The sequence below is a fragment of the Cygnus atratus genome, chromosome 3 (assembly GCF_013377495.2).
Source record: "Cygnus atratus isolate AKBS03 ecotype Queensland, Australia chromosome 3, CAtr_DNAZoo_HiC_assembly, whole genome shotgun sequence".
Taxonomy (NCBI): domain Eukaryota; kingdom Metazoa; phylum Chordata; class Aves; order Anseriformes; family Anatidae; genus Cygnus; species Cygnus atratus.
In genome coordinates this window covers 25955826-26100004 of record NC_066364.1, presented here as the reverse complement: position 1 = coordinate 26100004, position 144179 = coordinate 25955826, and the positions used below count along the sequence as shown (strand labels likewise).

At 36.9% G+C, this 144179-nt stretch overlaps 1 protein-coding gene across 1 annotated transcript; it reads left to right on the top strand.

Annotated features, from left to right (window-relative positions):
• Positions 1–45702: 45702 nt before the first annotated feature.
• Positions 45703–126782, top strand: HMGCLL1 (3-hydroxymethyl-3-methylglutaryl-CoA lyase like 1). Its single transcript, XM_035543021.1, has 9 exons — positions 45703–45807; positions 69737–69814; positions 70797–70904; positions 75951–76046; positions 77886–78034; positions 91040–91103; positions 95534–95722; positions 121389–121514; positions 125958–126782. The coding sequence occupies exons 1-9, from the start codon at positions 45703–45705 to the stop codon at positions 126069–126071; spliced, it is 1029 nt and encodes a 342-aa protein (XP_035398914.1). The 3' UTR covers positions 126072–126782.
• The last annotated feature ends 17397 nt before the right edge of the window (positions 126783–144179 follow it).

Genomic DNA, 144179 nt, shown 5'->3' with positions numbered 1-144179 from the left:
AGAGAAGTTTCCACCATAAGAAAATTTGGTTTTCTAATTTTGTGCAGGCCCTAGTAAATCTCTCAGAATAGACTAATCTGCTATTACAGTAAGTACAGCCAAAACCCAGAAATTCTCCAGCTAATTCTGCTGCAAGCCAAACCTCACTATTTCCCCACTGTACTGCCCTCCCACAGAACAAAATTTTACTGGATTCCCTTAAAATAGCAAATGAACTTTGAATTCATTGAGGGAAAATCAACTTCAACCAATGAAAGATAGGCTAACCAAGCTAGGGGTTACTCTTAGTTTAACACATAAAGCATTAATATATTTTATATATTCCATTATTATATATATAATGTAGCATCCTTCAAGAATTTAGATAAATGTGGCATTTCTGTTTTGTTAAACCAGTGGGGTGGTGGAGTGGTGTGGACCAGAAGGTGAAGAAAGAAGCAGTAAGAAATGCTTGGAAAAGGAGGCTCCACACCTGCTTTTTCAGGTGTAGTAAGCACAGAACAACAGGTACAGTAAAGCTTAAAGTGACGAGATTACCAGTCATTACTGGACTGAGATAATTAAAAGCTGACTTGATAGGAGCTTCAGCTACTGAGACCATAGCTTCCTTATTTACCTTGGTGATAAAGAGCTTCCATGTTGAAAGATTTGGGTGCCAGCAGTCCTTAGTGTCAAATTGCTACGAAAGGAGCATCATGAAATCAATAGCGGTTCTTTGTGGGCATGAAGAGAGAGTTTCTACTGAGCAAAGCTAGGTCATATCAGGTAGAGCAACTGCTGTGCCATCACCGGGAGAGAAAGAGCTGCATGTGTTTTCTGACTCTGCTGACAATTGTGATACCGTATCAAAATTACTATAAAGGTAATAAATGTCGGGAAAGGGTTATCTGTACTCCAACTGATTAGTAGATATGGAAAAATGTTTCTCCACGTAGCTATCAATGATTCATTAAAAACAAACAAAGCAACAACAGCAAAAACTCCAATATGTCTTGTATTGTCTGTAACTGTAACACTTAGTATGGAAAGTTTATAATGGAGCTCAACTCTTTCCTGGTCTCTTTTTCATTTCCTTTTTCATGTTCAGAATGTTTTAATACATTTATTTTTAATGCATTTGCTACATTTTACACTTATTACTCTGTTAACACTATTTTTAATTTTTCCCATGAATAAGTCTGAAGCAAAATTGTTTTGTATCAATTTCTATTCCACAGAGATTTATAGCTAGAGAAAAATAAGAAACGCCACAATTATCTTTTTAAAATGTTCTATAATGACAAAAGTACAAAACTTTCAGAAGATATTTTGGAGAAAAAAAATCCAACCTTTAGCTTTCAAAAGATCACACTGTGGACACTTTAAATACAAAAGCATATTGAATAAAGTTATATTGCATACAGTTAACCTCTTAAGTACAAGATGGATATTTGCCACGTGTGTCATGTTTTCCAGGATGAATCCATTCTCTATGATTTTACCTATGTTATATATCTTGTGGTAGAAGCTCATAAAAATCCACAGCTAGCCACTTAATAAAGACTAATAACATTAGCTGGCCAGAGCTGGGAAAAGCAACTGAAATGGTCCATGCTACTGACAAAGCCAGATTTCACAATAACTTACAGCAAATCTGTAGAATGTGAATAAACTCCTTAGAGGACAATTCAATTGTTGAAAGAAAAAAAAAAAACGGAAAAAAAAGGACAGTGGCAATACAAGAATCCAACAGACTTTTAAAAACGTTCTTTTCTAGCAGTTTCATGAAAACCTAATGACTTCCTAGTGTCACAGAAATATAGTTGTTTCATAATATCACTGGGGAGCGATATTATTAAGCACATGGTGCTATTAAACAGAAGTTCATTCAAAAAAAAGAAAAAAAAAAGGAAAAAAAAGCTTGTGTTTCCTCCCAGCCTTACAGCTCTCATACATTTTTTCTTTGTAAAGACATTTGCTGAGGATCTGGTAATGAAGACTCCTATTATGTAGGAATGTTTACAGTCATTAGCCTTCAGGCAAAGTTCATCAAAGGAACACAATTACTTTAAAAAATACCTCTGACACTTTAAAAATACCTCAGCAACACTTAACTCATCTGCTTTCAAACTAGTTCCACAGGTTGCTGCAGAGCTGGACTGCAAGGGAAGCCAGGGTTCATGGTGTGGATAAGCTTTCTAAAACCAAGGGGCTGCAAAATTCAGTGTCATACTGCATTCCTCACCATGTGAATCACACGCCGTCACAGCTGCTGGGTTTGGGTGGATCACCTTGTTCAGTAGCATGATCAACTGGCTGATAGAAAGCAGGAAAAACAGAGTGATTTCCTGGCAGCAGATCTAGAAGTGACGTATGGAAATGTTTCTTCATACTGGTCGTGGTTAGCTGGTGGAACGCATTGCTGCAAGAGCACATTGAGACGGGCTCTAAAGAAGAATGAACATCTATTATTTTATTTCTAACTCCCAAGATTTAGACCTGTAAAGCCTAAATATACAGATGAGAATGCTAGGAGACAAAACCTCACACACCACAGGAAATGAGCCAACTCCTAATAGATGGTTTACAGGAGAATCTTCTGGCATGTTACCTATTTATTTCACCAGTTTTCGTAGGTGGCTGAGAAATAGTGATGAGACTACGTTAGATAACTGACAGTGTGACAGTTTGACAGCTGCTTATAATTTAGGCTATGCTTTGGACTTTACCAAAAACTTCAGCAATTTATACCAAAAGTGAGTTGGTATTTTCTTGTGTTTCCCACCATTTCTGAGTCCTAACATTAGTTTCTATGCAACAATGCTTAGCTAAGAAATCATAGTAGTTTCCAGCTTTAGTGAACAATCAGTTTTATTCCTCACTGCCACAGAACCTTTGATCTTGATGATAATTTTGCCTGTTCTGTGTGCCTGGAATAAGGTTGCTGAATGTTAGAAATGGTAGAATTTTATTTGATGAACTTGTATCCTGCTTCACCTTGCATTAATTGCATACAGGAACGTCAAAGGGATACGAATCCATTATTTTAAAATGCAGTACAAGTGAGAATAATTCATATGGAGCTATTGGTCTCTGTGAGAGCAGAATCTGTCAAGAAGAGTCCTTACTGTCACTGTGCACTGTTGATGCTGCTTCCTGACCTCTACATTTCACTAAAATGTTATTAATTTATAGCATCCATAGCTTTTTGGTGTTTAAAGTAGATTGAGCAAGTTTCTATTGCTTCTGGCCTGTAGATATTTGATGTGTATTGCTAAACTATTACAATAATCTGATGATAAATTAAAAAAAAATTAAAAAAAATCAAGGTACCCTACAGTCTTTGTGGATATAACTATTCACTATGCTAAAATACAACGCTGCAAGTCCTCTCCTGTCCTGGGCTCATACCTTTGATATTGGGAATTCTTTGGAATAGGAAAAGGCAAAAGATTTAAAAAAAAATAGAAGAGTATTTTGAGCTCTCCTTCAGTATAGCACTTAAATCTTTCTTAAAAACTGTGATTACTTATAATAGGGGAAAACTTATACATAATTGAAAACACAGGATCTAGCACTATCAGGATTTTTAGGCAGCCTTACATAAGTAATCTCTGCACAAGTTTATGAGTTGTAGCTTTGGTGCTGTTGCAGAGGGCTGTTGGTGCAGCCTTCCCTGTCACACAATGGCTTGGTGTTGGCAGCTACCCATCCAGTCTCCTTTTTTGATGCAATGTATCTACCCCAGCTCCTACTCTCTGACTGTAAAATCCTCAGCTGTATTAGGAAGAATCACCCTTGAGAAGATATCGACACTTATCTTCAATTCAATCATTTACTTTCTATGTTTTTTTTTTTTTTGTACTTTCTATGCTTTTTTGTACTTTCACCCAAGAAAAGAGAACACAAATTATTATTTTCACATCCTGATTCTTACACACTAGCCTAGTGATTGCTTGGCAAATACTTCTACCTTTGCAAGAAAGACATAGTAAAATCTATGCACTTGGGCCAAGCTTCATCTGTGCAGCTGTGCAATGTAGTGGCATTACCTGGCTGAGCAAGAAACTTGTTTTAGAACAGCACTTTCTTTAAGTGGTGAACATTCTGCATTTCCCACTACCAGGAGAGACTGACTGCGACATCCCAGAACACTATAGATACCACCACACTGTCTGAACTGGGCAGCATAGTTTGGGCTGAAACCATAAAAGAGGAAAAGAAAAAAATTATTGATGTGCTAAATATACAAAAGGGAAATTAGATGAAAAAAAATAATAATTTGGAAATTTACCAAGAATTGGTAGCAGCTCCATAAAACCCCTCAAATGTATTTATTCTATAGCTAAATTTATTTATTTGATTGGTTTTGTGTTGTACTTTGTATGTTGCAACTCCTGTATTGTAAAAAGATGCTAGATACACAATGTTAAAGTTTTACTGTAGATTTAATGAACACTCTAAAAAGAGTTTATATTTGGAGGATAAGAGTTAAATATGTATATAATTCAGAGTGCAAATATGCATTCACTTTGGTGTAGCAGAAGAACTTTTCAAGACTGAAATCTCGGGTTGCAATTTTTAAATGATTTTCCATATATTATATGGATTCAGATTAATCTTAATTTTAAATTGGTTGGAGAGCCCTTCAGTATTAATCAACAGATTTTTCCAAGTAATACATATTTTTCTACCTTCCTGTCTTTGACTCCTTGAATTTAATAAGGCAGGGATTTCCTCCTCCAAAGATGGATCTGCTAAATAAATTTGAATGAACTTAAACACTTAGGAAAAAAAAAAAAAAGAAACCCTTGAAAGTAATGGTCTGATAATATCAGGAGTCTGAATCTATAATCCCCAAAACACGACAATTTGAAATTAAATCTGAATCTACATGCTCTTCAATTGTTGTTCAGAAACGTTAGCTCCTTCTTATATCTTTAAAAACCCTTTCCCCAAGCCCATAACCTGAACATGAAGTTCATATAGGAAAATATTATAGAATAAGGCTATTATTATACAAGCCCCATAACTCCCACGGAATTTCCCTTATGAAAGGGAACTCCAGACTGGCCAGTTGGCTTCCCAGTCATCTTTAGTGGTAGAGATATTCAGTGGGGTTATTATTGTGGGTAATGCCCCATATGCTTCCTGCATTAAGAAGGTGAGGGGAGAAGCACACCTGCCATGACATAAGTCATAATGAAATTCACTCTGCAAGGTAGAAAAGCCCTAACAAAAATCAGTGGGAAATCTCTATTTCTGAATTTCAGTGTGGAGTTGTAGAAGGTACTTCCAGCCAAAAACTGATCAGGTTTTGAAAAGAATGATGGGGACAATCTGTATCCTGCATTTGCAAGTTCACAGGAAAGGCTAGAAAAGAAAAAGAGAAGAGTTGCCAGTTTTTTAAAACAGGCTGGTGAGTTCTGAGGGTGTTTTTGGATGGCAGCACTGACAGGCCACAGCAGTTCATTGGTGTTAAGCCCCATGCAAACACAAACACACAAGAGTAAAAGTACACTCCTGCGTGCCCCACAAAGATGGTTCGTAGAAATCGCAGAACAAACTGACATTTAATAACATAACTGTGCTTCGAAGCAGGTTTTATGATGCCAAGTACAGTATATGTCTGCTAAAATGTAACTGTAAAAAAGTCATGCACAACTTGCAGATCTCAACCCATTTATATGGCAAACGTGGGGCAATGCTATGGCAGTGGTTGGGATGTGTGGCAGGGGTATCGCTTTCTCTCCAGCATCTGCTGCAACTCCTGCTGCAGACAGGTGCCAAGCTGGGTGGACTTCTGCTCGGACCACGTGTGGCTTTTTGGAGCTTCATAAATGAACAAACAAAAGGGGCATGCAAATTGAGTACTCCATTTTCATTTTAGTTGGCTGTTTCAAACCGTTTCAGCAGAGCTACCTGAATGACTCTTTGAAAAACAACCTATACTTTTTACCTATAAACCTTTCTTAGACGTGATCAGGTTAGAGGGTATTTCGTGAAGCAGCAATAGACCGGTGCAAAAACACCCTAGGTGTGCAGAATGGAAACGCTGACAGACCTTCAGCTACAGATGTAAGCAACCCAACTCAAATGTACTGCTGCTAATTAAGTAGATGAAACAGAAAACAGAGAGAAAAATTAGTTCAAGTTCAGTGGTTACTTGCTGCAAATTTGTAAATGGGCTCTCTACCATGGAGATATGTAAAATAATGCTCTTGTTAAAAGTTATGTGGAAAATAAAGGTTCTCAGCAAGCTAATTTTACTCTGTTAACAAAGCATGGTTTCAAGCTATTCTTGTTAACCATCCACCCACTTTCTCTTCCTTCACCACCTCAGATTTGCAGATAGGAGGTACAATTACAGTCCTTTGTTTCATCCTGAGATCTCTTTACAAAATAAAGTCTGCTTTCATCCTGTTGAAACCTATGTGCTTTCCTTCATTGTGTAAAACTAAAGGAGCCGAGGTCTTACTTTAAAGTAATCCTTTGTGCTGCTTTTTTTCCCCTCCCTTCTCTTTGTTGTATGTATAATCTGTGTGCCTTCAATTGAACTTTTCCCCTGCCAAATCACACACTTAAAGCAGGAAAAAAAGAAGCTGGGGTGAAATCCTGGCCCCACTATAATTAATGGACTTTAACAAGGTTAGGTTTCCACTCTAGTGGCCACTGCTCTTTTTGATGCTCCTTTTAATCTTGCCTGAGATGTTTGCTGCTGGGATGGAGGTGATATGATGCAAATTTCTGATGTAGATGGTCTTCTAGAAAGAACAGAGTGCCATGAATTCATGTGATTTAACTGGGTTTGACAACAGCACTTGACACAGTAGTGGGTGTCAGGGTCTAAGAACAAGTATCCCATTCTTAACACATAAGCAATTCCTAATACAACTTCAAAAGTGAGTTGTATTTGCATTTGTATTTGTGTTTGTGTCTGTTTTTGTTCATATTTTTATTTCTTCTTCTCTACTGGACTTTTCTGATCTGCCAGAACATCCCAGCATCCCAGGCCGACTGATTTGTCCAGTGTGCTTCATGGGGTGTTCTGGCAACTTGTAGCAGAAGAGAATGCTGCAGAAGACAAGCAGAAAGGGTTGTAGAAATAAGGGAAAGCACTCAAAAACAATAAAAAAATTACCAACATATGACTGACAACTGTGGTGGGAATCTTTCTTACTAAGGTGGCCAGGGCAAGCAGAAAACTTTGTCTGCAAGATCGACATAGTGAAGTTAGAGGGACAGAACAGTTAAGATATTGATGTTAGAGTGCTTCTTGTGGTAGCCTCTGCCTTTTCTTTCATGCCTGTAACACAGCTGCTCTCTGAAGGAGCCAGAGGAGATGGGATTGATGGCAGGCTTGTCAAGAGTGTGTGCCTGAAAACTAAACCCTTCCCCCTTCCTCTGTCACTAGTTTTATCCCATGGTGATTTCCTGGCCATCTACTTCATTTCCATTAAGCAATCCCGCTGAGTGCACACTGAGCCCTTGAGGCAGCACGTGCTTTGTGTTGATCAAATCCACAGGGAAACAGAGATTGGAGTAGATATGCTTGCTCAAATAGGCAGAATGAGAAGCTTCACATTTCTGTATCTTTCCCTTCCTTCACCAGTGAGTCTCAGGATGTGTACCATCATGATCCTGGAGAAACTCTGCTTCTTCCTTACTCAGTATCAGCTCCTCTCTGTGACTGAGGCACCACTTTTCTGAAATCAATACTGAAAAATGGTTAAAATTCTACAATTTTAGCATCTACAAGAAAACTTACTTAATTTTTCAGGCTCTATGAAATCATGTAATGACCTATACTCAAATTTAGCTTAAGAGGAAGAGTAGTTTTACTGTGATCATAGAATCTTTTTTTCCCTTTGTATTTCTCTTCAAATATGTTTTCTTATTTTCTTCTCCTGACACAGAAGGGAGCTGATTTTTTAAATTATTATTATTATTATTAATTATAATAATAATTATTATTAATTATCCTTTTCCAAATACATCCATGACAAGAATATTAAGAGAAATCATAGAGATTTCTGGTGTTTGCATTTTGCATAGGATCTTCAGAAATTGGAGATTATGGCAACATTTCTTAAGAACTGGAGAAAAGGTCTAAAAACCTTCAATCTGTTTAGGTTATCAAAAAGATGACTGAGTGGTGATTTGATTACTGTGTTTAAGTACATCTGGTGAAACATTTTGACACTGTGAACTAATCCAAAACAGGACTTTCGTGAGGACTGAAATAACCAGCAAATGTCAATGAATTCAGAGTGTAGTTTCAGCCAAAAGTGGAAAAGCTTTTTGTTTTGGTGCTTTTAAAGCTAAAGCTATTCCTGCATTTGAAAAGACTTTGCTTTAACAAACAAAAGGTTTGGGTCAATATGAAATGTCTAGGTCGGTCCTTTTATTTAACCTCTTTTCACTTCAGTAAATTTTTAAAGTAAATACTGGGCTGATTCATTATGTTGATACTAAATGCTCTAGCAGTCCAGCTATCATTGTGTTAATTATTCTAGTTCTAAAGAGACATCCCCTGCAGTGGGCTTTGTACTCTTAAATTGATGCAATCAAGAAAGGCAACAAGACCCTGTAACTGTCTGAGCCTTCTTGGATATACAAATAACCATGGTCTTCTGTCAATGGGAAAGTCAGGGAATGGCCTACCCACATTTTAATCTGATTATTTGTCTCATGTATGCTGAGAAGGGGAAGGAAAATTATACCAAGTATTGTTATCTTCATTGCTTTTTTAATCCAAGTAAAGATTCAAGGCTTTGCTATTGTAACCAAATGATATTAGCAGCAACCTTAAGGTAGAACATTCTTATGACCTCTAATTTGTGGCTTTGTGATTTGAAGATGCTCAGCTTTATAAAAGTACTTTGCTAAAATATTTATTCTGTATATCCCTGCATAATAACCACTATATTTTAGTTCATTTAAACTGTCATGTACAAATTTATAAAGAATGTAAGAAAAATAGACATCAGAGGTGAGATTGCTGAGTCAGGGAAATGGACCCCTGAGGGGGATGACACAAACTTTTGTCTGAACGACGAATATCAGGTTCAGTGTTTAGGTGGTAGAAGGAAAAACTGTGAAATGGAAGGACGCATTTTCATAATTCCTATGAGGCAAAGTGACTTTGTTCATATACAGCCCTTGTACCTGCACGCTGCTTTTTGGAATAAGAGGTAGAACTGGTCTCTCACTGTAAAGAGGACCAAATTTAAAACAATAAAGATTAACAGTCTTCAGCAGCAGTACTTATGTCTGCTCCATAGGCCAGCCAGCAGCTCTGGACTCCTCCAAGCTGTTCTGAAAAAGAAAGCATTTGGCTAATTGGACAAAGGTGCTTGGTGGAGCTCTAAAATAATCACTACCATCCCTCATCCTTCCCAGCCCTAAATATACATTTGAACTCTATCTTTTAATCCTGCTTTTTTGGCAGAACGTCTTTAATCTCCTGCCCTCCATACTCAGAAAAATTCATCTGCATGTGAGTGTAAATAAAAGTTACTATTTATAGTAGTTTTAAGTGATTTATATTGTCTAAATTTTTATTATACTGTCATGATGAATTTACAGGCTTTTTTCAGTGTTTTGCTTTGAATAGAGACTCAGATGTGTGCTCTGCTTACGCTGTCTAACTACTGAAGTGGGCTGTTTTTTTCTTCCAGTAAAAATTATCTTTGCCCCTTCCTATCTTTTTCTAAAATGCAATTTGAAGTCATTCACAAACAGTTGCAAATTTGACTTGAAGTTTGTTTAACTGTTCTCACCAACAGAAAAATAAAGAAAAATTTTGGAAATGAGAAATTTTCCAAATGCTTTAAAGCCTAGTTTAGTTCATAGCAAATCTAAAATGCCTTCATAACCCTGTTTTACTGCTATCAGTGCATCCATAGGACACAAAGAAGTAGTTTGAATATTTGCTTAGACGTCCTGCTCAAGTTCTCTGCCTATTTTTTTTTTCTTCTTGGAGTGTTTTCAGCCTTTTCCTGCAGAATACAGTGTGGTGGCTTTCTCTGTCACTCTTTCTCTCCCCATGAATTCCTGTTTAAACCCCTCTTATTTTAAAGAAAAAAAAAAAAAGAAAAAAAAACAACTAGTAAATGCTATTTTGATTAGTGGGAGAGGAAATAAGAATTGTATATTTTGGTTCTGTGGTCATACAGAAAATGTAATTATTTGTACAGCCCACTACCCACACACTAAACTTTTGGGTGATGATTTTCCGGATGCATTACGTTGAATTAATAAAGCAGTTTGATGTCATGGGGGAAGGTCTATGAAAAGCTGGCTGGGTTAGTTAGTGACCTAAGGACTGCTTACTTCTTAGTGATTCTGTACTACAACCTGTTTTTTTAATGACTGTTTCATTTTGTTTTAATTCCATGGTTGTTGTGACAGAATGAATTATCGGATGTAGAAAAATGTCAAAGAATCTGGCTTCAATTAATCATTAATCCCCTTGTGGTTTGCAGGGTTTGCAGGGAGCTGTGGGGAGAAGGCTCTAAGGCCTCCATAAGCCAGGCTTAAGTCACAACAGGGCAAGAAGAATTCAGAAGTTTCTGAAGCGTCAAGAAAGAACTTGTCTAGCTTGAGACTGACAGACTTTATGGTATGAAAAATAATCCTTTCATTCTGATTGAGCCTTACTGCATCCAGTTATGGGCTTTGCACTTCAGGAAAAAATGTAGTTCAGATAAAAAGGGAAGCAGAGGAAGTAAACTGAGACCTTGAAGACATGGTTTATCCAGAAAGATTTGATTAATTAATGTGGTAGACTTAAAGAAGTGTACCTAGTAGAATGATATGAAATGAGCTAAGAAGAAAAAAAGTTGATTTCTTGATCGGTGAGGAGAGGTCAAGAAATAATAGGCTGAAATGATCATGTGGAAGGTACAAATTACCAACAGGAAAACCTTCCAGTGATTAAGTGGTGAAGAGCACTTTTCCAGGTTCCTATCAGTAACAGGAGAGACAACTCAGAACAAGTTGGGCTGACTCTCCAACACAATCCTATCTTCCACCATGTGAGCTCTGAATCAACAAGATTTAAATGTGTTCATCTTCCTTCAAGCCAAATGCTGTAAACCTTGGACCAGTGGATTCCAAATCAGAAGATAAGGTGTGAACACAATGAAAATGAGCTACAAAGTCCATTAGCAAGCTGTAGGTCTGCAGGACAGTATCAATACCAGTCTTGGGACTGGTATGGGGAAGGCAAGAGACTATGGAGTCAGACCCAGTAATGCATGGGACAGGACCAGTTTGTGTTCCTGATGTAATATAAATACCATGAAACACTATTGTTCTAAGAGAGTGTTAACTGAGACAGAAATAAGCAGTGATTCTGGTCTCAGTAAGTTACTCACCCAAGTAAGTAATGCTTGTGTTTAAGTCCCTGATCTAGTGGGAACGTATTTACATGAAACAGAACAGTTTCAACAGATGCTGAGTTTGCCCACTTGCTCCCAGAAGGCTTTGTAACTTTTAAGCCTCTCCTTAAAGATGAGGGTTAAAATTCTTCAACACAGAATTAGTTAGCTACTGTCTGGATTAGTACTTTAACCCATGAGATACAGGATGAAACGAACAAGAAGTTTTGTGTAAAACTTAACCTGAAGAAAAACAAATGAAACTATTGTATAAATTCAGCAGAATTTATGTGTAGGGTTAGGATGACTGAAACTGAACCTTTCAGGGGAAAAAAAAAAGACCTTACCACTGTTAAAGGTTGTCAAGACATTCTTACAGCACTTTCTATTATATTACAGTGCTAATACATTTAGACATACAAAGCTAAATCTAATGTTTGGACATGTTCTCTGTGAATGTAATATCTTCATTCTTTTCTGGAAAGATAAGACCTGAAAACAGCTGTTGCCCTCATGAGAATGATGTCCTAAGTATTGTGTAGATGTTTGCTGCTGTTTTAAATAGTTTCAGTGGATCAGTGGACAATGATTCTTTATAGTTTGTTCTACAAAGAGAGAAAAAGTTAAACACATCATGATCCTAGAAGACAAAGAATGAAATCAAAAGGAGAAATCTTGTTTTGTAATTAGGGCACAATATGTGCAAATACTTCTTTTCAGCTCTGCTCATTGATATTAAAATGTAGTACCAATTGCAGCAGAACTATTTTCTTATAATGGCAGCCCTTTTGTTGTTTATCCATTTATCAATGTACTAGAACAGTCTCCTGCACTATTTATGACTTATAAGAACAAGTTTAAAGTAGTATCCCCAGCATATTTGTTGCTTAGCTTATTAACATTTGGAGAGCAACTGTGGTATAGTCAAATGTAAGTGCTAGTAAATAGATTACTCATTCTGGTGTATAGAACCTACACAGTTCTCAGACAGTCCAAACAAGTACTTATCCACTCCTTAGTTCCCCACTACTCAAAAGAGACAATCACTGTTTTCTAAGCCAGATTTTTTTTTCTCTCTTTTGTTCATAGTACATTACATAGCTCCATTACATAGCTATCAGTTATGGCACTGAAGATCAACATGGTGGGAAAGGTGACACACTGGTGTAAAAAGAGAAAAACAATAAGCAATATAAGTGGAAGCCAGAAAAAAAATCTGCAAAATAGAAACAAAATAATATATTTGGTCTTTTCTGTTAGTTTGCTGCTGTCATTCCTCATTCATTTCAAGAAAGGAGCTTGCCCAGTTTAACTTACTTTTTTTATTAAAAGAAAACAAAACTGGCACTACTAAAGAGCTCTATGTGCAGTTTCTAATGGGGAAAAAAAAGTTGTAAGAACCTCAAGAGCAGATGAAGGGCTGTTGAAGCCTATAGCTGTGACAATGCTTGTGGGAAAGTCTGGAACAGCAGGGAAGAAAGTGTCAGCCAAGAAACCAGAAAAATGGTCCAAACACTATCATAAAGCCCTTCTTTTAATAATATGTTTTTAATTTTAATAATATATTATTATTTGGTTTGTTTCTTAGGGCTCTGTGTTTATTAAAATGCATTCCTTGAAGCTTCCAGTCTTTTGGAGCTCCCCTAAATTCCCTCAACATGCAGCTTTGGTGTTTTTCTCTGTTTTGAGAGGGTACATTAATAACCACACACTACTATAGGCATTAAATAGGCCACCCACCCTCCTAACAAGTCCAGTCTATGTTTCTATCCACTCGTCATGGCAGCTAGCCTAATGGGAACCATGTCAAGGGGTGCAATGAAACACCCTGTGCACCTCTTGACTTCTATCTTAGGGAGGATCTTTCCCTGTTTGACAGCTATTCATTCGGTCAGGGAGTGGAGTTGATTTAGTGCTGACTAGAAAGGAAGAGTGCCCCCCGTCATACCATCAGCAGCAGATCTGGCTTCCAGCCTGTGCTGTTGCCCTCCGGTCACGTCTGCATACATATGACCTGTAAGTTGCTCTAATGACTCATAACTCTTGAGTTTATCACTCACACATGCTGCATGACTGTGACCTATAAGCAACGTCTGCAGTGGTGGGAGCCTCATTTCTGGCTGACTCCAGACAGTTCACGCTTGTTCTGTACTCCTCCCATCTCTGTCTGGCCAGCTCTGCTGTTTCTGTCCAGAAGGAGACGTGAGCACAGATGAGATTTTTGAGGAAGTCTATGTCTGTATGTACAACTTTTTATTACAGGCAGGGCTGGCAGCTCTGCTTATTTGAAGTTGCCTGACACTTCTGTCGATAAAATCTCATTTTCAATAGGTGAAATGTAACCATCTGATCTGAAATGGTCCAGAACTGGTCCACCTCAGACTCAAGTAATTGTCTGGGGAATGAGCTTCTGTATTTGAAGTTTTCAGGCAAACCTCTTCAGCGGTCCTCTGAAAGTTAGGGACACCGACATATAGCTTTACAAGGAGTGCATTTCTTTTCCCCCAGTGATGGCTCTTTGGTGAGTTTTTCTCTGAAAATCACTCATGCCTTCACAGTTGCAGGGATGCCTGCCAGCTCAGCTGCCACACTGGTGGCCTCTAGAGTACAGGGATATGGTTTCAGTGAAAATGTGTCCAAATCCAAGTGAGAGTCAAGTCACCACCTCAGAAATTGTAACCTGCCCTATAATTGCAGCTTCATTTGCTATTGCTGCAATCACATAAAGGGCTATGAACTGGTTGTAGGCTGCTCACTAGCGTCTATTGATTGACCAAGCTCCAGACTACAGTGCTCACATGTGCAAGCCTGACACGTATCCTATAAGTCCTTAGGACGTGCCTTACGAGGCACCGTGGATTCACTAGATATACCCAGTAAATACAGATAAGACGTTATGCTGGTGGCCACCTTTCAATGATCCAAACTGATCTTACTAGGGCCAGGTGCAGGGATCATCCTCTAGATTCAAGACCAGGTGGCTTGACTGCAGCCATACTATGTAACACTTGGCCCAGCATTACCTGTGGGTGCCCCAAATCATTCCCTTATCTCTGAGGAATAGTTATTAGTTTGTGTGTACATGTGTGTGTGCCCACAAATTCATATCTCTCTGAAATAATCTGAGGGATATCTTGCAGTTAATTGAAGTTGTATTTTCATAGCGTATACCTGAGGGTAGCTGTGTGCCATAAAAGCATGTGAGGATGTTTTATGGCACAAAGGCAATTTGGATAGTGAAGGACTCTGTACAGCGGAGGAAGGCAAACTGGGCTCAAGCATTTGATTGCAGTGTTCTTTATTGCCTGAGCAACGGACTGGTTCAGTTTATGATCTGTACTGCTGGTTAGGGATGGTCCCTGGTGTGTGTGGCCCACCTAGCAGTGTTGTGGCATTGGAGGGAAAAGTTAGTACAAGGGAATTAAGTGAAGCCATTTCTTTGATATTTCTCACCATTCAATAGCCCCTCATTCAATGGCCAGAGTACTCAAATTCCTCCAATGCAAAGATTCTGTGCAGTTTAAAAATAAGGGTATTTATGATGAAACTCAGATGTTCAGTAAACATATATTCAGTCAGATTGGTGAAGAGGCAAAAACCAAGGTACCTTAGAAGGACCAGCTGGGCTCCAACTCAGCAGACAGAAGAAAATCTTACTTACCAAAGGCAGCTTACTCGTCTCCAGTCAGAACACAACACTTCTCCCCTGCTATCACACTGCTATCAGTAGATGCTAGAAAAGTGACCTACCCTTTCTAGTGATAATAAACAAAGAAGACCACTCTAAGTGTGTTATCAAGTTACTTCATTTGTTCAAGTGGAAGAATTTTTGTCTCATTTAGTAGGATCAAAGGGTAGTTACATAGAGTTTCTGTTTTCTTTTCTTTCTTATATTTTTAATTTCCTTTAAATGACCTCCCCCCCCCCGACCTTCTTCACATATAAAATAATTGTAATCCAATCACATATTCTGATATTCAGAATTTAGGAAATTCCAGAATAAAAGGCATTTCATCCTGTTAGTGTTTATATTAAAATGTAATTCTATAAAACATAAATATAGAAAAATTCCAGCTATATCAGTGTACCAGTATACATATCAGATGTATTGGTATAAAATGTAACCAGATTCTTTTTTTACAAGTCTCAATCACAACCTACATTATTCTGTGTCGTAATATATAATGTATATATATAATTTATTACTGTGTCTGCTTTGCAAAATATTCTTGAACTGGTATTTTTTACTACTCCTCTCATATATGCCTAATAATATTTCCCAATCAACTGCTAAAAAAAATCCTCAATTTGATCCTTCCTTCTTTCTAAAATTGCTAGTCATGAGTAATGAACCTAATCACTGAGGTATTTTCCTACTTTATTTGACATTTTCTTTATGTAAGTATCTCAAATTTTAATAAAAAAATTAGAAGTCCTTCAATCATAATTGTAAAGAAATGCAATTGTGTACAAGAAGAAAATTGCATAATACAAAGTAATAGCAGACTATTGTTTTTAATAATTGTTTCTAATAATTTTTAATGTTGTGAAAGAAAAAATACAGTGCGTGTTGTTTTCAAGCAAAGCAGCTTTTAGAGAGCTTTTATCAACAGCAGCTGTCACAGATGGGTTATGTTAGTTAAGAAGATTCCAAAACAGGGAAAAAAAAAAAAAGCTTATATAAATGAGAAGAATATCAGCGTGATTATAATAGTCTTTCACTAAGAGAGTACATAATGTTGGGTTCATCTGTTTCCTTAGACATGAGTAAGGAAGTGTAGACCATAAAAATATAGTTCAGAGCACTTTTTCCCACCTAAAAACTTGTAGCTACTCACTAGCTCAGTCATTAACCAGAACACAATATATCATTCTGCATATTTTGAGGACTTCGTAGGAGCCTGGATGAGGGAAGTGTTAAGAAGATCATGAAGCCAAATGCTAAATTATTTAGTCAAAAGATAAATACTTTATTGCCAGATTCATTTCTGAACTGTACTGATATTTTTATCTTAATGTATTACAAATTTATGTAGTTATTCTTTTTTTGTTTGTTTGTTTTAAATTTGAATCTTTACAGAGTTTTAATTAAACAAAACTGTCTTCCATAGAATTAACATAGACAGTCACAAAAACATATATATTAATAAACTGGAAATGACTGGAACTTTGTCTGACATGATCTAACATTTTCTTTTTTTAGTCATGTCAATAGTATTAACTGGAGTATAGTCAATGATTCCTGTAATCTGTGTTACAGCACAGCTCTTCATGAAGTGAAAATGATGGTGGTTGTATTTTGTCAAGTTCACGGCATAGTCAGATGGGAGAACTAATTAGCACCATTGGAACTAATCAGGCCATTGATTTAAGTAACATTTTTCTGGCCAAATCCATCAACATAATCTAATAATAAACTATTCATTTCAGTTTTTGCTATCGAGATTGTTTCTATATTCTGATTACCAAGTGTAATGCATATGGATGCAAAAATATGAACATTTTCTTGATCTTATATGCAGAGGGCTCTAACAGTCACAGGTCCTTTTTAATTTTACAGTTTGTGTTCTTGACAGCCCAGCAGTGCACCTTCAGCAGGACAGTCAATAAATAGTTTCATCTTCTGGAAGAGAGATAAGGATTTGAATCACCTGAGGTTAAGGTGGGACCTTGTCTTTCACTTCTTGTCCACATGCCAAAGGCAGTAGATCACAATGTGAATGGAGGTAGTACTACTGTCACTTCTTACTTGAAGAACAGGCCAACCAAAGAGCAAATGTGATGTTTTAGGTACTGACAGTAGTTCCAGCATATAAATCCGTCTGACAGCATTTGAAATATGTGGAAGGGTCAGAAGTCTGAACACTCTCCTTTGGCTGTGTCCCTTGTACTCAAGTAGGCTGAAGTTACCCATACCCTCCTAAGGCAGCTATTGGGAAATATAGGGAATGCAGATTCTTGACTCAGTGTTATGAATTTTATTCCATAACACTGGCACCTGCAATCAGCCTGGCCACATCAATGAGCTCTTCTCAGAATGTGCCTGAACTAGTGAGTATGACTCACACTAAGAATGCATCAAGCCATAGTGGAGTTTGAACTGCACAAGCTGCTGGTGCAGAGGAATGACTGGAGAACAATTCATCTCTGCCTGCACTTAGACATGGATATACTGCTTTTCAAACTCTTTTTTTTTTTTTTTTTTTTTTTTTTAACTTTCTATCTGACAACCATTGGCTTGATATTAGCAATGAGGTTTTGGAGGAATCAATGGAGAGCAGCTGTTGAATGTAATACATGGAACAGAATGCTTAAACCCATGGGATCTCAATTTTAGTAATTGCCTTATAAATTGGCGTTTCTATTGTAAATATGAGAGTTGAAAATTAAAAAAAAAAAAAATGGAATAGGTTTACGTATGCCCCTGAACTACAATCTCTTGGAGAACATACTTCAGTAACAATTTGTCTCTTTGCTCTTTAAGGACTAAGAACTTCATCACTTGTACTGTTGCTGTCATCCTCCTTTATTCATATTCTCTGACACATAAGTAATTCAAAAAAGTTATAATCAGTCTGCACTTCAATTGAAGTTTGCTGCCTGCATTTCAGATTTGTAGAAAGTCCCATGTTCCTAAAAGCATTATCTGCTATTTCTAACAACATTGATTTAATCAATATGTACCATCCTTCTAAAATCCTCACCCTGTGTTATTGAAAATCACAGTCTAAAGGAATCTGTTGTAGCTCTATTTTTCTAAGCATGTCTGTAAGCTCTTTTTGGATATCTGCTATGTATAAAGAGTTTTCTAAACTCTTTGTTAAGATAAGGCATGGAACATTCTATGTGGGAACTGTCATATAACACATTGTAAAACTTTTTAAAGTTTAAAAAGTTTCACTGTATCAAGAGGTCAGAAAGATAGAAGATTTGAGAAAAGGAATGTGTTAGCTTGCTTTTAATATGATAAAAGGAAGAGCCAGTAAGTAATGCATACTAAAGCTACTAAAGGATTAAAAGGTGCAAAATGCTAAATAAAATGGCAATAATATTTAACAGCAATTACATCACCAGTTCCAATGATTTTGTATATTTTATGTTCTTTATGTTAATAACAATAACATATTTGATACTAAAAATAATTTTTTTTGATAAAAACTTTTCCATAAAATTATATCTTAAGAATCATTCAACATTTTAGAGATAGTAAAAAAAGATATATAGCAATAAATTGCTCATACAACCAACACCTAAACAAAATAACAAACTTCAGTTCAAACTGCTGGTAAAATTGAATTTGTTTGAATGAAATGTCTTCAAGTAGGCCAGTGAACCAGTAAAATTGAAACCAGCTATCGAAAGCACATCAAGATATCATCGAAAGAACTCACTGGAACCAGAAGTGGAAGAGATTATCACTGATTTTTACATAAGAGTGAATGATATAAAACACAAGAAATCCAAACAGAAATGTTATTTATTTTTTCTTAATCAATGTTAATCAAACACAGAGTAAGAATTTAAGATTGCTATTTCCCAAAATAAAGTCAGAATGAAATATTAAGGTAATTCATCCTTTTGCCTAACATTTTTTTTTCTTTTTCTTGTTTACTGTTTGTACTGCAGGAGGATCTTGGCCTAGCTCTTACTAAGTATTGCACTAGCCCAGACCACAGTGCTCTTTTTCCTTTTTGCCTTGAGCCATAATTAAAAAAAAAAAAAAAAGTCTAACAACTACATTTCCAATGGTGTAGCTGTAGTGGAAAAGCTAAGAAGAGCATATGTGAAAGGGAGCAAAATGAGCAGCCTTTTTGTTCTCACTTCCATGAAGTAAATACCCTTGCTTGGTAGACCAGAGGAGGAAATTCAGCCTGCATGTAACATTTTCACCCAATCTCCTGTTCGAAAGAATAGTTAGCAGAGCTGAAGTCATTCTGCCAGAACACTGTGTATCTTTGGCATTCCCAGATAATCAGACACAGAATATATTCCTGTAGGTATAATTGAATTCTGAAATAAGTACTTACTGTAGTATAAAATACACTTGGGCAGCATTTTCATTACAGCACTTAATCCAGCTGAAACCTGTATGAGTGCCTCAGAAATCCCCCAAAGAGTATCATGTTTTCAAAAATAGATTTGACAGATGTACAATAGGTCATGAAGTACTTAACAGAGATAACACCTTGAAAACATAATTACGTTCACAATAAAATGAATAAAAGAAAAGTGTAGAGTCTTCAATAAAATAAGCTTGAAATGCTACACATTTGACTGAACTACCAAAGAGAGGTTGATCTTTCCAAGAAAAGAGCTGAAACTTATTACAAAGCAGAGGTAGAATATCTACACTCAAGACATGGCTTCCAAAATACCAATTATTTTATTGTGACTGTAGGACATTTAAGACATAGATTGGTAGGAGAATATTTTTTTATTTTTTATTTTTGTTAGGTTTTAAAATGAATTCCTACAGTCTATGAAAATGATTCTAATGATTTATTTTCAAAAACTCCACACTTAATTACAAGACATAATAGAAAAATGCTGATTAGGTTTTCAGTTGCCAAACTGATTTAAGAACTAAAATAAGTCTGGAACTTTTGGAACTTCTACTGTCATTCTGAGATTTCAATATTTTGGAAAGAAGTATTTATAGAGATACTTATTTCTATTTGATTACCTTAGATGGTGTTTCTGCCTTCTTTACCAAAGAGATTGTAAACTACGGAAAGTATGTTCAGGTACAAAGAACGTTTTAAAAAGATATGTGTCTGATAAGATGTCTCATTAAGTATATGCATAAATTCCCTTATGTGCAAAAAGAAACATTTAATAATATAAAAAACAGATGTTTTCAGCATGGATGACTGTGGAGATTATGTATAGTTACTGAAATTGAATGGTATAATGTCTTTTTTCCATTTACACAGCATCAAAATGCTTCAGTGCTAGGTGTCTGATTTGCCTAACCACTTACAGTTGTTTCTTAACTATGCAGTTTGTAAATCTGTTGGCTCTGATTACTAATAGTGGCTGTCAGGTAATCAGAATAGATTAATTTGCATGATGTTTATGTATTTCTTCTTCAACAGCCATGAGCTGAATAGACAAATCTCTACTTGATTGGATGAGTACAGTCCTGAAGTTTTTCAGAATTGTTATGATAGTTGCCAGCATTAAGGATTCAGTTTCTCTCTTCCCTTCTCTTCAACGAAGGCAACCACCCCGAACTCAAACCAAATAAATGGTGGAATTTACACAGAAGAGAAAGAAAATCTCTTCCCCCCAGGCCTAGCTCTGCTGCAGTTAGAGTCAGTGGAAGTTTTGCCAATGACCTCAGTAGGAGCAACACTCTCTAAACTTCATTTTTTCTAGCAGGCCAATAAACTTCTTATCTGCACCATGACTGCCACATATTTGTACCACATATTTTTGCCTACAGTTAGACTAGCTTAACACTGGGAGAAGTTACATAGCCATAAATTTTGAAAGCGTTTAATAGGGCTTTTAGGCACATAAACCCCTGCGAATCAGCAGAAGTTATGTAGCTGAAACCTGACATTCGCTCTGGAAGTGCTGTTGAGGTACCATTTTCTTGTATATGCTATGACTGTTATTAGACATATGGGTTTTTTATATAAGAATAATGAATGTAAAATAGACTGTTTATTTGTGATATATGCTATTGAGTATCTGAATTAATGAAACAGTTTCTGCATGGATGGCATGTACAGGAAGAATAAAATATTAATAATGAAATAAAATATTCAACCTTTGACATACATATTTATGAGTGGCTGAGGTGGAAGTTTGGAACATTGCTGGTTTTGTTGTCTCTTACACTTTTTTGTTATAATTTCAGATTTCTAGGAGGGAGATTGAATATCCACATTATATTTATAATTGCAGTGCAGACACATTCAGGCAAGTTATTTTCCAAACATTGGTCTGCTAGTGTGCCTCAGCTCAGACTTGAGAGGGTATCGCAGGATGTGATGCCAGTCAGATGCAGTCTTTTCTGACTGGAGGAAGTAAAAAAGGCAACTGTGATGTAGCTGTGGGTTGATCACATCTGCCCAGTAGGACATCTATCTCTCTTCAAGCAGAGCTACTGCACAACCATCATTTACATTAAAACTCCCAGTCCATTACCAACAGGTGACCTTGTGACCTTAGTTTAAATGCTTCACATCCCATTACTTTCCTCCTGAGCCATCTACTTTCCGAATATTTTTACAATGCATCTCAGCATTGTCACGTTTCTGGCTTCATTTCTGGAAAATGTTTCTGTTCAAGAAAACACTCTACTGTGTGCTTTATTTTACGTATCTTGTGAAATTACAATGAAGCATGCCATTGCCTTTTGCTGTCCATGGAGATAGACTGAAAATGCACTTATGTGCTTTTCTTATGTCCTGGGCTCTGAATGATGGCAGTTATTTTTTCCAGTCTTTCAAACAGAAAAACTAATGTAATCATAAATGCATTGAAATTAAATACTAATAAAGGGTCTTCGGAAGAATGCATATATTCATGTTCTCACTTAAAATAAAGGTTTATTATACTTGAAAAAGATATTAGAAGCATTCCAGCTTTCTAAAGCCTTGCAGTATACTTCTGCAATAGCTTGTTACCCATTACTGAATAGATTTAATTATGCTTTCTCTGTAGTAGAATTACAGTTACAGATGTTTTTTTGCTACTGATTGGAACGTCAGTAATAATTTAATTAGATATTATGACAGTTTCCATGGCTTATACGTTAACACAGTTAAATTCTCTCTGTAAACTAATTTTGAGAACAAATGTTTCTGTTCAAAACCTTTTACAGTGGAAATGTTTCAAAGGTAGAAAAAGTTAATTATAAGGCTTTTTTCCCCTTCTAAATCCTCTGAAGGAACAAGAACATTTTCCATGGAAATATGGTCAGTCACTGAAATGTCAGAGAAGCTCTAACTGTTGAGCACTGAATAGTATATGGGAAGTATATGAAATCTAAACTACCTTACAATCTAAGTTAAACGGTACTATTTATTTATATAACTATAGTGACCCTCAGTGTGCAGAAGATATGCTTTTTACTGTGTGGTTTTCTTGTATGCGAGAACATTGAATGGCTGTATTATATTTAATTAAAAGCAATAGTTGGCCTACCCAGATGTTAAAAGGGCTTGATGTGAACAGTGTGTTGACATCAGATGAATAGGAGAGGCCACCTGCTAGCTCCACTTTTGGCTTTGTGGATGATTTGCATTCCTGTGGCCTGTTGCTCTGCATGATTGCTCTCAGCACTTCACAGCCCCATGAACTGTTTAATATCATGGATACCTTCCAGCCATGCAGGCTATCTCCTTTTGTAACATCAGTGCAAAAGAAAGAATGACCACTTGCATGATTTTGATGGGTAGAGTATGATGTTTTCACTTAGTATATACCACATCAAAGAGGAGGAAATGCTTTTATATAAGCTGGATTAAGACAAAAATTAATCCATTCTTGCCTAAGAGCGCTAACAGACCTTTTTTTTTTTCTCTTTCTGAAAGATAATGCTCATCATTTCAATCTGAGTACCATACAGTTGTCTGTATCTTGTCTTTCCACTTCAGCACAAAATATTTTTAGTGTAAATCTGTAAAATTAAAATAATTTACTAAATGTGTGCACTGACTCTCTAAACACTGAGGATTCCTTTAGCAGTGTAAATGTTTTCATGAGCGCAAATGCAACTGTTAGACTGTATGTTTTGTTAGGCCAGTGCAGTCCTAATTTCTATCATGCTTCTAAGAAATTATACATATAGCAAGAAATTATACATATATATATACATATAGGAAGTAATTATACATATAGAAGCAAGAAAAAAATGGAACCAAGAGGAAAAAGAAATCATAATAATATTTTCCAGTAGATAATATTAAAAAGAAAATAAAAAGTTCAGATGCATATTTCCATATATTGTCCTCTTCTAAGATTACACTTGCTGCATAAGACTTAGTGTAAGTTCCAGCTTGAAGGGAGTATTATCACTCAAGGAACAGAAGCATGCCATTAGCTATAAATAGTCAGAGTTGTTTTCCAGATTCTTTTGTATTTGTGATCTATATTTACTTTTCCAGCAGTGAGTTGACCTCATCCCACCAAGCTCCACTAACATTTCCTTGTAGTTTTATATTTTGGTATTAAATAATGCATTTAGCAGACATAAAAATGCATCTCATTATGGTGTGATAAAAGATACGTTCATTTACTTAATTTCTAGAAACAAAAGATAACAATTACTTTAACTTACAGTAAGCTGCTGAGAAACATGCTTGCTTTTATGTTTGATATATCTTTTTCATTATGCAGTATGGTTATTTAAGGTACAAGACAGAAAAATAGAATATTAATTCATAACAGATTTATATACTTTGTGTGCGATAATTCAGTTTTAACTTCATGTTAAAGGTTTGTTAAAATGTTGAACATTTTAAATCAACTTTTTGCTACAACTGAACAATGATCTTTGTGCCAAATTAGCTATTTAAGAGCTAAAATAGCTGAGATTAAAGCAGAATTTATATACCTAAATACCTCTTTAGAAGCCTAAATCTAAAGCACAGATTTTCTCACTCCTTACTCAGCTAACTCTGAGCACTGGTGGTATATAAGATTCCTATGTACTTAGGGTTATGATTTCAAAGCTGCTCATATGTCTCAAATTTTATTTCTCAGCATACCCACAGACAACTCAGCCTTAATGCTTAAAGACAGTACATATTTATTTTGAATTTCAGAAGATAAAGTGCCCCTAGCACTTATGAGAAATATGTTTTTGGGCCCATCCTTTGGCTGAAAGGGTCTAACAGTGTTTGTAAACCACCAGACTTCAGAGGTTTTAGGGCATTTGTGCTGTCAGTTTCTTCTGGTTCTTTAAAATTTTTCATTGACTGATTAAATGCTTTTTAGTCAGTGATTAAGAAAGTCAGCAACTCCATGGCATACTTATTGGTATTAGCCCAAGGAAAAATACAGTGGTGGCTAGGGTAATCCTGCAGTGAAATACAAGGACTTGGCTCTGCTCTGGCATGATCTGGACCACTGCCACTGGACTACTGGCTAAACAGGAGGTGTGTGGTTGTCTTGGTTTTCTTGCAAGAAAAAAATGTCCCCAGTTTCCAGATTGTGAAACACCATCAGACAGAGTTATCTCTTCAGTCTGTAATTAGGTATAGAAAGTCTTAAATAGGGTGAAGATGAAGATAATCCACTACTTAGAGCATTTTCTACTAGCTGCTTTTCTAGATCTCTGCTTTCTAAGTCCCATTGATGGGTCTGCAGACAGGCCATGGGGGGTTGCACCTAGGACCATGTGAGGAGCTCTAGGGTGTCCCAGATATCCGCAGAAAGTTTGACAGTTGTCACAGGACCTGCAGGAGACCTCTGGTCCTCCAGACTGGCAGCTAGGGGACTAAGGCTTCTCAAATGGCACTAGGTTTTTGTAAGTAGGCAGTTGAATTCCAATAAGGGTGTTTAGGTTCCCATGACAGTCGTTATCTAATCAGCACAGTCTAAAGAGTGATTTAATTTACTTTGTGCCTGGATCTGGGAATGACTCTTCCAGCTCCACGGGCTGTATTGGCTAAGCCGTCACTGGAGCTGCAGTGTCTGGCATACACAGAGACAATTACATGTAGACACATAAAGATAAGTATCTTAATCATGCACAGAATCTTATACTTAATTGTGATATTTTCCTGTATTTCCATTGCAATTAGTAAAAGTATAAGGATTTAGAGAACATGTTGCAACTAATGCAAATGTTGTAAACCACCTATTCTAAGGTGACCATGAAAGCCAAGTATTGTACGGCCGGACTGCAGCATAAACAGCAATTACTTATGTCCATCTCCACAGTATTAGGAAAATGCAGACAGAAGAAGACATACTGATATCATTCTGCCAGTGAGTGGGATTGCAGCACTGGGTTTAACTAAGACACCATACGGCTCATGTCCACTATGCTTCTTCTGGAGGGGCCATGCAGGCCTAGAAAGGCTGAAGAACTGTGACTGGCAGCAAATTAAAGTTTAATATGCACTGCAATTTGTATCTTTTAGAATCCTACATCACTTCCCCATCATAACTGTGTGTTAAGTGCCATTACATCCAAGTATATGAAGTAATAAATAGGTCCCAAGTGCCAAGTAAATACCAAAAAAAAAAAAAAGAAAAAAAGAGGCATTTCTTCTCCATGTGGGAACCATCACTAGTGAACTATACTTCTGTAAAAAGAAAGTTATTACTGTTGTTCTACAAGTGTTTTCCTTCACTAGAAAGCTGCTATGGAAAATGACAGAGTTTACTCTTTTGTTGAGTGCTCTGTAAATGCTGTATGCCTTCTCCAGATACAGCTTTGCAGATGGAAATGTTTGAGGTGAGGCTGAAAGCTTTACTGAATTGTGACCTGCTATAACATGAGTTTTCTTCTCAGCCTAATTCTCTCTGCTTTGCACTACTCAGGTGCTGCAAAACAGCTGTTGGGCTAGCTGATCTATACAGATGTAAATTCTCCTGCATGCATGAATGCCCATATAATATTGATGGAAAAGGACTGGAAAGCTGTGTACCAACAGACTTTTAGCCTTGAAAATGAAAACGAATGAGGTTTCCCTGAATAGGTGATAGTCCAGAGCATTCCTGCACTCCAGTGATCCCTGCTTCTTTGAGGCTATGAACAGATTTGTATCATTTTGAACCAGAGCTAACTTCTACTACTGTCAAATTAGTTTCTACTGAACCTCAAGAACACTGAAAATGACCTAAAATCATCTTTGCCACCCATACAAAACAGAGGATTATGTTTAATCAGCCCTAAGTAAGGATTTTCAGTAAAAGAGAATAAGATTATATAAATTTCACTTTTAAACAATTACTAGATTATCATCCCTTTGACCATATCATGGAGGCAGCTTTATGATAATATCTCCAAGTACATCCAAAGCGTGATAAGGAATTGATAGTGTATCTTTTTGTTGCTATAGCCAACAGAACGGTAAGGCATGATGATAACTACTGCTGTGCATTGCTGTTGTATACATAATGATCGGGTTGTGGGGCACCACACTCGTTACCACTTATCTTTGTCTATTTTTAAGCAAAGTGTTAATTGAGTGCAAATGTGTCTGATTCTCTGATGTAAAGAACTGTTCTTTGTTGACAGTCCTTAGTCTCTTGATTGCTTGTTTGGTACTGACCAGCTGTGGCTTTAAGTGATGAAATATCTTAAAATATGAACTGTGGTTTCTTCAAAGTATGTATTTTGCCTTCAGTATGGTGAAGCAATCAAACACTTAGATTTAGCTTACAGGAAGAGAATAACTTTGCTATAAGTGCTGGGGGGCTGGGGGGGGGAGTGGTTAGTTCAAGGAAAGAGGATGCTGAAGAATGTTAAAAGCAGATACTGTTATCACTCCCTTTGAGTGCTGAGTTTACCTTCACATACAGTTGCTTCAGATCCTCCCTCTCTAACCTTGAAGAAAGCCTTTCACTAGTATTGTGACATAATTTAAGGAAGGTGTAGGACTGAGGGAGGGCAGGAGGGGAATATCTCTATCTTTTCTTTGTAGAATTTCTACAGGAAATATATAGGCAACTCTCTGAATTACATGAATCTTTTTAAAGATCTGCCGTCCCAGTAACAATTAAAAAACAAACAAACAATAAAAAAAAAAACAACACAAAACTCTTGTTTTGTAAGAGAAACATATACATATATAATCAGAAATTCTGACCTAGGAAAAGATTAGAATACTTTCATGTAAATTCCTATGTTTGGAAAATTAGAAAATATACACCTAATTCTTGACTGCTGTGTGTTGACAACTTCTCCCCCTGCTCACTTTGTGGGGAATCAAACACAGTTTCCCTGATATTGTGATAGAAGATGAGTATCATGAATTGATTCTTTTTGAGGATAAGCCTTTCCACAGTACAAAACCTTAAAACCTTAGGACCCTTCTGCTTACAAAATAAATATAAAGAACTGGCCCAAATCTCACCCACCACCAGCCTTACAAACAGACTCAGCTGGTGACTAAAAACTCACTGAAGTCTATGGATTCACTGGATCTGCAATGAGGCCACTGGGAGATTCATTTCAACAGAGGTACTCAGATGGGATGAGAATTTACAGGACCTAGCACTACTTAGGTGTTTGTCCCACACAGAGAAAACATTCCTCTCTCCTTCTTTTCCAGAATGTAACTTGTTACCAGTGTTTTCTCTCTAGCATATTCTCTGGTGTCTCACAAGATTTTTTCTGCTTCCTTGAGAAGTAAATGTAACAATCATATCTGTGCTTCACATTGTGCTTCACATTCATTCCAGTGGGATTCTTGCTTCCTAGCTCTTCTGAAGTACTAGCCACATATTCCCAGCTCTCAAACGAGCTCTTACCTTCATTTTGCTCCACTGGGAGAGACTGAAGCCTTTTGTGACTCTCTCCTTGTGAGAAGCATTTGGTTTCCTTATTTTTTGACTTGTATTTATTACCTGGTGAAGTCAAGAAAGTTCTCTTCTGGCTACCCTGGCTGGCTGTGTTCCTTCAACAGAAAAGGTGGCCTCCTGCTAGCACATCTTTCTCACTAGTGCTTTGTGGACAATCACTGGTGTGGGCACAGCGCAGATCTCAATAGCTGGAAATGGATTGTTAGGCCGAGCTGTTGGTAACACCCTGAGCTGCCAAAGTCAGGTGTTTAAAAAAACAGTAGATTCTGTTTTTTCTCAAAAAAAGGCAGTAGACAGTTGCCTTTTTATCTGCAGTGATCACATGAATTGGACATGTTTGGATATGTTTAAGTTGCGGTCTTTCACATATGCGTGACTCATTTAGATACGCATATGTGTGGCTCTATCTTGCATGAACCTATTTGGTAAGTTGGTATCAACAATATAGCTAGAAAAAAAAGTAGAATGTGATTTTTTTTCTTTTTTTTTTTTTTTCTGCAAACTTCAGTTATGACAGAAGACACTTCAAAACAGTGCTTCGGTAGCTCAGTGGAGATCATCATATCAGGTTTGCTTCTGCTGTTGTGAGCCAGCAGGAATTACAATAATTCAACAGTGAGTAGAGCTTGCGTGAGCTGTACCCAAGTTTCTTGCAACTGGAGGCTGGAAAAGGGCAAAGAAGTAAGGAAAAATAGAAAGGGTTAGAAATGGAGCATGCTATTCCCTTTCCTTCCAAAATGAGCTCTGGAAAAACAAGACTCTGCTGTCAGGACTGTGCTCTCAACCCACGGTAAAGAGCCTGATCTTCCAAAACAAGGATGATTTTCCACCTTTGAGCCTCCTGTAATTTTTCAGTGAAACCAACAGAGCAGAACACCTACTGCATAAAGCAACAATACTCTTAGAAAAAAAAAATAAAGTTCTGTTTTCAAAAAGAAATATTATTCCTAAGTCACTTTGTTGTGGTTAATTATAGAGTAGAAATATGCTACCTTTGAGGTTTTGATCTTTTTTTCCCTCTGCTACTTATGAGCACACTAGCAGGTATTATGAATCTGGACTATCTCTTCTTGAAGCATGATTATGGTTATCTATAGTCCTGAAGCACTGCGCTCTTCAGAGTTAAGAAGGCAGAGCAAAGGTCAATGGAAGCTCAGCTCATGACTTTTTACAATCCATTTTTTTCCTTAGCACACAGTATGAGGAAGTCCAAGCTGTGGTGTTTCAGTCTTATGAATGTCTTTTGGCTTTCACTTCAGCTTGTATTTAAAGCTGGATAACTGTTTTAAAGGGCACTTGAATTCAGTGTCCTTTGTAGCATACTGTTCCACGTCTGTTTAAGAGGTGTTCCATGTGCTTTTGGCAGATGATATTTCCAACCATTCTGAAATGTTTAAAAAGGCCAGTTTTCTGAACTGCCTGCTGCTGTATATGTTGTAATTCCAATTCAGGCTTTTGAAATTACAGATAGATTCAGTGTTTTAGTTTTACTTTGTTATGAAAATAATAACCAAAATAAAATACCCTTCCCAAATACAAACAGTAGAGGAAAAATAGAAAAATGTAGGTTTAATACTTTTGTGGTTTGTCTTTTTACATTTGGAAGACTTTATTTTGTTCCTTTCTGACATTGCTGGGAGCCAAGAAAATCAGTTCTCACTGTAGCAATACAGGAGGCTTCAGGACCAGAATATATCATTGCAAAAGAATGATATTGTTAATTGCTGGATAAACAAAAGCACTGGGGATAATCCCCAGAATGAGAAGATCAGATCTTCATGACCTTATCAATTTTGACACTCTTCATTGTCACATGCACAACATGAGCTAATAGACAGAACAGCTGTTTCACCTTGCTGCATGATGCAACATACATACTTAAGCAAGTAAGATGGGATGATATATATGGATGCTCTTTCTTTCCTTTCTGTTTTGCTCATTAGAAAATAAAAAGAAGCTGTTTTGACAGAGCTCAGGGCAGAGCTTAAAATGCAGAGGGCCTTGAGCTGCTTATCTTGATGGTAACCTTAAACCAATGCTACTTGTTAGGTAACTATAGCTAACAGCCATTCTCGATAGGCATGGGTCACAGTCTCATTCATCTGCCAATCCTCTACAAACCATATATCACCTTATATTTCATAATTGCTAGCCCCATACAAATGTCTCATTCACTAAAGTGCTTAAAAATATTGGGCATCCATGTTTACGAACCTGAATCACTTCCCAGATGAATTAATTGTGAAGAAGCCATAAAAGTGACTGTTCGTTGCAAATATTTATAAAGGAGGGTTCACTGGTTTTCTGGTGCTCTGTTCATCAGTAAACTAGTTTCCAGAGCATAATTTAGATGTTGGAGATGTAAATATGTCAATATTTAAATGCTGGTAGAAATATACACGAATGCTGTGCAAGTTCATGTCTCAGTATTAATAACAAAAGGTACACTTCAATGTGTGTGTGCGTGTATGGATTTATGCAAATTTTCTCCTTAGAAAGTATATTATTGGAAATACTAATCCAGCACATTTTCACACATATAGAGAAGGAACTATGTCTTCCAAATTAGCATATATTGAACATAATCCCTCAAGTCATATGCTTATGAAATCCAGTTGGAATAAATATGTATCCTTTCTATGTAGGACCTGCTACATTTATTTAGGTTTCTAAATTTATGTTAAGCAATATAGCTAATGTATTTTTAGTTAACATAGCATTGTTCTACAGAATGAAATGGCAGTAACACTGAGTCTGTACAGGCGTTTGAGGTGTTGAAGGCTTTTAACTCTGGGCTTTTAATTTTCATTAGCATTCATATAAAACTAGCATATAAGGATTTTGGGGTGTTCAAGCACTGTTATTTTGGGTATCCAAACCAGAAACATAATGAAATGCCTTTCTTTTTGCTCTGTGCAGCTCCACATTTAAAAATATTATGTGTCTTAAGTTAGTAGTGCTCAGCACCTCACAAAACAGAGTCCTGAAGCAGCACAGTTGTACAGTTGCATTTTATTAAGCTAACATTAAACATACACATTTCAGGCTTGGTATCAATTTTATGTTGTTCACATGCTATGGTGGTTTGCTGTTTTCAGGTTTGTTGCTTTTGCCTCACAGTAAGAGGCCAGTTTACAACATTGGAGAACTGGCTGCACCTTGGTAAGACTAAATAAATTGCAGACATGTGCTAAGCAGCCACCCCCAGATTGCCTCCCCATTGCACTTTGTTTCTGATCTGCCACACCATGGTTATCACCAGCCAGAGCCTCTCTTCAGTGAAGGCTGCCAAATTTGCTGAAATCCTTCAAACTTGAGTGGCAAGTCTCTGAAGGATTCATCTGATGTGAGGAAGGCTTGATATCTAAGGAGGCCTTTGCCTTAAAAAAGTGTATCAAATCGAAAGCAGTTGTGATTTGGAGCATAAACCATAGATCAAATAACATATCCATAGTTTGCCTGTCATTTTTCATGAAAAAAATATGCATAAAAGATATTTTGCTGAGGAATACAGAAGTGGAGTTAAAATGTAAGAGAGAATGCTTGCTTTAAATAATGACTGGAGCTTTATTTGAGAAAATATACTTTATCATTAAGATTAATATAGGTATCCAAAACAGTATGTGTCTGCAAAATTCCACTATAATTTAAAATAGATTCCTGTTGGTGAGCAAGGCCTACCTCAGACTGATTGCCACATTTGGTGACTTGCAGATCAGGGTCTAAAAAGTTTACATCTCAGCGGGAAATGTCCTTTATCTTCTTTCACAGCAGGTGAGTCTGTCAGATGTGAAGAATGATACCAAGAAGACTTGTTCCAGCCCACTTTATCTTTCAGTCTTGTTTTGCTTTATTAAATTTTTTAAACAGTTCATCAGGTTAGTCACCAAGCTTTATTCTCTATTATTGCACTAATTTTAAAATGATACTATTTTGTCTGCAAGAATAATGAGAAAAAGTCATTGTGGATCAGCTGTGGATACATGGCCCCTCCTTTACTCATGCTCTCATGGGGCAGATTAGTCATGTGTTGGTTTAACACATCCCTACAGGCAATGTCTTATTGCTTAAGGTTCAGAAATATGAATAATAAAACTAGACCATAAGCTATTTAGCTTGCTAGAAATTAAATTTAACAGCTTCAGCTCATGAATCCAGCTGTAAAAGTACATACAAGGCATTAAATTAACAGGAACACATGGAAATCTACAGGATCATATTCCAGAGGAACCAAGGTTTGTGTTTGTCTTACCAGATAATCTGGTACGACTAGACAAAACAGATTTCTTTTTCTTTTCCTAATGTTAAACTTTTCATTCCACTAACAAAATCCTTCTCTGAAGAAACTTTACTGCTGGAGAACAATATTCATAACCCTTATTTGTCGTTCTCTCATAAAAACACCAAGTCTCTCAACTAGTCCTCCTCCTTGTCCCTGTAGCGAAAAAGTTGACGCACTTTTGGAGGGATTAATGTGCCCAAAGAATGATCTTTTTTCAAATATACTGGTCAATCTCAATAAAAATATAGCAGCTGCCTACAGACTTGTGCATATCCTTGGACCATCACAGCCACAGCAGCACTAACAGTATTAGCATTTGAGAATATATCCATATAAACAAAAATTAATGACTAAAATCTTGCATCTCAAAAAAAAAAATCCAACCCAAAGGGACTATATTACTATCATCATCATCATCATCATTATCATCACAGTAAGGGCATTGCTGTTGTTACTGATTCTATGTGGGAAGCATTCAGACACTGCAGTAATAGGCAGCAGTACGAAATTCCAGGGTAGATATGATGGGGTTCACTTATTTTTCACTGTTCAGATCATTGTTCACTGATATTGTAAGATATATTTGAGCCTTTTGTGGCAGAAGTTTCATATAAGAAGTTCTCAGGTTTAATGCTATAACTGGTTTTAATACAGTGATGAGTAAGGAAGTATGGGTGACAGTGTATTGTGCTTTATAGAAAGGTGTGCTTTGCATCTATTATGGATGTATCAGTGGGGACATGTTGGGGTAGGCCAGGTTACAAGGAGTAAGGAACATCTGGCCACTTGTCTTCCTCCAGATCCTACATGCAACACCTGCACAAAGGCCAAATAATATGTCATTACATGGGACATGACCATTTCTCATTGTATGAAGAAAATAAAGTGTTTTTTTTCCCATAGGGAAAATCCCAATTCTGCTTCTGAGGCCAAAAAGAGTCCTTTGGCATTAAAATTGTGTTTTGGCAGCAAAAGTCATGACAACAGGCTTTGATGGTACATCTCTGTACAGACCAGTGTACCAATAATAGCTGAGAAGGAAAGCCAGGCCAACGATCAGCTTCTAGCCAGCAATCCTCCGTCTGCACAGCTACACTAGCAATAGGGTGTTCTTCTTACTTATCCCACAGCGCCCCATAAAAGATGAACTGCTATCAAAGTCTTGGGTCATATCTTGTATGAAGTCAGTTTTCCCTTGTTGCCTACATATTCTTTATATAGTTACTGCTGGGCAGCCCTTTAGGAGAAAGCTGATTTCATCATAGCCACAAATCCATCAACTTTATTGTTTTCTGACATCATCTCTCATGCCCTTGTATTGCTGTTGCTAGGTGACATATTACCTATTGTGAAATCAGAGCTGAATAAGTGTTGCTCAAGTTGTCATGCTTACTATCATTTCAGCTATTGTATCTAGCCTTATCTTTTGTGGTGGTAGAGATGGAAGGGCTTAGTTATGGCACTATAAAAGGGAGCAATCAAGTCTTTGAAATTACAGCCCAATCAATATTCTTATAAAAAATAAATAAATAGCATTGTATATTGATGTGCATGATGTGTTTTTTTTACGTCAGAGATATGTATTGAGATACTTCTACATACACATTAAGATACAACTACATCAGTTCTAAGGTCTAGCTGGTAAGTAACCTGTCTCAGGATCTGCAATCCATTGGTTATCGTAAAAAATTAGGTAGTGATCAAAAATTAAATCTGCCTTTAAGGAAAACTATCCTTCCAAGCATCAACTGTATAAATACTTGTTATATTTTTTAGCCTTTTGTTCTTAGCTGTCCTTTCATGCATGTTGTCACTAGTCCTTCTTAGAATTCTGGTAAACTCTTAGCTTTTGTGATATGCAAAGATAATAATCTCTACTAGTTGAGAGTTCCCAAAATATGTATTGAAATTAAAATATTTCTGTCATTTTGAAATCTTCTGCCTGCCATGAAATTCATTCTTGTTTTTACGCTATTAGGGAAAAATGTGACATACTCAATTTTAACCTTGGTTAAAAAGTCATACTTCTCTGTTTCGTCATGATTACATGTGTTAAGAATCAAAGGAATCATTTGCTTTCTTAATAGGATGGGAATATAATTTGCAGTTTGTTTTTAAAAGCTGAATCACTGTTTTCAGATATCATTCCTCAGGAAATATGTTTTCAATTATATCCCCCTCCCCTTTTTCTCTCAGAGTAGCTACACAATCTTTTTAAGCAAGATATATTAATGTTTTTCACAAAGATACTTCTCAAACACCTTCTTTTCTGAATTTCCATTTTTGGTAGAATTGCTTATGTAATACTTAAAATAATAGGCCACTTATTTTGATGATATCCATCTCATTGATTGCTGACTTCATTCACTCTTGCTCTGACTCATGAATAGCACAAATCATTAGTGTCCTCTCTGGTTAAAACTTTGCTTCATGATCTGGGGACTCCACCTATTTTATTTCTCTGCTCTTAGGGCTTCACTTTGATCTCCTTCCATTTAAGAAGGGCCCATCTTATTCTCTTCCTAGCATATCGCTGTTTAAATGCCATAAAAACAATTCACTCAGAGTTCTAACTAGAGAAAACCGAGATTTTTTCTTGGTTTTCTTAAAAGATTTTCAGCAATGCATCTGCCCCTTCATAGCTAATGTGCTCATTCATAAATTCTAGTCATGACACATAACAGAAAACAGCGAGATTTTTTACTCCTTGTTTACAGCTTGTTCCTAGGTGTTTGTGTCTAAAAGAAGCAGGCTATTCTGTATCATTTTTGTCAATGAAAGGCTTTCAAAGCTGATTATTTTCTGATTACCTTTCCCTTTCTATATTTTGCTCTCTCTTTCGGCATTTTGATAAATTGGGATAGGGACAATGTTTTACGTTATGCCTGGATACAGCTAAGCTCAAGACAAGCATGCAAGTATTGTTATATTTTTGTGTGATCATAATTAACCTCTAATGTGTTAGCAGGATGGTCTCTTGCTGGACATCATTATTTTAGTAAAAAGAAATAGTCCACAGGCACAACAAAATACCTTCAGAGCTAGTATTCTGTGAATTAGCATTCTATGGCCTTTCTATCCTTACTATAAAAAACATAGGAATCAGACATTTAATCTGTGAAGTACCACATCCTGTCTGTGATGGTAGCCAGCACCAGATGTTTTACACAAAGGTGCAAAAAACCCTTACAGTAGGCAGATGTTGGATTATTTTTCTATTAAGGAGGTCTCATCCTAAAACCTAATAAGAGATTGTCTGAAGCCCTAAAGAATGAAGTTTTATGTACATTCCAGAACAGTTTTCCAGTGTCTTACTTACTAAGTTTCACTCTTTGAGAGTTTGTTTGTTGTGGAACAATGGCAGGAATTGTGTTGTGTGGGCTCCAGATGTAGGTTCAGCAGTTTCCCATGCCAGAGCAACATGCAAGAACAAAATCTGCTCAAACAAAATATTAAACTGCTTTGCTGGTAGCCCCTAGCAAACATAAAGAAGCAAAAAATAGCAAAAAAATTACATTTCTCAACAGTTTAGAAATTAAATCGATGTTCACCAGGACAACAGAAGGCATGTTCCTGACTCCAGGCTGTACTACTGCTGAGCTCCAAAGTCATACTATAAGACATGGAGATGTCTGTGCTTTTAGAAATAGTTGGACATACTTCCGTCATGGAAAAGCTTTGGCAACTTAAATACAGTGGTCACTACTTCAGGCACAGATTTACCATGGGTAAACACCACTGTGTTTACAATGGGAACACAAGTTCATTGTCTCTAGAACATGTGCGGTGACAACACTATGGCAAAAAGCAGGAAATGGATGCTAATGAGGCTGGATGAGACAAAGTCTCTCTGGAAACCCATTGCAAAAGCAAGTTAAATCTTCCCTTTCTGTTTGTCACGCACTGGAGCAGTGCTACTGCCTCTGTGGCTACAGTGCTGCCTCTGCTGTTTGTGTTAGGTCTTCTGGTGCTCCATGGCTACCTTCCTTCTTGTTCCTCAGAAGGCTCGCTGAAAGAGGAGTGTAAGAACTCAAACCACCTCCATTAACACTATAGTACTACACATCTTTGATAGCTCTCTCCTTGAGCTTTGACTTACAAATCTGATTTATAATAATCAAGGCATTGGGTTAAATCATGATCCTTAACATGGTGTGAAACACCTCAAAAATTTTAATGGAAATTCTGTATGAGCAGGTGAGGAAAAAAGCTTTTTACCAAAACAGTAAAGAATAGCTTTAAGTCCAAAAGTCTATTTACCTGTCATCCTCAAGGGGAGTTAGGCATCTCTCCATACTAGGACCAGCAATACTTAAAGGTCAAATAAAAGTCAGAACTGTAAAACTAATGTATCACTGTAGAACTTAAAGAAATACTCTATGCATTGTTTTTAATTCCTTATTACTCAAATTCCTGGCTGTACAGTGATCCAGTGTCAACATTTGGTTTGGCATTTAGGATTCTCTCCTAGGAAATGGGAAGTGTGGGCTCAATACTCTCAAGGCTTCTCAAACCCTGAGCCAGGAACTTCATGGTTGTTCTGTGCTTGATGTTTCCTACTGGCCAAACCTTACTGGCTACCTGTTCACTATGTGGACATGCTGCACTGCCTAGAAGAGTCACCTAAGCTTCCTTCATTGCAGCGGAGAAGCAAGTCTAAAATTAAGCTGCTCCAAATAACTCCCTGAGTGTTGTGGACCCCTCTCTCTCTCCACTGACTCTGCAGAAATATGCAGCTAATAGGCAATCTAAACTGTCTCAAATGTTGCAATACCTAATTTAAATACCTAAAGTAGGAACTGACTAGTGCTGTCCATACCTATTTTAATTTTCTGCAGACAGACTCTTGTATCTGTTGTCCCTGGTAGGCACCTGAGCATCATACAGCCACTTGCTCACTCCCCCTCAGTGGGATGGAGGAGAGAATCACAAGGGTAAAAGGTAACTTGTGGGGTGAACTAAAGACAGTTTAATAGGTAAAGCAAAACAAGGGATTAATTCACCACTTCCCATTGGCAGGCAGGTGTTCAACCACTTCCAGGGAAGGAGGACTTGTCATGCGTAGCGGTTTCTTGGGTAGACAAACGCCATCTCTCCAAACATCTGGCCTTTCTCCTCCATTCACCCAGCTTTTACTGCTGAGCATGACGCCATATATTCAGCAATATGTAAAACACGGGTGAGTTATCAACGCTGTCTGTGTCACAAACCCAAAACACTGCACTATACAAGCTACTACGAAGAAAATGCCACCCCAGCCAAAATCAGCACACTGCTGTACTAGGAGCAGCACACTGTCACATTTTAAAGCCATTCTCTGCAATCAGAAAGATTAGAAAATTGCTAATTTTCTTAAGAAAGCTAATTCTTGTGTTGCCGTAAGACAGCTGACACACAGACTTTAAACCCCCCAGACCTTTTATGTGAAACAAATCCCTTCTTGTCATTGTTATACAAATATCTGCTTTGGAGACAAATTGTCTTTTAATTGGGGTAAAGAAATCATTAGGGATAGAGTGGAGTAGCTGATACTGCAAATGACATTCTTGTTATGAAAAAGAATATTGTTCTCTTTCACAACATGGCATCAATATTTTCATTTAAAGGTATAACTTTTTTTTTTTTTCCCAGATGAACCTTACAGATATGTTTTTGTTTCAGATGCTTTGGACTCAAGAAAGTGTTTATTACTGCAACAGCAATATGAAATCATGCACATTAGTTTTTATGTGATCACATCTTACATTAGCAGTGCAGTGAAAAAGTAGACATAAAAAACCCTACAGTTTTTCCAAGTGTTTTATTTTAACTTGTTGTTGCTACCATTATGCTGAAAGGGGAATCTCTGAATGTAAATATCATTCCAGTATTTCCTATGTGATCCTTTCCTCTAGAGTTACAGCATTCATTTGCTTGATTCAGTCTTTGCTATTGAAGCCAAAAAATACAATCCTTTGTCCTAACTTATGCATGCTACCAAAGAGGATTTTAGATCACAGGACACAGCTGAAAACTGCAATCTGACTCTGAAGTTAAATACAAACAGCAGTGGAAGAAATAAATGATGCACACATTTACTTGATGATCTCAGATTACTTTGTATTATGGTGCATGTGATATTTGTTTTTCTTCCCCATTACACACTATTTCAATTTATTTTTCATTATTTAGTCGTATTTTGTCCAAAAGTTTTTGCTATGTTGATAGTTTAACAACTGCACTTGGTTATTGTGGATATGCATTTTTAATTTTATATTGTTTAGGCAAAATGATATGAAGTAAATTGAAAAATACCAAACTGCCATATTAAACACGAGGAGACTACCTTGGCAAGCATGCTTTTTACCATGCAAAATTTTGCTCTAAGGAACAGAAAATGTCTACACAAGATGTGTTATTTCTGTCTTTTCCACCACTGTAATTTTAATTGGAGAGAAAGTAATTTAAAGTGGAGTTAATAGAACTGAGCATGTATTAGTAACTTAAGAATGCAATAAAAATCTTCAAAGAATGCTTGGAAAACTTACTGAGAATACAAAGGCTTTGGAACCCTAGCAAATTCAGAATTAACATAAAGTTAAAAAATCAAAATAGTAAATAATATCAAAACATATCCTGTTATACACATGTACAAATGTATTCAGTAGATGGTAGCAGCTATATTTTCAAATGAAAGTTCATGTCTTTAAGCACTCTAAACAACAACAAAAAATGTTCCTGAGGCTAAGTGTACACCTTTAGTCTGTGTTATAGCAAAGTTTATCTCCAACATTTAATATCTAGAGCTTAAGTTCTTATACATTCCTAGAGTTCTGAGTAAAGCTGGAAAAAAATAAAGGTTCATGGAGTAACTCTCCTTACTCTGATTTTGGAATATGTTTTTAATGAAATATGCAAATAAAACCATGCTTTGGACATTAGATTTCAGAAAAGCCATTTTATTGATCCACTTAGTTGTCATCCTCCACAGTGTTTTTCAGTAATTGTTGTTTAGAACATTTCAAGTTTTTGAAAATATGTTACGTTAATCCTCTTGGAATCAATGATTCCTGTTTTATATAGCTACCACACTAAACTCTGGTCTTTGTATCTGCATTAGGAGGATAATGTTTGTCTGTTCAGTAACACCTCTGCCTTTCTTACTTTTTGGATGACAAATTAGGAGGCAAGTTCGTACTGCGCCAGATTATTTTTTTTTTTGTATTTTTAGTCCTAGGTTGAGTAATGTTGGTGACAGAGAAGAAATAGAAAAGCTCTAGTAACAGACAAGTCACTGTACCAGAATTTTGGGGTTGTTTAGCCTGGAGAAGAGGAGGCTCAGGGGAGACCTCATTGCTCTCTATAGGTACCTTAAAGGAGGCTGTAGAGAGGTGGGGGTTGATCTATTCTCCCATGTGCCTGGTGACAGGACGAGGGGGAATGGGCTAAAGTTGCGCCAGGGGAGGTTTAGGTTGGATATTAGGAAGAACTTCTTTACTGAAAGGGTTGTTAGGCGTTGGAATGGACTGCCCAGGGAAGTGGTTGAGTCGCCATCCCTGGAGGTCTTTAAAAGACGTTTAGATGTAGTCCTTAGTGATATGGTTTAGTGGAGGTCTTGTTAGTGTTAGGACAGAGGTTGGACAGATGATCTTGAGGTCTCTTCCAACCTAGACGATTCTGTGATTCTGTGATTCTGTGAATATAAACCCTTACTGATGCTCTGGAACACTGTAATGCCGGGGACATAGCAAACAGTGCACACCAAGCCAGTTTTAAAGACAGTTATATGGCCAATGCCTAAACAAAAAAATCAAACATAGTTATTCTGGGTATGCTCACAAAATATTTTTTTTGTATATTAACATAGCAATTAGAAGAATAAAACTAAAAAGAATACTGAAATATGACTTTTGATTCTTATTGCCAACATATATTTGTGCGTTATTGGATGGTGCCTAATTAATTCATTGTCACTTGCTAGAAAAGTTTGAAATAGAGAAGTTGCATAATGGATAATAGTATATTAGATCCTACGGTTTGTAATAAAATAACCAACAACCAAGTTAGCAACTCATCAATCTCTATTTCTCTTGTGTTTCATTGCCTAAGTACCTGGTTCCTTGGACTATCTGGGCTTCCCAGAAACACTCCTGTCCTACTCCATCTTGTCTTCCCTCCCCTTAATACTAAAACTGTAACCAGCTCTGATAGCCTGCAGGAGGGACACACTGTTTACTTATCTCTTTTTTCTACCTGCCTCAAAGCTATTACCACTCAACCTTTAATGGATCAAGTTTGGCACCATATCTTTCGCAGTATACAATGAGATTATATACCCCTATTTACAGATTGCATACCTATTTGCATTTCATTTGCACCTTTCCCTAGCAGGATGTTGACAAAAACTAGGATGATAAACTTGTGCATGTTGTTTCCAAATAACCATCACAATTTACTACACATAAAACAAACAAAAAAAAAAACACAAAAAAACCCCCTCTATCCATCTCTTACCAAAATCACAAAATCTGACACAGACAATTTAATTTTGTAGACATCATCCTGCTGTAAGTTCAATCCACTTTTATCTTCCATGGTGACACTTCCTCTGAAGCCAGCAACATGTTTACGAGGTATTCTGGTTTTAGACTTTCCCTGTCTGCACAAAGTAGAAACCAGGTATTGAGCTGAATGAAGTGACAATGTAATGGACTTAATAATGTTATCTGGATTGGGAATTATTTAAGAAAATGTAGCTAATGCAGCTATCTACATCTGAGTAGTTACCCGTGGGTCTTGATAGTCAGTAGATATATATGCATACAGTAGAATATGGTTAATTTGTTCCTAAAATAAATATTTAAAATATAATTGTTGCCTATGAGAAAACAGAAAAGTCGCATCTTTAATTTTTTTTTCCTTGTTGGAAAGCACTATCCCCAGAAAGCAGTGCAGGTACACTTGCCAGGTGATTATTTTGCCTTATTTTGACTCTACTCTAATAAATGCTCTGTACTTGTGAAGAAATGGATCTAGCATAAAAGTCATCCCAGCATCTCCATCATCAGTCAGTGAATAGTTCTTAAGGATGACTTAAAGTTTCTCTTTGTACCAAGTGATGTAAAGGGGATGCTTACTGGAAGAACAAAAAAACTGGCCCCACAGACAACCAATACTGTTTTTTTGGCTCTTAATAGCATAAAGGGAGGAAGGAAATCAGAGGTTACTGCCTATTCCATCTTATATGCCATATAAAAAAAATAATAACATCAGTATTTATTGGCAGAAAAGACTGGGTGGAGAGGGAGATACCAGCTGCATTTATGTGAAAAACAGAGATGGAAATGTAGTCTACATAAGGGTAGGCAAAATACTTGCTCTGAAAAGGAAATATATTCTTAAATATTATAATAGCACCTTGAAATCCATTCAGGAATTGGCTCGTTGTTTCTCCTGATAATGCTGAGTAGTAGGTCAAGCCACTAAGATGAAGAACTTACAGCCTAAAAGATGGAGTCAGACAAAAGGCATATTTGGTTTCCATTTACAGAAATATCTCAAATGGAAAATGTAACCCATAAATAGTTTCTGCCACATTTTTTTTTTATAAGCTTCATAACAATTACATTTACCTATGTAAAGCTGGCACTTTGGAGAGCACCCAAAAGGCTGCAGAGTACCATTCTTACCAATGTCAAAGGCAGTGTCCTTCACAAATACAAAATAACATAGCTTACAGTACAAGTCCTTTCTTTTGTGATTCTGTGTATAGATGAACAACTTCTGTGATTATGAAACTAGGTCTAAGGTCACAGAATTTCCCTTTTATTTAATACTGCTTAGTAGTACTAGAATAAAATTAATTTTGTTGTCGTCGTTTGCGTGTTTTACACTGTGACCTAGTTGGCAAAAACACTGCTATCTGATTGAATTAGGGAAAGGATAGAAAAGAATAGGATTGAACATCTGGCAAGATGTAACTTGGACTTCCTGATTATGTCTGTTTCAAATGCCAGGTGTCTATCACCTGGGGTGCAGCCTTACTTTGGCAAAGTAAATCTATTACTACCTCTCTGAAGAATGCTGTCTCTGAATGATGCCGCTGCTAATGGAACACTGATTTACTGTCACAACTGTAAAGAATCTTTTTTAACATCGTGTTACACTTCCCATCAAATTAGATCAACCAGACCTACCATATGTGAGAAGTTATCTGCATTTTTCTCCAATAAAACTGAAATGGTGAAAGCTTTGCTTTCCCTGAGGTATCATCCACTATTGGTAGCTCAGTTGTTTTTTCTTTAGCCCTCATCTTCTCCGTCAAGGCTGGAGCATATTATGCCTGCAATGCTTGCCAAAACTCTATGGCTTATTTGTTGTTTGAGACTCACCATATGTGTCTTTGATCCCTGCCTAGTAGGCACCTTGGCTGCTTGCCAGTTTGGCACTTATGATTATCAGCGGTATGAATAGCTCCCTTGCTTCTGATTCTGTCCTTCTTGCTGTCATCAAATCACTCTCTAAACAACTTTCTTATTTTCTTTTAGATGCTTGTAAATGATCGACCTATTTTTACCATGCCTCTCTTGGCCAAGGGTTTGTGTCACACTGCAGGAAATCCAACAGTTTGAAGTTTCCACTTCTAATGATCTGGCTGCCAGCTACCTGTGTAATTGCATGGGAACAATAAGCAGTACAGAAACATCTCTTATGGTAATATTTGAAGTTTCTCTGTGTTTTACACAAATGTGCCTTTTCTTCCCATCTGGTAGACTTGGTGGCATTTCTTTGAGAGATTATTTATTTTAGTGAAAAGCATTCCTTTCAATAAACATTTTAAAACCTTTAACCAAAATACAGTGAGCCAATGACAATGATAGATTCAGAGGAGTATCAGAATGATAAATAGTTTTAAGAGACAGATGGAAAGCCAAAAGACAGTCATGTGCGATTTCTATTCACTATCCTGATGTAGCACTAAACACATCTGAGTCCTTCCATGTGTTCTAGTAAAGTGAAGTTGTTCCAAAATGCCATTGTTGAACAAAAAATATGCAGAATCAAAATAAGGAACAGCACAGGGCATATAAAGGTCCAGACCACGAGAGGCCCATGTGCTCTTACAGCCAGATCTGCCAGAAGTCTCCATTATTCTTCACATGATTTTGCAAAAAATGCTGGTACTACCATTGAAGCTAGACAAGGTTAAGCAGCATATGGTACCATAATTACCTTCAGGTTGACTCATAAAATAGGGTGCAATAAGTTTTTTTAGCCTCTGCAACTAAAGAACAGCATCAGCATGATTATGCCTGCTTAAGACACACTCTGGTCAGAGCTACTTTCACATTGTGCTGTTCCACGTGACTCTTGTTCAGAAATAACAATTTGCTGTAGTTCTACAGCTTTTAACACAGTGCTTTTTCAACAGATAAATCATCACACCCTTCTCCCAAGAAACAGGGAGTTTCAGATGAGTATTGTACTCACACAAGTATGTCTCTTGATTTTGAGGCAACTGCCTACGTATAATTAGAAGCACTCAAAAAATTCAGTGCCGAATTGCCAAGGATGGAAAAAAAAAAAAAAAAAACAGAAAAAGATTCAGGGAGAATTAGAGGTACAATAGAAAAAAATCCGCACACACACACACAAACACACACACATACAAAAAAAAAACCACACACACACACACACACACAAAAACCACGCACAGAACACCCAACAATGAGAAACTGTTTATTTGGTATTACCTTGTAATGTATCACTGTTATATTTTCCTTCTCTGCTCAACAACACTGGGATTTCAGCTAAAGGTGCTCCTTTTCAGCATACTTGGTGGCAATCTGAGTCTGAAAAGAGATATGTGTCAGAAAATGTTGACAGGGGACTTAGCATGGCAGAGCACATTGAAGGCTTAAGCCCTGCAAGAACAACATTCAAATCCTGCAGTATGTTTGGTTATGCTAATACCAGCAGGGACAGACAAAGGAGCAGGGATATGAGAGGGATTTAATTTGGAGAAGGTAGCAGTTTGATGGCTAAGTATGACTTGCTTATAATGAGTCTTATCATGATGCTAATTTCAGCGGCATTTGTGAGAAAGATGATTAAAGGGAATAAGAAGTTTGATTTCAGTACTGGAGTATCTTGAGAAGAGGCAGGGTCAGGTAGGTTGGAGACACAAGCGTACTCCTTCCTCACATGACTGCACTTTTCATCCTATTTCCAAGTTGCCAAGAAATGCATAGACGATGAAAAAAAATTTACATCGATACAATGTTTTCCTATTCACACCTACCACACCATAAATCAACTGTCTGTCACAGGGACACAAAAGAAAAAGAATTGATTTTATGGCCATATTTTACGGTATATTTTATCCCCAGCTTTACAGGTAACAAGACCCAGAGTCATCACGTAATGGGTAATTAGTGGAATTTTGGACTGTGAAAATATAAGAATTCTGGAGACACATTTTTTTTTTCCAGAAGAAGAGAGAAAAGAGAGTAACTACGTCAGATCTCAATCAGTAGAGAAACACCTCGTCACTTTCCTGTGGCCAGATTTGAAATTATACTAGAGATGCCCACTAGTGCCATTTCAAAATACATTTAAAAATTGTATTTTAAATATTTCATTTCTTTAGAGCTATGATGATGCTTGAAGGACAAAAACTTCCCAGCCCTTCAAATGCTATCCAGGTTTGGTTTACAATGGGAACAAAAACAGGGAAGGGTTTTGATGTGCAGACGAGCAAGCTCGGAATGCAATACAGCTACAAAAGGCAGTGCTTCAAGTGCATCATGCCTCTCAGTAAAGGATGGAAACAGGGACTTGGCTGTAAATCTGGTAATCTTGCAGAAAATGACAGACGGAAAGGTTTGGTGAAATCAAGAACTCACTGATACCCCAGAAAATGAATCAATCCAGAAACAACTTCCAGTGCATACGGTGTTTCACTTGAGAGTAGCCTGGAAAGTTGGCTGACACACTGAGTCCGAAGATGACAAAATACAACCTGCTGCTTCTGAGACATGTTAAAACGTGAACAGTATTGCGTTCGCTCCGAGTTTCTGCCACCCAAACCACCGTGCACAGAAAGCCTCGACGAAGACCTGCTGACCCACGACCGACTGAGGGTCCAGGTTTTATCCCGGGAGGGCCAGGTTTTATCCCAAACGCCTTGCACAGCCCCACGATCCCTCCCAGCAGCCCTGTTCCTTTCCTTGGCCCTGCGGAAAGCAGGCAGAGCCCAGGCTGGGCTCCATTTCCTCAGGCTGCGCGCACTCCCGGGGGATCGGGTGCCCCCACACTTGCTCCCCGCAGCCTCCCCCGCGGGGTCCCCAAGTCTCCTCAGCGGTTCCCTCCCCGCAACGCCGGGCAGCCGCGGCGCCAGCCGAGCTCCTCAGGTGAGGAGAGGCCGAGGGTGGCGGCTGGCGGCCGGCAGAGGCGGCGGTTGCCGCAGCGGCCGCGGGTGGGGGCGCGGCGGGGGTGCGGGCTCCCGCCCTCCGCCATTCGCAGGCGCCGCTGCTCGGGGCCGGGCCGCAGCCGGCTGCGGTTGACCTTGCGGCCGGCCGCCCCGCCATGGGCACGGTGCCGTCGGCGCTGAAGCACTGCCTCAGCTACCAGCACCTCCTCAAGGAGCAGCCGTGGATCGGGGAGCCGGTCCCCCCGCCGCAGCCCGGGCAGGTACCGCCCCGAGCCTGGGGGTGGGTGAAAGGGTGGGAGGGGGGCGGCCGGGGGCGGCGCGGCGGCCGCCAGGGGGAGGCAGGGGAGCGGCCGCAGTGGCCGGCCGGGCGGGGGTCGCAGCGAGGGGAGACGGGGATAGGGGTGAGGAAGCGTTAAATAGAAAGCCACTCGTGTGTGCCCCCCCTCTGCCCCCCCCCGTTATAACCCCCTGTGGGACCAGCGGAGCAGCTGTGACATTGTAGGGTGACCAAGATGTCGGCGAGCCGCGCTATGGTCACTGCTGCCCTGAGCTCGTGTTTCTCAAGCTCGAGTCAAGTTGAGCATCCTGCAGAGCCCCCGAGCTGCTGCCTGCACCCCTGGGCCTTTAAAGCGTGCCCCATAGTGAAGGGGGGCCCCTCTGCTGGAGCACCTCCAGCCCTCCTCCTGCACTGACCTTGGGGTCTGCAGGGCTGCTGCCAAAAGGGTGCGGAGCTGGAGCTGCCAACGCGTCTGGAACAATTTTACCCTCTCGTGGCCCACTGAGCTCCTGGTAGTGGTGGGCTTGTGGAGGGAGAGCAGAGGTAGGGGATCATCATCCTACATCGCCTCTGAGTAGGTGTGGGGAGTGGTGGAGGTACTGGGGGGTGGAAAAGGACATGGGATGAGGAGACACCTAGGCAGGTGGCCAAACAAACGCCATAGGGCATGACTCTGCTCATCACAGCTTTGGAAGGGAAGAAATGAAGGAAGGGGAAAGCTACCTGTAGTGGAAGAGGCTGGATAAATCTAGAAAGATGTTGAGGGGAGATGTCAATACAAAGTACTCAAAGTAGGAAATTTTGAACATGACATTGTCTTTGCTATAGCAACCCATGTATTGATAAAGCATATTGTGCCTGATCATTCATTCCAAGTCTAACCCCAGTAATCAGTAACTAATCCAAACAATAAAAAGCACGAGCCAGACCTAGAACAAAATTGCTTTAAAAATCATGTAAAATGCATTTGTTGTTCATTACATCTTTCTTCTGTTTTCCATATGCTTCAGATATACCAAGAGCACATCTTCAATTTTTGTCCACCATCTGGAACTGACATGAAAATACTAGGTAGCAACATAACTTCAGAGGTGGGAAGATCATGCAAAATAAAGTGTTCTCAGTGACATGAAAGCTAGCAACACTGCATTATAATTTTGCTTCAGATGATCTAGGGTTGATATCTCAAAGCTGCTCATGTGGAATACCCAAAGCAATGCTTATGGGAGATGTAGCTAGAAGCTTTGCCAAGCCATAGAAAATACTGTTGTGAGCACAGAACTTTACGTAGGTAAGCTCCATACAACTTCCAGCTGTTACAATTCCATGAGTATAGTGTCTATCCAGCAGTGAATTTTGGGGAAAACTTTAGACATAATCCTTCCAACTGTTTCTGTATAAGTGGAAAAATGTTTTCTTCTAACAGCAAAACAGAATGAAAGATATATATATATATATATATGTATTTGGCATGAAACAAAGCACAATCCTCTTTATGTGCCCTTGCTACATTTTGGTGCGTCATTTTCTTTCAAAAGATGAGAACATTTTGAAAAAGTTCCTTCAAAATATCCTGATTTGCTACTTCATTGCATCAGTCTTTGCCCCCTGTCAAACAAAACACATGAACAGTTTAGGATTATTGTAAAAAATTAGGGGTTTGAAATAAAAAACAAGCATTAGTATCTTCCCAGAAGAGCATAGATCAAGAAAAAATGGTTGATTTCTTTATTTTAATGGATGCCTGTAAATTCTGTTTCATTTCTGCAGTGCTGTTTAGAGACTATGTTTTCTTTCATTCTCATCACCATTTTTCTTCCTCTGAAGATACAGAAAAATGTCTTCCTCAAGTGAATGGTAGCAAACGTGAGAATTAGCTCCTCATCCTCCCTGAGCACATTGATGTGACTACAACGTGCACAGTCTACTGAGCCCCCTGACAAGTTGGTTACTATTAATGTTCAAATATTTGCTTCTGTATCATCTTCGTTTGATTTTTATTAGGTAAATTTGGTAATTTTCTTTACCTTACATGAATCTGTCCAAATTTCCATTTTTTCTCACATGGATTGTTTCACTGAAACAAAGTGTAAAAGTTTTCTTCATGCTTGAGTGCATTCTGTAGTAATCCTGTTCAAGAAAAAAGATGTTCTTTATGTGATGCAGAAACTATAGTAGCTGAATTGACATCTAGAAAGAGTTTTTTTTTTTTTTAATTTTGTTCAGTGTATGTGAGACAGATTTGTAATCACAATTATGTGGGTACACCAAGAAATAAAATAGGAGAAGATGTAAGAACAGTTTCCAAGGAAAAAGTTAGTGCTTTCATGTCAGATGAAAATACAGAGTTGTTTTTTTTTTTATGTTTAAAATTTTCAGGAGTTTTTCAGGATTTTTCTTTAAACACAAAGTAAAAAATACGTATAAATTTGGTTATATACTCTTCTGACTAATTTGTAAAGGTCTTTTAAATCACCTGGAGCAGTATCTGAGGTGAAGTAGTAAGTCCTAGAGCGAGTAGTGGGATACCTTAGTCTTTGTTTTCCCTTAATTTTTCTGTTTCATTCAGATGGTAATTTTGTAGTATTTTTACAACTATATTTCACTTTAAAACATAGGGTTGCTTGGAGAGCAAAGTTATTGAAAAGGAAAAGTGAAAAGAAAAAGGTAATTGGGCTAAAGGCTAGATAGACAGTAAGTAGAATTTACCAATATCTGTTAATGTAATTTGCTATCATCCGTTTCACTTATATTTAAAATATTCCATATTGCGTAGATAAACTATCACACACTTGACTTAGTCAATGGGACACCACATTCTTGTTGCTTTACATTATTCCATGTTCTTCATTTCTTAATCTTGTTTTCTTCAGAAAAAAATGCTATCATACATTTTATACAAGAGAATCATAGTTTTGGTTCATTTTCTTAGTGTTATGGTGTAAATGTTTTGTTAATAGGTAAGTTTTACTAAGAGCAGTGATAGCTGCTAACACTGTTGAGAACGCTTTTAAGCAACTTCAGGAATACTCTGCTACATGAGAGTTTGTTAAACACATGTATTTATATCAGAACTGCAAAAATGGTCAAGGATCTACTTAGAAATGAGGTGGCAGTGGATTTTGTTGCAGTATTATGGATATTTCCACAGTGACCAAGATTGTTACTGGCAGTGACTCGTGGCGCTTGAATGGAATTTGTAATGTGCTTTGTGTTCTCTTTTGTACAAAAACCTTGGGCTGAACAGCAGGGAGGAAGGCTGGTGGCTGTTGATCTGCTGCTGCTGGTTGCCCTCTACCTTAGTGGAAGCCTTCTGGCAAGAAGGAGAAATGCTCTGAGAGAACCAATGTTGGTCTCATCCTACAGATGTAATGTTTTATTTTAACATAGGTTAAAATGGAATTTTAATGCATTGGGAATATGCTGAGGAAACAGCATAAGGACAGAGCAGGGAAGAACTGGATGGCTGAAGAAGTGGTGTAAAAGACTGGGATGAAATTCAGGACTACAAAATGTTTAGATATTTTGAGACTAATAACACAAACTTCTGCTTTTAACTATAAACCATGAGATTATTAGTTAGAAATGACTGAAGAGAAGAGGCATGGAATACTAACACATCATGGGAGGACTGTGAGCTGCCAATGCAATACAGCTGTTAAAAAAACAAATGAAATCCTAGGATATATCAGATAAGGTATTTCCAATCAAACAGGGCAATGTTAATGCCATTGCAGAAGACTGTTTCTGAGGCTTGTTCAATTTTGGTTAGTCATGATGGAGAAACTGGCTTCCAGCTAGAGCAGCTCAGGTCTTGCACCAATGGAATGGTCAGGAAAATGCAGATGCAATGCTAAATGACTTTGGTTTGTTTGATATCTACTGTTAACACCTAGGGGATGGGCAGGCAGGGAGACAAGAGGGAAGAGCTGCTTAAAGTAGAGGAATATGCTGCCACACACACAAATGCATACTTTGCCTGCATATTAAATACAGAGTCAAAATTCTTAAGAAATTCTTAAAAGCTAAAGAATCAAGTAGAGGCATACTGTAATAACTTTCTTACCAAAGTAACAGGGTGAATGACCTTTATAATGTAGGCATAGAAATAGGGTTATATAGAGTCATAGAATATCTGAGTTGGAAGGGACCCACAAGAATCATCAAGTCCAACTCCTTGGTCCCCAGAGGACCACCCAAAAAATCAGACCATGTGTCTGAGAGTGTTGTCCAAATGCTTCTTGTTCAGTCTCAGTGACGTGCTGCTACCCTGGAGAGCCTGTTCCACTGTCTGACCATCCTCTCCGTAGTCTGTATCTAATTCAGTGCTGCTGCAATTTATACAAAATTATTCACATATACAGGAAAACAGTCCTCTTTTAGGTCATCCAAGTCATACTTACACGCATATGCTGCCCGTAAAGTTAATGTGTGGACAGCTGTGTGGTTTACACATCACAGCCACGACAGCAATGATGTGACGTCCATAGTAGCAAAAGTGAGTGGATTCCCAAGAGAGTTTAAAGCTTATATAACAAGGACTATAGGAACAAACATTTAAATGATTTTTGAAATAGAAGCAATTACAAGTCCATTTTTTTATTACATAACATGGCTTACAATACTTTGGAAAAATAGGATTAGTTAAGGTCAGAATGTCAACTTCAGTGTGAATATTCATCTTCTGTCACTTTGAAACAGTGCATCCTATTCTACTCTGCAAGAGGGTAATGGCTAAATATAGCTAAGTAATAGGCATCTTTCTATGGGACAGTTGTGTTTTAATGTGCAACTGGCTAGGTGTACTGAAAGGTGTGGTATATTAGGAGTATATTAGGATTTATCTGCTTTGGTGAGAGCTGCCTATATCTACTAAATGCAAAGCAAAAATGAGTGAAAAATAAATCTCTGGTCTGTTGCTCTGCTGGATGTGGTTGTGACTCTAGGAGGCATAAATCTATCTAAATGATGCTGATGTGGACTATGTGATCCTGTAGGATTTTTTTCACAGATTTAGGCTGTTATGTAGGATGCAATACACAGAATTATTAATAGTTCAGTAAGTTATCACTGGAAAGCACAGTGTACATTATTGTCAGTTTTATAACTCCAGAGGAACATAAACTCTTTGCACCAAACGTATAAATACGTATAACAATGGACAAAAGCTGAGGTCCTCTAAATTACATACCTATCTTGTGTTTCAGTGCCTAGGTCACAATTATTTTTAATTACCAAATTATTTTTAGTGACCCAGACCTAAAACACACTGATTCTATGATTCAGATCATAGAATCATAGAATGGTTTGGGTTGGAAGGGACCTTAAAGATCACCCAGTTCCAACCCCCCTGCCATGGGCAGGGACACCTCCCACCAGATTGCTCAAAGCCTCATCCAAAGCCTGGCCTTGAACACCTCCAGGGATGGAACATTCTCTCATCTCCACACTGCCTCACAGTGTTGGATCAAGAGGTAGATGGAATTGTCTTACTTTTGCAGTTTTAATGTGGTAGTTTGGATTTTGCAATATACAATCATGTTTTTAACCATATGGTAGAAACCTCTCAAATTTACTTTTAAAGTAATTCAAGAATAATGTGATGAAAACCACAGGCCATTCAACAAGCTTATGTGTATTTGTCTTTACTACATTTTGTGTTCAACAGTTGATTCTTGATTGAAATTACAGCATAAAAAATGAGGTGTCTGGTATTATGCTACCTGCATAAAAGGCATGTCTGTCTTACTTGAATCTTTAAGCTACGCCTCCAACTGACTGATTTGAAACATACTACATTTTGTGTTCTTTTATCTCCATGCAATTATGTATTCCAGGAACAAATTCACATTTGCAGGTTCTTCTTAAATAACCACTTAGGTTATTTTAATTTTTTATTTAGCCTGTTTAGTTTAAGAATTACAAAAATTTTCTGTCAAAGATACTGCAAACATTATGACAAATACAGTATACAATAAATAGATCGTAATTTCCTTTCAGGTTGTTTCAATACATTGAAAATTGCATAGCAAGTGTATTTTCAAGTGTGAAAAATGAAACTAGAGGTCCTGACCTTTATATTACAGAATTCTTGTTGCCTGATTTTTTAGAAGGATGACATCTTTTAAAGATACTTAAAGAATTCAATATAGAGAAGGCATTTTAATTGGAAGGGGCAAATATCTTGCATTCTTTTTTGTTCTTCTCTCTCTCTGTGCTTTTACCCACTGTTCTTACCTCTTTCTGTGTTTTCATATAGAACTTCCAAAGTATTCTGACTTAACATTGTCTTTCCTGTACTTTAAATAACTGATCACTAAAAGACTTTGAAATTCCAGCCCTGCAGATTCCTGTACATATAGAGACCTTGTCAATACAGAACTCAGTAGATAGATCTTTTTCTTGACTAATACATCCCAAGAATGAGACTTTTTTCTTTTGTTGCACATTCCCATGCATTCCCAAGCATCATTTACTTGCTTAATGGTGATAAGATGCAAAGCATACAATGCTATTCAAGCAATAAATATAAATACGAGAATAAAGTAAAAATGATTACTAAAAATAGAGAGCAATTTAGAGTTAAATTATCAACTATAAAGTACATATCAGAATGCTATATCATTTGTTGATGACTTTTGAGATGGTAAATAACATCTGACACATGCTGATACTGAAGGTAGTAAATAAAAAACACAACACATTCCCACTGCATTTAACAGGAGTAGAGAGAGTTCATTGCTGAATTCTTTCCAAAATTTCCTTTGAAGTCAAGAGGAATTTCTCCTTTAGAAGACAGAGTTGGTAGACTCATCCCGATTTTTTTTTTCAGCCAGATATTCTTCATGCTGTGGTGTAGCAGCTCAAGAATATTGGTGGGTAAAGAGTGCAAAATCTGAAAAGGCTAAGTAGTCAGTTTTCTAAAGGTGCCAAACAGGATGTTAGACATTAAAAGGATGATAATAAAGGGTAGGTTTGACCCAAGTGGGGTCACTGACTTTTTTTTTTCTTTGTGCCATTGGATCGTGAATAGTGGAAAGATAACAGAAACCTTTTAGTTGGTACAGATTTATGCTGTATGGGGATTATTATGTGGGTTTAGAACTTCATAATGTAGCTGGAAATGTTGTAAAGGATTTTACAGATCTTGCACTACAAATTTGGGAATTAAAAAAATACACAGGAAATTTCTACTCAGCCCCTACATCTGTTTTTTGGTGAGATCCTGTTTTTGACTTGTCCCACCTCCACCTTCTTCAAAGACTACATATGGGCACAGTGATATTCATTTCCTCACTTGCCAGCTCAAGGAGAGAGATTAATTTCAGACACCCCATGTGTCAAGTCATCATTCTAGAATTCATGCAACTTGAGATCATTCTTCTTAATTCATTTTCTACTTGCCTTGGCTGGGGATGAGTCTAAGTGACTTGCCTAAGCTCAAGTAGATTCAAATTTATTTCCTACTGAAATAAATGGGAATGTTATCATTAGCTCAGGTTTTAATCTTAGTAACACTTTAATTTACAAGTTGTGTCTCTTCTCGTTTCATAGTTACTCTAGTTTGGGTAAGAAAATCTCAAAAGTTGCCTTATCGGACTACTTATAAGAACGACCAGTTGGTCATAGAAGCTTTTCTAAAGCAAAATATTCACTGTGCCTAACTAATCAGATTTTGAATCTTTGAAATGTTTGATGAGGTGACTAATAAATAGTAGTAACAGCAGTCTCTTTGGTGGCTTGGATCAACAAATTGTTTTTTCTCCCTTAGAGTTGGCTTAAAGGTGGAATGCAGTTATATTTATTTGCTCTCAGTTTTAATGCTTTTTTTTTGTTTCGGAGTAAGAAGGTTGCAGCGTCTGGAATGAAAGATTGACTTGTTTATGAAAGTGTGTGCTTGAATTGCAGTTTCCATGTGAATATCATGCAGGGAGAAACCAGTGCAGTGTAGGTAGTGTCCAGAGATAAAGCTGAAATAAGTTTTTGTCACCCTCTGCAGTTTCGCAGCATAAATATTTGAGGTATTTAACTAAGGCGATGATTCTCTGAAATTTTAGGAATTGAAGGTTATTGATATCCTTTGATGTGTGTCAAATGTGGAAGGAGTTATGTTAAAAGAAACTGTGGGGGACTTCAGAGAAGTAGTTATTTAATACTTCAGGCTGTGTTGAATTCTCTTCTATTGTTTAGCTCCCTCATTCATTTAACAAAGATGAACTATTTGCTTTAACATTCTTCTTTTTCCCCACATGTATATTTAAAAAGATACATGAAGTATGAAAAAGAAAATGTATATTAAAGATGGTGTGTGGTATTGTGAACTTGCTGGGGAATGTGTACCACAACGTGTGCTAGTACACATCACAATGCATATGTGGACCTTGGTGCACTCACTACACAATCAAGGACCACGCACTCAATTATTTGTGAAAAGTAAGGCTCATCAACTAACTGATCTTCGGAAAATACTGGAACAGAAAAATACTATTTTTAAGAATGAGAAAGAAAAGCTGCCAGACACAAATTCATAGGGGAAGGTTCCCTTTAGCTATCTAAGCCATCTATCTTCTATCACATGGAAGAACTCAGCAGGATATTGAACTCTTAGAAAAGTTGCTTTATTGGCTGATTTGGAATTTCTGAGATAAGAGCATGTAATATGAAACCTATAGCTCCATGATCAAAATCAGGCTTTCAAACTGTGATAAATACCAGTAAAGCTAATGCAGCATTTTAGCTTTTCAGCAAAGGAGAAATATTTTATGGCTGCTGTATTAGTGGTTTACACTTGTATAGACCTCCTGGGGCAGAAATGTCAAAGCGGTGTGCAAACTTGAAAACTAAGTGGTGGAGTTGAGATAAATGTTTTTTTTTAAACTTTCTAATGGGTTGATAGGGATGTAAGTTGTAATGAACAAAGAGTTTATTAAATATGAGATTATGAATCAGATACGGACTTTATTTTTCTGGCTTTCTGATCTTTTAATCAATCTCTCACTCCAGAGGAGTCAGAAAACTGATAAATGCATGATTTATATTTCAGGACAGTGCTTTCAGGGATAATTTTAAGAGTTGCTTTTTTAAACATAGGGTTTTAGAGTTGCAAGTAACCAACGTTCCAGACTTTCACTGGGTTAAACATAATAGACAGTGAAGACTTTGATCGTTATTTGGAACAAAACTAGAATGTGAAGAAGAAGCTGCAGGTGATAAGGTAATTATACTTTCTGTCAGAACATTGCTGTAGCTAATACTATTTCTTATTAAAGATAATTCCCTTGTTAAACAGATTGATCTTGTGGTTTAGAGTAAATGAATGAAATTTACTCTGATTGTTATGTTTCATTTGAATTTATTATTTGGATTAAATATACTTAAAAGAGTGCTCCTCAACAGATCTTAAGACAAAAAAAAAAAAAAATTATTACAAGCAAAACTTGCAAATGTTGTATCGGTGAAAAGCTGTGCTGGGTATGCTGGGTAGACATTTCTTCTCTGGCTGTTTTTTTTTTTTTTTTTTTTTTGTCCACAGATGTTAGCTGTTTTGTATGGGAATAAAGGTGTTAGTTTATGAGTTTCTTGGAAAAAAAAAGTTTAAAGGCTCTGAATGCATGAGATGTGGACTGAAGCGCCAGAGGACATTGGTGGAATGTTAGGTGAAACCCATAGGGAAATAATTCAACAGCAGCATCTGGAAAGGAACTGTATGTGGCTTTAGGGTTTACTTTTAATGCAAGTAGTTAAGATGAGATTAAATAGAGGTGTTAGTATGTGAGAAATGGGGGAACAAGCTAAGTGATGAAGGTATATCATGTGGAACACTGGGATTAAGAGGAAGATTTAACGGAATCCATAGCTGATCACAGCTGAATTTTTAAAAGCTTGGAAACATAATTGGAGTTGAACTATATGTTGGCTTCATATAAAGCAAAACAGCTTACATGAAGAATTTATTGGGAAAGACAAGAGAGAGGATAGGCAAGCTGCTTGACCCTTTTGCCTGAATGGTATGAAGAAGATGGAAAGTCTAGCTACTAAGCCAGCTGGTTGTTGGCTACATGGAGAGGAATCTAGTGGTGACTGAGAATTGTCTCATGTCTCCCTATCATTTTTTTTTTTATTCAGTTGCCTAAGCATAGTTGTCTACTGCTGTTTGAGCTGCCTCGGGGTAACTGAGATAGCTCAGAGGTTTGACAGATATCGAACATGATTTAGGGGAGACCCATGCCCTCCGTAGTTGCAGCTGGAAGTCAAGTGGGATGCATCTCAATTGGTGTATGCAATTAACCAACTGAATTGGGCCCTTACTGCTCAGCTGTTATGTCATATTCTTTTGGCCATTGCTGACAGTACTGAGAAATGGGTTGCCTCAGCTGGCCATGCTTCCTTGATGCTCTGTAATATCTTACTTGTACTCCACCTCCTCAAACAGGCCACAGGTTGTGTCCTACATGCTGTGTTTCAGGAACCTTAAGACAGTACATGTTAATTAAATTTATTAAGATCCATAGCACACCTGTAGGCATCAGTGTGTAGATATCTTGCTCACATGTCTTAAGTTCCAATTCATTTATACCACTAAGGACATGCGAGGACATTTTGGGCTTAGTGAGTGGTACTGCTGGATTGCCGTTTTTACCCTAATTATTATTATCTTATCATCAGTTTAGAACAATCCTTTGGTCAAGATTATGTGTCGTAGCAAAAAGAAAGTACAGCGAATGATGACACAATATATTTTAAAAAGTTTTTACACTTATTTAACACTAACCTACTGGTCTTGTTATCAGTTTTACAGCCATGACAACCATTATTCTTTCAAAATAGTCTGAAGGGATATGATCCCGTTCTGTTTTTCTCTTTGTCATAGTTTCTCCTGTACCAGTCCAGTCTCTTCTGCTCCCCTATTTTCAGGGTTACATGATTTAGAACATGTTAAAATCTTACTGCGTTATTTCATGAAACAAAGCAGAAATTTAACAAGTTCAGAGGAAGCCTCAAATATGTCTATTTTTACTGTGACGTACCATTATAATATGTGTACTTTGTAATGAGCTTATAAAACTGATAAAATATTAAAATGTTTATTTAAAAGTAAGGAAGTGTCTCTGTCTTTTTCTGAATTTTAAATAAGGAAATTTTTCAGTATCTTTAATTGTTATCAGTTAAATGGGCAGAAATTGATATTTTTAAAATATGCTTACATTTTACTGATTCTGTTGCAAAAATGGAACATTTTTATAACATTCAGAATGGTGTAGCATTCAAGATACTATAATTTCCTTCCTACTATTGGGAAATTATTATGGTAACACTTTACAGATAACACATAACAGATGTTATTTTTCTAAACGGCTTTATAAATTTCAAATTCTCCTGAAGTACGAGTTACCAACCATGGCTAAGTAAATAACCATTAAACTACTGCCATTTTTATCAGTGCCTTTTGGGGAGAGAGCTACGGAAAAAGTAGAGGTGGGCCAGCTGTACTTGAATTAAAAATTTCCTTGATCTTTTAGGCATTGGCTTTGGACACAGAAGGTGATTTTGATGACAATAATAATTGAGGATAGTTGATTTGCTTCCAACTTTTTACTTGAGTTCTTAAGGATCTATGTATAATTCACTTTTATTGACAATGAGGTATTCAAAGAGCATATCTGATAGGGTGGATGGGCTGGCTTGTCACAGTATTCATTTTTTCTCCATTGATATCCTGAAGCATTATAAGGGCAAATTACTTTCACATGTTGGTCTTGTAGGGATGATCATGCCTCTGCTTTTTCAATGTGTGTGGAAAAACACCACTCTTTCAGCCTTCTGGAATTCTGTCTTCAGTCTTGCCTGTAAAACACCATACACACCATAATACTATTACCATAAATAATAGTAAAGGAAAGTGTGGGAGGTTTTGGCTCCAGTGTCATCAGTGTGCTGTTGATCTCAGTTCTCTGTATCCTTTTCATCCAACCCAGATGGCAAAGTATAATAGCTTTTCCAGACTTTGACCAAGATAGGGATATGGATGAAAGTGAGTTGGCTGCAAATCAACTTGGTTAATGGAGAAATGCTGCTTGTTAGCCAAGGGAAGCATTTAGGGAAATAGAAAAAGGTAATGTATACACCATGCCCTGAAAATACATTTTTAATTTTTTGCTGAAGTGACCAGCAGTGTTGGGATCTTACTAACAACAGAGGCCTATAGTACCATTTATTATTTATGATTCCATTGTAATGCAAGTTTATCTATTGTTGTCTATGCCTCTGCTACCACCTGACTCTAGTAAAACTCTCCTTCAACATTATTTTGCAAGTTATACAAAGTCAGGCATCTGTGTGACTACAGCATGTCTGTCTACTTTTAGGATGTATGAACTGTTAGCTGTGATTGACACATATTCAAACCTCTGTGATAACACATGCTCTCCATTTGTAGAAAACAGCAACAATTCATTTTTTATTTTTATTTATTTTTGATAAAACGGCAATCCAAGTTGTCAGTGATAATTCAGTGATAACTCATCAGGGAGACTGTTACTTTACAGACATAGTCTAATCTTTTTTTGTTGTGTCATGTTATGAAGAATTTTATGTAATATACATGCATCATGAGTATTAGAGAAGGGATTTCAAAGACTTTGAACAGGTTTTGGGCTTGATTTTTATCCTTCTGAGTATCTGTCCTGTAATGCTACTGCTTTTTTCATAGCATCCAACATTGTGGATACCCCATCCCTGGAGGTGTTCAAGACCAGGTTGGACGAGGCCTGAGCAACCTGATCTAGTGGGTGGTGTACCTGCCCATGGCAGGGGGGTAGAAATAGGTGATCTTTAAGGTCCCATCCAAACTGAGCCAAATTCTATGATTCAGCATCATGGCAGGGAATGGGATGTGGTTTGCAGTTGCCTTTAGAACTGGCTGCTGCATATGCTGGACACTGAGTACACGGTTCCTGAAATTTCATATTTGCAGGGCTGTCAGAGCAGCAGCTTCAGTAAGCTGCATCTGCCTGTGGAATTTTCTGATCCACTGAAGCTTGCATTCAACAAACTTTAAACCATGACCACCAGAAACACTTGTGTGCCTCTCTGCTGACATATTGTCAATGGCTATCCTTGTCAGAATAGCGATCATGTAGCAAGGACTGTCATGATTTAATCACAATTTAAAATAAGTAGCATTATGCAGTTCAAGAGTTCACATTCTTATCTTCTCTTACTAAGGGGAAAGGCTTCCAGGGGTCTATAACTGTCTTCACATCATGATCATTTTAATACATATTTTCCAGTATACTTTCACTGGCTTTCTTTAAACTCCTTCAGAAATCAAAATATGTGAAGAAAAGTAAGATTCTAAAACAGTAAAATATGTAAATTGGTAATAAATCTAGAATGTTTATATGTCTATATTTCCACTAAATATTTATTTCTTAATTTATTTGAAGTAATACTAGCAGTTGCATTTTAGGTAATAATAATCTTTAAGTATGTTTCTTCATAAGTGTTTACATTTTGAATAGGTGGTTTTAATAGGTTTTGCTCTTTACCATTATGTAAGTTAGGAAATGTAGCTTTTATTAGTTTTTTGTCCAGCACAGCCATTACTATGTACATGAGACATAACCACCAGTTAAATTGTATTGTGTAATTTCGCTGTACCTGGCTTTGCATGGTTTTGGGGGTTGGAAGCAATATATGTAAAGTTTTAAAGCAAGGACTTCATCAGAAATGAATCCAAATAATTTTAGCAATTCATTGTTTTATGTACTGCTACTGCAAAAAACACATGCCCGGTGTAGGAGTTCAGCGTACCTCTTCAAATTTGGAAGAAATATAGTTACATTCTATGTATGCTTCAAATAATGGAGAGATTGAGAAGAAAATCCAGTTTATGAAGAAACTGAGATGATCATAACAAAATAGAGGATAATTTTGTTGCAAGATCAGTGTGGTAGCCTGTGCAATTTTTTTAACTAACAGAAGTAGTTTCAGAATACATTCCAAATGCACAATATAACAGAAAAACAATGAGGTGATTTTAAGCCTGTTTATTACTTCTGAACTTGGCACTTCCTCACAAGAGGGGAAAATGTGAAATAGCCTAAGAAAGAATGTCAGTTTAATCTTTGATGTAGTATGAAGAGTATGACAGAAAAGAACTTTCCACCTTTTGTGTATTAAAAAATGCATTAATAAATTAGAACTTATTCTTACGTTTTTACAATAAATGTGTAAGTAGACACTGCCAAATAGTATTCAAATGTATGACAAGACTTTCAATCAAACAAGAAGGAAGGAGTCAGGGTTTTCATTTGTGTATTCATAGTTCAAGTCAAGTTCACTTGAATTAGTAGGCAAAGTATTTGTTGGAGGCAGCTGCAGGTTTAGTTTGCATCTCTTAGCACCTAAACACATCCAGTGAAAGCAAAAGGGCAACTCCAAATCATCGAAAACAATATTCAGCAGGTGTTTCACACAAAGTATGTGAGAGTTGACCTTTTCTGGTCTAGCACAAATGAAAATAGTCTGAGAGGTGAGGAATTCCTTCTCTTATTCCCTCTGTTTGACTCCTGCAAACAGAGATTATCTTGATTTATTAACACTGTAGCTCTTTTGGAAAATATGCTATTTTGTGTTTGGCTTGAAAGAAATGTCCTTTCATACAGAAAGGAGTTGCTTATTTATTTGATCTGCTAATATTAGAGATCTCTTGTTACATTTTGCTAAGAGCTAGGACACAGCATGCTGGGAAATCGGCTTGCACTCTTATTAATACTCTCGTGATTCTCCTAGCAGAAAGTTCTTTAACACAACTGAGAATTGTGCCTCAGTTTTCTCTTCTATGAGTGTGGTTGTTTTTGTGTGTCATATGGAGCTCTTTTACTGTTGGAAGTTTGCTGTATTTTTCATGTAAGAGGCCTCTGCTTTTATGTAGAGCCTAGTTTGTTGCTTGGACAGAACACTGTCCTTTGAGATGACTCTCATAGCATCTGATAGCTGTAGTCTCCAGTGGGTAAGGTGGTGATACAGGAGGCTCAGGGAGAGTTAATGCACAAACACCACTTTTAAGGGATAGCTCACAACTGCTGCTGCCCTAATCTGGAGCATATGACCTCCATAAGTAGAGCTTCTGCTTGCAGTGACGGCCATGAACACTTCCTAACCTTTTTGTGGAGGTGCAATTGATAGGAAGGGACAAAGAGAGGGAGAAACGGCTTGCATTCTGCTCCCAGCATGTGATCACTCGGAGTAAAAAAGTGCTCAAAGGTTTCATATCTGAACTGGATAGTTCAGATATTGCAGTGAATTCTGGAATGAGAAGATTTTGTCAGTCTGACCGTAAGGGAGCAGCGAGGTCCAGCAGCTTACTAAAGGAGGGGAGCCTTGGGTGGCCATTGTGCTGACAAAGCAGTGGGGTCACCAACCAGACAGGGCCCAGCCCCACAGTAGCAAAGTGAGATGAGCAGGGCAGACCCCAAGATGGTAACTATGTTCAACCAGGAGTCCAGATCATTGGGCAAGTTTGTGGTGATGAGAGAAGTCCCAAGTTTCAGTTGTGAGTGCAAGTCAGTGAGTCAGGGTCAGGATTAGGTCCAGTGATGGTAATCAGGGTCAGCCACACAGCCCAGTGACCACGGTGCAGGTCAATAGTGATGACAGAAGTCCAAGATAAAGCTGGAAAGTTAGTCCATGTAGGTCAAGGTCTGGATCAGTGAGAATGGTATCAGAGGAGTTAACTTCAAAACAAGAAGCAAGAGTTCAGTTCAGTTGCTTCTAATGAGTAACTTGAGCAGAAGAATAGAAACCATGCCAGTTGCTCCAAAGAGATGCTCAGAAACAGGAATTAGAATCCTCATTTGGACTGATGCTTAAATATCCGTATGGTACATGTTTAATTTCATATACCTGGAAGATTGGTGATGTGTGAGGTCTCACAGAATTAGAGAGTGGTTAAGGTTGGAAGGGACCTCTGGAGGTCATCTGGTCCAACCCCTCTACTCAAGCAGGGCCACCCAGAGCGGGGTGCTGAGGACTGTGTCCAGCTTCTGGAGATCTCCAAGGTGGGAGACTATAACCTCTCTGGGCAACCTGTGCTAGTGCTTGGTCACCATCACAGTAAAAAAGTTTTGTGATGTTCAGATGTGACAGTTAACTTTATGTGCATTGCTTCTCATCCTGTCATTTGGCACTGCTGGGATGATCTTCATCTTGCTTTGGGTATTTATATACGTCTCAGTTGCTGAGAATATTTTGGATTGAAATGGTCTGTTACGAGGAGTAATGTTACTTCCTCTCTTCTATGTATTTGACTGTATTCTGAATTTTCAGTGAGGAAGAGTTAAGAGGCAGAGATGAAATGCAGCAGAAGGTTAGGTTAGGAACCATGTCAGCAAAGAAGGGTGAAAACCTAATTTACAGTGAGGAAGAGAATACATTGCCTGCTGAGCTCTTGTAGGAGTTCAAAAGAAGTTTCTCTAAGTTTTCTTGATAACTCATTAGATGATGTATAGTTATTTGAGGCAGATGTCTGCTTGAAATTAAGACACCTGAATTAAGACATATGTTGGTATCTACAGCAGCTGAAGTTCCTGTGACAGCCAGTGGAGATCTGGGACAGGACTTAGCTGCTTAAACAGGTGCCTAGTGCCACTCTACACCTAGAGTATATGGGACATCCTTATGGGACCAGGATATCTGTAGTAAAATGTGCAGGAGACCTGTTCCTTCTAGAATGGCATTCAGTCTCTGAGTGGTTATATAAGCCTGGCAATAGAGACTGTCAGCCACTAGAAGTCAACTATAGGATGAGCTGAATCATTTTTTATCTCCATCAACTGTATTAAATAAAGCTTGTTCAACTGCAGGGGGTATTTAGACATCTGGCATGCCTTTAGACATCCACATGGAAGCAACAATTCAGAAGCCCAGTTCAATTGCCATTTCAGATGCTCTGCAGTGTATAGACATCTTGACAGGTTTGGAACAGGACCTTACTAAGTGGGTGAAACGTGCCCTTCCTGAATATGGAGGCCAGAACGCTTAAGTTGTCAAGATTGACTCTAGGTACATGTATGTAGACAACATGAGTGAGCTGAGGTTTCTTCAGCTTGACATGAATACTCCTCTTCAACTTTGACTTGCGTAGATCCGATCCGATCCGATCCGATCCGATCCGATCCTATCCTATCCTATCCTATCCTATCCTATCCTATCCTATCCTATCCCTTTCAGAAATCCTTTAGGATAGGATAGTAATAAATAATTATGTTTTGCTTTTTTAAATTCGTGACCATATGTCCATGAGTAGTGTAGTTAGTGTGACTTGAACTGTCTAGTTTTCTGTGAGAATATTGTTCTTAACAGTGCAACATTTTTCATGAACTCCAGAGCATTCCCTGTTAATGTCATTTGTTATCTTTTGAACTGTCAGTTCTTGAAAATTCTGCTCACTTGATAGAATTCTTTTTATGAAAGATTAATTATCTAAACAAAAGGAACATTTTTTTCATATTATTTGTTAGTTAATATTATCTGCATTTAATTACCTTCTATTAACTATTACAGTCCTCTTTACAAACCGGATTAAATCAAAGAACTGGCCTCTCCTACAGCATGAGCATTTCTAGTTTGGCTGAATTCCCCTGTGTTTAAAATTACATTTCTTTTGTTCTTGTATGAATGACTTGTATTTGGTTGTAAACAGCCTTGCAACAATGTAACAAGTGTACTAGCAGATTATATTAGAATTTTATAATCAGTGGAAATGACAGTAGAAATGTTAAAGCTATCACTTTGCAATAGTGAATTCCCAGTCAGTTCAGATAAGTTGCTGATACATCTAAATCACTGCTCTTTCATGAGCTCTCACAAGCCCTCTAATAAAAGTTATAAGCACGTTCAAATTACATTTGAAGAGGTGGACTAATATAGGCTGTAGGTAAGCTTACTACCCAGTACAAGAGAGACATGGACATACTGGATGGGGTGCAGCAAAAGGCCATGGAGATAATTAACAGATAGGAGCATCTGTCATATGAGGAGAGGTTGAAAGAGCTGCAGTTGTTTAGCCTGGAGAAAGGAAGGCTCAGGGTGGTCTTATCAATGTGTGTAAACTACCCGATGGGGTGAAGTCAGGCTCTGCTCTGTGATGGGACAGGAGGCAGTGGGCACAAACTGAAGTGTAATGAATTCCATTTAAAAATCAGAAAAATGTTCTGTACTATGATGGTGGTCAAATGCTGTTACATGTTGCCCAGGGAAGAGGTGGACTCTCTGACCTTGGAGATACTTAAGACCTGACTGGACATAGTCATGGGCAACCTGCTTCAGTTGACACTGCTCTTATTGGTGCAGGGTGGGGGTGTTGTTGGTTAGATTGGACTACAGGATATATAGAGGACCCCTCTGTCCTCAACAATTCTTTGATTTGCTCCAGATAAGTTAACTCTGCATACAACTCTGCGTAACAGAATGAAATTCTGTAATGAATTACTTGGATTTTGTATTTTGCTGCTCTTCAGTTGATTGAATTCTTTACTGAAGAAGGCAGTCCAAAACTATTTCTATTCATTAAGTGGCATAGTGCTGTTATTTCTCCAACATCCCTAAGATTAGGTTTATCATTTCATTTTCTTTTTTCGTTTCTTCTCTCTTTTTTTTTTTAACTTTTTCTTGAAAGCATGTTATTGACTCATTCAGTTCATTGTCCAGTTTAATATCCTAGTACTTCTCTACAGAACTGTTTAATCAGGTACTGTCCATCTTCTTCCCAAGTATCACTTATTTTTTGGTCAAAATTGTCAAACTGGAGAAATAAACATGATAGAATTTGTAAAGGACAGACATAAAACAATTCTTTTAATTAGCCAGTATTAGGTATGATAATAATAATCGAAAGTGTCATATTATGTATTGCTTTTATTGAAATGCATTGTATTTGAGCAGGGGGTTGGACTGGATGACATTCAGAGGTCCCTTCCAACCTCAACCATTCTGTGATTCTGTATTTATTTCTCCAGTATGTGAATGGAATTTGAACTTCTAGTCTTGTTGTCTAAACCATTTGTAACTGTTTTGACTGGTCAAGTCAGCAGAGTATGGCAGATGTGCTAGGATGGATCCTGTGTTTATCCTTGCTGAGGGGTATTCACCAGGTGTGTCCCATTGTTTTCTGAATATCTGTATATATTCTTTATATCTCATGGGTGAATCTCCTCCCTTTTCCCCCTAGTTAACTTGGGAATGAATATCTTTTATATGTCTTCCTGTAGTGTGAACTATATAAATAAATTTCTGTAATATCGCTTTAATCATTATTTGATTTGTAGTAAGATTTTTATTTCTTCCTGTTTATTTCCTCAGTGTCTTGTAAAGTTTAGAAGATTGACCATTGTTTTCTTTGTTCTTCTTCCAGCAATTGTACTTCTTATCTCAGAGCCTTTTCCCAGTTTTGGGGTATTTGTCCATGTCACTGCACATGTATAGATGGAGTTATGATGACACCTCCCTGCTGATTCTTGTTTGAAACCACTCTCCTGGGCAATTTTTTTTTTTTTCCAAAACGGACCTACCTTTGCTCAGTTGTCCTCTGTGGCAGAACACCACCTTGTGGAAAAGGAAAGCAGAGCTTTATCTTGGTTAGAAAGACTGAAAAGAACCAAACCTCCAGATTAGTCACCCTTATTTTTGGGTCGTTTTAGTTTTGATCAGCTCTGGATGATATCTGCCAATGCTATTAATTGCCATATAGATGAGCTGTGTGGAATGAAAGTCAGAAGGCTGAACGAACCTCAGCGCCTTTACTAGAAGTTCTGAAGCAGTTACAGGGCTTAAAAAAGTGTGTTTATTTAATTTGATTACATTTATGGTTATGTAAAGAAGATTATACTGCTCTAATTAAGGGTTACTAGGACTTCTATTTATAACTCAGGGAAAATGTTTCCATACAGAAATTTGGCATACAGTGTCTCAAGCTGAATAGTATGGCTTTCCTTTTTCTATTTCTTCCCCCCCCCCCACTTTTTTTTTAAGACTCTTTGGCTGCATTTTGTTTTGAGGGAGGCATTTTTTGTGGTTTTATATGCTTTTTGTTCTCCCTTGGCAAGTCTAGATACATGGAAAAAACAAATTTTCCAGGCTCTTAGTCTTTTATGTCAACTATTTCCTTTTTGATATTTCAAACATTGTACTTTGGTAGTCATTACTTTTTAACAGAGCCAGTATATAATTCAATGAACAGTCACCTCTAAGTATCTGCCATAACTACTTTTTATACTTCATTACATGAGAATACTTCATTTAATATAATTAAGTATTATATTTCTAAAACCAAACTGGTTTGCCTGACATGTTTGGTGTTTAACATAAATACTTGTATATTTCTGTAGGGTTCACCTTTTTTTTTGGATTCTCTTCATATACAAAAACTATTTAATGCCTTACTTGAATGTATCAAAGTTTTCTGTCTCCTTGTTGGTTCTGAAAATCCTTCCCTTCTACCCGTGGGAATGGTGCACATTTAAAGCCCTCCAGTTAGAGTTAGGGGGACTCAGTGCCTCAATTCAGGAAGCTCAAGTCCTGGTTAAGGTCTAATGCCATTCAGATAGTAAACCCGAAGTGTTTAAACTCTGAATAAGCTCTTAAAGACTTCAGTCTGTTCTGTGGATTTGATGTTTGCCTTGTGAATGCAGATGGCATTGAGCCTGGCACAGAAAGTGACTGGTGGCTCCTGTCACTTCTTCAGCTGCATTTTAAGTTACGTCCAAACATTCTGTGACACTGATCAGAAGACTTAGCAAGAAAGTGGGGAGTCTCCTTTCCTGAGACCATTGCCAAGTGTGTAACTCCATCTTCTTGGAAGAATGTCCTAAAGGCTTGGTTACTGAGTACTCACAGGACAGCTGAGACAAAGGTGAAGAGGTACTCCTTTCCTCCTCTGATTCAGCTTTGGCTACAGAGTGTGAAAAATGCTAGAGTCACTTAGCAGAAGATGGAACATGTAGTCATTTAGTCCCTGATTTATTTCTGAGTTTTATTCAATGATTATGTACTGTAAAATGCATAAATATGACACAGGGGACTGAATCTAAGTATTTGCATCCCTTTTACTTGCTTGTTATCTGAGCTTCAACAATACAACACAAAAGAAATTAATTCGTTAAGCAGGGGAGAAGGATGATGGGAGGAGGAATTGTGAGATGAGTAAGAAGCTGGCTGATGAGGAAATAAGCGAGAATATTGAAAGCAGATTTATCAGACCAAAGGGACATTGCTGGTGGAAATCCTCAGGTCTTTTTTTGTAAAGGTTTTCTTCAATAACACCAAACCAAATTTATTGAAATAATACATCCTTCTGTTAAAATAAGGCGATCACGTTAGTCCAAATGTTCTGATTGTGAAATATCAGGGTGGTAAGATCTACTGATGACAGAAAGATGGGAGACATTGTCAGTACTGTACTGGATGCCACACAGGAGGAAACGAGTGACCTTGAAAAAAGGAACAGTAGAGTACAGTAGATTAAATCAGATTAAATTGAATGCAAAACAAGGCTTTTCTGGATGAAGAGCCAAGATGTTTACTCCAAGCCATTAATTCATCAGCTTGAAGAGTGTAAGGGTCTGTCTGTAGTGCTGTCTTGAATTTGCATTATGTGGCTGGCCCTGATGAGAATCATCTTGTACACTGTTGTCAGTGTCATGGTCACCAACAGTGAATTTTAGTTGGGACTGACTAGTGTGCAGGAAGGCTACAGAGAAAGTCAGGGGATAAGAGCCCATGGCTGGAAGAGATTAAATGTGTGTAATATCACAGATGGAAAATAAAAATCAATACTTGAATGCCTTTCTGCAATGCCCATTCACACCGTTCTCTGTGAAATCCAAGGACTGCAGATCTCCCGTTAAGTGGCCACGTGAAAGGCTACGACACTTGATACAGCTGAATGTACTGTTCTGGGAAGGCAGGTACAGCTCTTCAATTTCAACAAAGTTTTACCACAGTAGGAACTGAATAGGATTTACAGGAATCGAACACTTTTGCCACCGAAGTTTTATGGATATTTTTCATGCTCTAAATTAAGCTTTGGTTATCATAATCTATTTTAGCTCCTTTTTTTTTTTTTTTTCCCTTTTCCCAGTCACAGCTTTATTCATAGCAAGGCTGTGGCATTTGTCTTGTAACAAGAAGGATCTGATAATCATGAAATAACCCAGATTTATGCCCGTAGTGCTGAAGCTGTGCCATATTTGTGAAAATAACTTGGGAAAAAAAAAAAAAGAGAAACAATATGCAGCAGATGTGAAGGTTTTACCTTCACATTTTAGTAGGTTTATACTGTCAGCGAGTGTGGGCTTAGCACAGCCTGACAAAGTTTTAACTTACCAGATGTTCCACGTGATCAAATAGATACTATGCAGCTGTTTCCCATTCTTTTTACTGCACTCAGATAAATATACAGTAAATGCTCTGAAATACGTTTATTGTCTTTTGGCCAGTATTTTGTCTGTTACTGTAGAGAGCTTCCTTTAATGCACGGGCACTGAGAACACAGGGAAAAAACAAGGTGCTCTAGAAGTTTGGTGCACATGGCTCACTTTCCATTGCTGTGAGAAGAAATTAGCAGCCACTTGGTAGAAACTACACTGGTGATACTAATAAGGAAGGGATAAAAAACATGTTTTAAAAGTTGTGAGATTAGCGGTCATATTTACGCGTGGCAGAAGCGACTTCTGCAGGCCGTGCCTGGTCTCTGTGCAAGCTCTGACTGCTGCATGCAGGAGTTATCCCCTGGAGCTGACAGTTTCATGGCTCCAGTGGTCTTTAGCTGCCAGGGGAGGTAAAGGTTGTAGAGGGAGCAGCAGTCCTGCAAGTAGCTAGCACTAATCCTATCAAGGGCTTTAACACTGGAATAAAGACGCTGGGTTGGATTTTGTATTCGGTGCAAAATAGAAAACAGGGCACCTCCAGAGCTCCTGATGGGGCTGCCTGCGTTCTTCATCCTGCCTGCTCACCCGGGAGCTGGCTCTGTGGCCAAAGTTGGCCATCGGATTTGTTTTTAAAGATGCACAGCTTTTGGGGGTCAACCTAAGCAACTGTTCTGAACTGTTGCAGGTCCTACAGGCCCAGGTTACGTTAACTACCACACCTGTCAATTTGATTGAATAACAGAGCAGCTAAATAATAAAAAAGGAAGTTTCATTTCCCTTCACCTGCTTTTTTGATCTCGTTTCTCATTCCTCCCCCTCCAACTCCCCATGCTCTCCTTAGCCCTTTGACCTTACTGCTGCCTTCTTTCTCTCCTTTCACCATCAGCCTCCTGCCTTTTCAGATCTGCTCTTAACCCTGGAAAATTTTTCTTGTCTACCAGGGGCCTTCCTTGTTCTCCTTTAAATCTTTCTTTAAAACCTTCATCTTCTAGTGGAGGAATTACTTTCATCTTTCATTAATAATCTCTTCAACATTTCTTGTCTTCTCTGCCCTGTTCCTTTCAGATTTATAGCCTAGTCTTGCAAATTTTTACACAGAAGTAACTGTTCAGTTAAATTGAGAACATTCAGGTAGAAGCTTGGAGGATGGGATCGTTTGTTTGGAAGCTTTTTGAAATGGGAATATTTCTCACTCTGTAAAACACGGTGTTCATTTATGGTTTTATGTACATTTTTATAATAAACATTTGTAGCCTCTGAGGAGCAGTGGAACGTATGTGCAGATAACTTCTGCTTTATATTCCCTAATTCAAGGTGTAGAATATATTCTCACAGAGTTTGAAAGGCAGTGAGCAAACGTACTGTTGACAGTATGACTTTATACCCTGAATAATATAAGAACCATGGAAGAGGACAAGTACAAGCTGTGCCTTTTATTTTAGAGATCTTCATTGTTTAGTGCTTCAGTATCGATTTGTGTTTTAGGAATCCCAAACATCTGGACTGCCTGAGTACATAAAGATTGTAGAAGTTGGGCCAAGGGACGGATTACAAAATGAAAAGGTAATTTTTCTCTTTTTTTTTGTGTGTGTGTTTTGACATGGATATCAGTGTCATTTTCATTGTGTAAAATGCGTACATCCTGCTAATCACCATTTTTTCCGTTTTGTACAGTAAGTATATTTGTATATATTAATAACTGTCTTGCATGTTAGAATAAGACTATATTATTACTGTTTAGCCAGATGTTAAATCATATCACTTCTTGCTATACTTGGTTAACTAGCCTTTCTGTTACTCAGCCACCATTTTTTATCTGGAATTTGTTTTGTCAACTAATTGCATTATGTCATGACATAATTAGTAAGCACCACAAAACACTAGCTAGCTATTTTTTAATATGTGTTCGTGCTACATATGATACTGTAGTAGGAATAGTACAATAGATTTTGTCATATTTCCAGGTGAAATAACATGGAAAGGAGAAAAAATCACTCTTTTGATATTATTTGCCTGAAGGGGGATAGGGAAGCATGGAAGAAGATTGAAAGAGACTGTGTAAAATATAGTACGTGTCAAAACAATCATCTCTTTCTGCAAACGGGAGGTTAAGCTTATACATGTTGATACTGATATTAAAGGTGTTAGTAGAGTTAATGGTATTACCAGAATAGGAGAATTACTCTGTCTCAGCCTTGGAGCTTTTTTTTATCCTATTTTTCTGTGATTGGACTATTCTGTATTAGTTTCCTTTGTCACTTCTTCGCTAGGCTGATCTTTGGTTACTAACAATTAGGACAAATCTATAAACAGTTACACAGTAGTGTTCCCTTATTCTTTTGTAGTGGACAAAGAAATGGAGTAGGATGCTTCCTAGTGCTTTCCCTGTATTGTAGCTTCCTACTCTCAATAAACAGTACAGTTATGGTATAATGTACCAGTATAGTTCATGATTTTAAAACACATGTATTGATTATGTACTTATGACTTACAAAATTTCTTACTGCATGAAATACTTTAATATAGTATGTTTTCATGTTCACAGGTGATAGTCCCAACTGATATCAAAATTGAGTTAATCAACCGGCTTTCCAAAACAGGCCTTTCTGCAATAGAAGTGACCAGTTTCGTTTCATCCAAATGGGTGCCTCAGGTATGTAAAATCATCACCATTTCTACTTCAATTTACATGTCATTCCATGCAGTGGAGTTTTCCAGTAGTGTAGTCTGTATAAATATAGAAGACAATGGAACAGGAGTAAATTATTATTATTCTTATTATTTTTGTAAAATCAGATGCTGTAGTCAGGTGCTGTTTACACAATTTTCAAGTTTTGTGGTTTTATTTAGGTCCACTGAAGTTGGGCTAATTATTAAAAAGTAGTCCCAATGCATATGCATACTATATATACTAGGACTATACATACCTTTATCTGTCTGTCCCACTAATTGTATTCCAGTGAAAAACATCAAGCTGGAAGAGTTTTCATTATATTCACTTGCGTCCATTGAAGGGCTTGTTGGAACACAAAGGTTTGTAGCTTCTAATTATAAGGTGCTCTGCCAGCTAATGTTATCCATAGCCATGAATTGCTTGCCTTGGAAGGGGGGGTTACCTGTGGTGAGTGCAGACACAGTCGGTGTCAACAATTGAAGAAAATGACTGGAGCGCTGCAGTGGATGGCTACAAACTCTTCAGAAGGAGTAGGCTAGGAAGGAGAGGTGGTGGGGTAATCCTGTATGTTAGGGAGTGTTTGGATTGTCTTGAGACTGATAATGGTGATAACAGGGTTGAATGTTTTTTTTTAGAGGAGGTTGCAGTGAGGCGGGCATTGGTCTTAAGGCATATGGCCTTAAGTTGTGCCAGGGGAGGTTTAGTCTGGATAATGGGAAAAATTTCTTCACTGAAAGGGTCGTGAAACATTGGAACCAGATTGCCCAGGGAAGCGGTTGGGTCACAATTCCTGGAGGTATTTAAAAGACGTGTAGATGTGGTGCTTAGTGACATGGTTTAGTGGTAGACTTGGCAGTCTGTGGTTAATGATTGTACTTGATGATCTTGGAGGTATTTTGCAACCTAGGTGATTCTGTGATAACAAGGTACATGGCCAGGCATGGTCTTGGCTGCTCTGCAGCTGCACTGTTTCTCAGTCAGGGAGGAAGCATTAGAGTCTCAGCTTAAAAGTTGCTGCTGAGTGAAAAGGCAGTGTAGGCCACGTCAAGACTTCTTAACAGGGCTGTTCTTGGGAGCCTGTGCAAAGCCTTATTCCAGCTTTTTCTTGCTTCTAGCTTTCTTCTTCTGCCTTTCTGCTTTCTTTCCAAATCTGAAATCTTAGACGTTGTCGTCACTCTCCAAAGATAAAAAAAATTTCAGGTGATTTCCGATTTCTTCAGTGCAGCACTAGGGCAGGAACTTGTGTGTGTTGTTTGCAAGAAACAGCAATAAGTGGGGAATGGGATAAGGATGGGTCAGGCCTCACCTGGAGTACTGTGTCCAGTTCTGGGCTCCCCGGTACAAAAAAGACAGGGAACTCCTGGAAAGAGTCCAGCGGAGGGCCACAAAGACGGTACAGGGCCTGGAGCATCTTCCCTATGAGGAAGGGCTGCGAGACCTGGGTCTGTTCACCTGGAGAAGAGAAGACTGAGAGGGGATCTTATCAATGTGTATAAATACCTGAGGTGTGGGAGACAGAGGGATTTGGCCAACCTCTTTTCGGTGGTTTGTGGGGATAGGACAAGGGGCAATGGCCACAAGATAGAGCACAGGAAGTTCAGCACCAACATGCAAAAGAACTTCTTCACGGTGAGGGTGATGGAGCACTGGAATAGGCTGCCTAGGGAGGTTGTGGAGTCTCCTTCTCTGGAGATATTCAAGGCATGTCTGGACGCCTACCTGGGCAGCCTGCTCTAAGGAGCCTGCTTTGGCAGGGGGCTTGGACCTGATGATCTTTCGAGGTCCCTTCCAACCCCTTCGATTCTGTGATTCTGTGATTCTGTGATAATTGGGTCACAGGATGCTGAGTGGGGCTAAGAGGTGTGGGAACAATGGATTGACACCATGAGTAAAGAGCAACTGGGTTATAGGATTCTGAGCTACTTTAAAGTGAGTTGCTTCATCACTTATGTAGTGATAAAGATTTGAGAATATGAAGGCAAGTTACAGAGTGACAAATTCAAGTATCCATATGAAGAGCAGTGCAGCTGATCTCTGGGGAACATTCATGGTAGAGGGGACTTCTTGTGGAAGCAACTCCAATTCAGAGATGTACAATCAAGTGAAGAAAATCCAGGTACGCAGAGCTTGTACAAATGGAGGAAACTTCTCAGAAATGCTCCCTAGCACCAAATCAAGGCAGCAGACTCCACTGAGTCTGAAACTAAAATCCCACTGTATGCACAGGAACAGTTGAGTATTTGTATGTTTAGTAAGGACTGTGCAAGTTGTTTACAAAGTAAAACTCAAAAGTAATTAGTATGAGAAAATATTTTTTTTAAAACAATTTTGTTTGCACATCTTCTGTCAAAATGTATAAAAAAGTTTGTCCGGTTTAAGCTGAGAATGCATCCTGGAACTGAACTGTGTTCCAGGCTTTCCTCTGGGAAAAACATGGTATGATCATACTTTTTCCTATCATGAGGTAGCAGAGTGAACTGACTGTATAGCACATACTGATTAATTTTAATGTTCCTAGGATCACTAGAGAAGGGCCCAAAGGAAGGATAATATGAAAGAGGAAGAGGACACTGACAAAGCAGAATTTTTTTGGTGACAACATAGGAACAATATGCATTCAGACTGTGTTGATTAAAAGTGTATATGCTAGGTTTTTCCAAGTGTCATCAAACTTCGGTGGTTACAACAGAGAATAATAAAGACTTTTTGAATATAAGAAGAAAAAGAAGAAAAAGTAAAACAAAGGTGTGTTTCTTCCTTTCATGTTTAATTATTTCCTTTTCCTATGGGCCATTAAGAATACCAAATTTAGAACAAGTTTGTCAGTTTTAGGAAAAATGAACAATCCCTTCTTATCTTAAATTCATGTCTGAATATTTTATTTTAGTGGCTTTATTTGGGTTTAAATTGTTTTTTTATTTAAAAGATAAGATTGTGTTGCTCTGATAGGAAGTGCAGTCCTGACTTTGTCTTTTCTTTGCTCCTTTTTTTTTTATTTTCATAGGTCATGGGAATAGAATTCATGGTTATGTTTAGATCACTCATTCATTTATTTCTTTTTTTAGTATTTTAAAGCTCTTTTATGGTTTCCCATCCACTGTTTTTTTTGGCAGTGATTTTATTGCTGAAAAAAGCTAAAAGAAAAAGTTCCACAGTAGCAAGATGCCATATAAAACAGGATCCCACACCTATAACCTAAATGGCCAAAAATTATAAATAGCTTAGAAAGCTTATTTTTAAAGAAATTTGGAAAAGAAATAATTTATTACAATTTAAAATCTTCTAACATGCCATATATGTTAAAATGGGATTTTACCTACAGGAAAAGTAGTAATGGGACAAATGTAGTACATAAAATATTACTTGGACCTGGCAGCTTCATACTGTTTGAAACTGTGTCATTTTGGATTTCTAGTATATTTTAAGTCAGGCTATAATTTTAAAGTATGGAATTAGTTCCAACATTTGCTATTTAATTAATCATTTAGTTTTAAACATTCTCCCTTGCCCTGAGAAATTTTACTAAATTAAGGAATGAAACATTGTTCTTAAACCAACAAGGCAACACAGAAAGTCTTTTGTGTGTTTATCAGATATGTTAGATGATCATGCTGGTTTAGTTTACATTAGAAGCAATTACTAAAAGTTGCATTATACCATCACTTGATTCCTAATGGAAAATAAGGTGTACCTGGCTATAAGACACATTTCATACCATGTATCCCCTTTATAGATGCATGGTGGGCTTGCATTGGAGGGGACATGCATGCATTTTTCTGGCATTTTTAGTTCATCCATATTCATAAGAGAAAACCAATGACATGAAGATTCTAGGTTGATGGTAGTACTGGCACTTAATAATCTGCTATAATTTAATAGAATGTGCTTAGAATTGTCATACTGCAAAACTATCAATATCTTATCCATTCCAAATTACATGTTACAAAAGCTTTGTAGTTCATCTATTTTTTCATACAGTATTCCTAAACTGACTTTTCATGAGTGTGAAAAGAATAAGAAATCCAATTCAATATCAGAATAAGTATTGTTTGCTTGGAAAATTTTCATATATGAGAGATGATTTAAACAATATTTAAAACACACTATTGAGATTAATTTTGTAAAACTCAAAATCTGTAAGACATGAAATACAAAGGATATGCGTTATTTTATCTTTATTGTTTTCATAGACAACATTAAAAATAAACTTTATTTTCTTCCACTTCTTTCAAAAAATAAATTGTCTAAATAATCTACAGTTTATTACATGAATAAGTCATTGATTCATCTTCTTGATTACTACAGGGAGCTATATTGAATCTTGAGTGAGAAAAGCTTGAGTATATCTTACAAAGGTAGAATTTCTCTAGTGAGGGGAGGCTAAGGAAAACAAATGCTTCAGTAAGTATTGTTCTTTGACCTTGTTGTAATAAACAGTATGTTCTTCTTTTAAAAGAAAATCCTAAGTATATTAAAATGTTGCACTATGCAGAGTTCTGTATTTTGCTTTATTGTTTTATGAATAGACTTATGATTAGTCTTTTCAAATATTCTGGTTACAGTGTTGCATAGGTTCAATTACAGGTAAGACTGAAGTCACATTAGTAAGAGTTCTGAGAATTCAGAATGTGGACAGTTTCAAAATTTAGTTATTCTGTTAGTTCCACCTATGGAATCCATTAAGGTAGTTTTAAAGTTACAATAACAATTGATGATTAATATGAAAAAAAGTTTTTCAGTGTATGATGCAATTTATGTTGTTACAGATACACACAAGAAGAACATTTTGATAATTTTAGTTCCAATTCTGTATTCACGTAGAATTTGAATGCTTGCAGCTCAAGTATTCAAAAGTTAAGAAATGCGAGAAAGGGCACTTGTACAACCTCAATTTAATCCCTTTGCTGTTATCCTTTCTGTATGAACTGTATACCTAATCTAGACAATAGCACTAAGTGATTTTTTGCTTAGATACATAAAATCAAAAAATAATTGCCAATCAATACCGTTTTTTCTATGTTTTAGATGGCAGATCATAAAGAAGTAATGAGAGGCATTGAGCGACATCCTGGAGTCCGATATCCTGTTCTCACGCCTAACCTTCAAGGTTTTCATTCTGCTGTAAGTGCATTTGTAAAAGATGTCCACAATTACCTCCTTCCTGTTTTCCTGTTTTCCTTCGCTTCCAGCTCAGTACCATAAACTAGCTATTTATCATGTACCCTATCCTGTTAGAGCTAAACTATGCTTTTTTTTTTTTTCTTTTAATGACAAACTCTGAGTCTTCATCGTGAAAAATGACTGAATTCACAGAGTGATGTTAAGTTCTATATATTCAAGCTTTAATGAAAGTATCATTCAATCAGTCTTTGGAAGTTCCTATAAATGATGATTGCATGTAAAGAGAAGGAGAATTCCTTTTACTTCTTTGACTTGTTGGCCCTGGAAAAGGTTCTAAAAAGTGTGTTTTCTTATTGGAAAGTGGTGAGTGAATTAAATGAAAATGGTTTATAGGAATGTATTAGATTTCTTAAATTTCGCATTTCATTTCAGTAGGGTTCAAAAATTGTTAATTGTTTCAGTTCATACTAGAAAATATTAAGAATGACAGGACTTGAAGTGTTTGGAGTTACAAAAATGGAACATTTCAGTCTTCATAAAACAATAATTTTTTTCTGTGTTTTCTGAAAATTTTTTTAGGCTTCTGTGATTTGCCTTGATATAGGACAAGCCATATTTGAAAGATGTATTTCTTGATGGACATTTGTGTATAGTCAGGTTCTATACTGCACATGCAATCTCTGTTAAAACATGCAATCTCCTGTACATAGGCGAGTCAACCATTGGTAGTCAGATTTATAGTGCCACAACTGTGTCTGCAGCGGTAGCTTGTATGAATTAAATTATATCTTTACATACTCTACTTAGAGATACAGTGAAGAGAAAAAAATAAAGAAATAGTTGCAGGTGATTCCTGAGTTCTTTCTTGCTGCTATGTTATTTTTTCCCTCTATTTGAAAGGGTTTTTGTTCCTGTAACAGTTGCTGAAGTTTGGAAGTTACCCCTCAGGAGCAGAAGGCAAAGGGAAAAAAGTGAGAAAAAATGAGCTAGAAAAAATGATTTTATTATTTTAATTTAATTTAATTTAATTTAATTTTATTTTATTTTATTTGTAGAAAAAGAGTAGTATTCTCACTGGAAAGTGAGAATTAATTAATTAGCTATTCTCTTAAGTTTAAATGTTTTCTCCAATCACTTGACTTTCATCATTCTGATTTACCTCGTGTTACTTGATTTACTGAGTACAAGCTCAGGCTAATTGCCCCTTCGGTGAAGCAAAAACATTGACACATTCTCTAGGCTGGTATTTGCTTAGAGACTTTTTCTCAGCGGACTCCAGATACACATTCTATGTATTGTCCCTATCAACTATGACACCAAGACCAGTGGAGCTCTGGATCCCACAGTTGACTGTATCAAGGAAATTCCTGTTGGTTACTGTTGCTGGTGTACGAACATGCAGGATACAGAGCCTGTCCTAAGTGTTAGAATGACTTCCTGGCATTCACTAGGAACAGGATTTTTTAGAGGATGGATATTTCAGGGATGTTATATGATCTTTTCTTTTTGCGAAAAATGAAATGTAAGTATCAATCATTGTTATTTTTGGAGTGTGTTCACATAATTTCCTACATTTCAATACCTACATTTATCACTTCAGAAATGTATGTGTATCCAATTGCTAAGAAGAGGAAGGAAATTTGCCACAGTGTAATGAACTCAAAGTTTAATTCAATTGGTTTGTATGCAGTAGATTAAAAATAATGTAATTAAACTATTATTTGAGATACAGATGAGACTTATAACGTACTTTAAAGTTCTAGAATGTCTTACAGAATTAAACAATCTAAACTTCTAATGCAGCGTTATGCTTTTGTTTTGTTGAAATGTATTTTTCAGATTGCAGCAGGAGCTACAGAAATCTCAGTATTTGGTGCAGCATCTGAATCTTTTAGCAAAATGAATATTAATTGTTCTATTGAAGAAAGCATAGAAAAATTTGAAGAAGTTGTTAAATCAGCAAGGAATATGAATATTCCAGTGCGTGGGTAAATATAAAGATTCTTAAGTAATACAGAGATATTGGAGTCACTGTTAAAGGGGTTATTTTTGTACCAGTAGAAAAAGATACTACCAAATTTTTACATCTTAATTTAATGAAATAACAGTCTTTATTGTGAAAATACTTTTTTAAAAAATACATATATTTATTTATTTTGTTCTATATCTTGTAAATCCTAATGACAACTAGTTTTTCTGGAAATTGAAAAAAATAACTGTATCTACATATCCATTTACTCTGCAAATTTTTATATTATCACAGGTGACAGAATAAAATTTGTTTTGTGTTGCTGAGAACTTATAACATTGTTTCCTGAACCTTAAAAAGTATCCTGCATGTAGAATAATAGTATTGATAATGTATCACTTAATACACTGTAGGATCAAGGTATAAAAATGATGGAAAAAATTTTTTCCTAAAGACAAAAAATTTCATGATGGTTATTCTGAAATCTACAGAAGCTGAAGTGTATGGAGTATCTAGTGCATGCAACTCTGAAATCTTCCAGTATTTATCTTTATCTAGAGTATTTTATTTTAAAGTTAAAATACTTAGGGGTACTGGCCCTTGGACAGTCTTTCTTTTTCATTTGCTTTTTCTGTTGTATTACACAGAGCTGCATATCTAAGATTATCGGTGAATATCCTCGTGGATACAGTAACGTTCATATAGTTTCAAGATGAAGCTCAACAGTGAGGTCCATTGAGGATTATTAGTCATACAAACTACATACAAACTCAGGCTAAGGAAGTACCTGGAGCTGAAAAGTGGTAGAGGTAGATACCTCACAGGCTTAGTGCTTGGAAACCTGTCGGGAATAAATACTGGGATTTCTCTTTCCTTCAGAAATAGTGAAGAGGTAATGCTACTGCTCTCTTGCACAATACTGTGGTAGTTTGAGTATTTGCCTTGAGAAGGGCAGATCTGGCTTCTAGTTCTTCCTCAGCCTCAGAGGATCAGAGAATAACAGAATGGATGAGGTTGAAAGAGACCTCTGGAGGTCATCCTGTCCAACACAAGGATTTTAACGCACATCCATCCAACAAAGGGTTTTGACACACAGCTTGTAAGTGCTCAATCCTTTTTGCCTAGCCTGGTTATGTGTTTCAGGTGGACAATCACTTAGATAGACAGGTAATAACTTTCAGTGTATTAAGAAACATGAATTTGTACCAGAGTTTAAATACTCTGCCTAGCTACTAATCTCTCAGGTAGAGTCAGGTTTTGCCTTCCTGAGCAACATCTCTTATAAGAAGTCTGTTGTTTAACAGGTCTCTACACCTATTTGCTGTGTTTGTCTGAAAGTAAACTCTGATCTGAGAATATAACTAGCAACTTAAGTCCTCCAGGAAGATTAAGATCAGGGATTAATCAGCCAGAATTGTAGGTCCCAGATAGGTGTAGGTAAGAGGACAGACAGTCAATTCAGAAAAGGCAGCATGTGTATAGCAACAAACCTTTAGCACTGGTGAACATTTGTTCACAAAATTTCTGTTTTCCCGTTTCCTCAGATGTCTAAGCATGTCAAGCAGTATTTTCTTTCATGTTCCTGTATTTCACTACCAAAATTCAAACAAATGGCACAATAGAGCCAATCTTGATGGTTATCAAGGGAATCCTCAAAGCTTGTGCATTGTATGTATTTTTGGATAGCTATGGGTGTCAATAAATGGACTTTGCAACTGGTCCAGAAGATGTAAACTGCAGCTGATGAACAAGCTTCCTGTGGTGGACTCTAAGTTGATGTTGGAACTTAAAATGGTAACTAATCTTCTCTGCACTAGTTTGCACACGCTTAAGAAAGTGGAACCCTGCTGCTTCTTTTCCGCAAATGTGTGTCTAAGGCATTTGTAATATGCCAGCAGAAGCTATTCTGGCTCTGATACACTGACACGTGATGGAAATGGCTGTTCCCACAATAGGATTCTACAACATTCCCATACATTTATCGTTAACTACCTGATCAATCATATGTGGTCACACAGCAGAAAAGAATGAGAAAGCACCAGGTTGGGAAGACACTTAGAAAGAGAATGAATTAAGAGGCAGAAAATGGTTAAACAGAGAAGCAGAACAGAATAAGACAAGAATAATATTAAAATAATTAATAATAAAAAGAAAGAAAACAAACTTAGAAGATATAGTGAGAGGGATATCAATAGTCATGTAAGGAAGCAAACAGTGAAGAGCAGCAATCCAGAGATGAACAAAAATAAGATAATTTAACCCAGAGAAAATATCATCAGATTATGTTTTAGAAGTGCTTACTTTGTGCATCCAGTGCAAAGATCTGTAATTTCACTTCAGTGTGCAAACCTAAGCAAACTTCACATAGTATATGCAGGACAATTTTATTGAGTCTGTCATGCCAGGTGCAACATGTTACACAACGCTTCAGCAGTGGACTGCTAAATATCAGATATGCTATAAAATGAACAGATTTGAAGCTGTGAATGAAAATGATGTAAGTCTATTCCAGCTATAGCTATCTTCCTCAGCCTTACAAGTCTAAGAAAAGTGAATCATTGAGAGCAGGAGGCCACTGACAGAATGATTGCCTTTGTAGGACTGTAACTGAGTAAAGAATCCAATTAGAAGGGATTAGTACATTGAAGTGTGTTTATATTACAGCTATCTTCAGCACAGAATATTAGCTTGGGAACTAATTTATCTAGTGAAAATTAGAGATTGAGACATTGAGATATAAGATACTAAACTAAAGTTATATTTCAACAAATCAATAATTTTAGGGGAAGACTGACTAGTATTTGTCCAAGGGGATCTAACTTAATTCAATAGTGAAGTTGCTAATCTGCTAGAACTCTGACAAGAATCTAAATTGCAGGAAATGGAGCTTTCTTTCATAGCCAGAAAACCTGAACTAATAGTTCAAAGTATCTAAAGCATCATCTGAATATGGTTTTCAGCATATGAAAATATTGAAAAGAAAGTTTTGAGCATGCTAATAAGTTAGAAAATAAACCAGAACCAGTTAATACAATCCATTTAGATTTTTAGTGCTCATTTAAAAAATCCCTTCCAGGAAGATTTTGAAGAGGCAAATTAGTAATTAATGAGAAATGAAATGTTGTTAGGGATCACAGTCCAGACAAATAATGTTTTCAAGGGAATAGTTACCAACTATTGTGATACACTGAGTCTTGTATCTGCACGTTCATACTCATTCAGACACACTCCTCATGGGTTACAGAAATCTGTAGGAAGCACTGAGACTGAATGATTGCTTAGAAATAAAAAGGATTGATTAGCGTCCATCTACCTCAGTATTTTCTGTTAAGGTTCAATATACTGTCTTTTGTAGACTAGAATTCTGAAAACCAGAAAAAAAGTCCAGGCACATGAACATGCAGAGTACAAGACTCTAATGGCAGATCTCTTGAACAAAGTTCTAGAAGGTGGACTTGAAACTTCTAATTAGTTAAAAAATAAAGAAATACCCATAAAGAGGAAGCATCAGTTCTGAATGCCAAATCCAGGAAGTAAATAAATCTGTTTACAGTATTTCTGCTGCTTATGATAGGAAGATTATGGAAGCAGACCATCAATTCCAGCTCAATTCTAGAAGTCTTGTGCTAATACCCAACAAAAGCCTGCACTGCTACAGGGAATTCCTTAGGACTTGAGTGGAGGTGGTTCATTAGTTCCCAAATATTGCAGTACATTTAGAAGACTTGTGGAGATTTACATTGCATTCAATGATATAAAACAGAGGGCTTCTCCTTCTTACTGAAAAAAAAAAACATGTAGAAGATAATCAGGAAGGGGAACTCAAAAAAAACAGTTTAGGTAGAAATATTCACTGCAATCAAAGTGACTTTTTCCTGGAGATAAAACAATGAAAAGAGTTAGCTATTGAAGCCTGTGATTTATGATCTTGATTTATGATCCCATATAGCTGCTACTATAAAAATTACTTTTACTGACAGATGAAATAAATGGCATTTTCCCTGAAACTTTTTTGTATCCTTTGCGAGATTCTCTGAATGTTGAGACAACTGGGACTTCGTAACAAGTTGTTCTTCATGCTGTTCTGCCCAGATCTGTATTGTAAATGTCACATACACAAGTCAAGCAGGGGCAGAAACTGACTTTCAATATTTGAAATTTGGGAGTTTCTGTTAAATGATGTCAAACCTGGCATGGATGGGATATTACTTAATTTATCAGTCAGCATTCAGTATTTAGAACTGGTACTTATTGTTTCACTGATTGTTTCTTAATTTCAAGGAGAAGATTAGTTTCCGGTTTCATTTGGTTGAGTGGCATTTATTTATAATTATTACATATTGATTATAGCTGTTGTTGTAACATGAGGCAAAGCTGAGCATGACAACATGACAAGTCTGAGATTGTTGTCCTAAATTTGTTTTTAGTTACCAGAGAGAAACAGGCAGCCTTTAGGCTATAATTTATCACGTGTGCTTTCTTAAGTACCTGCCTTAGGATAAGATGGATCACTCTCTGGATGATCCTTTTGGCTGCAAAGGAGCTCGGATCCTATGCTATATTAGTCACACTATAGATTGGCCTGTTTAAGGCATGGGCTGTAGGTGATTATCTTTGATATCAAAAGTTAGAGCAGCTAAACCCCATTCTACCTGTGCATATACTAAGGATTAGCATCTTGTAATTTATGTAAATTGCAATAGATACAATGAATGTATTATTAGGCTTTATGGCGCAAGGTAGCACTAAATGAAGCTGTGGAGTATTAGGGCAAAGATTTGCACTCCGTGCATTGAGAATTAACTTTTTTTTTTTTTTTTTAATCACTGCTTTAGAGAATAGCTACTTATAAAGAACTGTGGTCAAACTCTGCAGCCTTTACTCAAGAAAGCTCCCAGGACTACACATTTTGGCTTCTAATGTAAATTTTGTAGGCTAAATATTTTGCTTGAATTACTTAGGTAATAAAAATATTAATATGCATAAATTTATATTAATTTCAATGCAGAGATTGTTTCCTTTCTAAAGCACTATTGTTGTTTAAAGTGTTATTTATTTGCAGGAAATGGATAATTTAGTGCCTTGCCCTAACACCTTATTTGAGCAGTTCAAAAATACTTCCAAAAATAATTTTAAGGGGTTCAAATTTTATTTTCTATTTTTACTGGCATTTTTGAATTTATGTAGTGAGTGTAAATCATTGGCAATCCTTGAATCTTATGAAAAATGCACTCAAACAGTTGAAACTAAACTTTAAGCTTTTGCATGTCTTAACTGTTGCTACAGCTGCACTAACATTGACTCGATCATCATCCAGAAAATTTATGTTGTCAGCTGTCACATTTAAAATCTGTAGCACAGCACACAGTTTTCTAAATGTTTACTAAATTAGTTCAAATGTTTATGAAAAATTGAAATCTTGCATATGGTCTTAGAAGTTAGACTATTTATTAGTATCATAAAGGGGTTTTAATTTTTATTTTTTTGTACATGCATAAAAACTTTACAATAACATCTGGGACACATTCTGTGAAGACACTGCCAAATCAGTGTTATAAACTGTGGTCAGCTAATGACTACTATGCATATTTTGCATGTGACATGGCACAAAATACTGCTGGTTTTAGGATTGCATCTTTTAATACATAATTCAGGTACAGTTAAAAGTATCATCTTTTTCAGTGATTAAAAATGGATTTTTTACCAATCCAGGATTGGTAAAAAATTGTGGCAAATTATAATTGCAAGTAATCACACTTGGATTGTGTTTTACTGTAGATGCAATTTTAATGTAAATGTATATGTAGAGAAGAAGTGAAGTAAAATCTGGTTAAAACAGATTCTCCAAAGTTAATACATTCCAAAATTGAAAAAGACATAGAAATATATTACAATTACTACAATAGAAGAGCAGTAAGGAAATAGGGAGTTTCCTGTCCCCGTTTTCCACAAATGGCACTTCAGTACCTACTGTATGTCCTGTGAAAGTGAAATAATCTGTCACCCTCTGAAACATTCAGTTCTCTATAGGACTGTCTTAATCCTAATAAAATGAACAGGGAACATGAAGCTGAAAGTTTGTAATTTTTTTATATATACCAAAAAAGCACCTCTCCAGCAATTGAAAGTGGTATTTATGTCCAAGTCCTGAAAAAATTTCATGTGAAGAGCCCTTTTGAGGCCATTTGGACTATTTGCATGTGCAAATGTGAATGTGTATGCAAGTGTTTAGAGGTTCAATGTTAGAAAAACAGATGGAAATGCTTGCTGTAAAATAACTTTTAACTCTAGAAACATTTCCTTACAAAGCTGCTGCTTCATAAATTAAAACACATGTAATCACACATTAATTCTAAACTGGTGTATATAATTCCTTTGTTTATAGTCCTGTAACTTTTAAGAATGAGCAGTATGCTGAAGTTCACAATACGTAAAAGAATATTGGAATGTATTGATATGTGTCTAACATCTGTGTCTGTATAGAATTCAATACCAGCTGATATACCTGAAATACAGCGGTATTTTTTGCTATGACAGATAGATACCATACAAACAATTGTATTGCAATACTATCAAAATAGTACAACAGATACCTTTTATGTTACATTATAATAAAGGTTACAGGTTAAAACTACTATACTTGTTGATTATAGGAAATAACTATCATTTTACATCTATGCTAATACACAAGGTAAGACACAAAATAGTAGAAGTTATAGAAGAAAGGTTCAATTTTAGTTATCTTCATAGTGCTTTTTATATTTGCATTTATTTTGAAAAAAATACATGTGAAAGAACGCATCAGTTTTCTTTTAATATACTTTATAACAAGTAATTTTGGAAATAACAAAGTTTATTTTGTTTATAAAGATACATTCTAATTATCTGGAACTTCTGATTATCAAGACAATTTGATCTTAATTCAGTACAATAATGCCATTTTTCCTTTTTTTACAGTTCATCTTAGATACCTTAATTCAAGTCATTTGTCTGGATACTCAGAAGTACCATGAGATAAACTCTAACAATGCAGTTTTGCACAAATCAGTGCAGTTTAAAGCTGTGTATATTTTACAAATACAGGCAGAAACTTCAACCTCATATTTTCTGGCATTCTAGAATACTTAGGGCTGGACTACATGTGTTTTTTTTGCAGTGCTTTAAACCACCCTTGTTAGACCAAATTATGTTCTGTAGCATAGTCACAATTATATTAATAACAGGGTGATTTGTATCATTATCGCTGCTTTAGAAAGTTAGTAAAACCAGCTTAACACCTTCATGTCACTATAAGTGAGCCTATACTTGAGACTGTGGGAACAACAAAATGTAGACGAGCATTTAATAGACTTCCTTGGAAGCAGCACATTTTAATGTGTGAATGGTAAACAAGTACAGGGTTGCACGGTATTAAGCCAGCTGGTCACAGTCCCCTGGAGAAGTTTGAGAATCCAGAGATTGCTAGAATGGTGGGATTTTGTGCATTTTGCTGTACTGGGCACAGGTTAAGAAAAGGATGTAGGAGCCATTATAATAACTCTATCATACTGGATGATTGCACTATATAAGAGGAGAGATTTTTCTTAGGTACAGCTTTTTACCAATTTTTACTCATTTTTTCTGTGCCTGTAAGATAGAAAATACTACTGTTGGACCAGAAGAGCTTTTTCTTTAATATATATATATATATATATTAAAAAAAGGATACCTGCGGGAATTAAAAATTGTCCCTCTTTCTTGCAAGTGTTAGTGGAAAATCAAACTTGAAATATTAATATGAAATTATGAGGTAACAATGTGTTTCCTAGTATGTTACTAATTGCTACATGGATATAGGTATCAAACCTGAAGTGGTTAAGTGACCCCTTCATTATAGTAACAATTTTGTTCTGTTTTTAGAGAAGTCACTTTCAGAATTTGGTGGTGTTTTCTAGGCATCCTAAAATTACAAATGAATACTATAGGCTTTCACTTTGAAAAGCACTTAAATTGAGAGCTATTTTTTGATATTTTTATTTTTTCAATCAAGTGCAGAAAGAATTCCTGGCCTTATTTACACATTTTGGGCTTGGCTTGGAGATTGTGTTTCTGGAAGAATCTCCTTTTCCTCCTCTCTTCTTTGTATTCCCCTCTCCTTACAGTAAAGGTTGCCTGTTTCTAACAAATGGCTTCCGTTGCAAAGAGACAGATCAACCTTCATATTATGATTTCACCAAATGATAGGCATATACATTTTAGCACGAACATCCAATAAAAATAAATACATCTGCAGTGAACATGGTAAATTATATGCGAACTTACACTATAATAATAAACAGGAAACAGCAGCATCTGAGTCTGCAACTGGCTTCTCAGGAGGCTCCGTGCTTCCAGCTGTGGTAGCAGCTGTGGATCTGGCTCTGGAACTCTTGCTGAAACAAACTGACAAAGGGCTGATTACAACATGGAGTTCAGTTTCTGCTTGGATTCATTTTCCTTTTAACACTTCGGTTATGAAAAGTTTGCTCATTTACCCTGTTTGTGGTTTCATATCCTGCACTTCACAGTCATTGGGCTGGTGTGGTGATTATCACCATTCCTAGTGACCTTGATCTTGGGGACCTGATATTGTCTTATGTTCCATTTGTGGAGCGCTGCAATTTGGTTTTGGCTTATTGGAAGAAATTGAAAACTCTCTTCCTCTTCCTTATCCCTCCCCATCCCCAGAGGCTGTCCAGCATTTTTATCCAGAATATTACACACTAAAGTTGTTGGGTTTTATTTTTTTAATTGTTGTTATATTCATAGAAAACAATTTAGGAGAAGATCATAGAGTCATAGAATCATTAAGATCAAGTGATACTCACCTGCAGAGAAATCTGGAAAACAGGCAAGAGACTAGGTAACCACTGCCAGATGAAGGAAGCAGAGATCTTTTTATCACTTTTTTTACTGAAGAGAGTAATTCTGATTTCACGCAACCTGAGTGAGAGAAACAGCATCAACCTATGTGTTCCTAAAGCAGCTTTATAGATACCTCCACATATTGCAAGCCCTTCTTTCTACTCTGGTTGCTTGGGCTATTTCTTGATAGCATGCTAAAGACATAGCTAATCTACTAAAATGCCTGGCCTAAGTGCATACTTAGAATTAAACACTTCCATTGCAAAGTCTGGTTTGTGAACTCCCAGATATTTGCTTCTGCTCTCATACTGTGGAGTGTCTCTGGTGAATATTCTGAGACCAAGACAGTCTTTTTCATTACAAATTTCTTTTTTCTTTCAGTCCTGCCATCTTTTTAGAAAACAGCTGTATTCTCCAACTTAATTGAATCCCCAAATTAAATCCCAGTTGCCTCTGTAACTCATTGCTCAGATTCTTCCCTCTTTTTCCCCTCTGCTTTTCTTCACAAAAGTTCTTGCTTTTTCTCCTAAGGAAAAATAGATACAGTATGCCCTTCCTTCTGTCACTATTCTTCCTCACCTCCCATAATGCTTTCTCCTCCACTGTCAGAACAGCAGGAGTTTCTTGTCTACTTCCCATCTGTACCCCTTCTACTTGCCCCAGTGACCCCATGTTCTGTTCTTCCTCTTATTTCTCCCCTCCCTTACTCTCTTTCTTAACCTCTTGCTGTCCTCTGGCTCTTTTCCATTGCAATATAAGAAAGCATTTGCCTCTTAAAAATTGCACCTTTGACCCCACTTGGTTCTTCATATCATATCTCATCGCCTATCTCTGCTTCATTCCTAAGCTCATTGAAGGCGCTGTTTATAATTACCGTCTGGAGACCCTCTTCTGTGATTCCCTCCTATAACTCCTACACTTTGGCTTCTGTTCCTTGCTTGCAACTGCAACAGCTCTCACCAAACTCCCTGATGACAAGATCTCAGAAACAGTAGTCTATCCTCATTCTTCTTGACTTGTCAGTAGTGTTTGCTGCAGTTGACCAGGCTCTTCTTTATACTTGTGTCCTTTGTTACTTTCTGTGGCTGTCTTGTTCATTTTCTTCTTTCCAAATGGTTCTTCACCATGTTCTTCAAAGTTGTTTCCTATTTTGGAGGGGTGTGGGTGGAGGTCTTGGGGCTCTGCTTTGGCTGGATTCTCTTTAATGCCTTATGGGTTATTTCATGCACCACAAAGAAAATGTAGCTGCCAAATGTATCTGTAGATAGCAGATAACTTTCCATCAAAACCTCCTCTTGCTTGAGCTTATTAATTTGGAACCACACAAATGCAATTACAAAGCATCCCACCCAGAGCTGCCTTAAGTCTGGATGTCTTGGCAAATGCTTAGAGCAGATAAATGATTGTATTCCCTCCTTCACCTTGGCATGCTTATTTTCTCTTTTCATATCATAGGTTCTCTGTACTGCTGCTAGCTGTACTGGCTCTTACTGGCGTCTGTTCCAGCTTGTATTACTTTTTCTACGAATGACTCAAATTGTATCTGCTATTTCCAATAAGAACATAACAAGAACTTGTCAAATGGAATTCATATTTTATGTTCTCTACTAAAAGTGCTTATCCTGTTATATTTTTGGAGTGCATTTCACTGTTTTACAGCCTCATCTTAGGCATTTCACTTCCTTTGACACTGCTATCAATTGAGTCCCATTTCTGTTGATCCTGTCCTTCCTTCAACAAATCCCAGTGCTTTTTTTGTAATGACAGTACCAAGAAATTTACTGTTATCATCACACTTTTTATGACAGTTCATTAAATGAAAATATTAGACAAAATTCTGCCCAACTCATCCTTGGCAAGTTCTACTAAAAACAATTCTTTCATTCTCCGTGGGACTTTGTTCCCTCTGGTAGGAAGTCCTTTACCTGTCTAATTCTTTTAGTAATCCCTGTTTTCTCCAGTGTAGTATCAGATGCCCAGTTAGATTATATCTATCATATTTTTCTTGTTTAAAACGTCAGGCGAGGCACAATGGTAGAAGCATGCAGAGAGTTCATAATCTCAAACAGATTTGTATGTTGTAGAAGGCAGATTCCTCAGGTCACCACATACTTTCATACCTCAGTAGGCCCAGCTGAATTATGTGAGCTCAGGCGAGTTTCTGCTAGTTGGTGTGAACTACGGGGAGTATTTCCTTGCTCTATAGATACCTTTTGGCCTGTTTTTACTTCTGTTTGCCCTACCCCATTCCAGATGTCACTCATGCCACATTATCATTACCAAATGCAGTTCTTCCTGTTCTAATATATATAGTTGTTAGGAACATGTAAGATAAATGTAATTAAAGGGAACATGTGCATACATACTGTATGTTTTGCATTTGCTTTGTATTTAGTACTGGTCTTGCTCACTTCATAATGAGTACTGTGGCTGATGTTACAAAATAATTTCATTACAAGTCTGTGTTCACTAACTCTAGGCACCATGGTATTACATAAAAAACAATCCTTTGGCTCTGAAATTTTTCATGCTTGGTAGCGTTTGAAAAACTCTGTGCATGCATTAAAAAAATTAAGGAAATTATCTTGAATTGTTTCAGAGTTGTGTCACTGAAAAGCAGGGCAGTTCCTAGCTGTTAAAAGTAGCTACTGTTTTATGTAGATAAGAAAATTTAGAATTTTAAACTTTAAATGGTGACATCTAAATTGGGCGATATTTAATGAAGTGTATGGCCAAGTTTGAAAAACCTGGCTTTCATAATAACATACAGGTAATTAAAGTCATGCCTAGTAGGCATCTGGGCTAAAATTATGAGAAGGATGTAACGGACCCAACCACTTTTGTGGAAAGAAAATTAATTTCCATTTCTTTGTCAGGGCTAATCAGGTTCCTTTTAGGTTCAGGGTCTGCTTCATTGTTACTGCTGGTTCCAGTGTGCCAACAGCATACCTTCATATAAGGGATGGAATATGTTCTATGCATTAAAATGCTGACATTTTTTCACAGTTTGTTTTTGCCTGTTACTCATCCTGATTTCACATTCTATCAATCTGTTTCTCCATCAGCTGCAAAGAAACAATATGTTCTTTACCCTGTGGACCTTGACTACGTACAAACTGGCATCCGTTCAATCCAGTTTGCATTATACAGTGTATAATTTTACATTATATCCTTCAGTGCTGAGGGAAGGGGAATGACAAGGGATCGATGAAGGCTCTTGTTCTCCTATTAAGCAGTTGAGCAACCTCCCACTGGGAATGGGGCTCTGCCTGCCTTTGAAGCTGTTGTAAATCCCTCTACAGCCACACTTATTTTGATTTTGAATGGCTGTTTCTGGTTAGTTTAATCCTATTCCTAATCAATTTAAGATAAACAATTAGAAGCTTAATTGGAATTTCATGGCTTTTAATTGTCATTAAAAAAAGGAAATTTAAACCAAATTGTACATTAACACAGCATTAAGACTGAACAATGAAGGCGCAGTTGTGGCTCCCAGTTTTTGTGCTTTGTGGAGTAGATAGCTGCTGAGAGACACAGGTTCTCACAGATTCTGTGTGTCCCAAAGCACACCTTGCAACGGAGCTGTGATTGTCCTGTGGCACTGGCACAGAAATGCCAGCAGAAATACAGAGGGCCAAAGCTACCCTGTTCATCACAGTTCTAGCTACTGATGAGATGATGAAGTGGTTGTAAGTTTCTCGTGTCCTTGTGCTGCTCTCTGTGATCCAGGTAGCTGGCACAAGGAGGAAAATGATACCGTACTTCCTCTGAATTCCTTGTGTGGGCCAGGCAAGGCAAAACTTGAGCTGGCTCTTATAACTTAAAAGGAAATACCGAGAAAAATCAAAGTTTCCTGCAGCAGAGTTAACTTGGCTGCATTGCCAGCCCTTTACAACTTGTGACATACATTGAGCATAAATAAAGCTATAAAACTTTGTTCTGTGATTTAAAAAGAATTTTGGGAAACCTGTTATTTTCATCTGATGTAATTTTAACTTTTCATTGGGATCTTTATTCTGCATTGACTGGCTTAACTATTCAAAATTATATTTAAACATTTTTTTTGGAATGTAACATGGATGGATACAGATATGCATGTATAAAACAGAAGTATCTTTGTGTGTTGTTCTTTTTGCTGTAGGTATGTGTCTTGTGCATTGGGATGCCCATATGAAGGAAACATCATACCAGCTAAAGTGGCAGAAGTAAGAGTGAACTTCTGGCTTGTCTTTTAATGAAACAAATATACATTTTAAAATGTCTATAAGTAATGTTATCTACTTAATCCTAAAAAGTTCTTTAATGAATAACATTTAAGGGAAGCAAACACAAAACACAGCTAATGCTAAGGCTGGATGCACAGCATCACTGTTTTTCTCAACCATCTGCAGTCAAATCTAAGGAAAATAGTGTCTTTTGATTGTTATCAGTCATGAGAAAAATATTGTGTGGTATTTCCTTCAACAAGAGTGCAAGGAAATACTTAAGGAAATAGATTCAAGCACATATGTCAGTGGACCATGTTGTATGAGATGATTTCCAGCACAACAACCTCTTGCAAAGGATAACTGCTATTAAATCCACTTTACACTGGCATGAGCATACCGTGCCAGTAGAGCCACTGCTAAAACATCGTGCTTCTGGCATGTGACATACAAGTGTAATGTGATTAACACATGAACCAAAGCTCATCCCCAGCGTGATTTCCTACAGCTTGACTCATTATATTTCTGTGATAGAATAAGCTACACCTTCCCTCTGCACACCCTTTTTTCCATTTAGGATAAAAGAGATTGAAAAAGATATCTTAGTCTATTTTTTTCACAGCAGAGATGACAGATTAAAAAGACTGTAGAGTGAATCACCAGTGTTATATTTTCCAAGAAGACAAAGATTGCGCTGAGGGTGTGATGGACGTTAGAGATGAAAGTGGGGAGAGAATTCAAGCAGCACAAGGCAGAACAGACCAACTTTACTCCTGGATAAAGACTTGTCTTCTTTGTTACACTTAATCACCTATTTTTGGTGATCTAGCAGAATCTCCACTTTTTTTTTTTTTTCTTGTAGCACTAGCAGCTCGTCAACATTCGCCTGATATATTGTGTTCTCTGTGTGTGGCTTTCAGGTTTTGTTCTCCTGCATCTTCTTTAAGCATACGTTCCAGATGGAACTTGTGATAATGCTTCTCCCACAGCGACCACATATACTTACACTCTTTGAAAAAATAGCTAAATTGGAAGGTACTCAGTATTTCTAAATTAATTGGTTTTAATATGAAGTGAAAGTTCGAAGTGACACAGCTTTAGTTAGAGCAGTGATGACAGATTCAGCTGTGCTGTTGGTAAATTGCTTGCTGCAATATCATGTTCCCCAACAGGCTTCTTTCCATGTGTTGCTCGTTTTTTAAAACTGACTACTCTCCTTGTGCAGGAAAAGGTTCCTTTTCAGTTTGACAGTGGGAGTGCTCTAATGTTCCAAACCTGCATACATTTACTCACACAGCTATTTTATTTTGTGTCTTCATCCAAGTACATGTCTTTTACCTGTACACCATTGTGTATGTGTTTAAGAATGAAAGCTACCTCAGTAAATTATTCATTCAGGCACTGATTCAGCAAGCACTGATGTTTGTATAAAAGTATCTGATTAGCTGTTAATGGGTTCTACGTGAACATCTGCATTCATCCTCTGCAGAATCAGAATTATCAAAATTACTGGCCATGTTGCTCAACCCTTTCAGGGAGCTGCCTCTTGGGTCATCATCTTTCTTGGGACAGGAACATGTGACTGTGCATTGTAATCAGCAGCTATGATTGAAAGGTTTAAAGGTTTAGACTGTTTTTTCCACAGTCAATGACAGTGAACAGGTTTTTTTTTGTTTGTTTTAAAGCAAAAACTTTAACTGAAACAAAAGCAGTTGGGAGAGATGGATCATTAACCTGTACGCATTTCAGGCTTACTAGGTACATAACTATTTTATACAGTTATCTCGTGAGTCCAGACTTCAGATGCCTTTTGACTTGTAGGATCCATCTGGTACATGCATATGGTTCTTTATTTAAAAAAATGTTTCTCATCAATTAAAATAAAACTGCATAACCCTTTTTATCACTTATCTTTGTCTTGAAGTGGAGTCACTGTTTAACTGTTTATCCTCCTCTGATTTTTATTTTCTACCTTAGGAAAATGAGGCTTGAAAGTTGTTGAAAGCACAGTATAGCATCCTCAAAGCTAGTTGTGTTGTCCATTATCTTCCAGGCATATACTTGGTTTTATCTTTCTGCCTGCTTCTTTCTTTTCTTAGCATCATTTTAACCTAGATCAGTGAGTTCATATGAGTATTAACCATACAGTATTTTCCCCTTGCTGATCAAGTTATAGAAAATGTACCCATTCATGTTTTAATATTGTATTATTGCAAATTTTCTCTTAAATCACAAGGGCTGCAGCATGTTTTATGTTGTTATTCACTTAAAACCATCTGTAACTACATTATGACCTTTTGTATTCAATTTAAGAGGATAGTTTTAGATACGCTTTGCAGCAGTAGGATTGTTCACATGCTTAGGGGGCTGCAGTGTTGGGTGACCAGCTTGGAGCAGCACAAAACTGATGCAAAGTAAAACTGCCCAATAATGCAGAACATGGACCTATTCAATTAACAATGCTGAAACCTCATAATCGCATTCTGATTACACTGACAAAACAGTGTTCTCTTCTCCCCCACCCTACTCCCAAAAATCCACACTGAAAACTTATAAAACTATGACTAATGAGCTGCCTCCTACTATAGTAGGGTAGAAAATCCAGTATGAAAAACTCCCATTGAGTTTTTAAGCATGCACATTATTCTTGAAATTAAATGTATATCTCTTTTTAAGGGTCAGTTTAAGGTTAGATCATAAGTCAGTGATGATGCTCAGCTTGTTACCAAAGTGTCCTATTGTTCTTTCAGAGCTATATTTTCAGAAAGCTAGAAGACCAAAGGGCACTGGAAATAAGTGAATCCAGTATGATATCTAGCAGTTTATATTGCTTCCTTGCCATCACTAAAATGCTCACCTATAAAAAGTTTGAATCAAGCATAGAAAAGAACATGAAAAAAAAAGTCTGCATCTTTCTCCCTGATCTTAAACAAAAACTCAAGTTTGGGTATTAAATAGAGGTAATCCACCTCTAACTGCAGATGATCTATTTTGTCTTACAACAGTAGTCCAGTTTAAACACCTGCCATGTGCTGATGATATAAAAATGTGCTGCAAGATGGAATCCCTTTCTGCAATCTGGTGAATGTTCTTTTCTTAAGTGTATATGGATTTATGTTGATATGAACCAGGGGCTCTGACTGTAAAGCACAAGGAGTTTTACAACATTTGCAATAGTCATAGCACTTACAGGCTTTAAGCAGAACAATTCAGACCACTTGAAACTCTTTTTCAGCTGTTCTTTGAATTAAGTGAACAGTGATATTAATCCAGTACTTCCGGGACTGCTAGTGCAGCACTTTGTCAGCTTCCTCAGACATATTCACAGCAATCCCACTGATGAAGCCTTGGAATTGATTTAACAGGAGAGTGCAGTGCAACTGAAGTCGTCTTGGAAAAGAGTTGTATTTTTTCATTTCTAAACAGTTGTTTCCAGACTGGGATTCCGTTCCAATGGAGTGGCCTATTGGGATCATTGATGCGCAGTGGGGAGTGCTAAAGGGGACAAACGTACTCAGCAAGTGAAAATAAGTTGAAAATCTTTCCAAATAAATTTGACAAAGCTGAAATAGGAAGTTTCTACATTCAATTTCTAAAGCAATGTGTTCAGTGCAAACATAATTCTGTACTGCCTAGTGTATGTCTCTCCATACAAACATGACGGGGCCAGACCTCAAATCTCATATGCACACAAAGAAAGTGAAGACACAATTCTTGAAGCACTTAGGGCTCTATTTCTGTAAGCAAGCATAAGGGTATGTTTGGTATTAAGAAAAATTTTAAGACTTAAAGACTAGAATGTTAATTGAGTTACAGTTTTGCTTTTTTTAGTATTTTAGTGTTTGGCTTTGTGAAAAGCAAGCAAAATTAATATTAACTACAGCATGTTAAAACTTCAGTTTTCATTGATGTTTCTAGTGCCAAGACAAAGCTAAATCAGGCTTCTTGTTAATTATTTATTGTCTTAGCTAAGCCATGCGCTTGGCTTTGTGTAATAAGCAAACAAAAGGCCAGGTCTTTACCCTGCACAGTTTGTAAGCTGAAAAGTACATGAAGAAAAACAAACAGCTGGGAAATCCCCAGAGAGAGGAAAATGTTGGGAAAGGGCTTGACAGAAACTTAATTCATAATGTAAAATCTTGCTTATTTAGATTCTGTGGGAGAGTCAAAAAGCAAGTTGATAGATTTGGCTTCATTGGCTATTCCATGTACAGAAGCAGACCTACAAACTTAAAAAGAAGAGGATCTATGGGAATTTTTTCTTGGGTTACAGTTTTCAAGAATGAATAGAGAGGATTTCTGATATGTAGATCCAACTCAGTGTGACAAAAACTGAAACCTGTAGAGAAACATGTCCTTTCTAATGTATATTCTGGAGCCTGGTTTTCACTCTTTCATCTTGACCTCTTCGTGTTTCTGTTTTTAACCAGGTATCGAAACGGCTGTACAGTATGGGCTGTTATGAAATCTCTCTGGGGGATACAATTGGTGTGGGGACTCCTGGAAGTATGAAAAGAATGCTGGAAGCTGTTATGAAAGAAATTCCTCTGAGTGCTCTTGCTGTTCATTGTCATGACACATATGGCCAGGCATTAGCCAATATCCTCACAGCCATACAGGTAATGCAAGTTCTTATTTTATAGATATGATAGCAATAGTCTTATTTTAATACAATGCACAATTAAAAAAAAATAAATAAATCCCACCCTTAAAGAAGCCAGTAGAAGAGGAAAAAGCCACTCATTAAACTTTTCAGCAAGTGTTTGCTCACACTTTGAGTTGTCTACAGGTATTATGGCTATTGTTTTTGCAAGAAAATTTCAAAACATATTCTGCAACCTTGCATGAAATTGAAAGTAGCCAGTTCTGAATTTTTATCTACTTACTACTGTCAATTCCATTCAAAAACCCTAAGAAACAGTGATGATGATTATATTCCACATATTTTGCATGAACAAGGGAGATAAAATATTTTTTCTGATGTCTTTTCCTAGGAACATCAGTCCATTTATTGTTCACTAAAATAAAATTTCTATTTTACAAATGTGCCTAAATGTAAAATAGAGTAGTGTGTAATTACATCTTGATTTCAGATTGATAAACCTAAATTATTGGCGATCATGTATGCAGAGTGGTCTAGATACTTTTTCTACTATTAACATATAGTATGCTTTTATGTTTTCAAATTTTATGTTTATGAATTACATCTTCCAAATATGATGAGAAACAACTTTGTATCCTATTTAATCTTATTTCAAATCCATGGCTAAATAATCAGAAATAGCTAATTTCTATAAAAGATATTTTTCTCTTTCTGTTCATAGGTTTTTATAATAGGACACAATACCAGAAACAGACTACAAATTCTAATGGAGTTTTTGTAAGGGTATCATCTTAATGAAAAATACTTTCATATGTATGTGCATTCCTAAGGAGATCTATTTTTATTAAGTCTTACAGAACCAAAAACTGTTTAAAAATGTTAGGCCTGTATTGTTCTATTTTATATTTAATGGCATCTTATGCTCCTTGCAAGTTATGCCATCACTTACTAGGTTAACTTTTCCTTTGTTCTGACTTGTTATTTTGGCACTGCTCATATTATGTCGTTTAGAAATAACAGCAATGTGTTAACAGTGTTAGTGATACAGGCAACAAGAGGGAACATGGAAATGTTTCAGTATGGGAATCTCTGTAGGTATTTGATTAAATACTGAATCACAAACGTGATAAAAAGGGCTCTAACGTTTACTCATACTATTCACTATTGACCCTTACTCACTTTTACTGTTGCAAATGTGCATGTATGTACCATGGGATAAATCAATTGCTAATTTCACAGTTAGCTTCAGTTGCAGATGTAATAGCTAAAAGCATGAAAACCCCTGAGCATGGGAGGAGTTCCCCATAAAAATACTTGAAGCATTGTTTTTTAAATCCTTCCTTAAAATAATTGCTGTCATGGTGCCTACTAAACACTGAACAATGGTTATGCTTTGTTAGCCCTGGTATTTGTTGCAATACTCATTTCACGTTTACCTCATGGTCCTATCTTTGTATTTACTTCTTAAATCAACTCATTAAGAGTTAAAAGGGAAAAAAGCTCGTAGTTACCTAATGTGCAGTCCAGGCTAATTAACATGTAAACTCAAGAGAGCAATAAGCTTAAAACATATCCCTCGTGGAGTCTTCTCCGATTACTGGGAAGCCATGAGTGCCTAAGCTTCCATCAGAAAACCTCCTTATGTGCTCAGGTTCTGCTACAGTGCATGTCTGAAGGTGCTGTGTTTTTGGCTGACCTGAACTTGTCATAGATCTTGCCAAAATTCCTTGATGAAGCAGGCATTACACAGTCTCTCTGACTGGCTTTATGCAAGCAGCTCCTTGGCTTGGTCTGAAGGTCAGTCCCCAGTCTCTTGGATCCTCACACAGGTACAGGACATCACAACATCCCATCCTGTCTCGGTGGTCATGCACTGGTTCTAAGTAGTGGCTTTGTTGCTTTGTTCAAAGAAACTGGGCAGCTAGCAGAGAATTATAGCTATGTCATGTTGTTTCTAAAACAGGGCAACTTTTGCTGGTCAGCTGGATTATAAATGCCAAAGCCAGATGAGAATACCCAGGTCACTTTATAGTCCCTGTTGCCAGGCTTGTCTGTGTTTTCCTTTCTGCCAAAGAAACATGAATGGGTAGTTTAAAGTACTGGAGCGAAAACCCTTGTCTTCAACTCAGTAATTTGTTTTGTGAACCAGATTCTCCATAGATGAATTCCTTACCCTGCCTGCTTTATGGGTTTGTATGATCGACACAATATTTCATCAGGAGTGAAATGTGATTGAGGGGTTATCGAAATAATGGGCTGCAATTATTGCTTGAAAACCATTTTCAAGAATATTTGTCAGGCAAATTACACTATTCCTAAGACACTGCAAACTACAAACTCGGACTGAGTACTGTTGTATTGTATATTGTATTTCCTGAGAATTAATGAATGACAGCTGGAAAGCCACAAATCACTCTACACTAATTCAGGCATTGCTTCGATGGGAGATCTCCTAGGAGTGGAAAGAGGTACTGGTGATTCAGTAAGTAATTTTTTATACAGATCACATTGTTCCATGCAGGATTATACTACCCAGAATATTTTCTTTTGTTTGGGGCTGATCCAAAGTCATCTAGAACTGACAGGCCGTATCTGTATAAGAAATTAGCAGGGAAGTAGCCTTGCAATTTTAGTATTCAGTTTTATGTGTGTTGTTTTAGCAAAAGGATAGGTAGTGAAAGATGGGAGAGAGATTAGCCAACTTTTAAAGGATTAGTAATTTTTTAAGTTGCTGAAGCGAATCATATAGGCCGAAAGCATTACCTAAAAAAAAAAAAAGAGAGAGAGAGATTCACTTTCTTTTATGAAGAGAATCTATGTAAAAATGTGAAGAACATGAAGTCATGTTTCATTACAAAACATTAAACAGTTTAAGTAGAAACATGACTGGCTCCTGGTTAACTGGCTTAGTATTAAAATATCAGAGTATAAAATTTACTGAAGAGACAATGGGAAGAGGATTAGGCAGGATGGGAAGTGATGTGGTGATCTAATTAGAGGTTGTGTGGTATTTTGAGTAAAATTGCATATGTGGGTTAGCTAATGTGACAAATACAAAACGTAGCTAAAAGAAGGAGTAAAACATCTCTAGGAAATTGTTACAGACCTCCAAGGAAGAGTAAAAAGATGGGTCAGAAAACTTCTGTGCTGGAGAGGCCTCAATAAGGTAGACCATTTATCTCAGGAGATTTGAGTTACCTTGACAATTGACCCCTGTAGCATTTAAAGAAAGGGTAAGAAAGGGGAAGATTTTTAATGGAAGTGATACAAAACTATTTTTTTTTTTTTGGTGTAGCTTGTGTAGTCGCCAGAAATAGCTTTGTCTGTTTTCATAGCACATGCCTGAACATCAGAAGGGAATATGGTACGAGGTAAGGAGGTGTTTTGCCCTGCAGTGATACCTCAGTGAGTGAATGAAACAATTGCCTGGTAATCTCACAGAATTTTATAAAATTTGAATTACTATCTTAATTCATTGATATGAACTGATCCCTACACTACTGGGATCAAATCTTAACTTACAGAAAACGAGTTCCAATGACTTCAGAGGAGCAAGGATTTTTATTACTGTGTGTAATCATTTCCACCGTACTAGACACTACAAGATTTGAAAAGAAATGCACACTTTAGTATCAGAAACAGAATTTAACAAGCCTATAATTAAACGTTCAGGGCTGAAAAGTTCATGTTTGAGAATAGGGTGTTTTTCATTATAGACATTAAAATATATCCCTGTACAGAGATGAAAAAAATATATTGTTCATTAATATCTTTAAGGCCCTTGAATTTTAAAGATTATTATTATTATTATTATTAACAAATAGGAATGGCTGGCTGCTGAACTCTTCCCTTCATAACTTAGCTGAGTAGATTCTAGACCCTTCTGTACATGCTGGACAGACTAACCAACTTGCATATTTTTGTGGCTCAAGTTTACATACGGAATAAGGACTAGATTCACACAAATGCAGTAGGTGTTGATATGTCTAAGTTTTAAGTGCCAGAACTAGGAAAGGGATCTGCACGTAGCAGAAGGTCATGGTATATTAATTCACAAGGATTGTTATGTTATGGGAACAGAGTTCCCAACAGCCAGCAGCCTGAAATGGGAGAGCCTATGTTAAGCAACTGAAAAAGGGATTATGGTTTAAATTCCCCTCTTCCATGGTTCTTTAACGCTTACACTTGAAGCCTTAGGTGAGATGAAATTTCCACCCAAAACCATCTCCAAGATGTGAGTACCCGACTTGTCTCTTTCTTCAAATACAGGCTGTGCTGTTTGTGGCTGTTTGGTTTCCCTGTAGTAACATCTCACTGACCACCCCTTTAGCTGTTTATTAGAGGCCAACACACCAGCTCACTGCTAAGACCTCCTGCCAAGGAACTGCTGCTAAGATGCTTCTATAGAGGCTCCCCTTCCTTCACTTAGGGGTGGCTTTAAACCTGAAGCTCCTGTGCTTGGCCGCCACCTGAACTACCCTGCAGCAGTGTTGCAGCTGTGCTACACCCACTCTTGTACCCTGATTCTCACCCTCATCCTCGCTCACTGGCTTGACTTTCTGGCTTGACCTTGGACCTCGCTCATCACTAGGATCTTGTTGGGTGATCACTGGACTGTGACTGATCCTGGTTACTGTCTCCATACCTGATTTTGACCTAAACTCACTGACTCAACTTCCTGTCTCCTTTTTGGTGAGGTTGCTGCTGCCATTGACCTAGCTGTGACTCTTGGCTCTTGGCTTGCCTGCCTTCATGGAGCAGCCTGTCCTTGGCTGCTACTTGAGATAGCTGAATATTTAGAGGAGGGACCAGCAACCGGTATCTTCTGATTTAAGGATGGTTCTGAGTAGCAGGTGATAGTGTTGAAGTGGGAGATACAGCGGCTGTGCAAGTTAGCAGGTCTCATGTGCTTTGATCTTGGGGCTTGGCTGGAGGCTTCGTCTGTCAGAGAGGCAAGCTATTGACATTCATTTAAATCATACATTTCATTGTGTCTGGTTGTACACAAAGCCCTAACAGTTCTGCATTGGGAACTCTTCTGTGTTAAAAAAAAAAAAAAGCTGGACCAAAAAAACAGTCAGAGGCATTGATATCTATGTCTGAGGGGTATCATGAGTTTTAACATTTTAACATTGCCTTTAGTTGCCAGTTAGTTGCCAGACCAACTTTAGCCACAATTCTCTTAAGTTTTGGACTGGCATTTCTGGGATTATTTGACCTAAAGACTATATTCATAATGATGAATTTCCAACTAAGTACAGCATCTGTAATAATATTTTTGTTCTAGAAAATTCACTTTGCATTTGTATCCTGAAGACAATTCCTACACCTTTGCTTTGTCTAATTTATTTACTAAATAAGTTTACTAGATAGTAAAGGTTACTAAAGGATCCAGTACTCATGCTAGTGTAGCCCAGTAAGTGACTTGTATGTACAGCTAGAAGCCATACAAATTACAGTAGCTGAATAAAATAGAGAAGTAATAAAAAAAAATAGCAGTAGAATGGCATGAAAGTATTGAAAGCAATGTTAGGAGGCTGAGCGGGAAGAAGGCAGCTATGTTTGTATACTAATCACATATAAATATTCAATTGTTCTTGGGTTTCTGTTGGTAACTTGTTACATTTTTGCTGATTTATACATAAAAACATACATACAGTATTCTTGATTTCGAAAGAAGCAACAGGATAATTTTATGAAGTACAATTTTACAAAACTTTGTTTTGTAAGAACTTAAAAGCATATTTTCCTATAGTTTAGTTTTCATGAGCTTTATGTACTCATTTCTTGCTTGTATTTCATTTCCAAAAAGACAGAAAGTTAAAACGAGCTGTTTTTCCTGGATTTACATTGAAATTCCCCCTTTTTTAAATAATTATAATGAAAAAACATAGCTGGATTGTGATCTTTTGTATGACTGCTTGGACAGGGTCACAAAATTAATGATGATTTAAAAACTAGCTGAACTCTTGCAAAATGCTGTATTAGCAGAGAGTAATGAGGACATGGTGTAAGTAAAACCTCAACAATAAAGCTAAAAAACTCAGTTCTCTGCTTTTCTAAGTATGAAACAGCAATCAAAAACCCACAGCATGCTGGGTAGCAAAACAAAGACGTTAGAAGAGAACAAAGAAAGGAGCGTTAGCTCAAAGCGTCATTAATTCAGGTATGTACATTTATTTATGTGCTGATATAAATGGTCACCATTTTGGATGATCAGAATTTTGGACTGCTTTTTATGTGCTCAAAATGTAGGTTTAACCACTTCACTTCCTTCACTTGCTCCTCGTAAAACAGAGAAGTATGCACAAGCTTTGAATAAAGATATAAAATCTCTCTGGTCTCCCACCTTTATCTACCATTGACTCCTAGTCTGTATGTTTATCACTGGTAGTTGTGCTTCTTCCTAGCGACCATAGGCTACAGTTGTGGTAGGACTAGAAATTTGTTTATACACCTACATCACTCAACTCTTATCTAATTCATTAGTATTGGACATTCAAAATAATATACAGAAAGAAAAAAAAAAGACAATCATTCTTTTTTTTTTTTTTGTAAGAAATACTGTATTTTTAATTCCTTGCAAAGCACAGTCATTCAGAGCTATAGTGTAGTAAAATAAATTGACACTTTTGTTATAGGGCCGAGAAGACATAAGCAACCATGAAAATGTGTGAAGCCTTGCGTATTGCCATCATACTAGACTTGAGCTAGGAATTTGTCATGGAACAGTGAATATGAGCTTAATGGGTGAGGAAGGTAGTCTAGCCATATTTGCCTGTTGCTAAATAAGCCAAAGTATACTCTTTTGGGGGGCAATAAATAGTAATTGAGGAGATGAACTTGTATGTTGCCAAAGTTCTTGCTTGAATAATACATTAAATACCACTAGGACTATATTATTTTCTGCTGTGTGCTAGGATGCCCATTGCCTAGCATTGAAATGATTTACATCTAAACTTATTTTTAATAGTTTAGTTAACATTTCAACATTATACTAAAGACAATTTTTTTAAGCCAGCAGGGAGGTATTATATGGAATGAATGAGGTACAGGAGGCAGGAAACATAAAATCTTGGCTTGTCTTTTCGTGACTTGACATGTCACTGTGCACATCACTTTTCCTCAGATTTTCATTTATGAAACAGAAATAAGGCTCATCTCTCTCTTTTTTTTTTCTTTTTTTTTTTTGTGTGTGTGCGTGTGTGAAATGCTAAAAAACACAGAGGAAGAATATCAGACAAGTACAAATTATTTTTATGAAGTCCAGTTTTAAAAGTTATTTTTGAAATTGTAATTTATAAACAGATTTCAAATCTGGTGCAAAATATAATTTTGAGCTAAAAAAAAGCTAATGTATATGAGTGGGCAAGTGATCAAAATACATCTACATGTCCATTCAAATCCATGTAATACTCCATTTCCTTTCCCCTGCATAGCCTGGCACTCTGAAGAATTTATGCAGTACAATATGGAGTGGCAAAGACTTACCATATTAAACACTTACATATTTTGGGATCTTGAAAAATGTTAATTTTTTTTTTGCATTCTTGTTTTGAGAAATGCGTAGAAGTGGACAGGTTTCAGGAGACCTCACAGGTTTATTTTCCTCTGCTGTTTACAAGTGAATCAAGATATGCTAAGAAACTGCAGAAGACTTAACAGAGAGCTACAGAAACTAATTTCAAGGTTCAGATAGGGAAACATTAGAAAAAGCACAGCTTGACTGAGAATGGGATTCAGGAAGGGCTGGTCATGCTTCAGTATTTTGCTGGAATTCTTTGAGGCAGTTGCTGCCAAAGAAGACAAAGGATATCCAGTGGCCATCATATGCTTTGATTTGTCAGAAAACAATTTACAGTGTTCTGTACTGGAAGTTAATATTAAGGCATAGAGTCATGTAATAAGTGGAAAGTTGGCAAAATGGCAGGAAACAAATGGAGTTATAAAACAGAATATCTTCTATCTGGAAAGCACCCATCAGCAAGGTTGTGGAAGTATTGGCCTGTGGGTCCCAGGTTTTCCTGCTTATATGAATAATTTACTGTACTATAGTGCTCCTGTTAAGGACAATCAGTCTAATGTATAGAAATTAAACTTTTTACATTTAGATTTAGAAATTTTAGACTTCCAGTGTGAGAAAAAGGATAGCTAGCACATTTTTTTAAGTGTAAATCTGTCTAATACTCTAAAACATGCAAAAGAAATAAGTTTGGGACCAAAACTATGAGTATATGAATATGCTAATTTTAGGTAAGGTAAAAGATTATTTGTTACAACATGCTTGTCCTTTAAAAAACAGGTCTTCGTAGAGCTTTTGTATTTCTCTAGGAGCTAGTTTGTTCAGGGCACTCATCAGGGTTACTTTTCTGGGTTTAAAGTATAAATGATACTTTTGAATTATTTGTCAGTAAACTAAGAAAACCATTAGTAATGACAAAAAAATTCTTTAGCAAACATCAATTTGCGTTTTTATTTCTGTTTCCTTTCATTCATTTTTCCTCATATAAACAACATAAAACATCAGTAAAGCTAGCAATTAAAAAGTTTAGATGTTTAAGCTGAAGAAATACATTGCATTAAAAAAGAAAAGAGTGAAAAACTCTTCAAGAATGAAAACAGAAGTGAGTAAGACTATATTTTAAAGCAGGTAATTTGGGGGAAAATGGCAGGTGAACTGTGAAAAGGTACCAGATTGCAAAGTTTCTATTAAGAAAACTTAAAGAGGGGGTATGCACTTTAGAAAAGTAGAAAAACACTTGTGTTATATAAAATAATATTACTACTATAAGCAGTCAGCTAGTTACTTCTGTAAGTGAAAAAGCATACTGCAGAAATGAATAAATCAGACCTACATATGGGAAAAAAATGAAAACATAAGCATTCATACTGAAAATCTGAGAGATGTTTTCCAGTATTTTCTCTGTTCTTTCTCTTTTTTGGCCTTTTTCATAAGTACTGGTTTTATATTATTGCCTGTAATTTCAACAAAATAAAAAAGAAAGAAAATGAACAGACAATACCGCTCCTGCTCTTTTCTCAGATCAGTACAAAAGAAGGAGCAACCCTGTTTTTATTGCTTTCTGCTGTTTCTCACAGGATGTGCATAGTATGCAGTTTCTAAAGGGCTGAATGTTTCTGATCTTTCTCTCTGTGCTTCAGAAAAACTTGATAGCCTGATAGTTAACAAATAAATTCCTCATTGCTAATATTACAACTGTTACACTATTGCTAGGAAAAAAAAAAGTTTGAACAGTGGACTTTGTTTCATGATTTTTAGTTTTTGAAATTTTTAGTTTTAACACTTTTTAGGATAGGAAAGGGAATAACATATTTTATTATATACTGAAATAGCAGCCAGAGTTGCTAAGACAAAGAAGTATTTACATTAATATACCAACAGGTAGCCTGTATGGTCTTAAGAAAAAAAAAATCTTAGTATATTATAAACAATTAACGAATAATAGAAATCTTCATTCTTCTAGCTGCTTCTAATATGATGATTGAATTTCAGAAGCTTTCAACCCTAGTTACTGAACCAACAAACCTCAACTCTCTCTGTTTCAGGATACTAATCAGAAAAAGAGATCCTTCATCAGTTATAGATTATCCTTGTCTCCAAATTCTCTCACTAGTGGTAACTTGGAGCAGTAGATGCAACTTCCCTTTGGCTTAAAATCAAGCCTCAACTGTCTTTTAAAACATTCTTAAATCCTGAATTTCTCATGCAAATCCATGTGTGTCTTTGTATGTCTCTGCAAGCTCATATGGATTTGTCACTCTAGATCTAAATGGAATATGAATGGAGAAATCACTGTAGCAACTAGAGAAATAAATTCTAAAGTGGTTTTAGCAATTTTCTATCTTAAATCCAAAGATAATTTCTGTACTAATAGCACTGAAGCTGTGGATTTATAGAAGGAATGTGTTTGGCCCAAATGCTTTATGCTCCTTCCTCTTTTTCTGTGCTGGCCTACTTATACTTTTTTTCTTGGAATGCTGTTTTATTGTAGCTTTCTTAATCACCTCCTGAATGCTTTCACTTCTGAGTTTCCCATGTTGTAAGTGATGTTCAATTGCACGTTTCATTCTTCAGTGTTGGTGGTATGTTCCAGTGTCAGCTTCATTGGTAATTTTGTGTTTCATTAAATCCAGAACCATTAAGGCCATTCTGTAGGCACTCTAGTATTTATTACATTACTGGGCATCTTTCTCCTGTTGTGAGTGCACTTCTATGCATATAAAAATAAACAGATTCAGATGATTTATTATAAATGATTCTTAGCCCTTCATTGGATGCTGTTCTGCATCATTCATTAGTTATCATATCTAGGACTATAGTTTGTAAAATGGAAAGAAATTAGAATTCATAGAATATGAGTAGAGAGTTCTGTCTTATTTCACCTTTTGCCAGTTGATTACAGGTTTGGAAAACTGTGGTTGCAAACAAGGCTTATACAAGGTAGCACAGGATATAATTTAGATAATTAACCAGCATATTATAGGCTCATCTGAGGACAGTACTTTGGTCAGGCTGTTGTCTTCTCTCTCCTTTGTTCTCCTTTGTAATTCCTTTTTTTTTTTTTTTTCCTCCCATTCTTTGTCTCCCTCTGTGCCTAAGTGGAGTAAATATACTGCTGGCAGCTCACTGGCAAGAAAGGAGAATGATATGAACAGATACCATGTTCTTACATCACCTAATCATAATATTTTCCCTGGCACTTATGTTAATTTTCTCCTCTTTCACTATTTTCCTAGCCATTGTTTTTTAGCTGTAAGTCCACATAGCCAGAGCAATAGTCTTTTTACAGACCTCCTTCTATCATCCCAACTGTGTCTTGTTTAACTTGACTATTTAAATGACTAAGAGTCAGCATCATCCAGTTCTGAAGTGGACTGGGCAGTAATCCAGCTCTTTCTGTTAGAGACAGACATTCATTTTTTTGGAATAGAAACAAATTACTTCCAAATGCTGGAAATGTAAGAAGGCTTTTCAAAAAAAGGTTTTCAGGTGTTTATAGAACAAATTAGTATAAAATAGTTTTCAAAATGCTAAGCCCAATTCAAAATAAATATTTAGTACTTTTAGGAGTTGTGAAAATATAGCACTAGAAAACTGAAATCACTGAGCTGTAGCATGCATAAAAATATAGTGAGGGCACACTGGTGTCAAATTCCCCATGCATTTTTCTGTTGTGCCTCAACTGGATTGCATGCATAAAAAGGTAGTACTTTGTTTATTTTTTTTTTCACATGAGACTACATGTAGGCTGTAGGTTTGACAAGATGACTGTCTGTAAATATTTGTTATTTTACAACAGTTTTTGATTCACTGTCTGAAAATCTAGATTATCAAGATGACTGGAAAACAAAGACTTTTCATTGGCTTGAAGGTTGTTTTTGTGCCTCATTCAGCATCACATAGGCACTCTCTAATCCAGTCCAGTTCTCCACAGCTATTACCTGTCCCCTTTGGTTTTATGATATCTTGCTTGCCTCTTACACACCTACAACAAATGAAGTGGTATTTCCACACACAAGTATCCTACACACTGGCTCATCCCAGATCTGCTTCATCCTAGCAAGCTAGTCCCATTCTCCCCTCTTAGCATCCTTCCCACATTCTTCACCAATTTCTGTCTCATCAGACTACGTGTCTGAATAGACTTAGAACTACCTCCTCATTCTCAAATATTCTCCAATTCTAGTTATATCTTTCCTTTATTTTTTTCCCCCACTGAATTTCATGATGTTTCCCAGGCTGTATTTATTTTTGTCATATCTCCATTTGAATCAGTCACCTTTCTTTCTGCGGCCTGGGTCCAGTGAAGTGTCAACTGGCTACATCTATGCATGTAAACTGAACGTGCCTGGGCTTCCCTGGCACTGAGGCCAACTGATATGAAAAAAGCTTACATCCATAAAATCAAATTCTTACCCTACAAAACAAGGTAATAGAGGTCATTTCTACCCTACAAAACAAGGTCACTGCCATCTATGAATGATTTCTGTGTGGTGCTAGTTCCCAAAATGTGCCAGAAATTGTTTGTTGGAACCCTACCTGTCCCAGGCCAAAGCTGTTCCAGAGACTGTGGCAAGAGTTACACACAGTGGACGATTGACTTCCAGTACCTGGGAGTCTTCCCCAACACAGTTTAGTCTACTGGTGATATACATAGCAACAAGAGAGCGCAAATTTCTTTATATTAACAGCACAGAAAAGAATTTTTGCTGTCATTCCTAGTGGCTTTTGGAGGCTGTCCCCATGGCTGAGGTTTCAGACGTTCTGGTCAGCCTTGGCTGTGTTCTGTGCTGCTGGAGTCCCTGAGGATTTTCACTGCCCTACTGATGCAGGTCTTCATGATGCAGCTGTACACTGTGTCTGTCTGTACGGCTGAGGTGGGACTCCCCAGATTACATGTCCTTGGTTCAAGACATGGGGTCATGAGCACTTCAGGAGGCTATCATTAATTACCATGAGAAAAGGAGCGCATTTAAGTTGTTTTGAAAAGCTGAACTATTATGGCCAAATTTTTCCAAAGCAATCAGTTCAGGGCAGATATCCGTCCCACAGGATTTCAGCTTGATTAATGAAAAATTGGCAAAGCTATAACATACTGTACCATAGGATCTGAATATGGAAGATGCTGGCCAATCTTTGCAGCTGATATAGCTATCATGCCAATTTAAATTAAATTTCTAATTTAAATATGCCACAAAAGTAAAGTCTGTTTTTAAAAAATAGTAATCTAAAATATATTCTAGATTAATACTTAGTTCATGTTAATAGACTACCTATTTGTTCCTGTGATTAAGATGTCTTTATGATGGTAATTCTAGGATATCTATTTTTAGATCTTTGCTAATTTAGAATATCTGAGTATGCCAATAGTTGTGTACCTAGCTTTATGTTTTCAGCTAGTCTCCTTCTGGATTGACTGTGGTATAGCCTTATTCCTTTCACTTTCTATTAGTTTTGAGCTTACATGCTGTACACTGAAAAGCTATGTGGTGCAGTGATAGTAGTGCCATATAGTACAACATAATTTTAAAACAATTCTAAAAAATTAAAAGTTTGGTGAGGATACAATTATATTAAGTATATGTAAGGACATATTTTCATGGTATTCTAAAAAGAAATTATTTCTATAAGAGTTGCTTTACTTGGTTTTAGAAATTCTCCCTAAAATCATATTGCACTTTAATCAGGCTATGACTCTGCATCCATCAGTTAGAAGAAGACAAATGGCTTTTAAGCATGTGTATTTTTCCACACTGTCAAAATGACTCTCTCTCCCTTTTCTCCCTAAAGTAATTATTTTTGAGTTTAACAGTAAGCGTAAAGTAAGGACAGAATTGCAACAGTGCTCCTCACTTGGGACTGATGTTTCTTTTCATGACCTTATGTTATTTGTGAGCATGGTTTTTCTAGTTTATGCCTGGAAAAAAGGTATTGCATGGACGCTGACTTTTAGACCCAGGCGAGGGTCAGACTAGTTTGCCATGGCAGGAACAGTCCTGGGAAATAGCTGCAACTGGGTCCCAAATCCCAGTGTCTCCAGTAGGGAAGTGCAGTGTTTACAGGATGATGCTTACTTCCTTTTTGGGCAGCTCTACAGACAGCTGTGCTGAGGGGGTGGAACTAAACCTCTGGCCATTCTTGCATATTTATTGCTCCTCAGAACCAATTTTGTTACGATCCAGCAAACAATGAAGGAGGGAGATTTACTTCCTATTGTTGAGACATGTCAGGTGGCTTTAAACAAGCTGTCGGGATGTTTCCTAGGGTAAATTAAATTGCAGAAAGTGCAGAGGTACTACCATCAGACATAGTGAAGTTCCTGAGTTCACTCTAACAGAGTATGTTGGGTAGATCTTTGTAGTTGTATGAGAGCAAGTGAACATCTTACATAACTGGAATAAGTCGAAGATGACTCTTCAGTCAAGACAGAAACCAAAGCTGATGCAGTACTTAAAGTATGACAATCATCTTTTCTTTCTGTGCTGTCCAAAAGCAACATTGAACCAGTCTTCTGAAGTAATTCATTTGTCATTTATCTATTTTTTTTTCTTTTGAAATATTACAGTACAAATCGAAACAGCTAGGGTTTCAAAAATAAAACCTTTTTGATCATTGTAGAGATAAATGAATGGTACACTCCTTAATTTTTGCCAGCTTGCATATTTTCCTGTTTATTTAATTTTTTTTCTCCTTTGTTGCGTAGTGCAAGTACTGTACAGTGACAGATTGTCAGAGGCAAATAATGTGATTTGCTTAATGTAAAGTCCTTTCAAATGCAGGAAGTAAGCAATTATAAAAAGATTTTTCTCTGATCTTTATTCCCTATAGTTAGATGTTACTCATAGTAAGAGTTGTACCAGCCTGTAACAGTATTTGATGTATATTTTCCTCTTAAGAATAAACTGTATGAACAGAGTAAAAGTAGACTTAGCAAGTAGCAAGGCAATATAATGTGCATTTACAGCAAAAGAGAAGGTGCTAAGTTGAATGTTTTTTAAAACAAAGGCAGTGATCTGGCTTTACTGTTAGAAGAAGTTTTAGATGAGCAATTTGCAACTGTCTTTTTTTATTTTTTGATATATAAAAAAGGAACTTTATGCAGCATAAGGGGAAAAAAATGTAAGATTATATTTTGTGACTGCCCACCTTGGAAGGCAAGATTCTTTTGGAGGTACTGTAATGTAATAAGGTATTGTAATGTAATGTAATGGACATTACCAAATTGATCCAGTTATAATGGAATAGTAGAAGCTGAGAAACTGTTACACTTTCTTTTAAAGTTTACTGCATTATGATGAAAATCATGGTGAAAACTTTATGTTAAATAAAGACTCACTCTGACACATGGTGTCCAAAAAGATGCCCTATTTGATTACATGCTCTTTGGTCACTACTTTACTGTAGTTATTAACTGTTTAATCCCTTCCTGAGTTTCTACTCAGGACATCATATTGTAGCAGAAAATGGAAAGTTCTACTTCCTTGAAATTACATAGATGAATGAATAAAACATATATTCCAGAGTTCTTAAAGGGAGATTGCTCCTTGGTTCTGAATCTTTGCAGTAGAAGCTATATTTTCCAACACGACCTTACTGGTCCCATTTGTTAAATACATTTGTCTGAATCTGGAATAAAATTAAGCAAGTGTATAGCTATTTGCAAATTCAGGGTTTATTTAGTGGGAACGAATTAAAAAAACAAATGTACTGATGGAAATAACCTACTGTTTTTTGTTGCAAAAGATGTAGAAGGAAATAATAAAAATAAATTAATTAAAAAAAAAACACAAATATTTAATACTTTATTATACCATAACATGTACTGAAATTTTGCTATAACTTTTGCTTAACTAACTGTGAACCTGGTCTTCCTCTAGAGAATGAGGTGTGCAAAAATGAATACATTTGTTTTCGTTGTTGGGTTTTGCTTTATGTTTTTTTTTTTTTTTTTTTTTTTGGTGGTGGTGTATTTTTTTCCATGCAATGATTTTCAGAACCCTGATACCAATGAAGAAAAAAGCAGCAGTATAGCTTTGTAAATATTTTATAAAATGTCCATCTGAAGCCCCTCAACCTCTGCTAATTAGAGGCCATACTGTGGAGATTGACAGGGTAAATTACCAGTTAATGTTTACACAACAAAACATATGCCCAGTACAATATCCTACACTGATGTTACTGAAACCAGAGTCCGGAAATGTACAGTGGAAACAAGACGTGGTACTTTTCTTGTGCCAACACAAACAGCAATTATAGCACAGTGTGAGAGAAGTCATAAGGAATACTACTGCATATCAGTAGTTCAACAAAGTCAGCACTTTTGTGTAATTGCAGGGGAAAAGGGCTGAAAAACATTACAGATCTCAGCAAGAAATGGCCCTTTATACTTTTAAACTGATCCTTGATAAAACAATGCTGGGGTCATGAGAAGGCTACTCTGCCAATTTTGCTTCACTGTGGGATCCATTGACATCTGGCTGAGCTGCGGAAGCTGGAAAACTTCTTTAATATTCTCTTGACAGTAAAATGGACATGTGGAAAACATTCTAATCTGTTAATCTTTGGTGCTCCTGAAGAAAAAGGACATTTGGCTTTATACTTTGTGATGATAAATATTAAGTCTCCAGGTCTAGCTGTAAATAAGTTGAAAGCGTTCGAATGGAGAATGCAGTTCTTATTTTCCAAATATGGGAGAAGATGAATATGCACCTGTGTAATCCAGATGATGTAATAAATGCCAGGAACCTTTTTCTATGGGTAGTTTACCATACATCTTGGCAATTTACTTTTCTTTATGGTGAATATATTTTGTCAATGAATATTAGGGAGCAGAATCTCCAAACTTCCTTATGTCCTACATAAGAAATCAGAATAAAGCATTGTTTCACTCAAGGGATTATGAAAATAGAAGTAAGAGAGATTCAAAATAGTAGTTATTCCTGAATAAAAAGTGCAGGCTTTTATTTAACAGCATTAACTGTACTAATCCTTTTTGACCTGAACTTTAAATCTAATATGGAATGATAGCGAATGATGGAGATACACATTTATTCAACTTGAGATAGAATGTACAATTCTTCATTTCTGCCATGAGATGTATTACCAGAAATGAGAAGAAAGAAGAATTATCTAGCACATTAAAAAGTAACTGCTATGAGCATACACTATGCATTGTAAATATGAAACATTTATTGTGTATATTAACACAATATGGGGATGATACCAGGGAAAACTAAATTAGAATTCAAAATTCTGAACATTCTTTTATTACATTTTGAATTAATCTGAACAAGTATAACAATGCATAAAATAATACATTTATACATTTGATGAAAGTTAAAGTGGTTTTCTTGATCAAAGTAGCAGACTACATCATTATAACATGTGCCCTGTTAGAAATGTGTGACTTCTGTTAGGTATCTTCTTTTACAAAATAAGTAGCCTTAGGAATTAAGAGAACTATTGCTTCTTCTGAAAGCAGTGAAATGAATACAGTAACAGTTAAAAAGATGAAAACAGATTTTTGTTCTCTGATACAATGAGGTCCTTTTCTTTCTGCCTGCTTATTGGGGAATTATATTTCATTGATTGTCACTGGTATCTACAAGAGGCATCAAATCTGGGAATTCCAACTGCAGGCTAGAACTATTTTAGTGGTTTTAATAATAACGATACAGTCTTGAAGTTCATGCCTTTGCTCAAGCAAGCTCCCAGAGAATAATAATTCTAGTAAAGTAAGAATTAGTCCAATTTACCTCCGGAAGGCTGGGCAGTTTCAAGAGATCTAGGTCTGTATGAAATAGATTCTTGTAAGCAGTTAAGTGTTGCTGTTGCCTAAGGAAATTCAAAGTGCAATAAAATCTGGTTGAAAAGTGGAGGGGTAAAGATGAAATTGGAGAGGGTCTAGGCTTCTCAAGGAACGTGCACAGAACCCACCACCATCCTGGTGTTTCTGAAGTAGCTAAAAACTTTAGCTTCAGCAGGGTCTTCTGTTTAGGTGTTGCCATGGGTTTATGAATTTTTGTCCACTGAGCTTCCCAAGCTTCTACTCCAGTGAGCCAGTGGTGGTTTCAGACTGTGAAGACCACACATGCTGTATAGGTGACCAGCCCTTAGACATGGAGCTGATACTTCTGTAGGACTCCACAGGACGTCTGGAGATGAGTCCCAGGGATGTGGGAAGGTCCCTGTTTTTGCTGACAGGGTGGCAGGTGGGTGGGATTTCAGAGATAATGTGGGGAATGAAAGTCAAAACAAAGTGGGTTTTGTGGGTGGGTGATGTTCCTGGCTCTAGGGGAGTCAGGTGCTGCTGTGTGAGGGCTCTAGCTGAATGAAAGTCAGATGGGATTTTAAATGCTGTTACCATTTCACTCCTTAAGATATCCTGATGCTGACATGCCATAATACTGCCATGGAATGAAATAGTTCTGCTCTGCTTTTCCAGCTTTCTTATAAACACTGTTATTGCTACAAATGTACTTTATTAAAAAATGTTTTTAGCCACCCACCTATTTTGCTTGCTTACGTTGGTACAAGCTAGTGTCCTATGCCATTTAGTGCATCATGCAAATTGAGGGAAATTGGACCTCCAGGAACATTTTTGGCCACCTAGTTTAAGCCACAGAGTGAATCAACAGAAGCTGGTCTTCCAGTAACTAAAAGGGTTGGGAGCTGACAGGAGTTAATCAGGAGTTAACAAAAAGATTGAAAAAAATTGTAGTTTCTTTCTAAGGTATAGATACAAACAAAAGGTGCAGTTAAGATAGTTGAACTACATTATATGATGCATGAATGTATGCAGAAAGTAGCCTTTTCAGATGATGTGATGTTCAGGTCAGATTCATCATTTTCATTGATGGATTCCTGTATTCCATATCCACTTCAAATATTGCCACATCCACTTCAAATATTAGAACAGTGCCTTTCTCTGATTCACCACAGCAGCACTCTGTCCTTTTTCAGTATCGTAATGCACAGTGTGTTCCCTGCAATGTGTATTCATTTTCATCTGTGGTTCCAGTCTTCATTCAACTCATTCTCAGCTGATGCTCCATAATTTAGGCATTATGATAATTCAGCTGTCTTATTTTTGTGGGTACTTCTCTACACAGTTTATCCTCTGTCAGACATCCCTGGCAAAGTGAGTGGATTTTGTTTCTTGATCAAAACTTCAGTGTCACCAGTTCCCAACAGTCCTTCTTTAGTCTCAGCAAAATTTTCCTCTCCCTGAACAATCCGTTACCACCACTTTAAGTAAACCTTTTGTCTTTCCTGTCCATTCAAAGCCCTCAGCATGTTTTCAGGTTTATTTTTGTTAATTTGCACTGTGATGTAGCATGTGAGAAGAACCTTGTGGCTGCATATAGGGCACAGACAATCTGTCATAAATGTTGTATCTGTGGACTAAACAGTTCTCCTCCTGCCCACTCCATTGCTGCCCATACCTTTTCCTCTCTAGTTTCTCTTTCCTTCCTGATCCCCAAATTATCTTCTCTGTTATACATGTTTAACAGGTCTCCTGACTGTGTCCGAACTTGAATCTATAAACTGAATATCCCAAATTTTTAAATCAGATTAATTCATAGCGTATAGCAGGCAGACAAACTGTGAAACCACCAGAGGTTTATCTGAGAGCAGAGACTTCTGCTGAAGAGCATCTGGGGCAATAACTACTTACTTCAAATCAGCAGCAGCTGGCTTGGAAAATCTGGCAACGCCCTGGGTTGCTTGGGGTGGCAGGGAGAATGGAAAGTCGGTCTGTGCTCTGATGGTCATCATATCTTCACGGGTCTCAAGATCTTAGAATGTGTCTCCTGCTCCCCCTGCAGGTTTTGTGATCCTTAGCAAGGGAGTAGCTCTAATAAGGTACAGTCCTGAATTAGCAAACCATAGTTACTTGTAAGTAAAAAGGAGCACACATACTCAGAAAAGAGAGCAAAATATGCCCGCAAAGGCAATGCTAATAGTGATTTCTGAACTCCTGCTTCTCAATCTTAATTTTATTACGGTGTAGGATTTTGATTAGGACTTTCTAAGCTTTTCAAAATCTCAAAAAAATCAACAGGAAAACAGTCTATTGTACATTTAATGACATTTATTCCCCCAAAACATCCATGAAAATTCTCTGAAGATCTGGATCCGCAACACAGATCTTGAGTGCTCCACCAGTAGGCGAGAGATTGCCCATGCAGGTGATGTACTGCAGGCCAGAGACAGATTTTCTTAGTTTCAGAGAGAAATTGCTCCATAGTTCTTTGCTGAGGTTGAGGGAAGGAGCATTGTCAACTGCTGCTGGCTTGACCCTTGGGCGTTTTAGTTACCAGACTGACCAGGTTCCTGACAGTGAGGTGGAACTTTCCTAACCCCAGGCTGTGTGAGCTGTTAAAATCAGTGCTACTCCTGGGCCAGATGTGAGAGTGTAAAGCTGTAAGAATGTCTCCAAGAAGCTCGAATTAGAATTATTGAATATTAGCATAACAAAGCGTTTTTCTTCCCCAAAACTTGTTCTCGGAAGTGGCCAACCCCATTTTTCACTAGAACTTTCCAAAGCAATCCAGCCTGAGGTGGAGACAAGGCATGGAAAATATAAAATCCAGCAGTTAAAGGCTGACAAAGTAATAAACAACTGAAAGTACGGTCTTATGATAGGAAGTGTTAGGGAACTTTAACTCTAGATGTCATTGCCAGCTTTGCTTATAATAAATGTGTCAGTAGCAATATGAAAAGATGTGTGCAATAAGTTAAAGGAATGCTGTATTAACCTATTTTATGCAGCACGTCTGCCCACAAATTGCTTGCATCTCAATATGTTTCAGGAGGAAAGGATTTTTTTTTTTTTTGGCTGAATGTACCAATTTTCTAAATAAATGAAATGGGAAATTATAGATTTTAATGTAACAGTGACACCCTGTGGTCAGTAGTGGCGGAGTTTCTTCTGAAAAGTATCGTTTTCTTTTGTGATATATTAATTTTTAGCAAGAGAGGAGAGAAGAAGCAGAAAAGAAATGAAGTTAGCTTTCAGGGTTTTCCACAAAGAGACGTGTCATTCTGTTTTATTGCTCTGTATGTAGAAATGCATGTTTCTAATTTTGTTTCAAATTTATTTGTTTCTAATTTATTTCTAATAAATAATATTTATTTACATGCATTTGTCTTATTGAAATAAAGGAGGTGGCAAACCTTGATTTTAGACAGTTTGAGAATATAACTCATAGAAGAGTCTCTGTGAGCACAGCCACCTTGCAAAGAGTTATTGGTGTAGTTACTTATATTTCTGTAGTTATCTAGATCTCTAGAGGAGGAGTTTCCCTGATGGCATACCAAGTAGTGATGGGTAACTGATGCCAGAGAGACACAGTAGTATGACAGTACCACACTTGTGCCAGCTACACACTGACAGGGCTGCAGTATTAAACAGAAGTATTAGGCTTGTGCTGCCTTCTCTGTGGACAATCTTTGACCCAACATGTATAAGTCCTCCTTTTACTTCTTCCTCCCTTCCTTCTTCCTTAAACAAATGCTTATATAATGTAGTGATGTTTTGTCTAAATGCACCTATCTTTAAGGCACTGTGGTACTGAACTTCACAGTGCTGTGGCCCATAAACTTTCTGGGATAACAAATCTTTTGCAGTTTAATAGGGATACCTTTTTTATGCATACCTGGGATCCTGGTTCTTCCCTAGATCCCCTAGTTACTTGATAAATGCAACTGATAAAAAGTTATAAAAGCCAGAAAAATCCAACATATATTATGGTTTCTAAACGTTACTTTTTTAAAAAAAAATTAAATTAATAATTTATGACAGACTTGGTTTATAGCTTCAGATTTATAGTTTATGCATCCCTGGAGTTACTGATGCTGGCCTTGCCATTTTTAAGAAAGGGACAAAGTTTATTTTACAGAAACATTTCTGTCAGATGAAGCCAGGTTTAAAGATCAGCAGTGAAGGTGAGTAAGAAGACTGACTGTCCCAACAGGAAGTTATGGGGAGGCAGAAAAGCAAACCAAGAAACATGAAGCATTTATTATTCATCGGCAATAATGGTTTCCTGTTAAAACTGGCTATTTGACAAAGGTGATGAATTTAATTCCTTGCTCTATCTTTGGGGAATTTGGAAGTTAACATGGGACAGGAACAAAAAGTCTTCTGCCTTCTCTAGAGAGTAACTGAAGCTAGCCAAAACTAAAGTTTGGAAGGTCTACAGGAACCACTATCAGGAATTTAGTGACTGTAAAACCTCTGCAAGTGTTTAAAGATTGGAGCATTTAAGTGGTCCTGGAAGCCAGGCCATTGTTCACCCACACACATATCCATATGTAAACAGCTCAGTGAGTGCTCATCTTGGATGTATCCTATGAAATAGCTGCGGTGCGACATCTCATGAATCTCAGCACAATTTAGTGCCTGTCAGGAAGTGACAACGAGACTGTGGGCTTTGTAGAGATCTCATATTGACAGTGAATGTTTTGCAAGCTCAGCTTGCTGAAAGGCTTGAAACTCATTATCTCCTTTAAAAACCTGACAAATATTGTACATGTGATGAAGGATGAGGCCTTATTTTACACTTTATGTCAATTTTTAGCTTTTCTTTTAAAGTCCCTTATGCTTTCAAGTGCTGCAAGAGCAAAACATCTTCATAGCTGCTCAAACTCGCAGAGAAATTATTTATTAGGTGCTATATCAGACTCTGTGCTTGGACGGGCTGGGCTGTAATATTAACCTTCAAATTAGTTAGTAGTGCTGCTGAAGGATGTTTTCCAACATCTGTTTTTAGCACAGTTAGAATGGAGCTTGCAGTACTTATTATTTAAATACTTTTTGAATGGGGCCACACGGGCGATGAACTGCAGTGATTCTGCACATGAATCAGAAAGCACGTTAAACTTGTCTGTCACTGAAGGAGGTAGCACATGCAAAAACAGATGGGTGCTGCTGAGCCTGCTGCTGAAATAGCAGTACAGTGCAGCAGACATCTTATCAGAAGGGTTGTAAAGAGAACTTTAAAGGAAGACACACTCTTTTAATGTTAGAAGTATATTGTTTCTTGTTTTTTTCTTGCAGTTGAAGCTTTGTGAAGCACTGGAGTAATACTGAGAGTAATATAGGTGATAACCCCCAGGAGTAGGTTCTCCTCAGCTTTTGACATATTTTTCCATCTGTTTTTGGATGCCACTTTGTCAACAAAATCAATTTAGTTGATATTTTTCCCATTTTTGCACAATGACAAGTGTTTCATGAGATAATTTGCTAGAGTTAGAAAGTGACTGTTTATGCTGAAGCTGTTCCTGAGTCTATTGATCTTCCTAGGAGTTTAACAACTGTGATGTATGTTAGCACATTATTTATCTAAAATTTTTATCCTCCCATAAAAGTTAGTGAAAATAAGTATGTCAAGAAGGATTCTCTAGAAGTTATGACATAACCTGACAGCTGGGGGGAAACGCCAAGAAGGGCATTTTTTTCTACCTTTTCATCTCTGAAACAGTCATTTCTGATGGAAGTCATTATTTCTGATGGAAATCTTAAAATCAGACTGAGACAGCAGGCATGGCAGTAGGATGCATGCTTGTATCAAACCAACACATCTACACGCTAGTCTCCCTTTTCTCTTCCCCAGATGTTCACCATGCCCTAGTTCTTTCCAGTAAGAGGCCTTTGGTGTCTTTCTGCAGGGACACTTGCAAGCCTGACAGCTGCCACTTCGGAGCTTGAAGCAATGATTTCTAGAGTAAATGTATGAATCTTAGCAGCTAATGCAAAAGAAACAGAATTTCTTGTTGAAAGCTATTTTAAACACATACCCTCTGTGTATTGGGCACAGATGTGTTGTATAACACATTTTCTGACCAGCGGGTTACACAAACAAAGTGTGTGACAAGTGACTGAAATGTGAAACATGTACTTTGGTGATTCACTCCATAATTCACAGATTAGTGTACTTTTAAATACAATATCCTTCTCAGAAGGTCTCATTGTGAGAGCAATATGAAACAGTAATGTCTTACCTGTCACAGTTATGTACCTTTTCTCCTCTGAGGTCCTTATTAAAGGCTTTGAGCAACTACCTAGCTCAAGATAATGTTCCCTGTCTTAGAATAGGACCTGGGACAACACTTCAGTGGATTACTCTTTAGTTTTACACTCTAGAACTGTTGGAACTTCAAAGAGCCAGTAAGGTCAATGATAGAACTGTTAATGCAACAAAACCCTAGGGAAGTTAATTTCAGAACCAAAATACCCACATATAAAGTGAGGCTGATGAGTATATTGGGAAAGGGGATTTAGGAACTGCAACACAGTCTTTTGCCTGACTTACCAGGTAGTTGCATTTCTGTCTTTGAAGGAGAAACTCAGGTTCCTAGCCTATGGGGATGGTTAGATCCCTGTATGAATGAGAGCAAGAGAAACCAGCTTGCAGTGCAGTCAGACCTCTAAGCTGGTCTTACTGACTTGCAAATGTAAGCAACAGGAGTGGTTTAACCTCTGAATCTCTCAGAACCCCAAATCAGGGCTGGGGTGAAAACTTGTCTGTGCTTAAGAACTCCTGTCCTGAATTTGAGTTGTGAGTGAACCGTAATTCATTCTGTCTGGCTTCTAAACTTCTGGTAGTCATCTGCATAAATTTTAGGTGGTTAGCCGTAGGGGAAGGGGATACTCTAATGTGAATAAGGTAGAGAGTTGCTGGTGTTTTTAAAGACCTGATGACCTCTCTGCTTAATACCATTACGTGACTCTCAATATCTGTAGAACTTGAATGCTTCCAAAGGCACCTAATCTTCAAGGGCAAGGCTGAAGAGCTTTCTCTGACAAGGGAGACTCAAGTGGCTGGGATCACATACCTAACATTGTAACATAAAAAAAAATGCATCCCCCTTTCAGCTTTATCTTAAAAACCAGTCACAGAAAGAAGAGAGTGCAAGAGCTCATTGAACAAAACAGTGGAAATCACAGGGTCAGTCCCTTTGCTTCCCTGACCAAACACACAGAGAAGTGTGTTCTTATGTTCTTATCCCATAAGAAATTTAATACTATCTGTTGGGCATAGTTGGTAATTTTTCGACAATTTTTTATCATGAATATGCTGAGAAGGGATCAGGAGAGAGAAAGAGATCAGATAAAGTAGGAAGAAAATAATATCAGAAAATTATCAATTAAGGGCAATTGGCTGTTTTCTCAATTCTTACTTTAAATGAGAAAGTTTAATACTGTACTTCAATCAGAACTTATACCTATGGAGACCTTCCGTGATACCAAAGCTATTCTGTTACTTGAAGCAGCTTAACAACTTGGCTTTTGAAAGCTGCTCCAAGACTGTGCTAGGGTGTGAAATTTGCTGTTTCAGGAACTGTTTTTTCTTCTAGACTTGTGACTACTGTAAACAAAGGGTCAGACTCACCAGGATACAGTTGTTTAATCTTTTTATTTCCAGTTGTTTTGAACTCAAACTCTTTAACAGATGTGTCAAAATGTAATTCTTCCTTACATTGCAGTGTTCAACTTGGGTGAAAATACCTTGTAGTCTTCCTCTAAAACGAGAACAAGAAAAATGTCCACAGAATTATTAACATGGTGGTTTCATTGTCTCTAGTAAAGACGAAAGAAAATAAAACCAGAGGAAAGAAAATGCTACTACTGGCATTCTTTGTGGAAGCATAGCCATTAATATAAAACACATTTTAGAGTATATATGTCGCAAAATCTTTTGGTTAACACATAATTCAGATGCTAATATTAAGACTTCCAACTTGAAAAGACTTATACATGTGTTAAAATTACTCATTTGAATAAATGCATTGATTGTGTTTGGTTGTGTGTAAGCCTTTGCAGGAGTAGATGCAGGCTACTTAAAAACATCACACAGAGATATTAAGAGAGAGAAATCATAAAACTCTGGCTGTAAAACAGCAATCATCTTATCTGCCAAAATCACATGTAATTGACTGTTAATTCTCTGTTCCACATCCTGTGTTTGAAGAGTCTTATCTTATAAAGATGTCAGGACTGAGGCTGTTATAAGATTTTTTTTGGAGGAACACATCCATTTGTTGAGAAATATGTATCTTATCTATGGCAAATAATATGTGTAGCCTGCTATTTATGAATAATTATAAATAATACCTGGTGATGGTGATGCATTTTTGTGTTGTTATTTTCCAGATGGGAGTTGCTGTAGTGGATTCATCTGTTGCAGGTTTGGGTGGCTGTCCCTATGCAAAGGGTGCTACTGGAAATGTGGCCACAGAGGATGTGATATACATGCTTAATGGTTTGGGGATCAATACAGTAAGATAATCTTTACTTTCTACTTAAGACTTTAAGGTAAAGACAAACATTTTTCAAGACAACATAAGATGCATACCGGACAGTTGTGCTGTACAAAAAATATTGGGAGCATGTGGTAGTTTTTGCCAAGTCAGTGTTTTAATATGCTTTGACACAATATGAACAATATTGTCTTCACTAGCAATCTAGAGCAGGATGGGTTTGAGTATTTGACAGGAATTTGAATAACGCCATTTCCCTAACAGGAGATATGAGGAGCTCAGTAGCAACTGCTTTGAGTCATTGCTCTGCCTCAGTAACCTCAAAATATAGCTACTGTAGATATTGCCCCAGAAGTCCAATCAGCGTTTCACTGGAAAGATTGAGTGAACCTCAGCTTTTTTTTAGAAAGCTTTGGGTTTGCTTCATAATGCTTATTAATATGCTGTCAATTCTTCTGGCTTCAAAGTAGATAAAGAATCGTGTTTGGGGCCCAAGCATAGGACAGTGTTATTTGTCAGTTATTCACTTAATATATTTCAAAATTGTGCAAAATCTGTTCTTGGCTAGAACAGCGGTTTTGGATGCCCCATACCTGGAGGTGTTCAAAACAAGGTTGGACGAGGCCCTGGGCAACCTGATCTAGTGGGTGACATCGCTGCCTATGGAAGTGGGGTTGGAACTAGGTGGTCCTTAAGGTCCCTTCCAACCTGAGCTGTTCTATGATTCTATGAACAGTTGTTGACTTTTGCAGGCTTCACAGTCATGTTTATTTCCAGCCCTGTTCTTGAAGGAGAGGGCAAGGCAGCTTATCTGCACTGAGCTGCACTTTAATTAACCTTGCCAGTGAGCCTCCTCATTCCATGAGCACACATTTAGTATCTCATGTTTGGTTGGCATGTTAATAATTCTGTAATCCTGGGAACCAAGACCCCTCTCAAAAGGATGTGTTCTTTAATCTTCCTTTTGGTCAGCATTGTTCTAGAAATGTGGCATAATGAGTTTTTACTAACTTAAGCAATACAATGATTTTACCTTTAACTTGGACTTTGAGAGTCAGGTTCAAAGGAGAAAATATTAAGAGCTGCCAAAACTGCTACATGTGTAGCTTTTATGTAAATTACTGCAAAGACAGAAAAGTCTAATGTCTGCCATGCAACGACCTAAGTTAATGGGGAATTATTGCCTGTCTATTGCAGTTCAGTGTGGCATGCATGCTAACAGAGTTCCTTGACATAAAAGAACTGTGGAATTTGTTTCTGAATTGTACATCCCCAGACCACTGTTAAATCATATTTAGTCCATTACAGAGTTCACTGTAATGATTTTCTGTTTTCATGTGCTTCATAGGGAATTCTGGTTAGATGTCAGATACCTGTTTGGAAAAGGTTTAATCACGTGTCCACTGGACAAGTAAACTCTGTTTTGAACTCTGCATAGGTGATTTGGGGTGGCATTTTCATGAAGAAGATGCTTATTCTTTTAAAATAACACTGTTCTTTGGAATGGGGAGGAGAAATCATGCATTTCAGTTTACATTGCTGGGTACCTTTTAGAGTTAGCCTTTCTCTGGGCAAAATACCCATTGACTTTTATGACTGACTCCCAGCAAAAGGAATCAATTGAATAAAAATGCCCTGATGAAAAGAAACATGCTTTGTTCCAGGCTAGTTGATAAGACTTACTATTCTGTGAATGATTTGGTGTCAAAGCAGGAATCTAGCTTATCCTAAAGGCTGATTCCAAATGCTATGAAGATAAATATCTCATCGTCAAATATTTAGTGCTCCCCATTTTTTCATTTTAGATTATGCAGTAGCAAAACACAAGGCTTCACTTCTTGACCCTTTTCTGGCCCATTAAAAACAGAGTGGTTTACTGGATGAGAGACAAATCCCTGGATGTAGACACAGAGTCTCAAAATTATTGTCTTAATACATGAGCTTTGGTCTTTGCAGTGTTGGTTGGTTTTGATACCACGGCCAATTCTGTAAAATCATTATTGAAAAAAATCTATTAATATGTCCTTTTTTGTATAATGGCACAAAATGAAATTACAATTATAATTGTGCCCATTTGCAAGGAGCTTCTTCTCTTGTTCCTTTCATCTATGCATTAAAGCTCTTATTTTGTTGACTAAAGTCACTTAAAAGTGTCCACCAAAGGATGGACACTATTTAAGTGTACATTATTGTGTTCAGATTGACTAGATATGTCAAAATAATAATTAATACTTGTTCTGAACTTTTCTTCATAATGTGTAACCAGGAATTGACACATGAAATGAATCTTTAGCAGGCTAAGTGTGAAATAAATCTGTAGTAGAGCCCATCCACAAAAAGGTTGATTGGTTGTACCACAGTGAATGAATAACAAATTATGTCATAGACCATTAATGCTCATGATACTTTGTAGGGAGCCATGTACAAAGCCAATTTCTATATGGTTCCTATGTAATTACAGTAATAGAGCTTGTGCTTATGATGTCTTTGAAGTAGCAAACAACAAGCCTTTCTGAGAAGTGACTAAATACTCTTAGCCTCACATTACTGAGAATGAAACCAAAGTTCAGAGAGGTTTGGTATTTATGATTGCTGAATGAGAAGTGATTAATTGAAGTCAGTGAGAGTTAAAGAGCTTTGCCTTCTGGCAGAAGCTTTTCTAACTTAACTCACTTATCCAAGTTCATAGATACTATTGGAATCACTTGTCTTTATGTTTCATGGTACCAAGGAGGAATTCTGAATATTTGAAATGGTTACTAAGTACACTTAAGTACATGTCTGAGCATCTGTTTGAAAACCTATTATTTTGACTCAACAACCTTACAAATATATGACACTACTCTTTTCCCATACCTATCTGTAAGTCACACTTGTGAATGCTGGGTTTTGTGTCCTCATGACAATCCTCTTGGGATCATGACACATAAGAAAGACAACTTAAAAGCCAGAGATGCTTGTATTCCATTTAGTGAATGTGAACTGTGAACATGTTTCTTATCAACATGTATCACATTATGCATTGTTACAGTGCTGAAAATGTGAATTTTGCATAGTTTAGGTTTTTTACTTTTCATCTTACATAATCTAACTACCAAGTATGTCTATGGTGACATGTACCTTACTTCTTCCTAGTAAAAAGCATAGATACGGTAAGAATTTTTAGATTGTGTTATGTACAACAGTTATCTACAAACTGAAATGAAGTAATGACCAATAAACAGAATGAGCTGAAATCACCCTGGTTATAACTCTATAAAATGAGAGAATTATAAAGAGATGTGTTTGAACAATAAGTTTTAGATGGTGCTAAATGCTAGAACTGATTGGAAACAAACTTTTTTTTTTTTAATTAGAAATGTTTTTGGTTGCATTTCTGTGAAGTAATTTCTATACTCATTAACATTCTTAGCCAACTCCAAGAATGAAAAAAGCAAAGTTTACTGTAGAACATGGTAAGTGCTAGATCTTCCAAAAAAAAAAGCATCCTAATGAGGTCTTGGTCTGTACTTCAGTACATAAATCTGTAATTGTTATGAAAGTGTATTTCTGGTGTAATAAATCTTGCATTCTTTAATGTTTACTAAACTAACACACTTATCCCAGTTCTGTGTAGCTACTCAGTGTATTTGCATTTCAAAGTCCCCATTTGCATCCCTTCTACTGGCTTTACTGGCTTCTAAATCCCAATTTTTGGAGCAAGTGCTTGCATCGCTTAGACAATTGAAGTCTAAAACTTCATGAGTTCTAAAACTGTACATGAGTAATTCAAGAGACCAGTAATGCAGTATTTTTTCCTTTTTGATCTGATTCTATTTTAGCAATCAAGCAGTACCTATATGTGTCTTATATTAGTTAAAAAAAAAAACCAAAGCAGTTGATTGCTCAAGGAATATTTTTTTATCTAGCACTGATCAAGCAGCTGCAATTTTTTTAGTCAGTTGTACTAGCTATGCAAACTGTACTTTTGCATTGAGGGGAACTTTTTCAAGATCATGATTATATTTGTTCAAGAGAATGCGGGATATCGTTTCCCACTGATGTCAATTGCCAATAAAAGTATGTTTCCTTCATTTTCCTGAGGTACAAATGAAATATTTATAAGCATGAAGTTTGGTGATAAGTGCAGCACATAAGTAGACACTGTATTTTATTACAACTTCTTCTAGTTATTATTCCAGTTCTTTATTCCGGATTTTTTTTGAGTTTGAAATGTATTACTAGAGTATTTGGTGCACTGCTGTTAGGGTAAGAAATCACCCTTAGAGTGGTAGAACCTTCCAAACACCTGGGAGCTGTGATTGTTGTGTAAGTCACTATAACTTTACTGAGCTCCATTACTGACCTATGACAGGAATCAGGCCCTTTTCAAAAATTAGACCCTGGAGCAAAATAACATGAAACTTAAGCATTTTCAGTGTGTGCATTTATTATTCTTAATGTTTTTCACCTCTGTTTTTAGGGAGTAAATCTTTATAGAGTGATGGAGGCTGGAAACTTCATCTGTACAGCTTTGAACAAGAAAACAAACTCAAAGGTTGCACAAGCTTCCTTCAATAGTGGAACAATCAATTGAATGGATTTTCTTTGCAGATTAATTACATTTGTCATCTACCTTGACCAAGGACATTTACATCAAGAAAACAAACATAAGAAAATCATTTCAGCAAAGAACTAAAACAGAACCTAGATATAACTTTTTGTTATGGGAAGAGTTTCTGTACTGTAGCGTCTTGTCAAGAATTGTCTGGTTTGTAAGGATGAAAAAAATGACTCATACAGAACGCTATGCTTGGTACTTCTACAGATGAGAAGAATGTATAAACATCAGGCCATTTTACCATTCTTTAACTTGCATTTTATTATTTTTTTTTTAGGTAAACTGGTTAGAAGCAGTGAATACATAGTTAATTTTTAATCAAGATTACTTTTAGAACAGTACAAATATTTGCAGTAGTTTATGAGATCCCACATTGTGTGTGGCCATTCTATCATGTGTTTTATTTATCTGAATCTATATTTTTCATTTGTCAAGTCAGTTTTGTAATGACCATGGAGCCAAATCTGAATGTACTGTAAGAAATTTTTAGCTATAACACTTTTGTTATTTTGTTTCGTTTAACATCTGCTAAGTATATGGATGACTTTATCTTGTTCCAAGACTTTGTGGTGAATGGCAGCCTGCCAGATCCTCCAAATCTAATGCAAATTTCCTTATTTGTTACATATGTTAAATTTGTTGTAGTTGCCTTTTTTTTTCTGTCAACTGTATTAAAACCTAATTGTATGAAGAAATTAAAAATTGGCAAGGTTTGCAACCATCGTTCAGGGTAGTAGTAGTGTAGAAGGGGCTAAATTTTGTCCAAGGTCTCATTGAACAATTTGACTTTTTCTTCTGTAGTCTATGAATTGACATTCTCATTAATTTTTGAGGATAGTAATGCTCTGTTGTACTAGCTTACACAGAGGGAACCACCTCCAATTTATCTCTGTGCTCTTGAGACAGTTATACTATACTTTTAAATGTCTTAGTTCAGCAAGATGCTAATTAACTGCATTGTCATTTTTAGAACATAACGAACAAATGCAAAGAAAAGCCTTATTGTATCTATAAACTGTTCAAATGTTGCATGAAAATACTGTCATTTTTCAGTCTAAAACATCAGTACTGTTACTGACTTCGTGTAGGATACTTGCAGAATTCTCTGTGTACTTAACCTTGATCTGTATTTTTTTCTGCAAATAGCCTGTTCATGTGGTAGGCCAAATCTGTGGACTATGATATTTTTCCATATTCTCTGTTTTCCTGCAAAATATGTAAGCTTGGGAAAAGGTGAGATGGAACAAAGTGGAAGATAACATATAAATAAGGAAAAGGGTGTAGCACAAAACATTTTTGTCTCGAACTCAAATCTGCCAGGTTACAGCTGAGTCTTAGCTTGCCTTTGAAATTCCAAAGTGAACTTTTTCTGAGATCTTTAAGCCGGTACTGGAGTTTGGAATTGGCACAGCTTAACAAAATCAAACTTGGCATGCCATGAAGCTCAAAGATAGAATTTTAATATAATCCCTCTATCCAGTTTATGCTGTAGTAACAGTCAAAAACAATATAAGCTGCATTGTTTCGCTCTTTTCATGGTAAAAGTCAAAGGATAAGCAAAGAAATCTGCTTAGGTGAGGCAGGAAATTTATTGCCTATCAATCCAAAATAAATTGCACCTCTTCCTGTGGCGTCCAGTAAGAAGACTTACAGGTACTCTTAAAGACATGGAAACCCTGATTTACGTGATCTGTTCTGGGTGCGTACTTGGATTGCCACAAGAGAATGTTCCATCCTCATTGTAGGCCAGTTTAGGAACTGCATTGATATTATCCACTTTTTGGTAAGTAGAGTAGCTACTACATCTTAGATAAAAGTGAGTGGTTGTACTACAGCCACAACTTCTATGTTAAATAAGATACCTGTGTAGATTACAGAATAAAAGAGCTAGCTCTGCTCAGCTCTTTGAGAGTTCTAGACACCTATATCCTAACTACCATGAAGGGTTCCTGACTTTTTCTCTAAGAGACCCTTAAACCCTGGAGAAGTTGTCAGATATGCCTCTGCACGTAGTACATCATAGGTTGTTCAGCATTTGGAATGTCCTAAGGCTCTTAACTCTCCCTATGCCCAGAAATAGGGTACCTGTGGGTCTGTGGGTCTGTGGGGATGAACAACCTAAACTGCCTCAGTTCTTTATTGATTCTGCTTTAGAAACTACTTGGGAGCTTATGAAGAGTCTTAAATGCAGGTCTGTGATTCTATAATGATGTAAGCATTGGAAGAGATGAGCAGTCACATCTGGAGCCAGTACTTTACCCACACGTTCAGCTTCAACCACATAGTGAGTTATAGTAATCCAGGGTGGAGGTCACAGACATATAGATTGTTTGTCAGGATTGTTTAAAGGAGGAAGAAACATAAAGCCAGATCCAAAAAATAAAAAAATAAAAAAATAATTATTTGCCAAAAGTGCCACCTGGAATAAATTATTTAGGCATGTGGATCCAGGTGAGCAATCTCCTGAAAATGCTTCTTTACTTGTAGTGTGACTGAGAATTGTTAGACATCTCATGTTTGTGCTACTAAAATTTGTTCAGCACATAATATTCTGCTGCTCTGCTTTCCTGAGATGCCATTGTTTTGGCTGTGCAGAGCATGTTAATGCCTAATCTTTAGTTTCAGAAAAAATAGGCATATTTTGCCCTTAAGATCAAGGGCTAATCCAATAGTTATTCTGTGAGCATGCATTACTCACATAGGTAGCACCGAGTTCACCACATAGTAAAGCAGTTGAGGCTGCATCCCTCCAAAAACATGGCAGGAACAGTATGAGATATGATGGTGCTACTGCTCTCCAGTGCTTCTGAGCTTCTAAATCTTTAAGTTTACATTCAGAGTGACTGACCACGAGTGGTGCTTGCTCTTTGGTTCCTTTCAGTGTCCCCCATTGAGTACAGTGCTGTTAGTTCACCCTGAAGTAACCCTCTGCCTATGGAAGGCTTAAATCCAGGTGTTTTATTTGCGTGAGAAGGTGTCCCAATTACTATATTATTATTAAAATTATATATATTTTTTGAAAGCTATCAAGAAAAAACAACAGACTGCTGTGCATGATCACACAGATAAAATGTGAGGACATTCTGACTCCCTGTCTGTTTTGGTGATGCTCTCTGGGTTTCCTACCAGAGACAAATTAGATGTACAGAGGGAGCTGGGGTTGTTTAGCTTGGAGAAAAGAAAGCTCAGGGGAGACTTTATTGTACTTTACAATTGCCTTAAAGGAGGTTGTAGAGTGGTGGGGATCAGGCTTTTCTTCCAAGCACCAAGTGAAAGATGAAAGGAAATGGCCTCAGGTTGCACCAGGGGAGGTTTAGGTTGGATATTAGGAGAAATTACTGAAAGGGTTGTGTGGCATTAGAATAGGCTGCCCAGAGAAGAGGTTGAGTCACCATCCCTGGAGGTTTTCAAGAAACATGTAGATGTAGAACTTAGCAGAATAGTGTAGTGGTAGACTTCTCAGTGCTAGGTAAAAGGCTGGACTAGATGATCTTAGGGGTATTTTTCAACCTGAATGATTCTGTGATTCTATGATTTGCTTCTACGCTTTGAAGACTCTTCTGAATTCCACTGTTTTGAAGTCACTGGAAAGATCTCATGGAATAACATGGAGATCATCTTACTTGTGCCAGGGCCAAAGAGTATGTAAGCTGGAGTGCCCAGGGCAGTCTTTGGTCTGTGGCCTGGTCTGAACCTGTGAAGGTTCAACAGATGACCTATGTCATGTTGCTGGAATTCTCTTTAATACTTTCATAGTAGTTTTTCTTCTTGTACTGTTGGCAATAGCTAGAAATTCAAATATTGTCTTCTTTGGCAGGTCAAAGCACTATATTCTAAAGGCATGGCTCGTGTGCTTTTCTGGAGAAATTGGTCAGTTCCACTAGTAATGGGCATAATTGTTCTTCAGTGCCTTTCACAAGACAGCAGTGACATGGATCCCTTAGATGCATAGTGCTAATGTCTTCCAGCAGCAGCTTGCTTTGTAGTTGAAGCTTTTATGTATTAGGGCAACTTGGCTCTGGACCAGCACTTTAATGTTTCATTTTCATCTATAACCAGAGTTTATGGAAATAAGAAGTGAATATTCTGGTCTTGTGAATAAGTCCAGAGAAGCGTTGGCTAATTTTCCTTTCTTAATAGCATCATCTGAGTCCATAAAACTTTTATTACTGTAAAAAGGAGTCACAGAATGAAGACTATGAGCCTGTGAGGTAAAATTCCTATGTTTGGGATCTGTGCTGTTGAAATGAAAAAAATGTTTTTCCAAAGGGTTAATGTGAATGCATAAGATCTGCCTATTTTTTCACAGAGGTATTTTTAAAGGGTAGAAATGCTGTTTAGCTGCTATGCTAAATACTTGAAAATTAGTATTCTGTGCCATAGATTTTTTGTATGATTTCTCAGACTGCCTCAAGTTCTTTTTAAAAATTAAAAAAATAAAGTCCTGTTAATATGACAGGATACTTAATAATTTCTTTAAATCTGAAATGTCTAGAGAACTGCATAAATGTAAAAATTAGTCTGGAGAACTGAATGAAAAACACATTTCCATTCCAGTTCTTGCTGATAAATCTTTTGTTTGTTTGTTGGTTGGCTTGTCGTTGTTGATGATGTTAAGCTATGCTTTTGAGTGTTATTTTTCTCTACGGTCCTGCTCTAACACAGTGTTGATCTGCAGCGCTACCATAAACAGCAGGCAGAAGGACCACAGCCAAAGTCAAGTTAGTCCTTTGAAACTGATGTCAAAAAGATATGTTTGCTGAGGAATTGACATGTACCCTCCTTGTTAAATCTATTTGTGATTTTGTAATTTGTGATGTTGAAGATGAAACAAAATCTATCTTAGTGTTTATTGAAACTGATATGTATTATGCCAGATTCAGCGGCTCTGACTAACCAGCTCTCACATACGGCATTAGTAAATATAAGGTGTCACTCTGACATGTACGCCTGTGTTGACTTTGTTACATCATAATCTGTTTGGAGCACGTTTTCTTAGAATTACCTTTTTATCATTTGTTCCCGTGTGCTTTTATAGCTGACAAAGCTCTTCTAAGTAACTAGGAAAACATTTCTTCCCTCCATTAACTAAACATTAAAAGCTACAGCCAGTAATGGAGGTAGGAGTTGAAAAATTCAATGAGGCATCATCTAGCTTTAGATGTTCCTATGCAAAGTAGAAATCTGTGCCCTGTACGTGATGTCAAAGACCCCTGCACAGTTCATGGGAGACTGACCAGCTCCAGCATGTGATCTGAAATGTCAGCGTGTCAGATGGAGTACTTGGAAAAGTCAGCAGTATTAATCCTACTGAGCTTCAGACAGTTATCTTCCCCTGCTTGAATAAAATGGTTTAAGTTTTCCCTCATGGAAAGACACCCAAGAACTCAATGATATTCACTCTTTTAAGGCACTATCTTGCAGATAGTGATGGTCCTGCCTTCCATCCATCTGCTGTGTTACTAGCTTGATCTGACACCTAGCCCAGAGTACCAGATGATAATTCCCACAACAGCCTGAGAAAGCTGTCTGTCCAAGAAGCCCATTCTGTCACCTCACAAAAAGGTGAGATGTCTAAGGAATATCTTCCTTTTGAAGAATTCAGGACTTACTGTGGCAAGACAAGAGAAGTATAGACTTGAATTTAAAGCTTTGTATCTTCAGTGCTGCATAAGGAAGAGATAGTCCTGTGTATGTCTCAAAAACTACACATTTAATTTGAAACAATCTTTAGATAAACTGCATAAACAATATTGAAAGCAAACACTTCAATCCAGTATTTAATGAGAATGTTATAAGACTAAAATTTATGCTTTCTCCCTCTAGCACAATTGTTCTTCATTCTTTTACTGTGTGATGTCCCAGCTCCAACAGAAGGGGGACAAATCATGTCCTTACCCAAAATGACCTGGGAATCCCAAGTCGTCAGTGAGACATCAGTGTTCCTCAGCTGGGAATTAGGTGCAGATGTCTCGCTTCAGAGGAAAAGATTTTAATTGTGATTCTCTTACAAAAGATTCTTCATCTGTCATGAAATTGTTTTGCAGGACATATGATATTGTTGGGTCTTAAGCATGCCTAGGACTGAAATGGCAAAACAGGGGGATACTGCTCTTGGTAAAATACTACTGACTGAATTTTATCTGTATCTGTGTAGTTGGAATACGGCACTCCTTATTCTTTGTTTAAAAAATAGAGTCTAATCATGATCACCTGAATACAGATCATCACAGCAGAGGTTCCTTTATTTTATAATTAATGACTGGATACAATTGACAGAATACAGTGTCACTATGAAATATAAATCAAAAGAATTGTGATACAGGTACATTTTACATATGTAATGGAGGAAATGTACTTTTCCATTGAGCACTAAAGTTAGCCCTAATGAAAAGAGCCTGTAAAGTTGCACAAGTAATACATTTTCTGCTAAATATTTTACTGTCTTTTAAAATAACTCACATACATAACCCCAGTTTCAGATACATCTTTTGTGTGTCTGAATGGGTGTTTTTAAGTACACATATGAAGAGAGTTCCTAACGTCCAGATACAAGCTAATTAGAAAATGAAAGGTTTATAAGACAGAAAGTTACAAGAGACATTTTTATGACTGAGGTTTAGTTAAATCTGAATATAAATGGATTTCTTCAGATTTTGAGACACAGATGGTTGAGCATTGCATCATTGGTTTTTAAAGTCAGACTAACAACACAGGTTTCACTTCATATTCCCTGTATAAAGAAATTATTTTATCCAACACTGATAAACGGATTCTCAACACTATTCTCAGAAATTTGAACTTTTTCCTCTTTACAGTTTGAAGATTAAGAATATTAATACACTACTCTCAAAATACCTACATAGATGTACTAAATGCTGCAAATTGCTATACTGATACAGGAGATCCTTCTGATTAGCAAACTACCCAAATTTCCACTTCTTGTTTCTGTTCTATTTTGTCCAAAGGCTGATTTAGTAATGAGATAGCATTTAATTGCAAAATAAGAAGGATTTTTTATTTTTTATTTTTTTTATTTTTTGGCTTTGTGCAAATCCTAAAGAAAGAGAAAATGTCTAGTGTAATAATTGTTTAAAATCTCTAAAACTCTATCCAACATAACTGCACATCAAAGATTCTTGCTCTTCTGATCATGTCAGAAATTTGAATTTCTAAATTTCTTGCCTTTGTTCTCAATCAATCATGGTCAAAACTGGAACTGAGTTCAGTGTAACCAGTATTTCATTCCTGATACTATTTGTTATGTGAGTTACATGTAGTGGGAAGTCAGAAAAAAATCAAACTAATCAAATTCAAAATCAAATTAATTACTCAGATGCTATCATAACTGGTTAATACATACGCTGCTTATGGTAATAGTAATACAACAAATGCCAGTCCATTACTTTGTGCTGACCAGAACCTGATCATTACAAAGATTGAACAAAGACAACCAATCGCTAATAAATAGAAGCTTAAATCTAGAAAATTAGCTCAGCTATAGGGAGAAATCCAGAACTCATTGCCAAAAAGTGGGATCCAGAGTGGTGGGTTAGGGCCCGTGACTCCCAGTACAGTGCATGGGGAGAATTGGGCACTTTGGGTATTGCCTAGAGACAATGAATAGGAAACAGAGATGATGAGAGGAGTTGTAAGTTCTCTCCTGAGAAACAGGCACTTTGCTTCAGCCCCAAACAAGTTTTTTTCTCCACTGGCCATTCATACCACAGGATGTTGTCTAAAATGGTGGTTTTCACATTGACAAGGCTCACTCATTTCTTTTTGAAGCATCTCAGAGGAGAAAGAATAACCAGTTTCAACAACAACATGCTGGTCAAGACAAAAGCCTAGGTAGTCAGAGTTTTACTCCTCTTCATACTGAGAGGGGCTGTAATTGTGATCTCTCCCTCTACCCCACAAAGTGCTCTGCCATCAAACTACAGGCAGCCTGCCTGTACATACTACCTCACAAATACCCCATTAGGTACTTGTAGAGCAACCTTGTGTACAAAACTCCCACATATGTGCTTTCTAACAACTCTCTGAAATGTATCCAAGTGGATTCTTTTTTTTCCTTTCTGGCAGATGAATCCAAATCCCCAGGCTGGCTTCCAAAGTTTGCCACTGCTAGGCATGTTGAAAGGCCAGATTCATGCCAATACAGCATTTATACCTGTCATGTGAATCTACAGATATAGTAAATGTGCAGCTCAGGACAGATCTGTGAATCTACGCAAATGAAAGAGAGTAGAGAGTACTTTTTTTTTTTTTTTTTTATGTTTGTGAATGTTTTAATACGTGTTAATAAATATAAAAATCTTTTGTATGCTCAACTACAAAATTCCATCATTTATAGTAGGTTTTCTGATATATATTTTATTATAGCATATGTACAACAGGCTGGCTTTCAAGAATAGCCTTAAAAAGCATAACCAACGGAGTAGTTCATCTGTGACTTTTATAATGGACCATAAATGTTTCAGAAGAATGGTCTGGCGAGGGACTTCTTGACTCATGTTTTGTTCTGCAGGGTCTGAAAATAAAGAATGTGCATGTATTTAACAATAAACTATACAGCTTTGTTTTGAACTTTGGCTTAATTGAAATCAGTGGCAAAATTCCCCTCCTTTTATGATGAACACTGTGGTATAAAGTAATTCCCTTCACCATTATTAATGTGCTGTTCTTTCTTCCATCCCCTGTATTCTTTAAACCTGAGTTTTATTTATATGCCTATATTCCTGTAACTGCAAGCCTAAAGAGAAAGTCACTGTGCCCATATATCCTTAGCTTGCCTTTTGCATTTTTCTGCATGATTCCTCTTTGATCTGCCTCTAAATTTAATAATGAAATTCGACTCAATATCCCTCCCACTATATATGGCTCCTGCTACATCATGTTCTGTTACCTGTCATCTGACAGTGTAATTCTTGAATTCTGGCCATTTAATTTGGTCCAAGAAAATGTATCATTTAAGAAAAGGCCATGTTCATTTGACTAAGTGAATGCACATTTCTGTTTTCTTACTGAGCATTGGCATATGGGCAGTTTTTCATACTGTGTGTGGGAATGTTTACAGAATCCTATCAGCAAAAATGGTATTTGGCAAGAATATTAGCTTCAATAGCAGCATTCACTGTTTGGTTTTTAAATATGGTATAATACTGAATATTCTCATTTCCTTTCTGCATTACCTCTGCCTGCTACAGAGCTAGAAAGGTAGCCTTGCAGGATTTTTGAATTCAGATTTCACCTTCTCCTGCCTTGGGACAGGAAATGAAACCTCCTAAAGCCTGGGATCTCTGTATGAATGGAGGGCATTGTAGATATGCATCATATTTCACTTCTTACTGCTGACACCCGCAATGTCAGTTCTTTCCATCACTGGGACATGCTGAACTGTTTTTAAAGACAATCACAGTGCCAACCTCTCAACTAAATCAAAACATTTTATTTTCTGCTTTTCCAATTTCCTAGAACCAAAGATTAATACTCCTATCAAATTACCTGATCTTTAGGAGAGTCAACAGGACTATTCCTAGGATGAGAACTATGCAGGAGGAATAGGCAATAATGTAGACTGTTTCACCTATAAGCCAAAACCAGAAAGCAGACAAGAAACATTTACTTCTTCTGTGACAAGAATCAGGTTTGAGATCTGAATTGGAATACATACATATGCAAACTAAATTAGCAATCAATTCTGATGCCAGTAATTAAAAGGAGGAAAAAGACCTAGGTGGTATGCCAAAGGTAGGAATTACTCTTCCTTCGTCAGCTAGTGCAAAATCGTTTTCAGACTCCTCTTAGTAAATACCAGCTCCAATAGCACTTCATATTTGTACCACTACCTTTTACTGTACCCCAGGGAAACTGCAACAGCTTGTTACTCTGATTTGTGTTTTGGAGTATTTTCCCTGTTGATTTTGAGGTGTTAATTTTATTCGGTGTATTGAAGGAGATCTGGCTCTTACATATCTGCTAGGTTTCTTTTTCTTTTCCACATATTACCATAATTGCAGTGTGAAGCAATAGTCAATCTAGAATCAAATTAATGTAAAATGGGATCTAACATTGTGTTTCTGGGCCTCGTGCCCACGGAGTTTCCTCTTTCTCTTAGGCTGCTCACCAAGAAGTGACTTAGGCAGTTTACATGCTAAAAATTCCCACTGTTGAACAACTGGGAATTGTTTCAACTTTTGTTTCCCAAATGAGGGGAAACTTGTTTTTCCTGGTGTAATAAATGTAGGAGTTTTGATCAAATATTCTGAAGAAAAAAAATGGTCTCAGTACAAAACATCAGCCCAGAACTTGGCATCAAGGGGTACAGAGATTAGATGACAAGAGGACTCAAAACCAGAGCCACAAGAATAAAGCATGAGAACTTTTTACTTGCCTGTTATACTGTTTCTATTGCGTTAAACAATTACATAAGTTTTGTTTATACAGGAACTTAAATGCAGAATGGCAAAATATGGCCTTAGCTGTTCCTAAGGTTTTCCACCTTACTTAGTTAGGGAAACACCCACCAAGAAAGAGGCAGAGTCTCAGCCCCATCACTTACCTGAGCTGGGAGAAGGTCAAATTCTGGTCTCTGAATCAATTATGATTATTACATAGTACATGTGTGTGTTTGTGTTTGTGCATACACACACACAAGCTATTGAAAAATACTTAATGTGGTGAATATTTGATGAAAGAGGGTGTATTTTGGTCCCAGTGCAGAACTGCTAATACCATACATTAAAAGATAAATCAGAAGGTGTCCCTCCTCTCAAGTTATGACAGTTCTTTAAAGTGATAACTTTTAGGAAAGGAATAATTTTTAGTCTTTTTTTTTTGCAGTTTTTGAATCTTCATTGTGCACTGAAGTCAATTTTTAAAACTTCCTATAACTGCAGGGCTATAAAATTTCCTTTTTTTTTTTTTTTTTTTTTTTTAAGTGGAAAGGTATTTAAGACAAATAGAAGTTTTCACAGTACCTCCCTTACCATGAAGATTGGGAAATTATTCTGAAGAACAATCATGGATGGTAAAAATGGACTAATCAAATTTCACCAAAATATTTGATTTTTTTATTTCATTAAGAATTTTGAAAAATTGTTGCATTCTGATTAAATAAAGTACTCTAAAATGATCAAATGAAATCAAAATGTTCTCCTTTTTTTTTGTCAAACTCTTACAAAAAAAGTTATATTTTTGGTGAACTACTTTCTTGTAAAAGAGATGTTGATTATAATATTTTCAGTTCTGTAGGGAACACATGAAAGATGTTAATAATGAGATCATGCTAGAAGCCGTATATTTTCTCCTGCCTTCTGAGAAATGAGAGAATTTGTAAGGCTGGGAGAGGGCACAGTTTGGTGACTGAAGGGCTAATTCTTCATTTTATATTTTCATTTTATATATTCTTTGTGGTTAAATTACTTGAATGTGCCTATTTACGTTTCCTTAAAACGTTGTTGGGGTGTCTGTGGGGTGTCTGTTTCTTGATCATAGACTCATAGAATCATAGAATCATAGAATGGCCTGGGTTGAAAAGGACCTTCAAGTTCATCTAGTTTCAGCTGCTCTGGGTAGGGTTGCCAACAACTAGAGCAGGCTGCCCAGAGCCGCATCCAGAAAGAAGAGCTCATCCTGACCTTTTTTAAAAATTCAAGAAACAGTTTATATTAGTTTTCACTATTAATCTATATCCATCCAGTTGTTGAAATGTGAAATACTGATAGGGAAGTTAAAAAATATAAATACAAAATTAATCCCAAATCCCAACCATGAAAACCAGAATACACATGTAAATTCCTATATGACATAACAGTCTCTTATGTCTGATCCCATTTTGATCACTGTATACAAGTTATTGATCAGCTGAGTATGATCTAACCAACAATGTTTTAAAGCTTAAAAACCAGTACCTTAAACAAACAATAAAAACTGAAATTAAGCACATTTCTAGTTATGGGTCTGTAAACAACTTAAGCTCTCATACTGTGCTCCCATTCACATTTCACTGGATAGCAGGCATCACAATGACTAAATACATGATTAAAAGTTAGAATATTTTCCTACTCTTCGTAGAACTGGTTTAAAAAAAAAAAAAAAAAGTGTACCTAGGTACTTATTTCATTACTCTTTTGAGAAGCAGCCATCTCTGTTTTTTGGTTCTTCTCTTCTGCGCTGAGGTGCGAAAGAGCAAACCTCTTTTGGGTTCTCTGACCAGATGGAGAAAAGGATACAAATATCTGTGTGCCTTGTGAGGAATGAAAGGCACAAATAATGTGTAAAGACTTCCAGTAGAAACCAGCTAAAATGTGAGATGTTTCTATCTCCATATCTCGGAGAGTGAATTGACACCAGTGGAGAGCAGACAATTCCATTGCAAAGGTGCAAGGCTGTACTGGGCTGTACTGTCCTGTGGAGGTGTCTCGTGCTCATGAGAAGCTAGGGGACCAACCTAGGGACAAGTCTATGGCAAAGCCACCATGACTGTGTGACAAATGTCTAACCCTTTCTTGGATAGGCTGTGAACCTCAGGGACACAACCAATGGAGCTGTAGGTACCACTGAAACACTAGATGAAGCAGTCTATATAGACATACAAACATTTCCAGTGACAAAGTTTTGGTAAAGGATAGCTGTGGGCTCAGCAGCTGGAACAATTAGTGGTATCAGTCTCTTGTGTAAATCTACCTGCTTATGTATATGTAGTGAGATGGCTGTGAATATTCATCAGATAGATGAATTCTGGATTGTGCTCAAAAGTTTCTTGGCTACCTGCAGCTTCTCACAGGCTTTTTCTACATTTATAAAACAATGAGATCAACAAGGTTTCATACTTTACAAATTAAAGTTGCTGGAGCTGAACTAATCTCAGTTCCCACAGCAGCTGGTATAATTATAGATAAACCCTGCCAATTACTTGTTTATCTATATTCTCAGCACAGCAAAACTGCTCAGTAGAAAATATCTGATAACTCTATAATTTAAGAGGAAAATAACATGAATTCCAAGAGTTTTGGGTCAAGCCCAATTTTATTGTATCTCGCAAGAACCAGATAAGAGTGTTGTATTCCTAACTTCTTCTTCCAGCCAAAAAATACTTTAGCTCCAAAGCTCTACACTGATGAAAGTAAGTGCTTATCTTCACACGATTCATTTTTCAAATTAAAGTGTAAGAAGCAATCTTTTCAATTATTTGAATCTGTAAAATCATGGCAATGATTTGCATAGAATGAAGTCAAAACTAGGCTGGAAGTGCACAACTAGGTAGGCAATAAAAATATTTTCTGAAGTTTGGAGAACATTTTTAGTTTATCACATTATTATTATTATTATTATTATTATTATTATTATCATTATTATTAAATTTTATAAAATGACATAAAATTCTGGCCCCATCTGAACTTCCAGAAAAAGTCTCATTAACTTTTGTATGATCAGGACTCTGCCCACATCACACCTTGTTAACCAGGCCATATCCACTGACAGACATCTATGTTGTCATGTACCCTCCTGGGTATGTGAACTAGTGTAAATCCAGTTAAGACTTTTAAACAGCCCTGTTTTTATATTGCAAGCCAGAGGCCAAGGAGCAGAGGACTTTATCTTTTACACCTTCTTTTCAGGATAGCCTGTAGTTCAATATTCCTGGCATGAGCCAGTTGCTTGTGTGGTTGATCTCACTGAGCCAAATGGAGCCCCTTGACAATGGTAAAGCAGAAGTGAAATCTCTCCTCACTCCATGTGCCAGCTGGGCCAATGCTTCCCAAAGCAATTAAGTGCTTTTGTTACCTAACCTTGTATTCGAACATCACAACTGTATTTAGGAGGCTAAGGTCTTTGAGATACATCATGCCAGGATGTAAAAAGTTAGCAGGCATCAGATTCTCTGCAGCAACACTTTATGCATACTCAATGAGTCCACAGCAGGTGGTTATCTCTTGTGTACAGAGTTGGGCATTTGAACTACTTTTGACCCAAGGTATTTGGCTACTACATTCACACCAAAATGTCTCTGTTTACACGAAAAGCTGGAATAATATTTCCCCACTGAAAAGGATTATATTTATTAGCATATATATTTGAATATATGTTTATATTTATTATTTATTATGAAACTCTCCTTTTAAAAAACAATCCTATTCAGTGATTTGCAGTACCTTTTTCAAAGTTTTTGAACTTTTTAGGAACCACGTTTTTTGAATTAAAAAATTTAGAGACTGATGACTCATCTGTAGATGGTCATTAATTTGAATTTGTGAAAGATCCTTTCATTTTAGGCAAATTAAGCAAAGGATTCTTCTGAGATTTTAAGGTAGGGACAACACATCGGCAAATGTTATCTCCAGCTTTTCAGATTCAGCAAATATCCTCAAATACCTCCAGACACACAAAAGGCCATATTTGACAACTTAACCATTTTGCCTCTGCACCATGGGATTCTTCTTGGGATTTGATTTCAGTAAAAATAAATATTTTGTAAAGATGATAACTCCCTTTGCAGCCAGAGTAATGCACATTTGCTAGCATATGAATCCAGGATCCTGGGTTAGATTTTTGGCAGTGGTATTTATGAAGCAACTTGCAATATGGTTTTTATCATCAGGTAAATATCCTGAATCAGATTCTTCTCCTTGACCTGACTTCCTATGAGACATTTATAGGTTAGAGAGTTCCCAGCCAGAGTACATAACAGGTCCAATAGGATGAATATTTTACTGTATGGTTTAGGCTGGTCAGCATTCTTTGTATTTTTCTAAGGCCATCCAAAATTCTGTTAGAGTTCAAGGGCGGGTTTTTGGAAAGTATTCAGATTTCAGTGGGAGCAGAATTAACTGGGTGCAGCCTGATTTTTGCAAACATTTATCCAAATCTTTGAGAGAAATGCATACTGCATTTTACCCAATGAAAGGTTCTGCAGTTAGAACTAGTCACTGGGGTGAAATAGCTCCCATTTTACTTTTTCCCACTTAGAGCAGAATTTCTTCCATTATAACTTGTATTATCTAACCACTATAGTCTAGTTCCAGCTACAGATTCAGGCTTCCCTTTAGTTGGCAAAGAGAAGCCAACACTTCTAGGATACAGCAAAGATGCTAAAATTAATGCTAAAATTACATTTGAATGCTCAATTATTCATGATATGTGTCTCAGGAATCCTATTCCTACCAATCTATATTTATACTTCCTATGTTGCCCACTTCAGCAATAGATGAAGGATGGTGATAGAATATCCTTCATTTTGTACTGCATGCAGAACTTGAATTACTTTTTAACTGTTGAAGGTGTTCAGTATTAACATTACTGGGTACTACAGAACTATTTTGTGGTAATATCTGAAGTATTGGTGATCTGCCCCATACAATGCAGAGATGGTCACTCTCATTAGAGTCTATATTTGCGCATTAAGCTTTTTAGTGTTCTCACTCTGTCATGGGGTCCTTCAAAAGAAAATATAAAACTAATATTCTTTCAACCATGAGAAAATTTGTATATTAATTCAATATCCTTCAACTTTATGTCACTTAATTGCTCAATGTAAATGCATGGAAATAAAACCAGATGCAGCTCTTCAACCCGTGGGATATCACAATCCACAATTGCATGCCCTTCTGTTGCATGAGAAAGTAATATCTGATGGAGTGTAACACAAAACCCTTCTCAGATCACTTACTGTGTCTCCCTAATTTTGTTGTTTTAACTATTATGGCACAAATAGGCAAGAGAATTACAAGAGAAGTAGGTGTGACATCAAAGATAATCATTTATACTACACATTATGACTACTACTCTCTAATGACTGTATGGAGAATCAGACACTGGCGGGCTTAATAGCTTAATTTTCCACAATTATAGTATAGTGATTGTGAGCCATCTATTTCAAAACCACTTATCACAGAAATTGGTTCAGTCTCATTATCTTTATTTTGTGGTTATATAAGCTAAGGCAAGCAAGTAAAGGTTTTTCCACATTATGCTGAATGAGGGAACAACAGGTAGAGCTCACTTTCCTGAACCCACTCAAGAGACCCAACCTTTTGTCTTCTCTATCACACACAAGGGAAATTTCAAGAGTACTTCTATTAAAATCATGAAGTGATTTGCCCAGACTCACCATTAATTAAAGAAGAATGTAGCTGTGCTCTGGAAAGCTTTTCTCCTGGTACTTCTGTATTCACCCAATGAAAACCTTTCTTCTTAATTGAAATTTGACCTGAATAATGGCAAAAACATCCATTTAAAATATTATTTAAAAAAAAATAATTTATGCGAATATTACTGCTTGATGTTTTGATAAGAGCCACAGAATTTATAAAGGCAGCTATGTAAAAAATTTACGTATTGATACTCAGCAAACCAAGTGAATGAATGAATGTTAGTTCTTCCTTTTTAATCTCAGTTATACCTCCCCTGTAGTTTATTTTATGGGGGAGAAGTGTGCTTTAAAGAAACATATTCTTTGCCTCAAACCAACTTAAATTATCTTTCACAGAAACAAATTTAGAAATTTCTCACCATTTCTAGATCCCTATTGCTAGTTCTGGGTATTTGCCCATTCAAATTTCAGTGTTAAAAATCCTTATCACCAGAACAGTAAAAAGTATCTAAAGTTCATACCCAGGCCAAACGAATAGGTTTGTAGAAGGGGTTGGATGAGGTCTGGAATAGAGCACTTACTCAATATCTCATAGCTACCATAAAGATAACCACATTTAACACAGCAACTTACAGTCAAAACCATAATCATATCCCTCTTCAGTTTAGTTGCATTACAACTACGCATATAAAAAAGAAAAAAGAACCAAAGCAAGCAAGTTTCTAATCACTGTGCAACTGTTCTGTATAGTAGGTGCCAAACTTTTATTTAGCCAGAGGCTCTGGATCCCCAATCTGTTTTTGATTGACTAGCAGAAACTTCATTGCACCACAGGAGCAAGCAAACTTCTTTCTTCAATCCCAATTAGGTTAGGGAAGTTTCCATCACAAAAAACCTTTTATCCTGACACTGCTTCAGGGAATGGCAAAAGCTGATGAGCAATTATTTGATTATTATAATATGAGGGTCATCTTTTTCTTTATAGGTAAAGAATAACTAACAGAGCAATGTGATCAGTCATTTGGACCATTAGATGCAGCCATAAAGCAAACAAACAAATAAATAACGTTCATCAGCAAACTCACTGCTAGTACAGTCTCAAATCTAACAGTGTTAAGGTATTGCTTTGCCAGGGGAGCTAGTATTTAATTTAAAAATTTTTCTCAGACTGAATTTTAGTACTGATTGTCTAACCTTAAGGGCAATGTTTCTGCAACATGATTTTAATTTCTGGGTAGACTTTGAGTGACAAGAAAAAATTATACCATTATCAGTGGCAATTTTTTGACTGCTAAAACTGAAGAATTAGCTAATTCATTCAATGAAATGTGTGCGTGCAATTAATATATTTTTAAAAAACATCCCATCAAAAAGAACTATGAGATAATTAATCCTTTTTGTTGAAATCTTTGGAAATAATTACTTCTCCCAAGCTAGCTTGCAAATATATAATTACAAGAAGATGACTGGCATAGGGTGTATTGTTCAATTGAGTTAATCCTAGTGTTTTTACTTAAGGCCAGATCCTGAAGCCTCCATTCACAGTCTTAGCGGCTTTTTCTTTGAGAGTCCAAGTCTTGGTTGTGGATGTGGCCAGCCAGCTCTTTCCCAGATAGCTAGTTTGCAATTATTTCCGTGGTGTTGGGAATACAGCTAGAGATGTAATATACATGTATTTAAATTCATGGTGAATGGAATTAAAAGATTCCAATAGTATTTTGGATATAAGAAGTTTAAACTATTTCCTCTTAACTGTGTAGGTCTGCATGATCCTCTACCAACATATACACAGAAAAACAAATAAATTACTCTCCTGAAAAATGGAAATTAATGCATTGCCTTCTATGGCTTGATTTCTAACACAAACAAGACCTGTGCTCAGAAGTAAAAGCTAGAAAACTCTCGGTTCAGTTTTGTATTCTTTCTTATTACTGTTAAGAAATTGTGTGAAAATAGAAGACAACTAATTCCAATGATTTTTGTGATTT

What these genes read in the sequence shown, in the direction of transcription:
- HMGCLL1 (XM_035543021.1), top strand. Translation starts at nt 45,703, where the DNA reads ATGGGCACGGTGCCGTCGGCGCTGAAGCACTGCCTCAGCTACCAGCAC. An exon ending in ATATCCTCACAGCCATACAG is followed by an intron (nt 95,723 to 121,388) that starts GTAATGCAAGTT and finishes GTTATTTTCCAG; the next exon opens with ATGGGAGTTGCTGTAGTGGA. An exon ending in ATGGTTTGGGGATCAATACA is followed by an intron (nt 121,515 to 125,957) that starts GTAAGATAATCT and finishes CTCTGTTTTTAG; the next exon opens with GGAGTAAATCTTTATAGAGT.